Source organism: Zingiber officinale, chromosome 11B (assembly GCF_018446385.1).
Source record: "Zingiber officinale cultivar Zhangliang chromosome 11B, Zo_v1.1, whole genome shotgun sequence".
NCBI classification, from domain to species: domain Eukaryota; kingdom Viridiplantae; phylum Streptophyta; class Magnoliopsida; order Zingiberales; family Zingiberaceae; genus Zingiber; species Zingiber officinale.
The window spans coordinates 16168010-16312188 of NC_056007.1; the positions used below are offsets into that span (position 1 = coordinate 16168010).

Below are 144179 nucleotides of genomic sequence, written 5' to 3' on the forward strand. Positions count from 1 at the left end.
AGGGCGGGCAGTACTGTAGCCTTCTTGAAGGGCCATTTCAGTTTTACCTGAAGCGAAAAAACAACCAAAAAGGAAGGTCCCAGGACTTGGTCCTGGCTTAGTAGTGCGGTAGAAAAAAAGGATCGCAAACTCGGGTGGTGTTGCACCAATTCCGAGAAAAACCGATTCGAGGGAAAAAGAATTAGAATATAGCTATGAGGCTAAATTCTAATTGACTCCGAAAATAAAATAAAAATACCACGAAAAAATATTTTGAATGGTGGTTGCACCGATTCAAAATGACCCCGCTCTGATACCAATTGAAGGATCGAAAGCGCTAGAGGGGGGGGTGAATAGCGCTCGTGGCTATTTTAACGTTTTTCAGAAATCGTAAGAGAGTTACGCAGCGGAAAGTAAAAGCAAACACAACAGACGCAGATGTTTTACTTCGTTCGGAGCCTATGGCGACTCCTACTCGAAGGCCCGCGGTCCTTGACCGCTTTCGATGGGCAACAACTATAATATCGGAAAGATTACAATTTGAATTACAATTAATGCAATAAGAAAACTAATACCGACAACAAAAGATCGAAGAATCTGAGCTTTGGGTTGTCGACATCGAGTAGTAGCACTTCAAGGTCGTCTCGTTGGCAGCACTTCACAGAAGAAAGCTTAGAAATCGTTGTGCCTTGAAGCTGCTCCTCAACTCTCCTTTTATATGAGGTTCAGGGCACCTGGGACCTTTCCCGACGCCTGGAGTCTGACGTGGCCAGCCAACCAGGTTGCTCCACGTCGCGAAGTCGCGCAGGGGATAAAAGTTGGTCCCGGGCGCCCGGATCCATCCCGGGCGCCCGGACCACCTTTTTCCAGCAGGTTCCTTACCTGCAAACAAAGGTTAGTCCGAGCAATATACCCTGCAAGACAGTGTTAGAATATGATAAAACACAGTAAGGAATAACTGACAGTCTTCGGACTGTCCGAGTCTGACTTCAGATTTCCAACCGGAAACCTTAGGTCGACCCGACGCCTACTGTTCCCTCTACGGGGAACGCGTCCTCACCTACTCCCCTCAGGAGAGATTACCTGATGCCAGTCCGATCCTCCAGACCGACTGGACTTCCCGCCTAAGGTTACCACCCCCTAGGATTTTTTCTCCACCTAGGGTTACCACCCCCTAGGACCTAAGGTTACCGCCCCTTAGGGTTTTTCTCCACCTAGGGTTACCACCCCCTAGGACCTAAGGTTACCACCCCTTAGGATTTTTCACTTGCCTAACCGCAGCTAGGACTTTCCTGAAACACTCATTCAACCATGTTAGATCACACACTAACTTAACTTTGAATCCTTTGTCATTATCAAAACTAAGGTTCGACCGTCGGATGCTTCGCGCATCAACACCTAATACTATATCATTATCCTCAATTAATTAAAAAATCATAGTTAATCTCATAACTAAATTTGAACCCTTCACCAGTTATGGTTATTAGTGCATGTATTTTATACCTACTTGGTTCAGAACATGCTTTATATGTCAGTCTCCACTAGGCTAACTACATCATACCTAGTCCAAGAAATAGTTTATTGTCTTCCGGATTCAAATTACTCAAACACGTGTCCAAAAAGATCATCATCCTGATGTGTAATGCTTTGGTCAAAGATTTACCAGTAATAATCTTGAGAAGAGGTCATACAGTGTACGCCTCCTTATAAAAGGAGTGGTGAATGCTTTGTAGGCTACTCAAATACCTTCGGACATATTAACTTATATCCAATCATCCTAGACTTACACCTCCTAGGAGATGATTGCTAAGATGTCAAAATATAAATCTCTATGATCAAGATGACTTGAATACCTCAAGTCTAAAGAAACTTGTACTCGAGCTGCAATAGATTTTCATTAACATGTAGAGAATCACATAAGGTATCATAGCAAGTCACATCTAATGAAATAGTTGTTGGTGCAGTTAGTACCAATGATCGAACTTAGGTTTTGATGAATGAAAAATGAATTAAAGTTAGATGTTATGTGTAGGACTTAAAGACTTGATAAAAACTGATCAAACTTATTACCAAGTGTGTACGACTGAAAGATTTGATAAGGACCAGACATTAGACTGAAGTCCAGTCTGGTCAAAAGGATCAAATGATTGACAAGAAGTCTAGTTGAGTCAAAGGGGACTAGATAGTTGACAGGAAATCCAGACAAGTCAGGGAGGACTAGACGATTGGCTGAAGTCCAGATGGGATATTTGGCAGGAAGACTTGATGGGTCAAGAAATCAAGATCAACTAAGTTCATAAAATGGAAAGTAAAGGTAAGCAACTGGAGAAGAGATCTAGTAAGGATGCGTTTGCGGTTGAGGGAATAGTAGACATCGACCCATCCTAGGGTTTCAGTGAAACTCGAAGTTAGAACTGGAAAGTCCAGAGATTGTCAAATACTCTATTACTCTTCTTTCCATATTATTGCTTATTGTGCTAACCTTGTGCAAGAAAACAAGATGCTGAAAAAGGAGGCTCTAGTCGCCTGGACTATTTTCGAGCACTCGGAGTTGGTCTAGGCACCCGGAATGTCACTACACCAAATATGACTTTCTACAGCATGCAAATATACTATTTGTAGCGTGCATTGCATGTGCACAACTGCAAACTGTTAAAAGTCATAAAACATCGACAGTATGCACTGCACACTGTAGTTAAGAGCATTCACAATGAGTGTCGCACACTACGGTTAAGAACATTCCCAGTGTGCCCCGCGCGCTGCGGTTACGAGCATTCACAGCGCATGCCACGTGCTGCAGTTAAGAGTCATCAATAGCATTCGTAGTGCGAATAGTACACTGCGGTTATAAGCATTCACAGTGCGCACTGTACACTACAGTTAAGAGTAATCGACAACATTCACAGTGCTCACCGAACGCTGTAATTAAGAGCATTCGCAGCACACGGTACGCGCTGCGGTTAAGAGCATTTGCAGCATGCCCCGCACGCTATGATTAAGAGCATTCACAACGTGTGTCGCACACTGTAGTTACAATCATTCAAATACCACATACAAATACTATATAAATTACAATACCACATACAATTATAATACCACATGCAAATTTTAATATCACATACATATACCACATATACACAATTATAAAATCAAAACTCAAACAATTATAATAACATATTCAACTATAAACATCACACTTAAGTAAAACAATCCAAAATAGTAACAAAAAATTCACTTAGTAATATAACTTCTTTCCTACAAAAGAGTACATGACTTTAAAATAAATAGAATTTATATCAGTCATACAAAATTATAAACTTAGATAACTAAGCAATTGTACTTCCTATTGCATCCTCGAAAAAAGCATTGCATCATTTGGTCTAATTCGGTCCACCTTCTCAATAAAAACTTTATCAACCCAAACTTTTCAACATGATCTACCAAGAAAAACATGATGTACTTTTTCTTTTGGATTTGTGGATCAAATTCGACCTTCTGCCACAACTCCATCAACATACCAATGAAGTAGCTTACATTTAATATTATCTTTAATATCTCCATGACTCACATCCTTCATTTTTGACTGTATAACAATACAAAATTATTAATTCTACCATGTCTACTTTTATAACAAATATGTAATTTTAAAAATAAATATTTCAAAATAATTACTTGAGCTATAGTTAGAGGTTGGTTAACATGATCAACATTACTACTTTTTTTCCATGACTACTGTCGCCAACATCATTACCAATACTGCTACCAATGTCACCACTAGAACCTAATTTTACTAACAAATTGTGTCAATTAATATCACCATAAGATAATTTTACTAACAAGAATACAAAAACTTGAAGTAATTAAGACAAATAATGACAAACTTTTCCATATTATATCTTATGTTGTTAATTACTAACCTATTCTTGCTCATTTTGTTGTCTCATATTTTGAAAAAACAAGAACCTCATTTCTTACATTTCTTGTTGAAGGTTATTCACCATATTTTCAAGTCATTTAACAATTCTATTTTGTTGTACAGAAATTCCAACTTTCGATGGTGTAATTCTAAAGCTCATTCCACGCACTTTACCTCGAACTTCCTTGCCAAATACAAGACTAATTGCATCATTAAGAATGTCAGTTGCGTTGTAAGATTCAAGTGGGCATTCTTTTATTTCTTTCTGCAAATAAAAGAGACAACTTTTAAAAATGATAAAATAAGAAATTTAGATTGCCTATTTTTTCTTACGAATTCTACAATAATAAAGAGATAATTTTATTACCATTTTCTCTCCAACAGTTTGACTACTAGATTCTCCATTTTTTTTTATTATGACTTTAAATCTAAACTTTTGATCATGTAATTAGTATATCTGTGAGATTTGCTTTTTTTCTTAAGTATAAGACATATAAAAATTGTTAGAACAAATAATGTTACTAATTAAGTGTATATGCAAAAAAAATTTCATAAAGTTTGATAAATAATTTTTTTTACCATCATGCAAGCTAAACGGCCATAACCTCTACGGCTCATTGTGTGAATATGATTTAGATTTTCTCTCATTATTCTGAATTTTATATTTTTTTTCTCGAGAATCAAAATATGTCTAATATATTTATATATAATTAATTATCTATTTGATCAATAAATAATAATTACTAAGACAAGGGAAATGAAAATAAAATAGTAGAAATTAAGATATAAAAGATAAAATATGAAATGAAAACAAACAGTGATAAAAATACTAATAACCCCTTAAAAAAAGAGTTAATCAAATACTAGATGCAAAGATAGAGAATCAAGAATACAAAGATACGACAAAGCTTACTATTTGCTAACACAGAATACAAAAAAATATTAAGAATCAAGAATGCAAAGATACAAAAATACTAGTTGCTAGTTCCAGCCAGCTTACTATCTTTAATTAGATGCAAAGATAAAGAATGAGGAGGAATGTCATGAGTACATGAAATTCAATGGTGATTATCCTTCCCAAGACTGTTAATTTTTCACGTAGTGAAATTTTATAAATTTGAAACTTTTATATAAGCAATGCATTGTAGAAACCTATTTTGATGTTTTATTTAGTTGCCTAAAGACATACCCTACACAAATCAAGCAGGAACTCATCCTTGTACAGTGATGACATTTAACTACAATGTAAAACATGCTTCTACAAATTTACTCCAAACATGTTACAGTAGCTGAATTTGAATTGGACTATTTGTACTTGTGTGGAACAATCTCTGAAGAGAAAATGTCTATCCTAGTTAGTAAGACACGCATCACACGAAGCATTTTGAAATCTTTTGTCCTATAAATTTACAGCCAGTTGGAAGTAGAAATGACAACAAACAATAAACTAAGAATTGGCAACAGAGCCAAAATCACCTCGACGATTTTACTAAGCGATAAAAAGGAGTAAAGGCATGGCCATTGGGTAGTTCAGGTTCATTCTTTTGGGTGGTCAATTCCAGCCTTCTTAGCAACAGCATCCAGACCATTCTTCTCAATGGTCTTCAGTGCCTTTTTTGACAAGCGTAGCTTTACGTCCATTATGTTAGTCTTTGATGGACTATTTTTTAATTAATCTGAGGTTTTTTTTTAATAACTAATTAGTTCTCATTACTGGGTAATGCAATATGAAAACAAATAATATTACATTACACAAACATCAGAATAGAATATCGTATCTACTATCAACCAGTAAATAAATAGATCTTCATAAGGGAAGATTCAAAGGGTAAAATCTACCTGTCCTATACTGAACTCAACGGCTAAATACTATCACATACTCTATCTCCATTTATGTAGGGAATTGTTGGGGATTTATGAATGGAGAAGAGGTGGAAGAGACATAGAGCTCCATTATAAATGAGACATTAGTCTCACATTGGGAGTTTCAAGACAAATAGGTTGGTTTATATTGATTCACATGTTTTGATGATGTGAACAAATGCATGGGGAGAGGTTCTCTCTCACGCGTGAATGTGCAAGGGGTACAAATCTAGGACTCAGATTGCACTGAACCATGTTGACTTGTGTGTGGGCACGACCTGCGCATGCCTAATGCCAGTCAGGGTAAAATTTGTCCAAGTAGAACAACCAATCTTTTTTGCTGCTTGTGTAACGGATGCATTAAAGTAAAATTAATGCAGAATCAAAACGAACAAGTGAAACGTTGGCACCCGGTTGCAACGCCCGCTTGGTCTCATCCCCCGTCCAGTCGTTCTGCTCGGCAAAATTCGCTCAGTAGATAACTCGGTAGTCCGGTCGGCTGCACACTCAATCGGTCAATTCGATCAACTGCTAGCTCAACTCGCCCACTCGACTTCTCTGACCGCTCATTCAGTCGCCTTGTCTGCTTCATCCGATCAGCCTATCGCTCGGCCTATCTGCTCGCCCAACCAAACTCTCACTCGGTCGGCTTCTCTGTCCGGTTAAATTTGCTCGACCTTACTACTCGGTCAATCTCCCTGTTGTGCGACTCGAACGCGGGGCTGGTCGCTCACCCGCTAGGCCTAATTGCCCGGTAGGCCGCTCTGCACTCTTCTTGGTCGACGAATCTATTGCTTCCCTACTCGGCCCTTAAGTCCGCTCGGACTTTGCTGCTTGGACTCGGAGCTCAGTCTGCACTCAGTAATTAGTAGAAACCAGCTCCTGCTGGCAGCCTGAGATTATCAGCTCAGGTCATTTCAACAGATAAGTGAATTTAATTTGGTGTATTTAAATTCAGCTAATACCCCGTAAATCTCCGACAACAGATTGTTTTGTCCAACAGATGTTTCGACGAAAATATTAGAAGAGTTTGAAGACTATTAACGGCGAACATTATACGCTGTTAAAATTTTATAATATTTATTGGTAGTGTGTTTTTTTACACAGCGTCATTTATATATGTATAATAAGTATTAACATCACGCTCCGTATACCGTTAAGATTAAGTTTTAACAACGCATTTTGTATGTCGTAAAAAAGTTTATTGACAGCGTACTTTTTCTGCACGCCGTCATTTGTATAAATATTATACCATCCGCAGCACACATATTTAGGTGCGCTATAAAAACTATTATTAACGGTGCACTTTAATAGCGTGCCATTGATGATGCGCTGCGAAAAGTCATATTTATTGTAGTGTGGGGATGAACAGGGTGACCAACGAAGCTTAGATAGTGAATGGTAATTGGCCAGGATACATCACAGTTTGGGTGCTTGGATGGGTCCAGGAGCCTGGAGAAGGATAAATTTTCAAAGATAAAGTTTCGCTGAGGTGCAACCATGTCGTCAACATTCCAGGTGCCTAGGGGTGGTCCGAGCACTCGAAAATGGCCTATAGAAAGTCTTCCGACCAGAGGCTTCAAAACATCATTCGCTACAACTTTTGTTCTTGCACGGTGCTCCGAGAGGACTCTAACGATGCTGAAAGGCTACTTCGACAACCTACGATCAAGCTTCTACTTCTTATTGTTGTTGATATACTTTTACATACTCGCATTGTACTTAAACTTTGTAATTTCTTCGATCTTATAATGATTGCCCAATGAAAGCACTCACCGAGTACGAGCCTTAGAGTAAGAGTTGTCGAAGGCTTCGAACCAAGTAAAAAAAATACATGTGTTAGCACTTGATTTTTAGTTTATTTTTCGCTGCTTATTCTCATGATTTTAGAAAAACGACGAATGCTATTTAAACCCCCCTTTCTCTAGCATCTTTTAGATCCTACACTAGTTACCCTTAACTAGCATCATATGTCAACTCTCAACATCCTAATATTTTCAGCCAGTGAAGACTAACTATTGGATAAACCAAGGAGCATAACATATGCTAATCTTATAGAATTGATGATATCCAATCTCATCAATTAATTGACTAGAGAATATTTTAATACGTACATAATTATACATGGAAAGATACCCACCAATTGTGATGCGATCACAATTTCTCTCATGCTATGTGATACGGTGCATGGTCGTGGGGTCAGTAAGATGATGTGGTTAGGAGTCAAGACCACAGGATGGTCAGGAGTCAAGCTTACGTGGAGGTCAGAAGTCCAGATCCCGTAGAGGTCAGAAGTCAAGCTTATGTAGAGGTCAGAAGTCCAGCCCTTGTGGAGGTCAGAGGTCAAGCTTGTGTCGTCATGGTCAAAGTCTCAGCTGATGGGGCAGTCAAAGGAGAGGATTGCAAGTTGGACTAGATCCAGCCTAGATAGCAATTAAGAGTTGGGCTCACAGGCCAGGTATAGCGGAGAACTGGGCTCACAGACCTGGCGTATAGGTCGGAGCGTATGAACCAGGGATAACAGCAGATAGAAGCAGGTCAGAATACAGACCTGGCGTACAGGTCAAAACATATAAATCAAGGATAACAGCAGACAGAAGCAGGTCGGAATACAGACGTGGCGTACAGGTCGGAACGTATAAGACAACAGTAGACAAAAGCGGGTCAGAATACAGACCTGGCTTACAGGTCGAGAAATACAAATCAGGGATAACAACAGACAGAAGCGGGTCAGAATATAGACCTGACTTACAGGTCGGGAAGTACAAATCAAGGATAACAACAGACAGAAACGGGTCAGGATACAAACCTGGCGTACAGGTTGAAACGTACAAGCTATGGATAATAGAGGACAAAAGCGGGTCGGGATACAGACCTAGCGTACAGGTCGGGATATACAAGCCATGGATAACTGACGACAGAAGCAGGTCGGAATACAGACCTGGCGTACAGGTCGGGACGTACAAGCCATGGATAACTGACGACAGAAGCAGGTCGGAATACAGACTTGGCGTACAGGTCGGGGCGTACAAGCCATGGATAATTGATGACAAAAGCAGGTCGGAATACAGACCTGGCGTACAGGTCAGGACGTACAAACCATGGATAACTGACGACAGAAGCAGGTCGGGATACAAACTTGGCGTACAGGTTGGGATGTACAAACCAGGAATTATGAAGGGCAGAAGCGGGTCGGTTTACAGACCTAACTTACAAGTTTGGACTTATATCCTCACGGCATGGGATAAAGGGATCGAAGAGCACAGGTCGGAATTCAAGATTAGTGGAAGCAGACCGATGCACACAGGTCAGAATTTATAGCCTTATGGCTCAGGATACATAGATCGATAAAACGTACAGTCGGGATGTGCTAGCCAAGGATACAGGTCAGGATTTATATCCTCATGGTCCGAGATAAGCAAAGTTGGAGGCAGGCATACAAGTCGGGACAAACAAAGTCAGACGTACAACCTAGAATTAGGAATAAACAGAACCGAACTAAGGTATACAGGGCGCGACATGTAATGCCAATAAGAGACAAGACCGATCAGGGTGGGCAATAGGAGATGCATAAGACAAGGTTCAAAGCACAGGGCTAGAGGCGACGTCAGATCGGGGTTATCAAGATATCAGAACGAGGTTAGCAAGTGTAAAGGTCCAGCGTAGCATTCATGAGCGGAAGATGTCAGGCACTACAGGACAAGCAAGCAAGGGAATCGTAACTACCTGTCAGATAATAATCAGTGTGTCAGGGAATATACTAACAGCCGGGGCTCATTACCCCTTTGGTTTTGCCGCCGGCCTATAAGGAGGTGTCACGTGTCATTTACCGCCAGACAAAGCTTAACAGTTGACATTCCCTCATACCCGCCAGACCCCAGTAACATCCGTTGCAGTATAAAAAGGGATGGTTTATCCCTTTTATCCCTTATGCAGGTACGCTCACTCATCATTTCTTACTCGTCTTTACTTTTCGTCCTTTCTCTGTACTTCTGGGAAAAATGTACCTGACTTAAGCGTCGGAGGGCCTGACTCGGGGACTTTTTCCCTGATTTCTAGTCTCTAACGACTCGTGGGCTGGTCTGAGTGTGCGCAGAGCCCTAGCGTCATCATCCTAGTCATCACCCTTCGCCATCCGCCCGTGTGAGCCCTTCTTGAGAGTACCAGGTGGATCGAACGTCGCAGCGACTTTCCGTCAACCTCTAGTACATCGAGGCCCGCCTTCATCTGACTCAGCTTCCGGACGGGATCACTATGCATTGTATTTGTAGACTTCATTAATCGAGTTTAAGATCAATATCATATACATATATATATACAATGTACACTTAAATAAGGAGTTTTATTTATCTAATTAATAATATAATATCTAAGGCGATTGTCTTAAAACACTCTCAAATATAATATAGCACATGTGTGTTTGTATGGTTGCATGTGATGTGTATTATAATAATTTAGAAATTTATTTCACTTCTGTCCTGTGTTTTCCAAAAATATATTTTACACACACAGAGATTCGCACGATCAACCCTAATAGAAGGAGCCAATATTAGAGTTGGAAGATGCGTTGAGGGCCATTTGGTTGAAAATTTTATAATATTGTTCAATCCATTCTTCAATGAAGGGAGTAGGAACACTGGAGATAGTAGGTTTTTATTGGCTTGATTGAATTTGAAATTCACGACCTTCATTCTTTTTCCATGGTTGCCAATTTGCTAGTTTCTCATATATTTCCTAGCATTTATCCTTGGAGTGGTCTGGCCAGTTGAAGTGTTCACACTAAAGATGTTTAGTTTGAATCTGCTTGGGTGTGAAATTTTTTGTGGAAACCAAAACTGAAATGTCTGTTGTAATGGATTATGATGCAATAGCCTCATCAGTAAGCATGACCTTACAATGAGCTTCTTCCCATTGGACTTTCACGAGTTCTTCTTCAGGAGATGGAATGAGTTATGTGCAACAATATGACCATGTACCTCATCCAAATTACTATTAAGACTGACAAAAAAAAAATCAAGCACACGTTCCTTTTCAATATTATAGCAAATTTTGACACTATAGTTAGTGCATGCTAAATCTTCTTTAAAGAGTAGATCAAGTTCTTGCCAATGATCTTGAAGATTAGAGAAGTACTATGCCACAAAATTTGAACTTTGTTTTAAATCTTTTAGCTTTGATCATAGCTCAAAAATCTAAGAAGTATTGTCGAGATCATAATATATCTTCTGAGTCGCGCCCCACACCTCCTTAGCCGTCTTGAATTAGAGATAACGATGACTAATGTTGGGTTCCATGGAATTAATTAGCTAGGCAAGCAGATTGGATTCTCGACTAGCCAAATCTGGTGTGATGCATCGCTTGATGGGGCTAAGAAGAGTCACCCGTAAGATAGTCCAACTTCCCTCTACCTCAAATAACTATGTTTACTGATTGAGCCCATTGCAGAAAAAGAAGAGACAACGACAGTGGAAGAATTAGTAGACATCGTGAATACCTTCTGAGAAGAAGACTCACACATGTTTGTTTATAGAGAGCAACATGTTTGTTTATATTGAGTGAAAAGAATAATTAGAGAAAGAAAAAATCATTCTACCAAAAATAAATTATTCTCAAATCAAGTCAATCTAATTGATTATATCCTTTTCACCTATGATTTGATTCTCTCCAAAAAGGAATGATTTGATTATTTTCTACATGATCAAAATCATTCTAAATTTATCAAAATCACTTTAAAACAGTTATAGCACTATTGTAATTGAACCCTAAATATTAAACTCTAAATCCTAAATCTTTGAATCTTAAATTTAAAATCCTAAATAATAGTATATCAAAATATTATTTATCAACTTAATCAAAACTATTGTAATTGTAATCAAAATTATTTAAACTTTATTAAAATCACTTCAAATTGATTAAAATCAAAGTAATTACTACAATACTTGTAACAATTATAAAAATAGTTGCTACAATAATGTTAAAAGTAAGGTATAATATTATAACAATTATTTTGTAACTACTATATACTACATTATCTACTCTATCTATTAATGTTGTAACATTTTATCATAGCTTCTACAACAATACTAAAAATAAAAAATACTTGATAGGATATCCGATTTTTACAAAAAGAAACACTTATTCAACGAATTTATTAAATGTGGGGTGCCCTTTTAATTTTTACCTTTTAAACTTTATTACTCCAATAGCCATTTCCTTCATCTAACTGCTAGGCTTGTAGTTTTAGCTCTGATAATTCACAACGGCTCTTTACCACATAGGCATATATATAATGCAATCTGCTCGATCTACAAACAACAAGCATACTGATAAAACAAATTGCTTCGACAGATGTTTATTTCTAAATCAGTAAACAAGATTAATCCTCCGGATTATCATCACAAATAGACGGTAACTGATTGATAAATGAAGTTGTCGATCAATCTCTCATTGATCTTTTGTTGGATAAGAAGCCATTCTATTGATCCCACACAGGCCTTCAATTCTTCCGGTGTTCCTCTTCATTCTTATGTAACCCTTTTCTCCCCACCGCGAACCCCACGAGTTCTTCACGACGATGTAGTCTTGCCCCTTCGACGACCCATACCCTACCGCCGCCACCCCATGATCGAGCTCACTCCCACAGTGCCCATCATACACTCCCTGCAAATTCATCCAGATCATATATATTAATGGTTGTAAATACAAAAAAAATCATGAAGATATCTTGATTGAAAATACTAATAATGCTTAATTCAAAGGAATCAGAGTCGAAGGTCGATCTCACCCCACTGTAGAACTGGAAGTCTCTGCCCGAAGCTTCAATGGCGACGCTCACAGGTTGGTGCGCCAGCGCCTTCATCAGGCTCTCTTCGCTGTTCTCCGGCACATCCTCGTAGCCACTGATGGTGACCACCTCCAGATCAGCCCTCTTTTGCTCACAAGTGCCTTCTTCCATCAGGTAAGGGTAGTCCTCTTCGGCGTGCAGTCCCTTGGTCGACGCGATGTAGGAGAAGGCATAGTCCATGAGTCCTCCATTGCATCCATTGTTTTCACTGCTACAGTCGATCAATTCTTGTTCAGAGAGAGAAGTTAAGTTCCCAGTGACTATCTGGTTTATGCCTTCCACAGCAGCCACAGTGGAGAAAGCCCAGCAGCTTCCTGCAAATTAAATTAATTAACAATGGCGATTGCTTGCATTCCAGAACAACAATCAAATTAAATTAATGCCTAGCTCTTACCGCATTGGCCTTGGTCCTTAACACGGGTCACTGCACCTTTCTTCCTCCAGTCGACGGACTTGGGCAAGTCGCCGGCGTTCTCGTACCGAAAGACAGAGCTTGAACCTCTGCTTCTCGGCACATCGATTTGATTCAGTCCGAGATACTTCGCCTTGAACTCATCCTGGCTCATGTCGGCAAACGCATTGAGCCCGAGCCAGTAGCTTCTTTGCTTCCTGTTAGTCTCGTCGATGTGCTTCAGGTTGTCCTCGAAGAGGTCGAGCCTCATCAGCTTCTCCTCCGGAGAGGAGTACGATTTGCTGTGCTTGGACATCCACAGCTCGAAGAGGTGGATGAGCTTGTCAGGGGAGGTCAAGTCTTCGTCGGAATAGCCGAGGATGGAGAAGTCGGGGGGAAGGGCGGAGCTCATAATATTTATGAGGTTGATGCAGATCAGGAAAAGGGCGAGGTTGGCGGTGATGGAGGTGGCCATGGACATTGTTGGATGAAGAACAATGAAAATGGAGAGTGGATCGATATAAATATGATGCGAGTCGTTGTTGCTTTGGAGTAAAGAGTGGATGCTTGCTTGCTCAGATTAGAGTTTGCTTCAAGCATACGAAGGTTTTGCAGAGGCAATTAATTAATGCTGTCCCTGAAGCTAAGGAATTGATATTTCGTGCCTGTCCGGACGATCATAGTTTCAGGGATTGACTGCTGAGAAGAAGGGTCCAATGTTCTTCAAAGGAGCAAAAAAAATAACAAATAATTCCGTTGCCGGGACTTGAACCCGGGTCTTTCGGGTGAGAGCCGAATATCCTAACCAACTAGACTACAACGGATCGTGTTTAATTTGTAGAAATAATATTTTAATTTCCATTTTATAACTTGTACATAAGAAGAGACAAGTTGCAGCATCTTAATTATAAATGCATCTAATGTCATCAAGTAATTAATAAATGTATCCCATATTATTATTATTATATAATTAATTTCGGAAAACCGGCAAGTATAATAAATTAATAATACTTCTTTGCTAAATCTCTAGCTATATATATTTGCTTTGTCTGTTTCTTAATTATATATTAATCATTTTTTCTAGAATATTGATCTTGTTTTAAGATCCTCAAAGTTGACTCCTTGATTAATTGATTCAAATTTTAACCACCATTGACAAGAAAAGGAGGGATCATAACTTTTAGAATGCGTTTAGTTCAAGTTATCAAGTGTAATCTTAGTTATGTAATTACCAAGTAATCACATAACTAATGTTATGTGAAATAAAACATCACCAAATATTATTTGGTTCAACTTAGGTAATACAATGAAAACTTATTTGTTTGAAGGTTTTAATGAATAACCTAATATAATATTTTACTATATTACCCTTAGTTATAAAAGCAATCATATATATTTTAAACTCTACGTTTATTTTCTTTTTCTTTTTCATTTTTTTTAATGTTTTTTTTTAATTTTTTTATTTATTTTCTTTTTTAATTTTTAATTTTTAATTTTTAATTTTTAATTTTTAATTTTTTTCCCATTATTTTTTATTTTTTTTAATTTTTTTTTTAAAAAAATTCTATTATATATATATATATTTTAAATTTTTAATTATTTTTATGCTTTTTAATTTTTTTTACATTTTTTCTATTTTTTTTATTTTTCTCAATTTTTTCTTATTTTAATTTTTTTACTTTTTTAAAAAAAAATTAATGTTTTTTTACATTTTTTTATTTTTTTTAATTTTTAAATTTAATTTTTTATATATTTTCTTTATATTTTTATTTTTTTTATCATATTTTTCTTCTATTTGAGGCTATTTTGGATAAATTTTTTTTGTTAACCTCGGAATCAAGCAAAATCTTAGTTTTATGAGGTTTTTCGATTCCGGATTGCATGCTCGTTTTGCTGACGTGTTGGGCATGGAACATTACTCGAGAATCATCGATTACCTAAATTAAACAGGATTTTTGTTGATAATTTTGGATGACTAACCAAGATTATCAAGAATAACCTTCAACCAAATGCATCATTAGAAATATTTGCAAACAAAGAAGCCGGGAAGTGACTCGGTATTTGCACTCCGATGTTTAAATCAGAAGCAATTGTAAGAAGAGGAATTGAAATCATAGAGACTTTAGAGATGGAGGTGAACCCTCTCCCTACTTTTGTGACGAAGATACCTGTAGATGGATCTTCTTCCTCCCTGTTTGGATGAGATATTAATTACAAATAAAATAAGAAGTATCTCATTTGATTACTTATTAATTTTATTAATTAAAGATGAAATATCCTCTTTTATTCTGACTTTTCACATTCACATGTATTTATGATGCATTAATTATCTTTTAGGGGAGGTAGGGCTGGCCTACTATAGTTTTGAGCTTTGGGCTAGAGGATATAATAGATGTATCTTTAGTTTGCGGAATCCAGAATTGACATGGTCCTTTGTTAACTCTTACTCGACTTGTCTCGTATATGCGGGAGGCCCTGATAAATCCCCATATCAAATATTATTTTAGTAATATCATATTTATATATTAATTACATGTTTGTATATACCTGTATTACAATTCATTTCTAGCGGGTAGATTTACTATAATTTTATTAATTAAAGATAAAATATCCTCTTTTATTCTGACTTTTCACATTCACATGCATTTGTGGTGCATTAATTATCTTTTAGGGGAGGTAGGGCTGGCCTACTATAGTTTTGAGCTTTGGGCTGGAGGACATCAGAGCATCGGGGTATAATAGATGTATCTTTAGTTGGTGGAATCCAGAATTGACATGGCCCTTTGTTAATTCTTACTCGACTTGTCTCGTACATGCGGGAGGCCCTGATAAATCCCCATATCAAATATTATGTAGAACTCGATCTCCCTCTGTATATACAGATCCTGCACTTTACTTTATAAAAACATATATATCTATAGAGTTCAGTATATACATGAGGTGCAAAATGGAAGGAAAATGGAAGAAAAAAATAAATTATATAGCTAAAGATGTACCAGTAGAAATATCTATAGTTAAGTGAAGTTGGATATGTGGAAGAATTGAAGAAGAATTCCTCAAGATCATATATAATTAAGGCTGATTTCAGGTAGCTGGTGAATGATGAGAGGGAGAGACTGCATCAGACGCACACAGCGTGGCACGGCCAAATGTTCTCTACCTTTCAACGGCGGTCGTACCATGCGGTGTGTGCCTCATATAGCCTCTCTCTATCTACTTCTATGCGGTACGTTCATGGTCACCTGAGCTCGTGTGTGCATATATAAGAGCAGGGCGTGCAGGTGGATCGATCGATGATGATGGTGGTGATGTAGGGACGCGGTGGCACACAAGCCACGACGGTCGCCCACCGAGGCCTTTGGGGTTGTGGTTGGGCACTTGTGCTGCCACCATGCAGGAGCTGTTAGTTGTCTCGTCGCCCACCCTGCACGCACGCACGGACGGTTAAATTTCCCTCGCGTTCGACGTGCGCATGGCCGACGCGTGTCCATGCATGACTTGGGGAACGCCAAACTCCGCCACGTGGGAGCTGTGGTGACTCACCAAGTAAGCGGATGGGAATAGATCGTGGAGATCGGAATCTGAGACACGCGCCGACGTGCATGCATAGATACGGCGGTCGGCTTGTCTGTCGGGAACGCGAGACGGCACGGCTTGCATGGATTAATTAGTGTAAAAGCATTCATATAATTTTGTTTATAATATCATTAAAATTTAGCTAGGTAAATCATACACGTTATGAAATTTAGATAATTATTTTATTTTTTTATTATTTTTTTCTTGTTCTATTTTTAGTATTATTATATTTGTCATAGAAGAAAGTTTAATCGGATAGATTGGAAAAAAAAAGGAAAAAGATTGAAGATAAATATTATTTTATTTTTAGAATAGAGAGTTTTCTTCTCTATAATTAAAGAAATACTGAATATAATATAAATAATTTTTTTGAAAAAAAATATATAAAATTTAGGATAGTAATTAGTTTTATATAAGCTAGTATGCTCTAAGGAGGTTTTTAAAGAGAAACGAAAATGGTGACAAAAAATTTGATGTTTGTAATTTACTAGTGGTAGTGAAATTTTTTTATCCCAAAATTAATAATATAGGTGAGGTAAATAATTAATAATGAATAAAAAGTTGATAATATAGGTTCACTGAAAAGTTATAAGGAGATTTTGTGGAGAGTGGTAGGTTTTATATTTTTGATACATATTTGAGGTGATATATTGGATATAAAAAAACCACATAGAGCTCTAAGAGGTGTCGTAAGAATTAAATATTAGTTTTTTAATAAAATTAAAGAGCTGTGTTTTCTTCTCCTATGCTTGACATCTCCGCTAAGAGGTTTTTAAATAGGTTTGTGAAATGATAAAGTCAAAGGAAAAAAAAAACTCTAATCATTATGGATATAAGGTTTGAGATTTGTAATTTAAGAATAGTGAAATTTTAAATTTACTATTTTATCTTAAAATTAATAATATAGACGAGACCAATAATTAATAATGTATCAAAGTTGATAATATAGAGTTTTATGGTGAAGAGGGTGATATATTTTTATATTTTTATGTGACATTGAGATGACATATTTAGGGGTATAATCAAGTCGAGCCGAGCCGAACTCTTGGATGTTTGAGTTTAATTCGTTTATAATCGAGCCGAGCTCGAGCTTTATTTAACGAATATATTCATGGCTCACGAGCTTATTCGAGCTTTTATCGAGCTTAAAAAATATAAATTATAAATTTAAATATTCATTAAAAACTAAATTATATATTTTTTAAAAAAATTATAATATTCTTGTTAAAATTTATAATTTTATTCTAATAAATAAATTTAATATATTTGTCTATGTTTTTCATAAGTAGAGTGTAAAATCTATAAATTCAATATCAAAACTATTATTATTTTTTATTTAAAATTTATTCATGATCTTAACGAACATGTTCACGAGCTAACGAGCCGAATATTGTGAAGCTTGAGCTTGGTTTGTTTATTTTAACGAGCCTCATTAAACGAGCTCAAACGAGCTTTTATCGAATCGAGCTTCGAATAACTCATGAGCGGCTTGGCTCATTTACACCCCTAGACATATTAGAGATCATAAAAAATTTCATATAGAACTTTAACTAGGATAGCAAAGATTGTAGTAAAAAGATGATTATGTTCATCCTAAGTGTCCCTCACAGTCCATCCCTAAATTATCTGAAGAGAGATAAATTATAGGATCAACTTATAATCGATCACCAAGTAACTAAAGGGTGGAAAAATTTTTTATTTTCTAAAGACATATATTCACTAGAAATTGACCTCTTATTTTATTATAGTAAAACGATCATCGTCTAATTAACTAGACATCCAGCGGAAACTCGATCAAAAAGATTGACGCACCATTTGATTGGTGTGACTATTATATTTAATTGGCTTGAATATGAATAGAAGAATAGTTCCATTTTAGAAGATTTTACAACAATAAAGTTAATTTATATTGGATTAACTTTTAAAAAATCATTAATATAATGAATTCAAGACTCTCTCTCCATTCTAGGCTTAAATTCCTCTAATGAACTATTTACTCGGATGAATGGATGAGTGAGGAAAAGCAAGTACTTTACAAAGAGGATGGATTATTCATTTTTTTTCTTGTTTACCTAATCTTTTTAAATAATGGATGAACAATTGATGAAATCGTCCGTGAATCCATTTTGAGACATTTTTTGCTTTGTGAAGGGTGTTTTCGTGAGGGCTGACGTCGTTCAACTCTTCTTTTGTTAGCCCACACTGGATTGTGTTGAGGGTCTTGAAGTTAATTTGTGCTTTTTTCTTCATTTTTAGATTCCAATTTCCCGGGTCCATTGGAATTTTGGCACTGTCCATTGGTGCCTTGTATCCTTTGGTGATGCTGAATCACTGGTCGAAGTCCGTTTTCAGGTATACCTTCATCCGCTTCTTTCAGTACGAGAAGTTGTCATCGTTGAAGAGGGGAGGATGGACGGTGTTGTATCCTTCGTTTTAGGCCATTTCTCAACTGTAGATAGAAAACTAAAAGAGGTGTCAAAACTTGATCTTGGATTAGCAGAGTTTGAGATAAAGAAATATAAAGGAACTTGAGAGGTGTTGCACCAACTTCAAGTTTAAAATTGAACGAAAAAAATTATCTGAATAGGTAAAGTTTTACCAATTCAAATATAATGCGAAAAAAAAGATTCCCCGGCTTGATTGATGGTTGCACCAATTCAGAGCAGAACACGCTCTGATATCACTTGTTAGATTGAGGTGCACGTGAGAGGGGAGGGGGTGAATCACATGTCTTAAAAACTTTTTGAAAATTAAGTACATAGCCAAAAATTAAAGCAGAATGAGAACACATGGGAGGTTTTACTTGGTTTGGAGTCTTCGGTGACTCCTACTCCAAAACCCAGGTCTCGCGGACCTATCAACGGGTAATTCACTATAAGCCTCTTCCGGTACCTCCAGAAGAGGGGATCGAAATACAAAGGAAAGTTCGAACAAGTGCAACACCTTGCATTTGTCCTTTTGCAGTAATTAATTACACAAGTTAAATTTTACCGACACTTTGGGGATTGAAAGTGGGAGCACTCGTGTAAATGTTAGTCTGTCAGCCTTGATCGGAACTCCTCAGAGCAGTCATCAGGCGCAGCAGCTTCATAGCAGAGTCGTAGCAGGGGCTCGGAGCAGTCGAAACCTTAAATAGGCACGTAATAGTTCGTATGGAAGTTGTTGAAAGTTGCTTAGTCGATCTTGTCTTATATAGGCTATAGAAGGCGCCTTCCATAGGCGTAGAAGACACCTCTAATAAGTCAAAATCTATCCCGAAAATTCGCTAAAGCTTATCGTCGAATAGGTCAAATTTTACTCTGGGGAAGGCGCATTCCATAGCCATGGAAGGTGCCTTCTATGAACAGTACGAACGCGCCTTTCATCAAGCGTAAAGGTGCCTTCGGATACTATTCATCCGAAGATAATTTTGCTCCTTTGTCCTGCAAACTACGTTAGTCCAATAAACAAAATAATAACATGCAAGACAAATGTTAACACAATAATAATGAGCAATATGAATTAGTTTCTATCCTCCTAAGACCAGGAACTAGTCAAGGTCTCAGATTAGGGATCCGACATGGACCTAACCTGGACCGACGCCTACTGCCCCCTTTACAGGGACGTGTCCTCACAAGAGCACTTTCCTCTAGTGACTTACCTTAACTTACTAACTTGCCAAACATCTAGTCAGTCCGTCGACCTGTTTGGACTTCATGCCAGCTATCCGGTCAACCCGTTGACCTAGCTGGGCCTCTCGCTAGATATTCGATTAGCCCGTCGACCTATCTGGACTTCGTACCAGCTATCTGGTCGACCCGTTGACCTAGCTGGATTTCCTGCCAAGACCTATCTGGACTTCGTACTGCATACTTAATCATGTGGTTAGATCATAACCTAACTTAACTTATTTGTCATTCATCAAAATATGAGTTAGATCGTTAGTGCAAATTGTACCAACACAAACAACTAATATTGGATTGAGATTGTGGTTTTGCAGTTTTCTTCTAGGAAATAAGACTATTAACGTAACCTTGAAGCATCGTCACAGGAGGACGAATCTATTTTAAGAAAATTATGTTAAACGCAACCCTTGACTTCTCTATTTTCGAGCACTCATAAACCCACTCGGACTTAGTTCCATAGGTCTAAGCTCCTATATAAGGAGGCTATAACCATAGGCAAAAAGTGTTGGTTCAGCGGAGGCCGGCAAGAGGGGGGTGAATTGTCTGAAAAAAAAACTATACCCTCCTCGTACTTTCAACTCAAAAATGCAATAGCAATAATAAAATTACTGAAATAAAGAAACAGAAATAAAACAGAGACTCAACAGTTAATCTGGTTACAACCAAGAAGGTTGTTAATCCAGGGCGAAGAAAAACTCACTAGAAAAAGTTTCCTTTACTGAAGGCGGAGAAGCCTTTTATACTCTAACAGCTCAGAACTATTGCTAGAAATGAATACAGAGTTGATTGAACAATTGATGATTAATTCCTAACTCCAGGGGGCTTTATATAGCCTTTGGAAATTCTATCTCGGATGTTCAAGGCGCCTCCAATAGAAGTCCAAGGCGCCTCCATCTAGTGGGCGGATAAAACTTTATCCGAAAAGCTCAACGACAACTTTGGCCAGGTCCGAGGTGCCTCCAACAAGCATTGAAGGCGCCTTCAAGATGAAGGCACCTTCAAGCTTAGATGAAGGCGCCTTGAGCTTGAATTCCAGTTCACTTTTTCCTTCCGAAGCTCCATTCTTTTGGGTGATTACGGCCAACCGAAATAGGGCTCACCCGAACTCAATTTCCGGCCTTCTCCTCGAGCAGCCTTCCTCCTCGGCTTAACGTCCCTCGAACGCCACACACGTTCTTCTTGCCCACCGGTGTACTCTTCTGCATCTCTCTCGTCCTTCGGACGCATTGAGCCCGTCGGCTCCCTTCCCGTGTCGTCCTTCTCGCTAGCTGCTTCTTCCGCTCAACTTCTTATGCTCCTAAGCTCCTGCACACTGAGACACAGGGATCAAACACAAAGCAGGACCCAACCAACTTGGTTGATCACATCAAAACAACCACGGGGTCCAACAATCTCCCCCTTTTTGATGTGAATCAACCCAAGTTCAAGTTAGGGTAGAAATAGACAAAAGGTAATTAAGTAACATGTTAAGCATAAATTTGCAATAAATAAAATTGTAACTATTTAATTAAGAGGTAAACAGAATTTTTCAAAAATGTTTAAACTCAGAGTTTAAACTCTCTCTCCCCCTAAACTTGTACCTATCTCTCCCCCTTTGATCACAGCAAAAACGGGGTAATAATAAGAGAATATGAATTTTTAGAATATTCCAAAAAATTTCTAGGTAAACTGATTTTTTTTTTTAGAATTTTTCAAAAAAAAATTCTAAATTAAAATGAATTTTCCAAAAAAAAAATTGTAAGCAAAAAAACTTTCAAATCATTATTTAATTCTAGTTTTAATGTTTTTCAGAAATTAAATATTTTATTTCAATATTTCAGCTTTCAGGTTGTGGTGAGGTACTAGGCCTTCTTGGTTATTAGAGCAACAACCACTTCCTTAACAAAGTCTCATAAAGAAATTTTAACGTTTAATTTTCTTGCTGGAATTTTTAATAATAAAAGAATTTTATTCTAATAAGGTTTTTGGAACCCAATAGAGGTTCTTCCTACTAGATTAATCAGAAACTTAGGAGGTATATGATTCTTGGGAATTTTCCTAATTTGACCTTGATGATGTTTAACATACCAGTTTAATTTTTCATAAATCTTAAGTTTTGATTTTTAAAACATATTTTTTTAAAACATGCAATAGTCTTCGTTTTTTTTCAATTTCATCTTTCAATTTTACATTTTCTAATTTCAAATGTTCATTTTCCTTTTCTAATTCATCTAACTCTTTAGAAAGGGCTTTAATAAAGCGAAAGGACTGAGTAGGGGTAAGATTACACACCTGCCTTACCTGACTTGGTGACGCTCCCCCTTCACTGCAGCTTTCCTCTTCTGATGTTCCTCCCCCTTCGTCTATGCTCATTTCTAAGCTTGACTCTCCTTCCAGCTGATGGTTAGCCATTAGCGCTAATCCCGAGAATTCTTTAACTTTTGATTCAGATGATGAGTCTGACCATGTGACTTTCAGGTTCTTGTGTTTGGAGAAAGATTGTCGCTTTTCCTTTACTTTTTCCTTTTCCCTCAAGTTTGGGCAGTCATCTTTGATGTGTCCCTCTTCGTTGCAGTTATAGCAACGAACCGTTCTTCTCTTTCGCTCATGCCTCTTTGTCTGCGATCTAAATTTATTAGAATTAAAAAACTTATTGAAACGCTTTACCAGTAGTGCCGCTTCCGATTGGTCGATCGAGGCTTCGGAGTCATAATCATTTGTTCTTGCCTTTAAGGCAATGTTCTGACTTGTTTTCTCCACTTCATTGGGCTCTGCAATCCGAGATTCGTGAAGTTCAAAAGTTGAAAATAAATTTTTTAAAGTACTTACTTCGAAGTCTTTAGAGATGTAGTACACATCTACCAAGGAGGCCCACTCGGGAGTTCTCGGGACGGCGTTGAGCGCGTACTGGATCGAGTCTCGGTTTGTTACCGATTCTCCGAGATTGGTGAGTTGCGTAATCAGTTCTTTGATCCTTGCTTGGAGTTGCGCTACCCTCTCGCCATTGTTCATTCGGAGGTTCGTAAGCTAGGTCCGGAGGATGTCGCGCTTTGCTAGCTTTGCTTCTGAGGTGCATTCATGGAGCTCCAGGAATTTATCCCAGAGGTCTTTGGCGGAGTCGTGACTTCCGATCCGACTTACCTCCTGGGGCGGCAGAACACTGAGGAGGTGAAATTCGGCCTTTCCGTTGGCCACGCAATCGACCTGCTCCTTCTTCGTCCAATTGCACTCTTCTTTATCTTTTGACGCTGCATATTCATACTTCATTATTAAAAGTATAGCAAATTCAGTTTTAAAAAATATCTCCATTTTTCGCTTCCAAGTAACGAAGTCTCCTTCGAACTTCGGGGGATGAATGTTCGCGCCGGCCATCGTCCTGATCTTTGTGCTTCAGTCGGCGATTAGTCCTTCTGAAGCTGTCGTGCTCTGATACCACTTATTGGTTCAACGGAGCCAACAAGAGGGGGGTGAATTGCCTGAAAAAAAAAAATATACCCTCCTCGTGCTTTCAACTCAAAAATGCAATAGCAATAATAAAATAACTAAAATAAAGAAGCAGAAATAAAATAGAGACTCAACAGTTAACCTGGTTACAACCAAGAAGATTGTTAATCCAGGGCGAAGAAAAGCACACTAGAAAAAGTCTCTTTTACTGAAGGCGGAGAAACCTTTTACACTCTAACAACTCAGAACTATTGCTCGGAATGAATATAGAGTTGATTGAACAATTGATGATTAATTCTTAGCTCAAGGAGTCTTTATATAGCCTCTGGAAATTCTATCTCGGATGTTCAAGGCGCCTCCAATAGAGGTCCAAGGCGCCTCCATCGAGTGGGCGGATATTCAAACCGCCAAACGTCACATCACGCTTGTCGCGTCAGACGTGCGATGGCAGCGACGTGACACGTGGCGCACCACCACGGGTCGGCAATTAATAAAGGCTTGGGAACATGCTCAGGCTTAATGAGCGGGGATTTGCACGATTCCCAAAAAATCTGGCTGACGTCAGCCTAGCCCGCGCTCGCCCGAGACAGCCCAAGGAAACTTTCTACAAGTACAAACCTTTGTCCTGCTGGTTGGATCGAGGGAGCATGCTTATGACCGAGTGACAAGCTTCAAAAGGTCGATCGACGAGGATCGGTCTTATCCCACTCAGAGACCACACAGGGTCGAAGGCCAATCGGGAGGAAATCTGCTCACACAATTGTCTAATCGGTCGGACTTATAGCCTCTTTCGACTAGACTTGAGGGGGAGACTTGTGATGCGGTGATGAGGGGGGTCACCCTGCTGCCACAGTGGAGGTCAAAGGAAGTCAAAGTCAAGACGGCCAAGGAGTGGATGACATCGGTTGATCCGGCGGAACATTCCCCGATCGGGGAGAAGGCTCCGATCTGTCGTCAACTTTGACACGACACCCAAACACCTGACACTCAAGGGAGACTGATGTGCAGAAGACAAGCGGCTACCTCATTCGGCCTGACAGCGAGGAACGACATCAACAGGAGTCCGACTTCAGCCGAGCGGCTACCCCGCTCGGCCTAGCAGCAGACTCAACATTAGCCGAGCACGCGAACAGTGAACTTCCGGCTGAGCGGCCATCCCGCTCGGCCCAACGACAGATCATGACAGAGGATTTCTGGCCGAGCGGCTATCCCGCTCGGCTTGACAGCATACAGTACACGGGCAGTGGACTTCCTGCTGAGCGGCTAACCTGCTCGGCCTAATAGTAGACAACACGAACAACACGTGGATAGTGGAGTTCCGACCGAGCGGCTATTCCGCTCGGCCAAACAACAGACACAACAGGATATCTCTCGATATCCTTTTGGAAGCTTGTGTCGCTAACAGGCGACATGGTCAGACAGAGAATCGTACGGCAAAAACTTCCACTATCACTTCAGATATATGCTCGGCTAGTTAAGATACTGTGCCAGGGACACTTTACTGACATGTATTTTTAAGGAAAGCTTTGAGATGCGTGCTCACCTTGGGAAGCGTGCACGTGCACTTCCGGAGCTCTATATAAAGGGGGGTCCAAGCATTGGCGCGATTTCTACTATTGCACTACAGTTCTCGTTGCTTCTTCTTACTTCGCCGGAGACTGACTTGACCGTCGGAGGGCCATCGCCGGGGACCCCTACCCTGGCTCGACACTGACGCTGCTTGTGTTACAGGCGGGAGCGAAGTCCACAGGAGGTCAGTAGGAGCGCCGCATCCCTAACATCCATCTCATCGACTTTCAGACAAGATCAACTCCTATATTCAGTACTATTATAGAAGCTATCGGCTAGCTTGTACAGCTTGTAGAAGCTACCGGTTAGCTTCTACAATGTGTAAAAGCTAGCTGATAGCTGCTACACATTGTAAAAGATACATACTAGTTTCTACATGTTCAATCATGATTAGATTATTTTCATTTGAAATATAATGAGTATTATAGAAGCCCCATTGTTTGGTTTACTCGTTTAAATATTTTTTTTAATTAGGTTATCACTTATAAAATAAAATTAAAATGTTATAAAATCACTATTGTAGAAACTAGATCTACAATTGTAGAAGTTAGATGTTAGTTTCGGTAAAGACCGAGAAATTACTCTATCATGTGATGACTAGATTCAATTTCTTAATTTACTCTCTCCCAATGATGTAGAATAGTTATGGGAGGGCCGCCAGAGTGACGGATTTTATCTTTACAGAATAGATGCTAACTTCTGCATATTGTAGAAGCTAACAACTAGTTTTATGGAAACTAACATCTAACTTTTATATAGTCGAATGATCATATAATATATTTGTAGAAGCTATTTGCTAGCTTCTACCTATTATAAAAGATGAATGCTAGCATCAATAATTATAAAAGCTAGCATCTAACTTCTATTCAGTTGAATAATTAAAGGGTATTTCATACGGATCACTTCAAATGAAGGCATAAATGGGTGTCCATTTGACTTTTTTTTTTAAAGAAAAAAAATGATAATCTCAATTAGTCTCATTGACTATCCCTGAGGGTGATCGATCCGATCCCACAAAAATTTCCCACCGATCATCAGGATAAATTGAGAAGCGCACGCGGCAGTCAACGTAAAAGTCTAACATCCTTTGATTACGTCTGCCCTTTTAGAGAAAAAATTTCTATAAATACGTCATAACTAGAATTTAAATCGCGAGTGTCTAGATGATAATCTGAATGTTCTTTTAATTTTTTTCAAAAGAAAGTAATACAAACGAAGAATGTCCTTTTAATTTTTACCCTCCAAAATTTACTCAATTGCTGTCGACTCACCATAGGGTCATTATTTATTACACTTTAAAAAAAATCTTAAAACAAGTATGAATCTGGCAAATAAGCCATCTGGGAGTTAGAAAAAACTTAATATATATTCATAAAGGTGTATAAGTTTGTGTGAACAATGATAAGAAAAAAAATGATGCAAAAAAACCTATAAGACGGAGTTTGGACTGCACGAATCGCAAACTCTGAAACTTTTGATAAAATTTGCTAAGAACAAATCAACATTGTTGAACACAAAACCCATTGCGAATAAACCATAAGCCAAAGAATGAATATCCTACAAGAACCTCGTCTAGGGGGAAGTCGTATAGGACTACAAACTCCCGTGCGATTTGAATGATGAAATGGATTGTGCTGAAGGGCTGTTGAGGTACCTCTCTCCGTTGCCAAATTGTGTCCTTCCACTAATTCTGTTTATTATTTCTTCACCAATATCGAAGAACCAGTCGTCAGGAGGAAGAACACTGAATAAAGCACAGACTAATAATAAGTATTTCAATCATATTCAAAAGAGTAGTTGCATAAGTTAGCATATGAAACCAAGAAAATTGGTGATAATAAAGTTTATAAGATCAAGATCAGGCTAAAAAGCTATACCTAGTCACCTATAGCAGTGTCAATCGGTTGTGTCATGTTAAGCATATCCTAAGACTAATCGCGTTAGGTCATACCTAACTTGAAAGCCATTAGACTTATGGAGCCAGCTTTGGCCACAAGCTAAGAGGGTTCGAGAGTCTTGCCTAGCTGTTTGATTTTTCACTTAAATTAAAAATAATTTTTAAAACTAAAAAATATATATTCTAATTTATTATTAAATTTATAAATATTGCAGAAAATATAGAAATTTTTGGGGTACCTATAGGGAATATTTTTATGATTTTTTTTTATCAATTCTGTTGGATATTTTTGTAAGTTTACAGACAAACATAATGCTTCTATTATTTCAATAGTTAGTAAACCGAAGTGATACATAGGTCAATCAACCTAATAGTTAATCAATGAGAAAAGGATGAGCTTTTGTAGAGGCATTCATATGTAGAAAGCAAGATGAACATAGTAATTTCAAAATACTTGATGGTTAGTCTCTACATAATCACCTGTCAGGATTCATTCCCGTTGAAGAAAATGCATGCATAGCTCTGTCAATGATCTCTACGATAACTTGATGAACATTCCGAGACAAGAATCGGCCTTGTCCAAAGAGGATCACAAATTGCATATCAAGGTAAAACTGAAATGGGTTATAAACAACAAGTTTTAGAAGCAAAACAAAAGTTACAGAACTAATTTTAGATTCCCCAGATTGAGAATACATAAATACAGCAAAATATAAGACAATTACCTGCTGAAGGCCAAGCGGACCCAAAGGTCTGGGTCCTTGTTCAATATCTTCCCAAAAACCCTGGTCTTCAGAAAGCCATAATATGACTGTCTCAGTGAGTCTAATCATTAACACGGTAGCAAATCTTTCCCTACCAACAAACATATCTGAGGCTATGCTTGCCATTCTACTCAATGTTGCATATAATTCCTATAAAAAAAGTGAAGGGTTTATCAATTTTTCGGAGCGGAAAAAACACTGACAAGCAAAAACATGAACTAAAAAACTCAGTTTCTTACAGAACCACACACACAAAAGTTGCTGAAAAAAATATTTTACTTGTGAATATGAGGGATGGTTAAGAACTTCATCTTTTGACGAAAACATTCAGCTTCACAAGATTGTTTTTAGTGACTCAAATATTAGAACAGACGCCACAAGATGTTGAAGCCAATGTTTGAAAATAAACAGTCCATCTTTAAAACCACAAGGAATAAGCTGACACAACAGTCATCCATAAGTTGGAAGTGTGAACTACTGAAGTAGATAAATTAAAGATATAATTACAACAAGCCTAAGAGAATGTAATGGATTTCTAAAAATGGTTACAGCTGTGTATACACCATTCTCTTTACAAGAATCCTTTTCCTTAAGTATGAAACAAGCATGTCCTAACTCCTAAGGGACAAAGCCAGATGTGCTCAGTATATAGCTGGTTTGACATTGATACAGTTTTGTTCATTCAATAAATTAAAATAAAATCTTATCCACACGCAAAGTGCCTGGGCCAGCCAACATTCTAAACCCTTCCTCATTTAAAAAAATTAGAGATGTCTAAGCATATGTAAGGACTGAGACACTTAAGGCTTAGCCAGTTACCATGTAGTATACCTATATTTATAGGAATGGGCATCCTCAATCTAAAAAAAATAAATTATAGAGGCAAAGTGAAAATTTATTTAGTTTTACTAGTTTACTTATTGGTTTGGATTGGTTTGAAAAATAGGAATAGTTTATGTTTCAATTCAGTGCTTATTTGAGAAGATTACTACCTGATTAAATTGAACCAACCGATAATATGTGTGTTTATATGTGTGATACACCTGGAGTGAGCATTATCACCTTGCCACCGTGTATATGTGTGATACAAATTTTTGTGTAAAAATGAAAAATATTCTGCTTTTTGTTTTTGGCTTTAATGGAAATCAAATCAAAATCAGACCAAGCAGTTTGGTTGGATTTGGAAGCTTATAGTTTTGAGTTTCCATTTAAAAATTTCTAACTATTTTGATTTGACTTGATTTGATTTGAAATTCTTTTAAAAATTTGCTAAATTGAACCATGTCAACTCTTATGCTAATATGGTCAAATATACAGTCACAGTGATGCAACATGAATAAAAACAAACATCACAGAGACAAAAAATCACAAATACAATTTTATTATACCAAAAGATGATTGATCTCACGTAGACACAAGAACTCTAAAAATGATTTATGACAAACCATTTTTAAACCCAAAACAACTTCTACGTGTTTGAAACTTGTAATTAAAGCTAGCCTTAAAATGAACCCTAAAAATTCACTTACCACATCATCCATTCACATCTAGTATTCTTTTAAGTAATTTCTGAGAGACTGAAGCTTCTGCAAAGGTTGAAACTTCTTTGGAGGAAATAATAGTCTTTAAGTGTGGTGGCTATTTTCAGTCTTTGCACAATGCAATAATGGAGGGTAAAATGGCAAGGAGAAGTGTATAGATAATGGAGGATAAGTATTACCATGCAATTCAAAAGTATCTGGATTATCAGCAAAAAAGGTACACAAATGCAATCATGAGTAATTTATTATTCAAAAAAAGTATCAAAGTTTTAGGATCATATTTCAGAAAGTAGAATTTAAAGGAAAACAAAGGTAGCTTATTGAGGAGTTAGGAAATTGCTCTTATAAATTAATGTAAAAACATGTAAATTAAATACCTGATATATTGGCGAAGGAGCCCACTCAATCTCGTCGTTGGAGTTCAAGTCCATACTTATGTACATTTCTGCACTTATATTAGACTCACCATCTTCTGTGAATATAAGATCAAGGGCATGCTGCCTACAGAAACAATCTCGTAATCTATCAACAGATCGCTGCAACTTCTTTTTCCATTCTCTTTGTTCTGGAAGACGATTGTTTCGTTCTGACCCTTTTTTACGTGAATCATCAATTCCACCAGCCTGATGCGTGGGAGAAAGTTTCAATATTGCTTGCGGGAGCAACTCCTCTGCTAAAAGAGATGCATTGGCTAGTAGAGCCAACTGTTGGCTCTCAGTTTCTGCTATTCGAACAAGCCGATTCACTTGAACACCCAAATTTGCCTCATCTTCAATTGAACCTGGCAATGCATTTATCAGCAGACTTATATATGCATTGAAGACATTTAGAAGACCGTCCATGGTGGATCCCCCTAATTGCATGCTTAAAAGTGGCCCTACATCCTCGAAAAAATCCTGCAAATTGATTCAGTATATATATGAAAAAATGAACTTTAATTCATTGGAATAGATAGAAAATCAGGAGAAATTTTAAAGCTCCTGTTTTTATTGAGGAACTGAAACCAGACACTAGAGAAACATCTGGTGAATTAAACAGGTTAAAGGTCAGGTAAAGCACCCAAGCACCTTAAATCTTCTTGAAAGACAATTGTTTTTAGCATTTTCCAAGGGATCGCCTTGTGTGAGAGCATAACCATCAGGGAGTCCTTTCTTGGGGAAAAAAAACTTTTAACACGCTCATTAATAGGAATGTGCCACTTAATAGCTACTATTATTGTTACAAGGAACCTATATGTTGCATGTTTATTCAACATAAAAGTTCACAAGTTAATACAAGATATCTGCCAGTGCCAAACATCAAACAACACAACAACAACAAAGTCAACTATGAGCAACAAAACATCAGAAAAATATTTCATATTTTAGTGTGAGCAACAACTATTTTCAAATTTTTTTATCGAGCCAAATAGCTCAGGAACCAGGTAGTAAAATCCAACAATGATTTTTGGAACTTCATTTTTTTACTTTTGTACTCCCTCTCCTTATGTTTATTTTGTTCCACTCTCTAACTCTCTCTCCTAACTTTTCTTTGTATCAGAAACTTCAACATCCTCTCCCACATCTTTCTTCTCCACTTATATCTACTTGAAAAAAAAACTCTCTCATGCACTCTACCCGTCTCCTCTGTCAGCTTCTACCTCCTATCACTTTCTCTCTTTAACAAAGCACTATAGTTAACCACATAGGTTTCCTCACTTTTTCCAACATAGCTCCCCTTTTCTGCTTTTCTCATGACTAAAAACACTAAGAAAATCATCCATAAAACAAATTCATAACATCAATCTTCAAACTGAGAATGCAACTGGTTTAGCATTTATTAAAATCTACATTTTCTTCCTTAACTTAGACATATTATGTCATAGAAGTTACAACTTTAAAGACTAAAGAACTTACAAGCAAACATTAAAGGCTTTATCAACTATCAAAAGATCAGATTAAGCACATGATAATCAACTCATTTTTTCAATTTATATGTTGATCATCACTTTTTGAAGGGGAGCCTTGGTGCAACGGTAAAGTTGTTGCTTTGTAACCAAAACAGGTTCGAATCCTGGAAACAGCCTCTTGCAAAAAGCAGGGTAAGGCTGCGTACAATGAATCCTTCCCCGAGACCCCACATAACGGGAGCTTCATGCACCGGGCTGCCCTTTTATGTTGATCATCACTTTTTATTGAGGACTTCTCTTTTATACATTCATATAAAAAAAGAAATGTATTCTACAATTTTTTTAAGGCAAGTGTCTATCATCTCATTCTTCAATCAATGTGAAACCCCAAGCAATGCTCCGACCCCATCGATTATTCAATCTGCTGGTTTGAGGGAATAAAAGATAAACTATCATCTGTGTTAGCACAGATTTGATGATGAATATGGCATGCCAGGTACTCAAATTTAGTAACACGTGTTACATTTTCTAAAACTATGACAGTATGTATTTGTTAAAGCAACCATTCGATGCAGAAGTCCTAAGATACCAAAAAAGATGAATATTTAAGACTCATTTCTCCACCTTAGCCTGATCATTTAGTTTATTTCAGCTTCATGCTTACCCAATTCCAGCCATATTATCTAATAAACAGGATCATATTTCCAATTTGTAAGGACTAATACACTTCCAGGTAGTCTAATAAACATCACAAGCCATCTAACCAGTGTCACGTGATTGTACTTCAGATGCATGTGAATTAGTTGAGATGTTTATCATACTATAGTTCAAATTATATGTTGTTTTAATTGTTTACATTTCATACACTCAATATGAATGTTTGCATACTAATTATCCTAGCCAGTTCAATATGCTTCTTGCTAGAAGATACAAAAGTACTATAGTCACAAATAGCAAATGGAGTGCAAAGAAGAACCTTAGATAATCAGTTTAAGTTACCTGAACCATTGCATAAAATTGATGTGCACTGCTTGAAAGTTTGGGTTGGTTACCCACAAATGTAGTAGATGTTTTATTTGATGTGTATGAACCTGCAGGTGGAAAAGTAAGTACCCACTCATCTGCAGCTGCCAACGCAGCAGTACTTTCTTCAATTCGTCTTAAATTAGCACTCAGTGCTTGTTCAACACTAGGCCTAAAAAGTCGCATCAGAACAGAAGAAAGTGACAACCTCCCATGAGCTTCAAGCAAGGAACAATGTCCAATGGCTATCTGGACACACTCTGCAGCAGCTCGTAAGCCTCCAGCAGCAGCTGCTGAGGCTAATGCATGCCTCTTAACAAGATGTGCAAAGGTCTCTGTTTGTTTTGTAGACCACACAACCAGTTCTGAAGCATACTCATCACCAAAGACTGCTTGAGAATCATTTAAAGCTTGACCAATAATAGAAAACACTAGCTGTGATAGAGCTGCAGTATATGCTCCTCCATGGGACATACTGGTGGGATGAATAACTTGCATGTTGTACTGAAGCCTCTGATAATGAGCAGTAAGCAATAAACTATGAGCACGAGGACCATCACCAAGTCTTTTGAGAGCTGCAGAAGCTTCTCGAAGCTCAACGCCACATGTAGAAGATTGACAAGCAGCTTCAGCAAGCTGATCAGCTAATTTCTTACGATGTTTAGAAATGGTGTTCTTCAACAATGAAAGTTCATGAGCACCTATAGCCTGCTTTTGTTTTGCTTCCGCAACTAGTTTTTCTGCTTCATTGAGAGAATCTAAAGCTTCATCAACTCTCCTTTCAGCTAATAGAACTTCTAGCCTATCAGGAAGCTCCTCTGCCCACTTCTCGAGATCTGAAGGTTCTTCATCTTCCACATTAGATATGTCATATTCTCCACTGCCTTCATAACCTTCTTGCAGGGAATCAATGTTAATACCTTCAGCTAACCCATGGATTAAACCTGTCTGAGCACCAAGAAAATTCTTGATAGACAAAAGTTCACCTTCTAGATCAGATATTTCCTTGGATGTTCTGCATTTGACATATTGAAATATGTAAATGAGTTTCCTTTGATACTTGAGCATCTTAGTGTAGTAAAAATGCTATTGACGGAACATATTAAATGAAATCACCTTCTAGATCAGGTAGGTAAAGGACTAACCAATGAACCAAAACATTATCACCAACAAAAAATATTAAAAAAAATTAAAATGCATACGACTACAATTTAGTAAAGGTGACAATCAGGCCAGCTACTTCCAACATGGCATAATGCATAGAGATATAGAATAGTATTCAATTCTAATGTTTGAGTAGTGGTTAGTCATAATGCATATTCATATATATGTTTGACTAGATATTAGATAGACAATAACTGGTTCATCCAAAAATGAATTATTAGTTTTAAAGGTTTTGAATTTCCTCATAGTGATCATACTTTTTTTTTGTAATATTTCTCATTGATTTAGTTGTTATGATATAATTTAAAGAATTAATACTTTTTAATAATGCATCAAATAATGATTCTAGTCACTTTATAGAAAATTTTAATTTAATCATGGGAGATAAGTATTTTCATCTATCATGTTTTTTCTAATTTCTTAATTTTCCATATATTATCTATTTTTAAAAAAGTTTCCTTTTTTCTGATTTTTATTTAACAATTTTATTGTTTCAATATAAATTGCCCCCACAAGTCTAGGCACATGCCGATTGAACCCTAGCCTAGACCCAAGCTAACCATGCACAAGTCAACTAGGACCAAGCCAGCTGATCCAGACACACGCCAACTAGCACAGGCCTACGTCGGGCCACCAACTGCAACAATTTGTGTGAGTCAATTAAGAATGTTCTGTCATATTTTTCAATGCCAACCAAATATCACTAGTGGTTCTAGAACTAATTCTTATAAATGAGTTAGATAATATCATAGTCAAAGAAGAAATAGAACAACTTACTAATGTAGTGCAAAAGTTAAAAAATTTATCATCTTAAAAGGACCAACTTGACTCCATCAATTATTTAAATTTATTTATATGGGTTAAATGAACTAACTGATCCTCTTTTGCAAACATCAATAGTGTTAGGAAGAATGAGAAAAACAACAGAAAGGATTTCTCCAGGGATGCCATTCAGAACTCATTATCTCTTTTGTAAGTAGAATGCTTGCAAAAGTGGATTCTAATCGGTTGATAAAAATATATGTTGGAGGCCATAGCAAAAAAATTTAAATTTTTAGTGTGAGACCTATCAGTCATCTCTTAAAAAGTAAAAGTTTCCAGAATTTATTTAGATTTTCTGCAGAACAAAAATTGAAAAGAACTTCAAGTGAACAAATTTAAGTTAATTTTCCATGCAACAAAATCTGTTGATCCGAGTGTCAGTATGACAACATGCAAGTTTAATATGTTGCTTGTGTGATATTTTCCATGCAGGCAACGCCATTGAAGATGGCACACTCATCAATATCCTCATCTCTATCATGTCAGCAACTTCATTATGCTATATGGAATTGTTGAATATGTGATCTTGTATGCTTCTCCCTTGATAAAAAATGTCTTAAGAGGTGAACATTCACTTAACCGCTCACCATTTTAACCACATTACCTGTCAATAACTCAATGTGTTTACCCCTGGCAAGTTACTACAAACTGTTATTATTCAACCCAAGACCTTACATATCCAAATGTTTTATTTTAAGAAGAATCTATGTAAAGATGCAACACTTGATTACCATGGCCCTATTAGTGTTTACATAGTGAAACATCAGGTTCAGTAAGACAATAACTATGTATTATTATTTTTCGTGAACCACTTTTTACGATCTTACCATTTTTTTGAATCCAAGATTATATTTTGAATTTTTCTTATCATAAATTGGGTAAACTTTTCTTTAAATCTAATTGTCACTATAGCTCATGTTCCATAAATGGGAACTTATGGAGCAACAGCAACAGGCTATAAAATGCTTTTCAATCATTCTTACTTTTCTGGATATCTTAACATTTACAACTTAGATTCAACAGTTAAAATGATTGCATCAGAACATCCTATTCCAAATATTCAAAGTTTGATACAGCACTTGCACAAACAGCAATTAAAATTTACCAAGCAAACAACTTGATCATTAATTGGCAGATCCTAAAAATAATAATAAATAATCTTTTAGAAGTATTATAGACGCTCCAACTGGAATGTTCCATGAAAAGAATACACCAATAAAGAGGTTGAATAATATTTCAGCTCACCTTATAAATGCTGCGTAGTTTGCATAAACACTTTTACGCATTTCTTCAGCAGAAGCCTTCTTTAGATCTTGCAAATAGTAGCATAATTGTTTAAGTTCCTGAAGAGTAGTAGAAAGAACAAAAAGTATTAGCAATACACTGGAAAATGAAAGTCTCATAATGGTGAGAAATTCTGGATAAAAGATTCAAAATACACATCATTGACCATGCCTCAATGGTTAAAGTTACAGGCACACTGATATATTTTGTGTTGTCTGAACCAAGAACCCTCTCTGTCCATATATGTTTCAAATTTGTAGTGCTAAGTAAATGACACGGTGATTTTAAACATTTTTATGTCCACTAAACTAAAATTCTAATGTGTCAACTATTACCAGACAAGACTAATCTTTCCAACCTCTAATAATGGTCCAACGAGTCTCTAAAGTGTAAAAGCAAGCCCATAATATCACTCCAAACATATAAAAGTGACCAAACCACAGTGTATAATTTTACAAACATATTAAGAACAAGATAAATTACTCTGCAAATGATGAATAATTAACTTAACATTGTCCCTGCAGAGAATCTTTTTATACTTAAACTAATTAGTTGATTGACTAAAAGTTTTCAATGCAGCATGATTGGTGAACAACAAGTTCCAAGAAAATATAATGCAAATGTTTCGTTATCATCTACCACTAACAGCATAACATCATTAAGGAAGACTCAAATTAAAAACCGTATCATCTTATGGACCAACAATGTCGACCAAATCAGGGCTAGAGGAAAGAAGGAAACATCTTGTCATGAAACTAACATAGAAAGGAATTCTAAAAAACAAAAGAGGTGACCTTTTCGTTGATCGTCGGGCATTTGGACTGCACGTAGGCATTGGGCTCGAAATTCTCAGTCTTGAAGATCTTCAACTTATCGGCGAGCTGGACTCCAGGATCCTGCCCGGATCCACCCCCATTTTCCTGGGGCGCCGCTGGTGCCATTGGCCCGGCCGGGGCCGGGCCCGAGGCCCTGGATCGAGACGACTTCACGGAAGTCATATTTGCTTCCCCGATCCAAATATTAAAATCTCAACCAAATCTAAATCTCGATCTCCCTTATCCACCTCTTCCTCTTCAAAATCCAATTCAATACAATCCAATCCCCCAAAAAAAAATTTAAAAAAAAAATCGGATCTCCGATAGTCACCTCCAAAATGCAACCAACCGGTCAATCAAAATCTCGATTACGAAGACAAATCACTGAGGTAAAGAAGGTAGGAACCGAGCGTATGCCGGCAGCGATTCTACTGGCGCACCGCCCCACCCGTCGTCAATCGAGGGGGTTCGAGACTCGAGCCAAGCGAGCGGCACCAACGTCCTTTTAGTCACATTTTAGATATCTGGTTAATACACATATTAATTTATAATTTTCCCTTAAGGTACCTAAAATTTAAAATTTAAAATTAAGGATGCCATTCTTTGGATGTGCTCCCTGGATTCACCTCTTTATCCCGGGCAAAAAAATCGATAAAAAACGGTACTCCTCTGTCATTTATTATAAAAAAAATGTCTCATTCCATCAATATGCATTTTAAACTGTTTTTCTTTTGATGATGCTTCATAAGTATAATAGTTTTGATTCAATAGTGTTACAATTTCATAACTATTATAATATAAATATTTCAATTTTAATCAATATTAATAACATTATATTTTAACAGCTATAGTACATAATTATTACAATAAGATACTTTATCTTTAGTTAACATTGATCAATATTATATTATAATAATATTTAAACTCTTATCAATACTAATAATATTCAATATTGTAATTACATAATTATCACAATAAGAATATTTAATTTCCGGTCAACAATAAATTATAGTTGATATTTTATTCATTATCAACATCAATCAATATTATGGTGTAAAAACTACGATTTCATAACTGTTATAACTGTATAGTTGTAGTAGTTATAAAATCTTAGTCTGTACAATTGTGATCTCGTAATTGCTACGGCAATGTTAAAAATAAGGATAATTTTGGAAAGTAAAATATAAAGTGGCAAGATGAGATGCTCTTTTGATAATTAAGGAAAGAGACGTCTTTTTGATGATTTTAATTAAAAAAAAATGACGTCCTTTTGATTTTTACACCTTTATCCCTATTCCGGCCAAAGACCATGGATGATTAAGTCACTAGAGGATATGCCATGACCGGTGGGGCTACTCCAAAGGATTCAGGAAGAGAATTAATCGTGGAACTTAAAGAACTCAACAAGAGATATTAGAATGGGGGCCAAGGCAGATCTTTGGTGCAACCACTTCAATGTCCAAGTTAGCACAATTAGGCTAATTGGAGGAAACAAACTATGAAGAGTCGGAGTTGGGATTCTCATGTGCTCATACTTACACCTGAGAAAGTGGACTCTCTTTATACCATTTCTTAGGAGGGAGGTATGAACCTCACATTCAGGTTGTGGGGTTGCTACATCTAGGTCATGGGGTGGCTACATAGGCCTACGTGCCTTTATCCGTATCTCTTAGTCACTCCACATCCTCTGTTGATCATGATATCCAGGTTCCCCTCATTGGGCTAGGGTGGGCTCTAGCCCCACAATTTTTGTTTTTTTTTAATATTTTTTTCAAACTCACCACAAACCCAGTTGTGACTGCCGCCTCCCTAGAGCTTAGGTCATGGGTTGTATATTTGAACCTTAGGAAAATTTCCCACCAAACCTGGTCGTAACCCACCTCCCTTCGAGTTTCGATAGCAATTTAGGCAAAACCATTGCGTAACCACCTTATTCTGAGCCAAATCGATTTTGCTTAATTTTTGAGGAGTTTTCAACTCAATTCCATATCCTTGGTTTCATTTTTTAAGTGGGCAATTGTCAGAAATTTTACCCGCTCGATTTAGTTGCTTTTGGGGAGTTTTGAAGCTTAATTATAACTTATATTGGTTGATTTACGGGTTGTCTTGAGTGAGAATTTTACTTATTTGATTTAGTTTAATTTTCGGCTCATATATCATGCTAATATTATTTATTGGTTGTTTTATTGTTGTAAGTTTTGAAATTGTCTGGCGTTGAGGCAAAATTCACCAACTCTAAAATTATGTCAAATATTTAGTTGTGATTATTTGAGTTGTCATAATATTAGGGAATAATGTTTATAAATTTTTAAGTTTGGATTTTTAGCCTAAAAATGTATTATTATGATTTTTGAGAAAATAATTTATTGATTGTGATGTTTGATCATTATTGATGTTACAATTATTATTGGGCTTGTATTGTGATTTTTCTAGTTAGAAATAATCAAAAGTTGAATAATTGTCAAATTTATAAAATAATTTTTTTATTGAGAATTTTTTGGATTATTAGATTTTCCTTGTTGAGTAATGTAAAGACACTTGGGAGCTAGAGGGGATGGGGTGTATAACTCGATTTAATTCTTCTTCTTGATTTTGAAGAACATATTTGAAGCTAAGCACACCACAATGCTAACATCTTCATTTACTTGGTATCCACCTCCTTAAGGTGACTAATTCAAAGGGCCACATCAACAATCATAGTTTTCACTATGAACTCTTTGTAAGTACCCCAAGTTAGTTTTGATATTGATCAACCTAGTTAAGTTAGGTCTTATGTGTTTTAATATCTTGTGTCTAAGTGTTCAGGAACTTAGGATCACAAGAAGTCAAGCGAAAGACGCATCGAGTAAGAATGATGTCACGGGGAGTGAGCAGACGGGTTTGTTTCATCCAAAGGACAAGGAGCTGCGAAAGAATATACCGGTGGAGTAAAAAGCAAATGTGTGTTGCATTCGAGAGATGAGAATCTAGGAGGAAACCTGGTCGAGGAGAAGGTCGGAGTTGGGTTTGAGTAAGCTCAACTCTGGATGATTGAAGCATCACCCAAGTGATCGGAATGAAGAATGGTCAATGTTGAGATTGACCATTCGAATAGACAATACTCGAGGTGTCTTATATGGGATTGGAGACGTCTCAGATGAACAGTAGCCAATACGCCTCAAATCATCCCAAGGAGCCTAGAATGAGATTGGAACCATTGTTGTGGAGATAAACAGCGGAGTCTACGTTAGTCGCACTAAAGCACCTCAGTTCCGATAGAGGCGCATTCAATTGGAACTGAGGCACCTCCATTCAGCCAGATCAGCCGAACATTGTAAACGTCATCATATTGGAGGTGCCCCAGATCAATGGAGATGCCTCGAATTGCCACGTCAGCAAAACGCCATTTTGGTCAGTGCACTATAAATAGTGCCCTAGACCTATTTGTAAATAATACACATGTACTTTTATTTCCATTTCTGTTCTATCAAAATCTAAGTTTCCAACTGTTGTAAGGGACTTCTCTACCTCCGACCTTGTCAAAGGAAGAGATCTTTTAGTGAGCTATTATTCCCTTAGATTAACAACATCCTTAGTTGTAAACCAAGTAAATTCTGAGTCTCTTGCTTTACTTTTTTATGTTATTTTGTTTAATTAATTAATGTATCCTTGCTAGTTCAATAGAAAGAGAAGTTCTAATTTTTATTATAGGTCATTCATCCCCTCTAGTCAGTCCACTAGATCTAACAAGTGGTATTAGAGTCCAACTGCTTTAGAAGGATTAATCGTTAACTGAAACAACAAGAAGATGGTCGGATCAAGCATTTATTCACCAAAGTTTGAGGGGGGAGTTCACACTTTAGAAACATAAAATGGAGGTATATTTTAAAATTTATTTTGATATTTTACTAACAATAAAATATGATTTTGAAGTGCCTAAGCACGAGAATGGTGAAGAAAAGGAAGAGCACCTCTGGAATAAGAAGCAGTAAATCGATTTTGTAGCTAACGGCAAGGTAGAGTTTCATCTGCTAAGCGTACTACCACTCTAAGAAATCAATCGAATTGGTATCTACGACTCTGCCAAAGAACTCTAGGAGAAGTTCCTAGAGCTATATGAAGGTACCTTAGAGGTCAAACTAGCAAGACAGGATCTACTTTGAAATCAACTAACCAACCTCTGGATGGAAAAGGAAGAAAAGGTAATTCAACTACACACAAAGCTCACGGAGCTGATAACTGACTCACCAACCTCGAAGAAATGGTAATAATTGAAGACTCACTAGATATACACTCAATACACTTCCAAGAACCCCTGACTAGACATCAATCTATAATTCTTACTACATCTCGAAGGACTTAGAGGTAATTATTTTAAAAGAGTCATTTTCAACTTTTGAATTATGTGAATCTCGATGTGCAAGATTTAAAGATATAGAAATGTCAAATAACAATGTCGCTTTAAAAGCTAAGAAGAACGAACAAAATTCAGAATCATCACCCAACGAAGATGAAGAAGCATACTGTGTGGCACAATCAACCTAAGTTTGATCGGGTATGATCATGATTTTGATGTGTGTGTCAAAGAGTTTAAGTTAAGCTTCATATATGTTTGATATGTGTTTAAGTTATGTAGGACTTGGTGAACCACATATGAGAAACTTGGTATGACCAAGTTTAGTAAGACTCAGCTTATGTCCTGTCCTTGAGATCGGTAAAGGATGGTGTGAAAGACATCCGAGGGACCATCAGACAAGGAACCATGGAGTGGAGCCAAGGGAAGAGGAATTCAAGGAACGTAAAGGATGGCACGGAGAGGAGCCACGGGCTCAAGTGCATCTGAAGGATGAAGACTGAGGAAGAGAGCTTCGAGGGCAACTCCAGAAAGGATGAGAGTGAGTGATTGTAAGTGACCAGCCGACTGATGTGAAAACTAGTCGACTAGTCCAAGATCACGAAGGCACAAAATGTTTCTATATCCAACGGTTGTGAAGATCAGTTGACAGATAGAGATATTAGTCAATTGATAGAGATGTCAGTTGACTCGTAAAGAGTTGTTGAACAGAATCACAGATTCTATGGAGACCCATTGGTTGTGTCCAATGGCTACACTAGTCGATTGATGTATGAACCAGTTGACTGGTGTAAGAAATGAGTTGACACGGGATCAACTCTTTCATATCTATTTAAAGGAAGCTTGGGGGCATGAAGGAGGTTACCGATTCTTATTAAATACTCCTAAGTTAGTGCCCCCAAGCTTCCAAGCCTACATTCTTCTTCCCACTCTCATTCTTCATATTGTAAAGAAGAAGAGTGTTTTGTGAGAGGTTTCACTCCATCGAGAAGGAGTAAGATTTAGTTAAAGATTGTCAGGGACTAATCCACCAAAAGATAGGGTTCATCCACCTCAAGGACAAATTGTGGAGTAGGAGCAAACTATCTCCAAACCACGTTAAATCAACGTGTATAGTTTGATTTACTTCTTTATCTTGTTTTGTGATTTCAATATTCTGCTACGCACAAACTATTTATAAAAAGAAAAATGATTTGAGGCAAATGACTATTCAACCCCCTTCTAGTCGAGCCATCGATTTTTAATAAGTGGTATCAGAGTGAGGTCACCCCTCACCGGACTCATATCCAAGAAGATCACTATCAACACAATGGTCGGCTCAAACATTCATCCACCAAAATCCGAAGGAGATTTTTCTTGGTGGAACAAGAGAATGAAAGTATTATTCGAAACTGATTTCAACATTATGTTAATCATGGAAAATAGTTTTGAGATGCCTAGGAATCAAAACAACACAATAATCGAAGCAAGAAGCATATGGAAGAACATTTAGCAAACTCAAGAATAATGCGTCATTTACTAAATGTGCTTCTCCAACAAGAAGTAACTCAGATTGGAAACTACACAAGTGCCAAAGACTTGTAGAAAAAGCTAGTAGAGCTTCATGAAGGAACATCGGAAGCAAAATTGACAAGAAGAGACATTCTCCGAACTCAACTCAACAATGTCAAACTTAAAAAAAGGAGAAGAGGTATCAATACTTCATTTTAAAATTAAAGAAATTCTAAATGGATTAACAAGTGTAGGTGAGAAACTCTCCAACCAGGATGTGATGATGAAAGCTATAAATGCTTTCCCAAGAACCACCACTTGGATGTCAATTGTAGATTCATTCTACATTTTAAAAAATCTAGAGAAGTGTACTCTAGATGAGTTCTTCTCAACCTTGGAGCTTCACGAGACTCAAATTGAAGGTTTAGATGGAGATGTCCATAAATCAAGGGGAGTAGCTTTTGTGGCTAACAAGGAGAAGGGTAAGAAGAATAAGTCTTCATTCTCATCATCCTCCGATTATGAGGAGTCAAGTGCTTCAATGGATAGCGATCAAGAGACGTATATGGTAAGAAGAATGAGAAAAATATTTAAAAATTTTAATTTTAACAAATTACATGCTAGGAGAAGTTCAAGGGGCAAGAGAAGAATAAGGAGGACCATATGCTACAATTTCCGAGAAGAAGGACATATAAGAGATCAATGTCCCTTCTTGAAGAAGAAGGAAGAAAAGAAGAAGACAAAAGAAAAAGGGAAGAAGGTCCAAAATCTAAAAGTAACATGGGATGATCCTCTCTCATCGGAAGAAGAAGAAGAAGAAGAAGAACATCACATATCCTATTTTGCCTTAATGGGAGTTGATGACATAGCCTCCACTTCATCCGAAAATGAAGAAGGGAAAAGGTCAAGTGAAGAAGAAGGGAGCTCAAGTGAAGGGGGAGGACAAACTTCCGATTTGGACTTCTCGGTAAGTGATGTATACAATCTCCCTACTCAATTTTTAGTTAAAATCATTACAAGTACAAATAGAGATTTGTTTAATGCTAAAAGGAAAAATAAATCTTTGAAAAATGATATCATTTTCCTAGACTAGAATCCATGTCTCTTAAGGATAGCAATGCCTCTAGTATGCATGCTTCTTCTAGTTTAAATGTCGCATGTTTAGAAGAAGAAAATAAGGATTTAAGAGAAAAGTTAGAATACCTTACTAAAGCCCTTGAAAAATTTACTATTGGCACTAATACGCTAAATATGATCATTCGGTGCCAAAGAGCTAGTTTCAACAAAAGGGAGTTAGGATACAATGAATTCAACAATGAGAAAGCTTACCATTGTCCACTTGCTAGGAGGCAATCCAAGATAAAAATCATAGATAAAAAATGGATCCCTAAAAAATACTTGGTTAACCCAATTAAAAAGAACTTCTATTGGGTGCCAAAGTTAATCCTTAAGGGTTTAGAGGATTTAGGAGGTAGTCAACAAAAGGGAGTTAGGATACAATGAATTCAACAATGAGAAAGTTTACCATTGTCCACTTGCTAGGAGGCAATCCAAGACAAAAATCATAGATAAAAAATGGATCCTTAAAGAATACTTGGTTAACCCAATTAAAAAGAACTTCTATTGGGTGTCAAAGTCAATCCTTAAGGGTTTAGAGGATTTAGGGGGTAGTCAACCATAGAAGTCATAATTTAAATTTTTCTATAAATGGTAATTGAATTAAGACCTAAAGAGGGAAACTTAGAAATTACCCTCATCACATCTCACAAAAACATTATAAGCATAACTTGCTTTACATTTCTAGAAATGAATGTGAGATGATAAAATGATACTTCTAATTCACTTATGCTTATGACATTTTGATGAGTTATGAAATATATCAAAATAGTGATCATTGACCAATTATAGGGAAAATAAATATTTAGTTAATGAATATCTTACCTATAAATTATAGTTGGACATTTCAAATATTTTAAAAATAATTCTATGTTTTATAAACTGAGGTTTAGTTTTTTAAAACATAAGACTTCAAAACACAGGTTTAAAGTTGATACAAAATTGAATGGTTTCAAAAGTTTTTGAGTTTTTGTCAAAACTTTAAAAATATAATGAATTTTTATGAAAATATATTTTTCCTTGTTAGAGGAACTTAAAAAAAAATATGTTTTCAAAATTTCATAATTTTCTAAAAATTTTTGAGCATTTCTGAAGTTGGCTTCAGAAATCAAATTTTGGACTAGATTTGTGCCAGTCGATTCGTAGCTATTTTTCCAGCATTCTAACTTTAGTTCAAAATTTGACTTTGGTTCAAATTAACTTGAAGTTGATACACATTATGCTTGGTAGTTAGGTGCAATCTTTGCGATGGTGTCAAATGGGGAGAAGCATTAAGGTTTAAGTTAGAAACTTCTTATTCTCTATATTTGTATAAGAAACTTCAAAACTAAATTGATAGAGAATATGTTAAGGAGGAGCTTGGATTTATACTTCATGTTTACATTTTGCTTTTAATTTTCAAGTATTATTTATTCCTGACTTAAACATATTGTCACACATCAAAAAGGGAGAGATTATGGATACAATCGACCTAAGTTTGATTGGGTATGATCATAGTTTTGATATATATATTAAAGAGTTTAAGTTAGGTTTCATATATGTTTGATATATGTTTAAGTCGTGTAGGACTTGGTGAACCACATATGAGAAACTTAGTATAGCCAAATTTGGTAAGACTCATCCTATAGCTCGGGTCCTTGTGATCGGTGAAGGATGGTGTGGAAGACATCCGAGGGACCGCTGAACAAAGAGAAATGGAGTGGAGCCGAGGAAAGCAGACTTTAAGGTAATATGAAGAATAACACAGAGAGGAACCATGGACTCAAGTGCATCTAAGAGACAAAGACTAAGGAAGCGGGCTTCAAGGGCAACTCCGGAAAGGATGAGAGTGAGTGATTGTAAGTGACTAATCTATTGATGTGAAGGCTAATCAATTGGTCTAGGATCACGAAGGTACAGAATGTTTCTGTGCCCAATGGTTGTAAAGACCAGTTGACTGATAGAGGTGTCAATCGACTAGTAAAGAGCTGTTAAACAGAATCATGGATTCTGTGGAAACCCGTTGGTTGTGTCCGATGGCTACACTAGTCGACTAATATATGGACCAGTCGACTGGTGTAGGAAATGAGTTGACATGGGATCAACTCTTTCCTCTCTATTTAAAGGAAGTTTGAGGCATGAAGGAGGTTACTGATTATTGGTGAATACTCCTAAGTCATTACCCTCAAGCTTCCAAGCCTACATTCTTCTTCCCACTCTCATTCTCCATATTGTAAAGAAGAAGAGTATCTTGTGAAAGGTTTCACTCCATCAAGAAGGATTAACATTTAGCCGAAAATTACTGAGAACTAATCTACCAACGGATAGGGTTTGTCTAGCTCAAGGGGAAGTTATGGAGTAGGAGCTAGCTATCTCCGAACCACGTTAAATCAACTTATAGAGTTTGCTATACTTCTTTATCTTGTTTTGTGATTTCAACATTCCTCTATGCACTAACTATTTGTAGAAAGATAAATAAATTAGGGTAAATGACTATTCAACCTCCCCTTCTAGCTATGCCATCGATTTTCAACACATACATTGTAAGAAAGTTCAATAAGTTTTTTTTAACTAATAAGTTTAATAAGACGCGAATAGGCGTAGGTGAGTGAAATATGATAACTTCTAGGATTTTGATTTCGTTATGATGCTAGTTAATGTCTCTATGGATTATTCATCTACCTAACTCCATGCTTACACTTGTGTAGGGATTATAACTAGAGTCTAGCATAACCCCCGTGATAGCTGCACCGAAGAATTTACCCCAAGTTCTAACGCTAATAAGTAAAGAGATAAACTAGAAAGTCCAATTAAAAGAGAATCCCTATCACTAGGACGTCTCAGTTATACGTTCCTAGATTACACAAGTCACTTCCTAACATTAATTTGGGAAAAACTCTTGAAACTCTAATTAAACTCCCTAACAAAGCATTGATCCTCGTTTCAAGGGCATACGATAGAAAGTAAGGGAAACACCTATCACCGGGTTCCATGATCTCACAAGCCATGGCACCTCCTCTACATGGTGACCAACCCCTTACAGATTAGTCCCTATGTTAAGATCTTTTTACTCTAGAAAGTGGATAAGTATCGATGTCCTCTGTCACTAAGGACATAATATGTATGATTAATGGGTATCCTCTATCACTAAGAATTTCTTAGTTATCCAGTCTAATAGCAACCTTAACATAGAGACAAAATCTCATACATCTACATGTTTACATCATTCACACATTTTATCAAACATATAAAAGATATAATATAATAGAACAAGTAGTAAACATATTATTGCATAGAAAAATGTCCACAAACATGGTTCATACATCAACATCACAACATAACTACTTTCTTTGAAGAAAGAAGAATCTACAACTCAATACATGGAGATAGAGAGAAAAGATGCTTATCTTTGAAGTGTTTCATCCTTGAAAGTGCTCCCTTGCTCCAGAGATAAACGGATCTTGAAGAAGTGCTTTAGGGATTCCCCCTAAAGGGATAACCCTTCTCCAAGGAGAGGGACGAAGTCCCCAATCCCAAGATGAGTGAAAAGGGTAGAAAAATCCCTTTAATAAGGCTGGACACGAGCCTGGCACAACTCTTGCGACAACCATGTGGCATCCACATGCCCCAAGCCTATTGGCTACTAGAACTAGCGCACGACCATGTGAAATCCACACGACATGAGTAAAGTTGGTCCCTGGAGGTGAGACATGGCCATGCCAAAAAGGCACAACCCCGCTCCAATTGAGCTCTGGAGGAACCACATGGTCGTGCAAATCTACACGGCCTGAAGTTGTTAGCCACGGGAAATTCCACATGATCGTGCCTAGGGACATGAGTATATTCTAGTATGGCCCTTGCATGGCCGTGTCTTGGCCGTGTGGATTTGACACGACCCTGGCATGACCCTGACATGACCCTAGTATGGCTTTGCATGACCGTGTCTCATGGAAATATCTTTTAGACCATCAAGATTTGGTTTTCTCTAGTTAAGTCTTCATTAAAGTTGTAGATCTTGAAATTATCTACATTTTGATATAAAGAACAATCTATAACTCCAACCGAACAAAAATTTATGGTCATTTTACTTCTAGTTTGCAGTGTAGAAAATTTCACATGGTCGTGACACGATCGTGTGAATCCACACGACCAAAGCATGAGAAAAACTTGATCATCACATGACCATGTCTCATAGGCATAACCCTAACCTTTTGGAGGCTCTAGACTCCATTTAAGCTTCATTATCCATCAAATTTCTTTCGTAGGGTCATGTACATGTCAAGGAACATGGCTAGAGCATATTCCTTGACTAATATCTAATTTGAAGGTCTTTTGAAAGTCTTTTCCTTCATGTATGTTTCGTGTGAGCATGCTCCTTCCTTTGACTTCAAGTTTTAAGCCTTTTTACTCAATTTTTACTCTCAAAACATGTCCTATCAATTAAAACAAATAAAGAGCAAATTTTCAAATAAAATGAGTGAAAATATGATGTTATAATGAAATAGGGTACAATAAAAATAGATTATGCTAATGAAATATAAGTAAATATGTGTCAAAATATGCATAAAAGTATATATAATCTACACATCAGTCTATCGGGGTTGTAGTAGCATCATTTGCATAATCTGAGCAGCAGGAGAAGAATGAATCAAGAAGAGAATTGATGATCAGCCTTGGATTTTGATGCTTCTTTTATAAACCTTTTCCAGTTAACTAGAAACTGTTCAGTTGATTGAATCCTATCAGTTGACCGAACCTTTATCAGGTGACCGGTTTCACTTCTTTCCTTGCTTGCTTAGACATGATATTATCGATCCTGTAAAATTTGGGTTTTTAATCAACTAAATCTCATTCAGTCCATTGGATCCTAAGGGTTTCCTTAACTGCAATGATCTGAGCATATCAATATCCACTTTCTAAATGTGGTTCAATCGACTGATCCCCTTGATTAATCAACTGAACCCTGGTTTCCTTCTTTGTAGCTATTCAAATATGGTTGTGCTTGTTCACCTGGATCGATCAACCAAACCTCCTTGTTTGGTCGATTGAATCTCCTTGTTCGGTCAACTGAACCCCTCAATCAATGAAAATACTTTTCTATAAAATAAAGTTGGCACAATAATAATACAAATAATTATCCTGCAAAATATAGTTACAAGCATATATTAATGCATGAGTCTGATAATTAGGATTGTCTTGATCTTGACTTAGAAATCTCCATTGATTTTTTCAGTCGGATCAACGCTTAAGGTTTGTTCCAACTGAGGCACGACCTCATTGTTCTTATTTTCAGAAGAACCACTCCACTATAAGAGCTTACCTTAACTTATTCGCCAAACATCTAGTCATCCATACCTATTTGGACTTTATTTACTCAGCATCTGATCCTCGACTGCAGGACTTTAATTATTTACTCAGCATCTGATCCTCGACTCCAAGACTTTCTTCTAATTCAATGTATGGTCCTCATTGACCTATCGAATTTATCTTACTAGATGTCTGGTCCACTGACTCATCTGAACTTCGTGCCTAATATCCTTGATATGTCAAGACTTCTATTGCCTAGTATCTAGTTCAGCTAATCTACTAAGACTTTTCATATATAACAACATGCACACTTGATCAATCCATTTAATCGCAATAGAACTTAACTTTTAAACCTTTGACAACATCAAAATATAGGTTAGATTCTAGTGCTCCTTGTACCAATAATTTTTCCCTTTTTAATTTTGACAAGCTGGATCAAAATTAAGTTAAAATAAATAATTGCTTCTTAAAAGCTCTTCCCTTGAGTTTAACATTTATAAGGCTTTTTAAGAATACTAAAGAAAATTTTTAACATTTAACTTTTAATCTCACTTCTTCCCCTACGACACACATCAAAAAGAATACTAACTAATTTTTGACTCCTTAAATCCTAAAGACTTCTTTGCACTAACAGAGTTTACCTTAGTCTAAAAAGATATCTCCTTTAATTTTTTTTTTTGAAAGATCACATATTTGAAAGTATTTTCAAAAATAAAATAATTTCAAATACATTTTGAAAAAACTCTTTTCAAACATAATTTTAAAATTATTTTCAAGAAATTTTTATAATTTTTGAAAAAGTACTTTTAAATATTTTCAAAAGTTATTTTTAAAAATATTTGTAAACAATTTTCAAGGAACACATTTTCAAATCAAAATATTTTTCAAAATATTCTTAGTTGAAAATATATATTTACAAAATAAAAAAAATTGTATAGTAATTTTTAAAGAGCAATTTCAAATATATAATTTAAAAGATAATGTTTAAACACATTTTTAAAGTGAAAAAATTAAAAGAATTTTAAGATATTTTTTAAAAATTCTTTGAGAATATTTTTGAAACATATTTCAAAATTACTTTGAAGATGTTTAACTAATTTTTTTCAAGTATTTTGAAAATGAATATATTTTCTAAAATAATCTATCTTTTCAAAATATTTTAGTTTGAAAATTCTCATTTTGATCTCCTTTAACTTGACATTTCTTATATCATTCTTACCCTGACTATGATGCAATGGTATGTTATTCAAATTATCATCTAGATATCCACGATTCGATCTCAGTTATGACGAGCTTCTTTGTTGCCAGTCATGAGCGTTTTTCGATTTACCCTAATAGTCGATGGAAAAATTCTATGATACTGAATCGATCATCGAAGACTAGTCAATAAAACTAATTGAGTTATCATTGTTTTTTGTTAGAATATGTTTGTTACCTATAAGAAAGATATACTTATGTGTCTAAAGGTTTCCAAGTTTATGATTAATTTAGCCTGATCAACAATCATTTAAAAAACTTATAAGTCTCGACTTGAAATTCCTAGGATCCACAGTCAGAAGTCTCGCCACTCCACCCTGGCACATTAAGAATTTATGATCCATACCATTCATGATAGCAATAACTAAATTAAAAACAGGGGCAAAATAAACTTAAATAATCGAAAACAACCATATGATGTAAAAAAAATTTAATTAAACCTGTCTTTATATAAAAATAAGAATGAAAACTCACCATTCTAAAATAGCGCTTCTACTTCTAGATCTAATCACAATTATGCATTTATTTAAAGTCTATCTAAAAAAAATAAAGATCTATTTTATGGTGATTTTTTATTTGATTTAATTAATACAATAATTCACAATATATTCGACGGTATTAAATGACTGATAAGACAGACAAATTCACCATATGTAACAGCACTTAATTCCCACCATTTGGCTCCTACGGTAGGGGTGTCAAAATTAAATTCGACCTGATGTTTCAATCTAAATCGATTCGAAAAAAATTGGGTTTGGATTGGACATTTTCGGATTCGGGTCGGGTTCGGATTGGAGGGTTAGAGAGTAAAAAATTTTCGGGTTGGGTCGGGTCGGGTTCGGGTTGACCCGAGTTGATTTAAATATAGTGTTTTGTGGGTTTTTTTTGGATTAAATCAAATTTTATTTTAAAAATTTAAATATTTTTATGTATATTAATATCATGTTTGTATGATAATGATGAAGTATTGAGATAAAAGTAAAAAATTATAAGGAAAATAGTCCAAAAAAGTCATTTTGAATCGGATTTTCGGGTTATATGGGTTGGGTTCGGGTTGGTCGGGTTCGGGTTCGGGTTGAGATGCTTTGGGTTGAACTCGGGTTCGGGTCGGGTTCGGGTTGGGTTAAAAAAAAAAAAACTCAACCCGACCTAACCCGACCCGACCCGACCCTCCCGAATTGACACCCCTACCCCACGGGCTGGATCAGCTGGAAGGGTGTCTGACGTTTGCAACGGAGGTTCAGGGGTCGAGGGTCGTCAGTTGCACACGGGTGTAAAATCTCGGTTTGCTGCGCTTTAAATTCCACTCGACTCTCAGTCACCCCTTCTACCCAGCTTAACCGTGATTTATCCCCTCTGGATATCTGTGGGGCCGGACCCAGGGGGCCGCTAAGGTAGCGGTTCCACCTTTTTTTTGCAACTTAATTCCCACCATATGTAACAGCAATTAATTCTCCAGACCTTGTGCACCTCCTCTCACCCATATTTACTTGTTCGATTATCGTAATTTATCTTTTTCATGATGACTTGAGGACGAGTACGATGAGAGTATTGGAGGTGAGTGACTTTACCTTTTACCACTTGATTCCATCTCAATGACTCCACGGGTCATTCGAGTTGGTAAGTAGTGATTCGTTTGTCACTTGAGAACGCGGGATCGAATCGTGAGATTATCGGGATGTAAATCTCCGAATCTTGTGCATCTTATCCCATCACTATTTGTCTACTCAGCTACCGTGATTTACCTCTCTCGTGATGACCTGAGATCGGATGCGACAGGGACACTGGGACGAACGATTTCACCTTTTGTCACTTAATTCCATCTCAATCAAATAATTTCATATGATTTATTCAAAGGCCCCAAAGCGTCTCTTTCTTTTTAGTCGAATTAAAACACTGCAGATATTATATACATCGACCGTTCATTAGCGATGACACCCGGACCTTGCAGAACGCTGCCACATGCTATATATCTTAGTAACGTAATCAATCGATACAACTCTTTGACAAGCTTCAATAAATCAATGTTTTTTAGGGAATACGTTTCACCCGTCTCAAGTAGATGATTTGTTTTCTTTAATTTACTAAGCCAATAATTTCATAATGGTATCTAGACGTCCAAGTCAAGTTACTCGGTCAAAAATTAAACTAAGGTGACTTCTCTAGCTCAGTCACCTTCCGGCGTCTTGAGTCATCTCGCACATGACTCCTCTAACACGAGCTCACTCGACCTCTCCGGCTCGATTTCCCTGACGTCGCAGGTTGGCCCTACTAGATATCTCCGGATAGAGAACGTAGAGTAACCGGAGGTGTGGATAAGGAAATGAGATTTTATGTGACAACTCCGTGAGTCAAACGTGGGGGCTGTGCCCTCCCTTGGGAAAAGGTGGTAAAGGAAAACTAATTTTGATCGAAATTAAATTAAAATAGCTTTAATATTGAGGAGTATATAAAAGTATTTTGAATAGAAAATTATATTTTTTTAAATAAATGCACATAATTTAATGGTATTTAAATCTATGCTATAGTTGAAACAAGAGAAATTACTATATAAAGTTTTAAGTCGAAACTCAATATAAATATTTGAGTATGTCTTTTTTTATATATATATTTTAGCTACCTATATTAATAACTAATAATTAATCATGATTTATTTTTTTTATTAGCCTAAAAATAAATTGGCAGAGGCCTAAGTACGAGTAAATCACTTTTCCTCACATGATTACGTAGTCAGCGACGTCACAAACCTAAACGCGGTGATCCATCCGAAACGACATCATCCTTCCGCGTGTCGCCCGAAACCGATAAAAAGAGAAGGAACGAAAAGAGAACTCGCTTTGGATTGACTTGACCCTCCAAAGATTTGATCAACTCACCCCGATAGAATATACCCAAAGACTTACCATAGTATCAATAGTTTATACCATTTCCACGTTCGGGTACACTTTTTGGGTCGGAAATATATAGTTACGTCTTGAGTGTTGTTGGGACTTTGGAGGAGCTCTTTTATTTATCCTCCACGGTTCTACGCCTCCGGTGGCCTCTGTCTCGGTGAGTTCCGATCGCGCGCGAGCCTTGGCGGAGGAGGAATTGCGCTCGTTTAGTGTTGGTGAGCGTTCTTCAGCACTCGCGCAGTGGGAAAAACTGCGTTTTGATGCTGGCTTTAGTTGTTGATTTTGTTTTTGTGAGTTTCAAACGTTGGATTGAGCTGGATTTGGGGTTTTCTTCGACTTGATTTGATGAATTGATGCTTTTTTCCGTCTTAAAGGCCTTGAGTGAGCATGGACTTCTCTTAAAGTTTGATTCTTGCTGGGAATGGGGTTGTGAGCGCTATTGGTTCCTGAATGCGCCTTCTTCGCTTTTGTTTACTGCTTCAGGAGTTGTGAATTTTGAGTTTCTGGAGGTCCATATTGAAGATGATACTTTGCCCCCAGATGAATTTTTCGTTCCTTGTTTGGTAGTGGTCTTAGGTCATGCTATGTTTCTCTTTGTCTGGATTGTCCCATTGACCTAAGAAACAAGCACAATTCTTTTCAGTCCCGATTGCAGCAAGATGGGATTGGCTTCTTCTCTCAACTTATTGCCTCTTTGTCATATGTATTGGGGGTGGTATTCAAGTTTTGAGAGCTCTAGTTGTCTGCATAATTTTTTGGCAGGAAGTAAATATTTGTTTGTTTGTTGTTTGTTGTTTGTTGGAGAGACTCTATACATGAAATTTTGAATGGCCTGCTGAAGTAGTAGATTTTTTTGGCTAGCTATTGACATGAACCGGATGTGTTACCTTTTCATTTGCATGTCTGAATTGGGATCGAGACTCTATACATGAAATTTTGAATGGCCTACTGAAGTAGTAGATTTTGAGCCTCTCATGCGAGAAGTTTGTCCTCAACACAAATTAGCTTATCAATTGGTTTCTATCAAATCAAATGCACTAGTTTTTTTTGGCAAAAATAATCAATTACGCTTAAATATTGTACTTAAATAGATTACTGAAAGGTCGTTCTTTCTGCTATAAGGTTATTTACTGCACTATTACTTTTTCCTAAATTAAGCTTCTAATATTCTGGTTTTTCCTGCTTCCTTATAGAGATAACGGGTTTTTCTCACTCTCTGCGATTATAACAACTAATTGATTGCAAAAGAAATTGATTTCTAGTTACTTAAATCTAATGAATTATGCCTTTTTAGTCAGCTTAGAATTTCATTTACAGAGGAAGACTGAGGAAGACCTAGCTGTTGGAGAGTTGCAGTGTGTTGGAACTGTGAGAATGGGAACGGGAGAATCTAAACAACGCAGTTCTTATCGCTACCCAAATGATCCTGGGTACACTTCAGGTTATTCGCCAAGGTACTCCACTACTACAAGCTATGCACAGCCTGAATCAACAAACAGGGTGCAAAAAAGGTATTCAAGAATCAATGACGATTATCAGACACTCAGTCAGGTATATTTTAGTCAAAACAGAATTTGCTAATGTTTTCCTGTCATCAAATTCTCAATTTCAGAGTATATCAGCAGTATCTTGCCTTGATGATATGGTTGTTTTTAGATAACTTTTTTCTATTCGGCTTTATGAATCTGCTACATCTACAAGGTGGTAGATGTATTCTCATTGGAAGTTGATAAAGCTACTTGTTTACTGGAGGGCTGAAATTTACTAAAAATAATTGTTATCTCCCACTATTGATCATTATGTCATTCATGTTAGGATCGACGGTCGCGGCTAGAGAGGGGGGGTGTGAATAGCCGACCCCAAATCTTCGTTTCTTTCTACAAGTTGACGTTAGCGCAGCGGAAAATAAAACAAAGAAACAAAGACAAGAAGATCAAACCTCAACACGCAGCGATGTAACGAGGTTCGGAGATAAACTCCTACTCCTCGGCGTGTCCGTAAGGTGGACGAAGCCTACCAATCCGTCGGTGGATGAGACCCCGGAGAACCGGCTAATGAACACTCCTTCTGGGTGGAGAAACCTCGCCACAAACTTTGCAACAGCAAGCAGAAGTACAAGTACAGCAAGAAGCTAAGAACATAAATGTAACAACACTAGCTTGCCTTCTTCTCTTCGACTGGATGAAGCAGCAGCTTCACAAGACGCCTACAACAGCAGGAACCAGCCGATGAAGCTCACACGAAGCTTCAAGCAGAAGCGAGCTCAGCAAAGCTCAAATCACAGCAGTGAAGAAGAAGAAGCAGAAGCTTCGGACCAGAAGAAGAAGTTTTTTGTAGCAGCCCTCGATCTCCTTTATATAGCCTGAACCTGCAACTGCACCTGCAAAGCAGACAGCGAAGAAGACGGAGATACCCGTTGAATCTCAACGGATATACCTGGACCGATCAGGACATATCCTGATCAGTCCAATAAGACCCTGATCGGTCCTGGGACCGATCAGAGCTTCCTCTGATCGGTCCAGGGACCGATCAGCATGCATGTCCCTTCCTTTTCTCCCGATCGTTCTTGCATTCTGATCTAGATACCCAGTGTATCACTGGATCGATCCACTGATCGATCCAGAGCTTGGTTTTTGCCCAAACCAAGTCCCAAGCCTTCCAAACCAACATCCGGTCAACCTTGACCTGTTGGTACATCATGCTTAGCATCCGGTCACTCCCTTGACCTGCTAAGACTCCCCACCAAGTGTCCGGTCAATCCCTTTGACCCACTTGGTCTTTCCAACACCAGATGTCCGATCACCCTTGATCCATCTGGATTTTTCCCTTGTCCGGCTTCACTCACCAGGACTTTCACCTAGCTTCACTCACTAGGACTTTTACCTGGCTTCACTCACCAGGGTTTTCCATCTGCCCGGCTTCACTCACCAGGACTTCCAAACTGCCTGGCTTCACTCACCAGGGTTTTCCCTTTCACCTAGCTTCACTCACTAGGATTTTCACCTGGCTTCACTCACCAGGATTTCCCGACTGCCTGGTTTCACTCACTAGGACTTTCACTCACTAGGATTTTCAATCTGCCTAACATCCCAGTTAGGACTTCCCAGTCAAGTATCCGGTCAACCTTGACCTACTTGACTCTTCTTCATTCAACCTGATCAGACCCTGATCAGTATCTCTCCGCATGGACAACTGCACCTGCATTGTCCATGTCTACATGTCTTTCTGTATTGTCAAACATCGAAACCATGACCAAGGTTTACGCTTGGTCAACTAGGTCAACCTTGACCTACTGGAAATTGCACCAACAATCTCCCCTTTTTTGATATTTGACAATACCTTTAAGTTAGGCTAATCCAATAGCCTCAACTTTCTTCATGCCACTAGGTAATGAAACATAAGTTACAACCTTACATTCTCCTTCTAAGAAGGCAACCTCCTTCTTAGATAATGAAGGCCTAACTTAAACCCTTCATTCTCCCCATATTGGCACACATCAACAAACTCTCCCCCCTGAAGAGTAAGTCATCGTTGTTCACAACTTCACTCGTTGTGATCAACACAATAATAATGGTCTCATACCCTTCATAACTCTTCATTCTTCCACAAACTCCAATGTTCTTTCTTGAACATTTCCTAGACATTCTCCATTCTCCCCCTTTTTGACACACATCAAAAAGAGTGAATCAAGGTCAAGAGTTTCTTCCTAATGAAAGTCCCATACCTTTCATTGAAACCCTTAATTTCCCCCTTGATATTAAAGTCAACAATCAACTAAGTGATAATCCCATATCACTCATCCTCAAACATAACTCCCCCTAAAAGTCAACTCCTCCTTGACTAATAGGTAACACTCCCCCTAAATATCAACTCCCCCTTGACCATTGCACCAACAATGTCTTGGAGAGTTTCAAACCTTTAGAAACCTAAAATACCAATTCCCGAGCTGAAATTTCAGACAACCAGTCGAAAATCAGCAATTTGGCACGCCCTGATCGGTCACCAGACCGATCAGGCCTTCACTGGATCGGTCACCAAACCGATCCACACTCTCCTGGATCGGTCCTAGTGACCGATCCACACTTTCCTGGACCGATCAGAATCCTCTCTTATCGGTCCACAAGACTGATATCAGAATTTCTGATTTTCCTCCCGAAATTCAGAAACTCCTAGAAAATTCCAAAAATTGTAACACTTTGAGGATACATTCCTCATAACATATACTATCAAGAAAAAATAGTTTTCTATGAAAATAACTTTCATTTTCAAATCTTGATACAAAGTTCGAAAAGTTTTGAAATAGCTCAAAGTTTCAAAAACTTTGTATCAACTTGCTCAATGATGAATGCTATCACTAGAAAAGCTTCATCAAGGTTTTTCAAATCAATTTTGAAATGATTTTAAACCATTTAATTTAGAACCACAATCTTAGGGCTAAATGTACATGACTTGTACACAAGCTTTCCCTATGATCCTCCAATTAGAATTAGGCTCATCTAGGTATAAGAACTATGCACCTTGATCCTAACTCATCATCCTAATATCTCACACACATCTAAGGTGTATCAAACACATCCAAGTCAATTTTGATGTGAGATATGAGTTTAGGTCGTCTTAGGCTAAGTTCTCATGCATTTTCTAAACAACAATTTGATCTCCATATCAAATTGTGTTGTTTATCCTTAAATCAAGTTAATTGATTATAAATACAAAAGATGATGACATGGCATATAACGATATCATAAGTAAAAACATGTGCCAATGTCATGATGTCATGGCATAAAGTATGAAACTAAAATAAAAAATGACATTTAACTAACCTAAGCATTATCATGCCACTTCAAATGATAATAAATTAAGTATGATGTCATGACATGGCATATGACGATCAATATATGGCAAACAACATATAAAGGTATAGAAAATACCTAATTCTAGCCTTAGTTGCCATTTTTGATAATCTTGATCATTTTGCCATAGGTTCTATATTCCTAAGTGTAATAGACCTAAAATCATATACCAAAGATTTTTGGTTAATTATGTGCCAATTAGATTGACTCTAGGAAGCTCCTCAAATGTGATTGACACATCCTAATCACCTTAGGAATAATTTTCCATTTCATTTTCAAGGCTTGATTACACCTTGAAAATTCCTAAAGTGCCACCTTTTGCCATGATTAGGTTAACTACCTATTCAAGTGAGGTTGACATACCTTAAACCGTCTAGCGTGATGGAATCACGCTCCTAGGAACCCAATACCTATTGGAGCTCATTGGGTTCACTAAATATTCACTAGGGATGACTTCCCTAGCAACCCTCCTAATGACCCTCCTAGGCTTTAAAGCCTTGGTCATTTGGGACTCATCAAGATCAACTCTAGGGGTGACTCCCCTTGTGACCTTGGTGATGGTCTTCCTAGCCCTAGATTTTGTTCCATAATCGAATGGAACATTGTGATAAGTGGGCTTGACCACTTGGGACTTAGGTTTGTGACCCAAACCTTTCTTGTCCTTGGACTTGGGTTTTTGACCCCTAGACCCTAGAGTCAAATCCTCAAGAGCCTTTTCTAGAGAGTCAAGTCTTGACCTCAAGACTTGATTTTCTTTCTCTAATACCTCAAGCTTTAATTTATCATTTTTCTTTGAGGTATTCCTAAGCATATGTCTAGATGATTTGGGATTTCTACCTAGATTTTCCTTAGCCTTAGATGGGTTAATTCTAGGGTTGACATTTCTAGTATTATCCTTATCTAGGTTAACATGTTTGGCTCCTAAGCTCATGTATTGGTTCCTAAAGTTAACATGCTTATCATTATTAACAATTGTAACAAAACTACTAGCATGTGTCTTATTGCAAGAATGAGACTTAAATGTTACCTTAGGGTTTGCCTTGGCTCCCCCTATTGACGTGCTCGGTCTCTTGTCTTTGTGAGGTTGCCTCCCCCTCGGACATTGACTCCTATAGTGTCCCTTTCGCTTGCATTGGAAGCACACCACGTGCTCCTTGCCTTTGCGTGTCGGGACTCCGGCTTCCTTGACCTTTGGCGCCGGTGGGGTCTTCCTAACCCTCTTTGGACACTTACTCTTGTAATGCCCAAATTCCCTACACTCAAAGCACATTATGTGTAATTTATTTGAAATTAAATGGCTTGAGTTACCTAGGGTTGAGGATGGATGTGAGCTCTCTTCTTCATCCCTTCCGGAGATAGAAGCTTCTTATTCTTGCTCCGATCTTGAAGAGGAACTCTCCTCCTCTTCTTCCTTAGATGTTGAGTAGCCCTCAACCTCTAAATCCATTCCTTCATGATGTGAGCTACTTGGCTCACTTGACTCCTCTTCATGACTTGAAGTGGAGTTCTCCTCATGGAACTTTGCCAAGTTATTCCACAACTCCTTGGCATCGTTATATCCACCTATCCTACACAAAACATCATTAGGTAAAGAAAATTCAATGATTTTCGTTACCTCATCATTGATGGTTGATTGGTGGATTTGCTCCTTCGTCCACTTCTTCTTCTCCAAAAGTTCTCCTTCTTTATCCAATGGAGGAGTAAAACCTAATTACACACACCTCCAATTTTCTAGGTTAGTCATAAGAAAGTACTTCATTCTTACCTTCCAAAACGCGAAGTCGTCGCGATCGTAGACGGGTGGAATCGTGACGTCTTCTCCAAGTCGATCCATTCTCTAGCTTGTGCTCCCTCGGGTGTTAATCCGACGAAGAGCAACCTTGCTCTGATACCACTTGTTAGGATCGACGGTCGCGGCTAGAGAGGGGGGGTGTGAATAGCCGACCCCAAATCTTCGTTTCTTTCTACAAGTTGACGTTAGCGCAGCGGAAAATAAAACAAAGAAACAAAGACAAGAAGATCAAACCTCAACACGCAGCGATGTAACGAGGTTCGGAGATAAACTCCTACTCCTCGGCGTGTCCGTAAGGTGGACGAAGCCTACCAATCCGTCGGTGGATGAGACCCCGGAGAACCGGCTAATGAACACTCCTTCTGGGTGGAGAAACCTCGCCACAAACTTTGCAACAGCAAGCAGAAGTACAAGTACAGCAAGAAGCTAAGAACATAAATGTAACAACACTAGCTTGCCTTCTTCTCTTCGACTGGATGAAGCAGCAGCTTCACAAGACGCCTACAACAGCAGGAACCAGCCGATGAAGCTCACACGAAGCTTCAAGCAGAAGCGAGCTCAGCAAAGCTCAAATCACAGCAGCGAAGAAGAAGAAGCAGAAGCTTCGAACCAGAAAAAGTATCCTGTAGCAGCCCTCGATCTCCTTTATATAGCCTGAACCTGCAACTGCACCTGCAAAGCAGACAGCGAAGAAGACGGAGATACCCGTTGAATCTCAACGGATATACCTGGACCGATCAGGACATATCCTGATCGGTCCAGGAAGACCCTGATCGGTCCTGGGGACCGATCAGAGCTTCCTCTGATCGGTCCAGGGACCGATCAGCATGCATGTCCCTTCCTTTTCTCCCGAACTTCTGTTCGCTTTCTGATCGGTCTGCAGACCGATCAGATAACATACAGTAGCATACTGTTTGGTTACTGATCGGTCACCAGACCGATCAGATCGATCCACTGATCGATCCAGAGCTTGGTTTTTGCCCAAACCAAGTCCCAAGCCTTCCAAACCAACATCCGATCAACCTTGACCTGTTGGTACATCATGCTTAGCATCCGGTCACTCCCTTGACCTGCTAAGACTCCCCACCAAGTGTCCGGTCAATCCCTTTGACCCACTTGGTCTTTCCAACACCAGATGTCCGATCACCCTTGATCCATCTGGATTTTTCCCTTGCCCGGCTTCACTCACCAGGACTTTCACCTAGCTTCACTCACTAGGACTTTTACCTGGCTTCACTCACCAGGGTTTTCCATCTGCCCGGCTTCACTCACCAGGACTTCCAAACTGCCTGGCTTCACTCACCAGGACTTTTCCGTCTTCCTGGCTTCACTCACCAGGGTTTTCCCTTTCACCTAGCTTCACTCACTAGGATTTTCACCTGGCTTCACTCACCAGGATTTCCCGACTGCCTGGCTTCACTCACCGGGACTTTCACCTAGCTTCACTCACTAGGATTTCCAATCTGCCTAACATCCCAGTTAGGACTTCCCAGTCAAGTATCCGGTCAACCTTGACCTACGTGACTCTTCTTCATTCAACCTGATCAGACCCTGATCAGTATCTCTCCGCATGGACAACTGCACCTGTATTGTCCATGTCTACATGTCTTTCTGTATTGTCAAACATCGAAACCATGATCAAGGTTTACACTTGGTCAACTAGGTCAACCTTGACCTACTGGAAATTGCACCAACAATTCACTCATACATGCAGTTTCACTAACTAGTGTTAGTACCCATGCCCTGCATGAATAAATTAAAAAATATTTAAATTAATTAAAGTAAATTATATATTTTATATTGTTTGAGCTATAATTTAAATCTTGTTCCTTATGAAATTGTAACGTGGAATTTAAAATTTTTAATACATACCTATCAGAAAATTAATTAAATTATCAATTAAACATAAAAATTATATAAAAAAGCTCAATGCAATGAAATAGAGTGAATCCACAGGCTTCTCTTTCTTCTATATGTATTTAAAAAAAATGAAAGAAAATGTGAAGCCACGTGTTGTTTCTTCTTAGTTTACTTTTCTTTTCTTACAAAAGTGGTCAGTATAGAATCTTACAGATAGATTGTTTGTTTCCATTTTCTTCTTTTTAGATTACAGAAAATTACTTTTCTAGTTTTCTGAAAGCTAGAATGCCTTCAAAATCCAAATGTGTGACAATTGCTAACATGTACCTACCATACAGCAAATGTAATGTTGATGTTGATGAACAAAAGATTTTACTTCAACAATGTTATTGCTTTGATGCCAATTTGTTGTAGCACCTGCAACTAGGCCATCAACACACAAAAATGAGAAGACTAGACATACATTAATACTTATGTGGAAAACCCAAAAACAGGGGGAAAACACATACAAGGAGGAAGATTTCTCTATGTTGATGAGGTATAATTCCTCAAGGACATACAAGAATAGTCACTTCGTGATGACTATAAAAAACCCCTACATAACTCTCTCTAGAAACAGCAAATACATCTTGACTATATCTCTCTACAAGCTCACCAAATTTGAGTCACACATCACACTGCTTGTTATCCTTTTTAGTTTTTTACTACTAGTAGTTGGTTATTTGAACCCTAATGGATCTCACTTTTGGGAAATTGTTATTTATATACATATTACTTTCCTGATAAACAATATATTATAATCTAAAGAGCAGTATGGAAAATTTATGTTGTTTGCTGACATATAGTAACTTTAGTTGGTCATGCCATGCCCACTATTTTAGTTACTTTATCCAATGTGATCCATGTTATTTTTTCCAAATAATCATACAATGAATATTTTTCTAGGTTACCGATGCGCTTGCAGAAGCAGGTCTTGAATCTTCTAATCTGATTGTGGGCATTGATTTTACAAAGAGCAATGAGTGGACAGGTCCAGACTTACAACCCCTTTCTTTTTTATATTTTTTCATCAATTTCCTAGTGCTGCATGGCATATCAGTAGATGAAAAGTTCCAACATAATTTTGAAGGTTACATTCATCAATTTAAATTTCACTGAGGTATTTGGAGAATGTTGACTGTAGAATGTAGTCTACATAAGATTGCAAATTACAAAATGTCCTATTTGAATATAGCTGGTACTTGATTATGCTGATCCATAAAGATTTAAGGGGCCTTCTTGCATTACCATATCAAAACCTTTTTTTATGATATTCATGAGCAGTGCTACTCATTTTAGAAAGACCAAGTTTTTTGCCTCTTTATATATCATAAAATTTAAGAAAGCTTGTGCTGATGGAGTAACAATGGGAGTCGGTATATACTTTCAAGCTTGTAGATTTCCTTTTTTTTCATATTCTCATCTTTTTTCTTAGGAAAAAGTGTCTTATTAACTATATTAATATTTCATATTAACTGTCTGGCGAATGTTGTTAGGGAAAGTTTCTTTCAACCGCCGGTGTCTGCATGACATTGGAAGTGGTCCAAACCCCTACCAGCAAGCAATATCTATTATTGGAAGGACACTCTCTTCTTTTGATGAAGATAATCTTATTCCATGCTTTGGATTTGGTGATGGTTAGTATAATTTTTTGAATAATTCTATTTGGATAATTGCTAAATAGAGCACAAACTTTGAATATGTTAATGAATTCAGCATGAAATTTCAATTTTAACAAATTTATGCATATACCTTCAATTTTATATCAATATAACACGTTATTAATTTAACACATTAACTAATATTTTCATAACACATCACATGACATTTTTATATGAATTTTTTTAACTTAAATTATTATTATTATTAACTATTTAGTTAAAAATGATTCCCTTATCCTAACAATCAAAGAAGTCATATACATTGATCATATTTAAAAAAATATAATTTGTTAAATTAATCATATGCTACACTTGTTATAAAATTAATAATATATGTGTAAATTTGTTAAAATTGAAAGTTCATTCTAAATTTGTTAAAATTGTGTTATGACTTACCATTGGTCATTTAGCGCTGCATACTTTTGTGTCAAAACTTGGAAGGCAAATCAGATACTACACTATCTAGACATTTTTAGATGATTATATATGTTCTTGTTCATCGTGCAGCTTCTACCCATGATCAGGAAATATTCAGCTTTTATCCAGATAACCGACCATGTGAAGGATTTGAAGAAGCACTGGAACGATACAAGGAGCTAGTGCCAAATCTCCGCCTAGCTGGTCTGTATTGTGCCTCTTCCTCTTTGAAATTCATATCAGTTCTGTACTGTTTGTGCTGACTTGCGTGCTCAATTTTCATTCAGGACCAACATCTTTTGCACCAATTATTGAAACTGCCATAGGCATTGTAGACAACTCTGGTGGGCAGTACCATGTTCTACTCATAATCGCTGATGGACAGGTCAGTTAATGATTCTGCATAGTGTTGCCTCTATCCAATATTCTTGCCTACTTCCTTATTTCATGCTGCTTGTCCTAATATTTTCTTTCAAGGTGGCTGTGATGAGTTAGTTCACATATTTGGTTTAGTCTGATACCAAGTTTCAAATTGTTTCAGTAAAACTTTGTTTATTTTTGTTTTATTTGTACATAGGTAACAAGAAGTGTTGACACACAATATGGGCAATTAAGTCCACAAGAGAGAGATACCATAAATGCAATAGTTAAAGCTAGGTATTTGCCAACTGAGATTTCACAATGCTTCATCTTGTCCTTATTTTCTGACAACCCTTATCTGACTGTTTGTTCTTTACTTTTAGTGATTTTCCATTGTCAATAATTTTGGTTGGAGTTGGTGATGGTCCGTGGGATATGATGCGTGAATTTGATGACAATATACCTTCCCGGGCATTTGATAATTTCCAGGTTGCAAGATACACCTAAAGAAATTTTTGTTGTCTTTCTACTTATATATGCTTTATTGCCTTTATTTTGTTATTCCCTATGCAGTTTGTGAATTTTACGGAGATAATATCTAGAAACATTCCTACGAGTCGAAAGGAGGCAGAATTTGCACTTGCAGCACTGATGGAGATCCCTTCACAATATAAGGCAACAATAGACCTTCAACTTTTGGGGTATGTATCCAAATTCCTTAATTCTTGTTAATAATCACCCATTAGAAATATGAAAAGTGTGGCTCATTCTATCTGTATGCTGTTTTTTCAGTCGACGAAGAGGGATACCTGACAGGGTTTCTCTACCTCCACCAACCAGGAACCGTTATTCAAGATCAAGCAGCTTCGAGCAAGGACCTGCATTCCCCAGAACTGCCAGCAGCTTCGAGCAAGGACCTGGAATCACTAGAAGTGCACAAGCTATTTCATCTGAAAGACTTATAGAGGAGAAACTGGTACAAATGGCTTTAATTCTCTGAATTTGTTTGCTTTCAGTAAATGCTTTATGCTTAGCTACAATGAAGATCCCAAATAGAGAGCAAAATAGCATCTTATCGAATCATGTCATTTACTATCGCATCTCATCTAAAACTGTAGTATCTTTTTTCCTCTTAGACTTGTATATTTGTGTATGTTATAACAATTACCTCTATAGACTAACCTGTGGTTCAACCTAAATTTCGCCTATTCATAGAATTTCATTACCTGCCCATCAATTTCCCCACATAGATAAAATGAAACACTTAATGATTATTCCATCGTCTATTGTTATTCTTTCCACTTGTGCAAGGAAATTAAGTGAATGAAAGGGTATAAATGAAAAAAGGGTGTCTTTTTTATTGGAATCATCAAAAGGGTGCCTCTTTTTTATTAATCATCAAAACAACACCCCACCTTCGCCCCATCCCCTATGCTTTGATCCTATTACCCTTAAGTTTGGTTAGTTTAAGTTGAATAGATTTTGACTAGTATTCATGTTATAGTAGCTATGAATCGTAACTATTACAACTTTGTAGTAGCTACAGTTCGTAACTGCTATAACATATTATTAATCACCTGTATACGATCTCACCTGTGCACATATCTTACCAAGGTTAATTGTTGTTACAATATGTTGTTGACCAATGTTGACTTGAGGTGCACATGATCACACCCGCGCACATGTTGTAGCAGTTATGAATGGTAGCTACTACAACGTGTAACAACTGCGATTCATAGCAGTAACATGGTGTTGACCCAAATGCTTACCTAAGCAACGGTTCTGCTTTCATACATTTGGACCGGTAGGGTATGAAGGAGTAATTCTAGTAATGAAAACGGAGTGGCGTGTTGTTTTGATGATTAATGAAAAAGGGACGCTCTTAATTTTTCCCATGAAACTATTTCTAATCTGCATAAGCGCATGTAGCAAATGCTAATTTACTCATGATTTATATCAGCTTGAACTTGTTGATTTGTATAAAATGCTAATTCTCGCTCTATCAAGACAAAACTATGACGACGAGGAATTACTTGCTTGCAGACTTGTCCAGTTTGTCTTTGGAAACAAAAGGATCTTGCTTTTGGATGTGGGCATCAGGTAAGAAAAAGACCATTAGTAGCTATTCGATATCGATCGATTAGTCAAACTACAAGTAACTGTTCTTTTACAGACTTGCTACGACTGTGGGAAAGAGTTGCAGCGTTGCCCCATGTGCCAAGCTCATATTACAACTAGGATAAAGCTCTACTGATCCCCCGAACTAAAATGCGTTGCGCTTATAAAGATCTTGTAGGTCTTTACTTATCGCTAGTGCCGAGGACGCAAGTGCTCTTACTGGTTGCTTGTAAATATTTCAACAAGGATATTGCTTGTAAATATTACTGAATCATTATCAAGATTTGTGAAGTTCTCTACTTTCTACTAATAAACTTGGAAAAAATTCTTGTTCTTGCTTTATACTTGTGAATTCTTGTTCTTGCTGGAAATCGATAAGTAGGCAATTAGTATTTCATACCAGATGAATACTGAATTAATTTTAACTCTCAAGTTCATTGAACTCCATAGATTATGGTGAGTGATACGGCAGATTTTGGATGCCCCTGAGCACACCTTTAGATGTTCGCCGGTCAAATCCTCCTTGTGCTCTTTCCAGCCCAAGGTTAACACACGATTAGAGGGCGCCGGTTTTGTCCCGGTAAGGCCCTCCGATGTTTAAATGAAAATTGAAATAGGAAGGTGGAAATGAAAGAGATCATTGAATCAGTGTTCGCATACCCCTCGTGTCTTTTGCTTTCTGTACTTATTTTATAATTTTCTCACGTAATGACATCTGATACTTAATTCTCCGGTTGCAACGGCTGCTATTATTCTTTATTATTGTTATGCTTCGTTTCATTCCACAGCGGTATCATGATCCCATCTCTCAGTAATACATCAGGTAATTAACTTTGTCATCTCGGTACTTTATTATGTCATTATACTGGTGCAGCAGAGTAACATTCTAGAATTTTCGGAGATGATTCTCTGGATCATTGCTACATCCGTACTCTCCAATAGACAAGGGTTTAAAATCCTTGGGCAACTTTTCATCCAACACTTCCTGAGTTTGGGCAAAGATTTAAGTTAGATTTATTGTTATATTTGATATGCATTGTGAGTGTGCAGGATACAAGTACAACAAGGAAAGTCCAAGTGTAATCTTGGCAAAGGAGGAAAGTCCAAGGATGAGTTTTGGCGGTGTAAGTCCAAGCATGTAGTCTTGGCAACGTAAGTTCAAGTGTAACTTGACAATGGATGAAGTCCCGGAGGCGCAACCTCTTGGCAAAGGAAGACCCGACAATAATGACAAGGCCGATGAAAGCTCTAGAAGGCAAGACATGAAATATGGGGAGGCATTCGAGGGACGTAAAGCTGATAGAGGAGGCTAGAAGGCTAGGTCTAAGTTGGTCGAGTGAGGACAAGTGCCGAGTGAATGTACTCGGGGGTTAAATCCTAGGATTAGGGTTTTGCTATAACGTTACTGTAGCAGTTGACTGGTGTTTTTATCAGTCAACTGGTTGCCGACCGTTGGCGTGTAACGGTTGAATTTCACTTAGGTCCAGTCGACTGGTGGTTGTACCAGTCAACTGGTGGCGGGGAAAACAATAGGTGTTTTCCTCCCGATCTCTATTTAATAGAGCTCAGGGTGCTTGGCCAAGGTTGACGAAATTAGTGGTGGTTAACCCTAATTAGAGTCTCCAAGTGCCCAAGTGATCTAGCGTGCTTGTACGAGGTTGTGGCGAGATTTCTCCACCCACAAGGAGCTACGCGAGCTAGCCGGAAGTTCTCCGGGGAATCATCCACTGACAGATTGGGATCGTCCACCTTACGAACAGCCGTGGAGTAGGAGCTTTATCTCTGAACCACGTTAAATCAACATATTAGGTTTACTTTCTATTGCTAGTATTTGTTTTTGTATTCCGCTGTGCGTAACAATTGTAGGAAGCGACATTTTGGGTGAGATGCTATTCATCCCCCCTCTAGCGGGCGTTAAGCTCCCAACAATTTGAACAATAAAAAATCCTGACAACTTTGGAGAAAGAAATCTTCAACGTAGTTGTCGTCGAAGCACCTTTCGAGCGTCGTAGAGACTTTTTTAGAGCAGCGCACAGAAGTAGAAGATGTTTGAAATGATATATTGAAGTTGCTAGTCGAAGCCTCTTTTTATAGTCTCATTCGGGCGCTTAGATCTTCTCTTGGGCGTCTGGACTGTGCTAACATGGCGAGTTTTCTTCGAAACTTCATCCTTGAAGTTCATCTACGTCCAGACGCCTGGACCGCTGACGTGGGGCGGTCAATCATCACACTCTAGCTGAGCGTGTCAATGAGAATTTGGCTATCTAGGCACCTGGAGCAACTTCGGGCACCCGGACTGCCTGGGTGCCTAGCCTGGCACACGCCCAGGGTTGCTATTTCGTCGAAGTCTTCCCGGGCGCCTAGAGCAACTTCGGGTGCCCAGACAAACTTTTGTCAAACACTTCTTTCTACAAAATAGAGTTAGTCTAGGAATAAATAATATATATAAAGAGTAATTTTGACGGCCTCTAGACCGTTTGGTCCTAACTTTGAGTTTCGTTGAAACTCTAGGTCGGACTGATACCTACTGTTTTCTCTTTAAGAAATGTGTCTTCATCTACTCCTCTCAGGAGTGATTACCTTTTGCTAGACTAATCCTCCAGACCGTCTGGACTTTTACTCAGCGTCCGAGACATCAGGACTTCATGCTGGACATCCGATCCCTGACCCGTCTACTCTTCCGCCTGGTGCCCTTGACACCCAGACCTTTCACCTAGCATCTTGACCCTTGGATTTTGCCCACCGTCCTCGACCTGCTAAGACTTTGCCCAGTCCCCTCGAACTAGGACTTCGTTGCCTAACTACAGCTAGAACTTTCCACTTGCCTAACTTCAACTAGAACTTTCCTTTGCCTAAGATCACTTAGGACTTTTCTGCACACTTAGTTCAACTAGTTAGAACAACCAGAAAGCTTAACTTTGAACTCTTTTCCATAATCAAAACTTAGGTTCGATCATCTGGTGCTTCTTGCACCAACAATATATGTTATAATTCTATTTTGGAAATAAAAATATGTTATAATTTCTATTTAGAAATAAAATATGTTATAAATCTAATTTTAATAAATTAATATTTATCTAATCAAATTAGAAAACTAATTTTCAAATTTAATTAACATATTTTCATCTGGAATCTTTCTATGAATTAAGAATCTTTAATTATTTTGGAAATAAATTTCTAAATTAATTTCTTAACAATTTAGAAAATAAATAATTTATATTTCTTAATTTACTATAGAGTAATTTAAATATATATATTTTTTGTGATTTTCCAAATATTTTCAAATTTGGTATTTCCTAATAATTTAGTAAACTTTCTAAAAATAGAATATTTTAATAAATCCAAAATTTTCAAAAAAAAGACAAATTCTATAATTTAATTCAGAATATCTCAAATATGGATTTTTTTTAATAATTTCATAATCTTTCCAAATTTTGTATTACCTAATAAATTAATTTTTTTAAAAAAATAGAATATTCCTTAAAATTTCATAAAATTCCAAAAATAATTTATAAATTAAAAGAATATTTATAAATTTAATTTTTCAAAATTACTTCAGAAATTTTCCAAAAGTGAAATTTCTTAACAATTTAAGAAACTTCCAAAAATAATTTTTTTAAATAAATCTAGAACAATTCTAAAAATTAATTACAACACTAATTATGAACCATAAAATAATTTTACAATCATATCGAAGCATGATCTGACTCTGATACCACTGTTGGGATATGCCCGATGTGGTGTGTGCTAAAAACATATTTCATAAACATACACAGCGAAAGACTTAACGATAAATAAACTAATTTATTACTTCACATATACCACACGTATGTAAGATACAATCACGCAGACAAGATCATAAAATAAAATGAAATCAAATAATAATTACTCTAGGTATACCTTACGGATGACTTGTAACGAGAAGTGCATCAACCTTTTGTGACGTTATCGAATCTCGCCTCTATTCATATTCATGTCGAGCTCTTCAAGACAACTCCAAGAGAACAAGCTTCACATTCGAAAGGTACTAACCACGAGCTAAAGAGAAGAATCAAGAAGAGGAAGAAGAAGCAAAAGGAAGATCTTCTTCCTTTGGGTGGCTCACGGCAACAAGAGACCCTCTTGTTGTGGCCGACGGCAAGAGAGAGGGAGAGGGAGAGGGAGAGAGAATATTGGGTTTAGATTCTAAAACCTAATCAAGTCATTAATGAATTGCTAATTAATTCTCTCTTAACTATAACAATATATAGTCCTCTTTAATGAATTAGATTAGAAAGTCTCAATCCAAACCATTATGCCTTAACCAAAAATTAGTCCATTAACCGCTTTGTTTGGTTCACAACTAAATCAAGTTGGTTCATGGCTAAATCAAATTGGTTCATGACTAAATCAAATATTTCATAAGAGATGTGATACATCCGTACTTCTGTTTCGACAAATATTTCTATATTTATCTTATATATTATCCAACCAAATATTTATCTCTTGATCTGAGAATCTTATTCTCTAACTTGTTTTATGCCTTTTAGAGACTCGTAGTGCGTGTGACGTAATAGATTCTCAATTTATCTTGGTCGTCCATAATTAACTACTTTATTATGAAACGATCATGAGTGGAACCTAGTAGTACATCGATCATGATCCCTAATTAACTGAAAAATCACAGTTGATCTCAAAACTAATTCTGAGCCCTTCAGTAGCCACAGTGAGTCATGCCTCATTCCTTTCACTCGTCTTATACTCACTTGGTTCAGGACATGGTCTATGTGTTTGCTCCTAGTAAGTTGACTACGTCACACCTAGTCCAAGTAATACTTCCCCGTTCTACATGTTCAAATTACTTGTACATGTGTACAAGAGTCTCATACTCTTAACATTTGATGCTTTGGCCAAAAACTTTGAATAATAATTCTAACGAGTGATTATAATGTATACGTCTCTTCGTAAGGAGCGGTGAATCCATTATGGGCTATCCAAACACCTTCGGACACTTCGATTTATACTCAATCATCTCGGGTCCACACTTCTAAGAGATGTTTGCTTAACATGTCAAAGTATAAGTCTCCATGAACAAGATGACTTGTACACCTCAAGTCGAAGGAAATTTGCACTCGTAGTGTAGTAAGAACTTCATAGACATATCCATATATGTAGAGAACCATATAAAGTCTTACAGCAAGTTACTCCAATGAACTAGTTACCATAACTAGAATCCACTTTTAACTCTCGACATCCCAATGTCTGCAGCTAGTGAGAAATAACTGCTTCTCCGAACTAAGGAGTATAACTCATGCTAGTCTTACAGAATTGATAATGTCCAAATGTACCAATTCGACGACTAGGAAAATTTCAATACGTTCATAATTGCACATGTAATGATAATCACAAGTTGTGATCCAATCACAAATTTTTTTCTTACTATGAATTGTATTGTGACATTCAGTAAATGAATTTAAGACTATTTAAATATATAATATGCACTCAAATAGTGAATATATATTTATCAAATAAATAGTAAAATCATAAGGTGATTGTCTCAGGACATCTCTCAAAATCTAACACCATACCCATAAGAAGTGGGGCTAAGTCCTGGGGGTACGACCGGTGTGGGGGCCGACCAAGAATAAACTAGGAGTCATGCCCATGAGAAGTGAAGGGTTGAGCCCTTGGGGTCTAACTAGTAAGGGGGCCGACCAGGAATAAACTAGGAGTCATACCCATGAGAAGCGAGGGACTGAGTCCTGGGGGTTCGACCGGCACAAAGGTCGACCGAGAATAAATTGGGAGCCATGGTCATAAGAAATGAGGGGCTGAGCCCTGGGGTCCGACCGACGTGGGAGTCGATCAAGAATAAACTAGGAGAGATGCCCATGAGAAGTGAGGGACTGAGCCCTAGGACCAACTGGGAGTGAACCAAGAGTAGACTAGAGCAGTGGGGAAGCCAAGTTTGGAAATGACCCATTCGGACACACACTTCCTAACTTTGATTGTCATCTCCTCTTGTCTTTTAACTGTCGCATCTTCTTAACTATTGGTCCACACTATCCCTGGGATCATCCACTATATGTTGTATCAGGCATCTTTTATGATACTTAATTCTCCAGTTGCAATGACTGTTATTATTCTTTATTATTGCTATGCTCTATTTCCGTTCCACAATGACCTCACGATCCCATCTCTCGGTAACACATCATCGGTAATTAACCTTTGTCATTATTGGCTATTATTATTGTATCTTACGTTCTCCCAAACCTACACTTAGGGATGTAAACAAGCCGAGCCGAGCCGAGCTTTGGGGTGTTCAAGATTGTTTGATAAGATAATTGAGCCGAGCCGAGCCGAGCCGAGCTTAAAATGAACCAAGCTTTTGAAATGAGTGTTCAAGCTTGGCTTGGTTTATTTTTTATGAGCTTGAGCTTGGTTGAAGCTTGGCTTAAGCTTGGTTTATTTAGATGTTATCAAGCTCTCAATTCAAGCTTGGCTTGAGCTTGGTTTGAGCTTAGTTTGAGCTTGGTTCGTGTAGATGTTATCAAGCTCTCAATTCAAGCTTGTTTGATTGTTTGAAACTTTTAATTGTTTGATTGGTTATTAATATTGATAATTTAAATTTATTTATTTATTTTATTATTTATTTATCATATTGAAAAGAGTTTTATTAATAAATATGGTTCGTGAACATTGTTCACGAACGTTGTTCACGAACATTGTTCACGAACGTTGTTCACGAATATTAACGAGCTGAACACATATGTGTTCAACCTTGTTTGTTTAGCTTAACGAGCTGTTCAAGCTTGTTTTTTTAATTAATCTTATGTATATTGAATGAACATAAACAAACTCTTATCAAGCCGAACACCAAACTTGTTCACGAACGCTTGATTCATTTACAGCCCTACCTACACTTTTGTACTCAAAACTGTAATACGGCAAACTGTGGCTCTGAGTTAATTTCTTGAGTGTAGATTTCTAAAGTCGAGTGCCATTAGGTCCTGAGCCGGGTTCCCAAGTACCTTTTAACTCTGATTCTTGAGCACCTTCCTACCTCAACTCTAATTCCCGAATGTCATCAGATCCCATTCTCGAGAACCCTCGGATCCGATTATTGAGCGCCTTCGGATATAATTCCCGAGCACTACATAACTCCTAATCCGTTCTCGAGTGCTTTCTGACTCTGAACCCACTTCTCAAGCCTTGAATGTCTCCACGCCCAATTCCTAAGCACTAGTTTACAAGGCCTAAAATCAAAGATTATTATGCAGTATTAGTGAGAATTAGTATCCTAAGGAAGGAAGAGTCTATGCATATAATTTTACCTCACATTATCTTAGATTATTTCTACGGCTCTATGGGATCACAACTGTTGTGTTAAGACTAAATGAAAATTTTTATCTCTTGGTTACTAATCAGTAAATGAAAGTAACAAGTTTATTATCTCTTGTATAATATCACTATTTCACAACCTTGAAAGCCAGTGGAAATCAGTAAATGAGCTTGCCTGTTCTTCCCCAAACACACCATGTGCAATGACCCAAACGACAAGTCTCTCTGTTTCACTCAATCCAACAATTCACTGTTTGTTTTAGTTGCATTTTCGCAAAACTATAAAGTCGAAAACAGCCAAATATAATAATTAAAACTTGGCAATCAGATCGAAGAAAAAGAAAAAGAAAAAAAAATCCCAAAGTGAAAACAGTTACAGAGCAATTATTGGCATTTCATTCCATGCAAAATCACACAACATAATTAATAAGAACAGAGCAAATTTATGACAGAGAGAGACAAGGAGATGAATAAGAAGAATTACAGAAGACAAATACACTGATTAAATCGATTTACTTATGCAAGGAGGAGCACGGCGGCAGCTGCGGCGGCTAGCGACGTCCAGGCTGCGAAAGCTGCCCTGGTTGCTCGGAGTGCGGCATTGTCCGCCGCAGTCACGTCGTCGGCGGGCGCCTCTTCTGGGCCAGATGGGGCAGGCGGCGAGGCGCCGTGCCCGGTAGCCTTGTGCTTGGCTGCAGCCTTTGTTTTCTTTTGTGGCGAGGCAGCCGGCGCCAGTGCCGGCGCGTCGGCGGTCTCCTTTTCCGGGATTTTGAAGAGCTCCCGCGGCTCCAGCACCTTGTCGACGGCGTAGACGGCGGCGGGGTCTTGGTCGATGAGGGTGGAGGAGATGGCGGCGGTGACGATGTGGGTCTTGATGGTGATGGCGTCGCCGTCGCTCTGCACTGTGTACTTGTAGTTCTTGTTGTGGGTGTCGGTGGCGAGGGTGGAGAGGGGGCCGTCGCCGTTGGCCTTCAGGAGCTGCGGCGAGTAGTAGACGGGCATGCCGTGGTAGAGGAGGAGGCTGGTTTTGCCGGCGGCGGTGAGATTACTATACTTGGGGGAGAAGGCGGAGACGGCGTCGTCATCGGGGCAGAAGACGGTGAGGCCGGTGTCGAGGTTGGACTGGAAGGACTTGAGCACGTCGGGGTTAGCGTGGAGGAGGTCGACGAAGTCCTTGCATCCCTTGTTGGCCATGAGGTCGGTGAGATTCACGGGGCCCGGCGCCGCCACCGGTGCCTCTGCTTCCGGCGAGGTGAGGATGGTGCTGATCTGGAGGACGGAGATGTTATAGGGGAGCTCCTCGACGGACTTGACGAAAGTGGCGGGCGAGCCGCCGCCGGAGTCCTCGGAGACGAAGGTGACCTTGCCGCGCAAATGATCGGTGATGTTGATGTAGCCGGAGGTGCCGACGGCGTGGCCGGACGACTGGAAGACGGAGGAGGAGGAGGTGGAGCCGCCGGTGAGCAGGTGGAGCTTCTTGGCGCCGTAGTAGTCGGTGAGGATATGGAGGGAGAGGACGTTGCGGAGGGTGGGGAGGGAGAGGTGCTTGGCGAGAAGGTCGGCCATGCCGGTGTTATCGACGACGAGCAAGGTGATGGTGAGGCGGCGGTTGATCTCGCTGGCCAGGTGGGTGGCCGACAGGTAGTGGTTGAAGGAGGAGAACTCCGGGTGCTGTGCCAGGATCTTGGTGATATTGTGGGCTCGCGCTGCCGGGAGTAGTGAGGCGGCGGCGACAACCAGCACCGACATGGAAGCGGCGAGGAGAGGGGAAAATCGCCCCATTGCAATTTGCAAACGCTGATGGCTGGCTAATTCAGCAGAGTGCAGTGTTGAGTTTGCTTGGCCAGATCTTGCAGATTTAAATCGTGGCCGGTGTAGTGTAGTAGCCTGACAGGGACTAGGACATGCTAGGTCGAGTCGGTCGTATTTAAAAATATTAATATTTAATTTAAAGTGAACACAAATTCACTCTCAAATGAAAGGTGTGTCTCTTGCTCCGGTAACGATGAAGCGGTCCTAGTTTAGTTTTTTTTTTTTTTTTTTTTTTTTTGAAGCATTAGTAAGGTGGGAGTTCCGGTCTGGTCTCGACGAATTCATCAATTTTTTTTTTTTTTTTTGTAATATGCAGTTAATTTAATTGTGGTAAAAGACATTCCAGTGTCCCTGTTAATCCATCTTAGAATTAACACGGAGAAGATAAATCATAGGATTTTGTCAAGATTCGAACTCTAAATTTCATTATGACAACACTTCATACTTTAGCCACTAGACTTATTCTAAGAGACAATATGTAATTAATTTAAGAATAATTGATAGATAGATTACCCGTTAGGCATATTTTAAATTTATTTTGATCATTGATATAAATTTTTTATAAATTAAATTCATGATCTCATAATTAGTTGATATAAAATAGATATATAATGTCAATTTAAAAAATATATATATATATAATAGTGCATCGGCAAAACATCTTCTTAATTTTTCAGATCTATTCCCCACTTCAATAAATTAACGAATGAATTTTTTTTAATGTACAATTGACCTAAAAATACTAGACTGATGGATCATTCGCTCCAAACATTTCCTGATTTATCTTGATAATCGGTGAAAATTTTTCATAGAATTAGACTGGTCATCCTAGGATTAGTCGGCATTATCTAGATATCTAAAAAAAGACAGATCATTTTAATTTTTTTTTATCAAAAGGATGTCCCATCTCATATGCTTATATTAAGCATGTACCATTATCCAACTACCATTCAGTACTGTTTAATATTATTTTCATTATTATCTTTTGTCTAAATTTCTTATCTAAATTCTTAATAATTTAGTTGAAATAGTAAATGTTTTTGAACATATTAAGTTTAATATGTATTATGATAGATATAATTTCATAATTATTATAACATGTTTAACCGTTATAAATCCATAATTACTAAAACGCCTTACTAGCTCAGGATTTAAGCAGTGATAATAATGCAGTTGTTACAATGTGTTAAATTATAATAGTTACAAACAAAATCCCATATTGAAACACACATGGAAAGGATTATGAACTTATAAGGAAAATATATCTTCATTTGTATTAGACCTTTTGGGTAGAGCCCAAAGATAAAATTATGAGGGCTTATACCAAAGTGGATAATATCACATTATTGTGAAGATATCTTAATTTTTTTTATTCTAACAATTGGTATCAGAGCCCGGATTAAACCATATGAGTAGAATATTGACCTCTAATAAATGAAGTGATGACTCTCATATCTGGCAGAGAAGTCTTAGTTGTAGGTAGGTAAAAAAATCTAGTAAGTTGGTTGGACTGAGGGACAAGGAAATCCTAATAGGTCTGGTGGACCGAAGGATAAGGAAATCCTAATAGGTCGGATGGATTGAAGGGTAAGAAAGTTCTAGTAGATCATTTGAATCAAGGAGCAAGAAAGTCTTATTAGATCAAGGATTAAAAGGATCAAATGACATCAATTGGTAGGCTTGAAGAGGAGATCCTTCAATTGAGAGGGATTATTAGATTGCAATGGTTACAAATAAAATGTCATATTAAAAACATAGGAAATATTATGAGACCTTTTAGATATAGTCTAAAAATAAAATTATAAGAATTTATATTCAAAATAGATAATATCATACTATTATAAAAATATTTAAAATTTTTAAGTCTTAACCCAATACACCTGACCAACTCTAGTCAGGATTTAAGTAGGAGGGCATTTTGATAATATATATTGTTAGCTAGAGCCCTAGAGCCAATCATTTGATGATTGTATTTTGGACTTATTGTGTCATATTCTATATAAATAAAGGCATTTGGATTTTGGTTATTATACTTACTTGTATTGGTGCCAAATAAACTAAGTATAATAATGTCCTTGAGTAAACAGTTCTCACCTATATCAATCGGTTAGTTAAACCGATAGTGAGATGATATAGGGAACACTACTCTTAATCATTCCTAGTCGAGTATTAACATTCAGGAACAATGTTAATGCAATAAGACTAGTATGTAGGTTAACTCGATGACATGATCTCACAAGTCATGGATATAGAGATATCAAGTTGACACATGGGTATACATTAGAGAATGTATACTGAATGACCCGCCATGAGAAAGTATCATGGATCGTTATATGAGTGTCATATACTTTCTTATGTGGCTATTAGTATGACTACTAGTCCTTAGACCTGAAGTCACCATAGATCCCTACATAAGGAGTTATGTACTTTGGTTTCGTCAAACGTCACCCGTAACTGGGTGGACTATAAAGGCGATTACTGGGTATATAACAAATTATGCAGAGGGATGTGAGTGGTGTAGATGGGATCTATCCCTCCTATATGACGGGAGTGACATCGGTATTCTTGATAGAGTGAGACCACGAAGTGCATGACCATGCCCAAATGAGTCAATATAGGATATTGAGCTCATTTGATTTAGTGTGTCTACTTGGAGTTCAAGATTTAGATTGATTAGAGGATGACACGGTCTATGCCTCATATTGATCAATCTAGATGTCTAGGATAGAAGGACACTTGTCATATATTGTGAGGAGTCACAATTAGTAGTCACAAGGTGAAGTTGGATCTCAACATTCTTGTAACTTGGGTAGTAATGATGTGTTGCTAGATACCGCTCATTACTTATGCTCCTAAATGGGTTTAGGGCATTGCCAACGTTACAAGAACCTATAGGGTCACACACTAAGGACAATTAGATGGAGATTAGGTTCATATGATGAACCAAGAGGATTAAATTCATTTGATGAATCAAATTGGATTAAGAGTAATCCTAATTGGGCTAACTTGAGTTGGACTCAAGTGGATTCATGTATTTAATGAGTCTAATTTAGATTATGACTCATTAAATCAACTTAATTTAATGAATTAAATTCATTATATTAAGTTGGCTTGAATCAAATGGTTAGATTAGATCAACCATGGAAGAGATTTGGTCAAGTTTGACTTGACTTGAGAGGAAGATAAAAGGTCAAGTTTGACTTGACTTTATGCCACCTCATTGGTGAGTTGGCATTGATGTGGACCAATGATGTTACTCCGCATCATCATGGGTGCCACCTCATGGAAGTTACAAAGCCATTTTCTTTAATAGCTTTACATTAATTGCACTTAATGTAATTTTTGGGAGTTACACTTTGAAAGTGGTCGACCACTTTTGAATGGGAATGGAATTGATTTTCCTCATTCAAGTGCATTATTCCTTCTTCTTCCTCTTGGAGCTCTCTCCCTCTCCCTCTCCTCCTCAACTTGGCCGAACCACACATAGGTGCTAGCACACCTCTTTGTGTGTTTTTCTCCACCTACGAGTCCGTGTGGATACTTCTAGAGGAGTATCTATCTTGATACTCTTGAGATCCGGCATTTTGAACGAGCGGGATACGCAAAGGGCACGCATCGAAGGTATAACTCTTTTCATGTAGATCTAGGAGTAGATCTAAGTAGAAACTCGTACTCGTAATTTTTGTTTTGAAATCTTTTCTTCGCACGAGATCCGTTGGCTAGGATGATTCGGGGTTTCCGCGACGCGAAAACGCGGTTTTCGCGGCCCGAAAAATCCAACATATATCGGCCAAATGATTTGGAAAAATAATATCCATTTGATTTTTGAATATGAAAAATATATATGATATTAGCATTTGATTCCAAATAAATTTGAATTCGAGCTGAAGTAAACCATTTCTTAGAATTTTAATTAAGCAAAATCTAACTAGCTTAAGCAAGATTTGAGCATGACACAAAACTAAGCCAGTATATTAAAGAATATTAAAATTAAAAGGATAGGAATAAAAGAAGATTGTTTATTTTTGTCATCATTATTAATGTCATTTGTTAAAATAATATCACATGTTTTAAAAAATATATTAAAATAACACCCATCTTATTCATATATATTTATCTGCTTTTATTAAGACGGTAAAGTTAGATAAAAAATTTCATTTTTTTATCATTAAAAAAACATTTATGTTTATTTATTAATAAAACATATATAAAATAAATAAATTTGAATACTATTTTTTTTCCTTTCATAATTGAGATGTCCACCGATTAATTTTGAAAATGATCCATTTAATTTTACTAGGCAAATTAAGAAGCGCTCACATACGTCTACCCAAGCAATCAGTGTTTTTAAAGTTATCTTATTGGAAAAAAAAATTCCTATATTACATCATGTAATTCGACTATTACATATTTGATTAACTACTAGAAATATCTAATTGTTGCACCTTTGCCCAAAGTAAATTTAAAGAAATATTATTTATGAAATCTAAATTTAAAAAATAGATAGAATATTATTATACAAAGAAGGAAACAACACCTCTCAACCTCTAATGTGGAAGAAGAGGAAGAGCGATAGAGATCATGTGGAATAACAAGACAAAGATGCACAAAAGAAGAGCAAACAAGAGAAAGGAGAAGAAGAGAAAGAAGAAGAGTTACCGTGGTTCGGCAACGTGCCTACTCCACAAAAAAGGTCAAATTTTATTAGAATTCTATCTACACAAGAGAATCACATCCAATGATTCTTGTGATTGTCGTTGTACAATAGGTTTACAATGAGCCCTATAAATAGTGCATAAACCCTAGATTTGGTAAAATCGTAACATAATTTTATTAAGAAAAATCACAACAAAATTATGTTATAAAAAACCGTAATAGAATTCTGTTATATAAAATCGTAACAGAATTTTATTACGAAAATTCTTAACAGATTTTTCTTCCATAGCATCCATCGCATTGGCCTTCATCCAAATATGAGTCACCCGTCAACAATCTCCACCTTGACGAATATTCACTCATTCGAAGAACACGAGTATCTGAATAAAACTCCATTTGGATTTTTGGGTCTAGGCTTCCTTTAACATCTAGAGATATGAATTAAGTTCAAGTAATGCTTGAACTTCTCTGCGGTCAATGGATTTGTTAGTATGTCTGCAGCATTGTCTGTAGTGTGAACCTTCACAAGTTGAATATCCCTGGAAGCAATCAATCTTTGATCTTGTGAAACCTCACATCAATGTGCTTGGTTCTTGCATGATATACCTGATTCTTCGCTAAATAGATAGCACTCTGACTATCGCATAACAACTTGACTCCACCTTGCTGAACATCCAGTTCTCTGACCAACCCTATAAGCTATAAAGATTCCTTTGCTGCTTTAGCTACTGCCATGTACTCCGACTTCATAGTAGATAATACAACAATAGATTGTATAATACATTTTCAACAAATAGGTCCTCCTGTCACAGTGAACATGTATCCTATAGTAGACCTCCTGTTATCTAATTCTCCTGCATAATCCGCATCTACGTACCCAGCAACTGAAGGATCTTCCGGTTGTCTACTAAATATAATGTCATAATAAGTTGTATTTCTCAAGTATCTGAAAATTCACTTGACATCATCCCAATGTGGTCGACCAGGATTTGACATCTCTTGGATCTCGTGATCTATCTTTGGACAATGGAAGTGATGCGCCAAGGGTGTGTTCACGGACTTTGCATTCTTCATGTTAAACCTATCCAGCACCTTCTCCACATAGTTACGTTGAGACAACCATAATCTCCCTGTAGCTCTATCCCTATGAATTCCCATCCCAAGAATCTTCTTGGTCTCTCCCAAATCTTTCATGTCAAATTTCTTGCTCAGTAGTCTCTTTAATTTGTCAACCTCTTTCATCTTTTTCGCAACAATGAACATGTCATCTACGTATAGTAGTAAGAAAACCAGTGATTCATCTTCAAGGCTCTTCACATATATGCAGCAGTCATACTCACATCTCCTATATCCGTTTTGAATCATGTATGAATCAAAACGCTTATACCATTACCTAGGAGATTATTTCAATCCATGAACCGATTTCTTCAACTTGCAAACCAATCGCTCTTGTCCGGGCTGACTAAATCCCTCAAGTCGTGATATAAAAATCTGCTCCTCTAAATTTCTATAAAGAAATGTCGTCTTCACATCCATTTGCTTCAGCTGTAAATCGGGATGTGCCACCAAAGCCAATACCACTCTAATTGACATATGTCTTACCACAAGAGAGAAAAATTTTTAATAGTCAATCTTTTTCTTTGTGAATACCCCTTTTCTACCAACAGAGCCTTGAACTTCACTTTTTCTCCCTCTGACATTGTTTCTTTCTTCGTAAATATCCACTTGCATCCTATAGCTTTCTCTCCTTTAGAAAGTTTCACTAGATCCCACATTTAGTTCTTATGCAATGGCTTCATCTCCTCTTCCATAACACCCGTCCACCTATCCTTCTCAGAGCTGTGGATTGCCTCCTGAAAAGATGTAGGGTCTCCGTTGCTAGTGATAATTGCATAAGATACCAAGTCTTTGAATCCGTATTTGGTGGGTGGTTTTATGACTCATCTTCTATATCCGTTTTGAATCATGTATAAATCAAAACGCTTATACCATTACCTAGGAGATTATTTCAATCCATGAACCGATTTCTTCAACTTGCAAACCAACCGCTCTTGTCCGGGCTGACTAAATCCCTCAGGTCGTGACATAAAAATCTGCTCCTCTAAATTTCTATAAAGAAATGTCGTCTTCACATCCATTTGCTTCAGCTGTAAATCGGGATGTGCCACCAAAGCCAATACCACTCTAATTGACATATGTCTTACCACTAGAGAGAAAATTTTTTAATAGTCAATCTTTTTCTTTGTGAATACCCCTTTTCTACCAACAGAGCCTTGAACTTCACTTTTTCTCCCTCTGACATTGTTTCTTTCTTTGTAAATATCCACTTGCACCCTATAGCTTTCTCTCCTTTAGAAAGTTTCACTAGATCCCACGTTTGGTTCTTATGCAATGACTCCATCTCCTCTGCCATAGCACCCGCCTTCTCAGAGCTGTGGATTGCCTCTTGAAAAGATGTAGGGTCTCCGTTGCTAGTGATAAGTGCATAAGATACCAAGTCTTTGAATCCGTATTTGGTGGGTGGTTTTATGACTCATCTCGTTATACCACCAGCTATAGTGTGATACTCCGTGTGCTCTGAGTTAGAATCATCAGAGTCATGAGTCTCTAGCTCCACCTGCATAACATCTTTCTCCATGTTGCTCTGTGGTGTCTTCTTTCCTTCTTCCTGAGTACGCTATAGCATAGATTTCTCGTTAAACACCACATCTCTGTTGATCACCACCTTGTTTGCCTTAGGATCTCAAAGTTTGAAGCCTTTAACTCTTTTCTGATACCCCAGAAAAATGCACTGCTTTGACTTCACATCCAGATTTAATCTTTCCTCACTAAATATGTACATATAGGTTGAACATCCAAAAACTTGAAGATGAGAGTAATCTACTTGATTCTCTGTCCATACTTCCTATGATACTTTACCTTCTACTACTTCCCTTGGTGATATATTAATAAGATAACATGTCATGTTAATTGCTTCCGCTCAGAAATTCTTTGCAAGCCCTTCATTCAACCTGAGACATCTTGCCTTCTCAATGATTGCCCTGTTCAATCTTTCCTCCATCCCATTCTGCTGAGGTGTCCTGTGAACTGAGAAATGCCTCATTATCCCATGCTACTCACAAAATTCCTGAAACTTTAAATCTGTGTACTCAGTCCCATTATCTGACCTAACGTATTTGATCTTTTTTCTGGTCTAGTTTTCCACTTTAATTTTTTACAGTTTAAACTTTATAAAAGTTTTCGACTTGTGACGCATAAAGTCTACCCAGACCTTTCGTGAGAAATCATCAGTAAAATTCATAAAATACAAGTGCCCTCCACGTGATGCTACACTGGCTGGTCCCCAGAGATCCATATGTACGTACTCCAGAATTCCCTCAGTCTTATTTGTTGCCATCTTGAATTGCACTTTGCTCTGTTTCCTAAGAACACAGAATTTGTAGAATTCCATCTTGTACGTCTTGACACCCTTTAACAAATCTCTCTTGTGAAGTTCTAGCGTTTCATGTTCACCCATATGTCCTAGCCGCATATGCCACAAGACAGTACTGTCTGATTCAGACTCCACTGAGGCGACTCCACCTACAATTGTAGTTCCTATCAACTTGTAGATGTGTCCTACTACCTTTTATCCTTTCATTATAGTCAAAGCTCCCTTGCTGACCTTCATTACCCCGCTCACTGATTTATAATTGCAACCAATGTCATCTAGTATGCCTAGTGAGATCAAGTTCTTCCTTAGCTCTCATATATATTCGACATCACACAGGGTTCTGATCACACCATCAAACATCTTGATTCTGGCGTTCCCTATACCGATGATTGTATGATGCATCATTTCCTATTAACACTGAACAGAATCCACTGCCCTATATGTGTCAAACCACTCCTTGTTTGAAGTCATATGATATGAATATATAGAGTCTAAGATCCATGCATCTATCAGCTGTTCTAAACTCGACATAACTGATATCATATCTCCATCACCGCTCTCTGAATTTTCCTCTTTAATTATATTTACAGACTTTGCCAAACTATCTTTGTTCTCTACAACATGTTTCTTTATCTTTGGATAATTTCTCTTAATATGACCTTTGCCTCTACACTTGTAGCACACGATCACCTTTTCCCTTCTTGACTTAGAATGAGTCTTGTTGTTGTTGTTAGATTCATGCCGAGATTTTCTCCTACCATGCTCTTGGTTGCTATTTACCACAAGTCCTTCTCCCTGAGAAACTTCATTGCTTGTTTTCTTCCTTTGGTGAAAATCTAGCAATGCACCTATGATCTCCTCCAATTTAATAGTTTCTTTACCCCAAATCAATGTAGTAAGCAAATTCTCGTACATAGGAGATGAAGGTAGAGAATTCAATAACATCAGCGCCTTGTCTTCATCTTCGATCTTCACATCAAGCCGCTTTAGATCACTTACAATCTGATTGAATATGTTGATGTCTTGATTCAGATCAGTTCGTTCTGTCATCTTCAGGTTAAATAATTTCTGCTTGAGATATAGCTTATTTGTCATTGACTTTAACATGTATCGATTTTCCAAATTTTGTCAAACTATCACCAGTGACTCATCGTCCATAACATGGTACATCACATCACCGTATGACAAAGTCTAAGTCTGATTGTTGCCACTACCTTCGCTTGAAGTTCTTCCCAATATGACATCTCTATGCTTTCCTGTTTCCTTTTTCCTAACACCTTCACCATGTCTTGTTGCACAAACAAGTCCTTGACTCTTCTCTTCCATAATCCAAAGTTTCCGGTTCCGTCAAACTTCACTATATCAAACTTCGCAGAAGTCATCCTCGATATGTTGAAGAAATCTGCCAAAAACTGTAACTCTGATACCAATTGTTGTGCAAAGAAGGGGCAACATCTTTCAACCTCTAACGTGGAAGAAGAGGAAGAGAGATAAAGATCACACAGAGCAACAAGACAAAGACACACCAAAGGAGAGCAAACACGAGCAAGGAGAAGAAGAAGAGTTACCGTAGTTCGGCGATGTGCCTACTCCATAAAAAAGGCTGAAGCTTTATTAGAATTCTCTTTACACAAGAGAATCACATTCAATGATTCTTGTGATTATTGTTGTACAATAAGTTTACAATGATCCCAATAAATAGTGCATAAACCCCAAACCCGGTAAAATCATAATAGAATTTTGTTATGAAAAATCGCAATAAAATTCTGTTATGAAAAATCGTAACAGAATTCTGTTATATAAAATCGTAACAGAATTTTATTAAGAAAAATCTTAATATATTTTTCTTCCATAGCATCTATCACATTAGTTTTCATCCAAATATGAGACACCAGTTAACAATTATCATAAAAGATTTTTCTATATAAAATATAATATTTAAGATAAAATTTTTAGTTAGGAAATTTGGCACGAATGCCCTAAGATTTTTAATAAATAAATTTAAACTTAATAACTAAATAAATAAATAAATTTGAATATAATTAAATTTACTTTAACTCAGTTATTTAAACACCCCTAAATTGTCTTGGGCTACGATGACACGGCAAGATGTTTAGGTTGTCACCTACGTACACATGATTTGATCTTCAATTATGACGTATTTATAATAATTTTTTTCTCTAAATGGGACACGCAACCAAAGGATGTTGTGCTCTTGGGCTACCCCGTGCACTTTCCGATTTACTTTGATAACCGATGGAAAAATTTTATAGGACCGGATCGATGACTCCAGGACTAGTCAATGAAATTAACTAGCTTTATCAATTTTTTTTACACGCCTAATTCTTATATTAATTTTGGTAAAAATTACTAGGAATATTTTTTTTATCAAACAAAATATAAAACAAATATATTAGAAATTAATGCAGTAGAACAACTGATAGAATTACATTTTTTTTTTAAACTAATGAGCACATAAATCCACACAAATAATCTTTGCTCAAGAAAATTTATTTAGTTGGATAGTTGTTGGTTCTTTAATTTCTTCTAACTTGTTCAATACCTTTTAAATTTCTAGGTATCTAACTTGCGTCGAATTAGCCCCGGAGTTATACAGCTCGGTCCCAACTCCCCCCACATTAGATAAATTAGGTATCTAACATGCGCCGACAATCTTGGAAGCTCTAACTTGTTCAACACCGTTTCGCGCCATGATAAATTATCAAGTATTAAATTCTTTAGATGATTGTTAGATGCATAGGATACAATAGTACAGTAGTGTTAAAGAGTTACAAAAATCAAATCAACTCATTTTGCTTTGTTACAGAACCAAACATAGCACGCCACAGGAGAAGTCATGTCATGGCTCATAATGTTTCTTTCATTTGCCTCATCCAGCTGGGCCCAATTGACAGGTGCCCATGCTGGTCTGAGCTAGTCAGGTTAAAAATAATTAATTATTACCTTGAGAAAGAGGGCCATTAATAGGGATGTGGAACAACATTGAATTCAATTGTTAGATTAAGCTTTGATGTTCAATTAGTTAAAAGGTGGTAAATTTATTATAATAAAATAATGATTAATTTTTAATGGATATACTTTTTAATCATTTGGTTTATCTTTTTTCATATAATTTATAGATGGACTGTGAGATACATTTAAGATAAGTATAATTATCTTTTATTATAATTATTATATCTAATTTTTTATTCATCTGCTTTGACATATACAATCTTGGCCATTAACCAAATCACATATCTCTTTTTTTTTAACAAAAGATAATTATGAGAGTAGTTAGATAACCTGAAATAGTATTTGTAATTTTTAGGAATCGAACTATGCTTCACTTGTGGTAAGTTCTGTCTGATAACTGTCAACTTAGTTAACACCCGCAAAAGCTTCTTACTCTTCATGCGGATATCGGGGAAGGATTCATTGTACATAACTTTACTCTACTTTTTGAAAGAAACTGTTTCCATGATTCAAACCCGTGACCTTTTAATCACATGGTAATAATTTTACCGTTGCGCCAAGATTCCCCTTCATTTGAGAAATTTATAGATTTTTTTTTAAAAATAAAATATTTTTAGGGCACGTCAATTTAATCATTTTAGATGAAAGTCGATTAAATTATAAATTAGTCTTTTTTTTTTTTTTTTTTTTTTTTTAATGAGGGTATTCTAAATTTGCCATTGAACTCGAACCGGATCAAATCGATCAACCAAACATGATGTGCATCTCATGCACGATGCATGATCCTTTCTTATGTCTAGCCATCCCTCTCGGCTTGATCTACTAGCCAAGTTGACCTTGGTCCGATATGGTCTACTTCTTTATGGCTTTATCAAACAGACATGACCCAGGTTTAAGCTAATTCACAGCCAAACCTAACAACCACCATTAAACCTACTTGCCACCCTTATTACACCTTACTAAAATATTTAAGAAATGGATTTTTTAAAGATAAAAAGTGTCATTTTGTAAGGAAAAAAAAAAATCTTATTTTCAGTGTTGTGTCATAAATACTTTCGAATCAATTCCGGCATTATCATATCATAAGCTATGATTTTTTAAAATATACAATTCTTTTTACAAATAATATTGGTCAATCTGATATTAATTTATAAAAATAAAAAAAACAAAAATATATCTTTTAAAAATAAAATTTTAAAATTATTATAAAATATTTTTAAAAAGTAAAAAGGCCAAATTTAATACAAAATCTACAAATTTAAAAGTAAATTATTATTTTTTAAGAAAGAAGTGAAATATAAAATAGAAATAATAATAATTTTGATAAAAAAAATTTATCATATAGCAATTTTATTCGAAATTACTATAAGACAATTATATAATTATTTTCTATTTAAATTTTTAATTTAAATGCTCATATAATTAAAAAAATATTATATAATCAAAATCATTGCTTTTTAAATTTAAATAGATAAGTGTACTTTGGAAGCTCATCTATGCTTTATAATTTCTAGGCTCTGCCATTGCGAGTCTGCCCAACTCGATTAGGTTAGTCCATTCAACTCACTTAACTGGTTCGATCCATTCAAGCTCGACTAGTCTGTTGGATTCATTAGTGGCCAAAGACAGGTAGATACACGGATCGGTAACAAGTTAAAGTGCCAATTTAGACTCAATTAAAGATCAAAATGAAGAACAATGTCGATCGATTCAGAGCTTGTGCCCATGCAAGTGCTTGGCCCATCGCCGGGCCATGAGAGGGTCGAAGTAATCCCAACCCTCGCCGCAGCCACTTCCTCTTCCTCCTCCTCCTCCGATCACGGCCCGTTCACCGTCGTTATCTTCTCTTCTTCTAGTCTTCTCCCCTATCTCCGCCGCCGCCGCCGCCGCCACCACAACCACCTCCCCTGTTCTAACCGCCTGATCAGCCCCCAACGCTTCCACGTAGCTGTACCCGACGGTGGTGAACCCGCAGTCCGCCACCCAATCCAGGGGGATCCTCCTCTCCTCTCCGCCTCTCATGTCGCCCAACCGCACCACCCCCTCGCCGACCCTCACCTGCGCATCCATCACCGCGCCTCCGACCAATCGACCCAGCAGCTCCTCCAGCTCGTGCATCACGAACCCGGATCGGAACCCGAAGCCGAACCCGACGTGGAATCTGTACACCGGGATGGGCGCCTGCGACAGGTCCCTGCATACGTAGCTCCGCGTTGGGTGGTCGGAGAGGTGGAGAATGCAGGACAGCGGGTTGCGGTGCCGCCTTTCCTCCAGTATCTTCGCCGCCTTGAGCAGGCCCTCGGCGGGCTCGGCCTCGCCCAGGTAGAAGAGGCGGTCGATCGCCGCCAGCGCCGCGCGCTTTCCCTGCGCCGTCATGCGGCGCAGCGGTAGGGCGCGCGTGGCGGCGGTCGAGTGGGTGACGATCGCCAGGCGATCCGCCGGCCGCGTCCAGAACACCACCAGCGCCATGGCCTGCCTGAGCAGCCTCAAGTGCGGGCCGTTGGGGCTCGCCACCAGGACGAGGTCGATCGGCGGCTGAGGCGCAAGCTTCACGGAGAGATAGGCGGCGGTCCTCCTGCTCCCCGCGAGCAGCGGCGACGCGCTACGCCGTGCCTCCCTACGGCAGAAGTGGTGCTGCAATGCCGGCAGCGGCATTAGAGGAGGAGAAAGAGAAGAAAAGCACGGCGAGACGACAAGCCCGAAGTGGAGGCGAGTGCGGTCGGCGGCGCGGAGGTCGACGGGGTCATCGTCGTCATATCGGGTGGAACGGAGAAAAGAGAGGCGATTCACGCGCGAGGAGGCGATGGAGTGGTCGAGGATGCGAAGGACGGGGTCGGCGGTGGCAGCGCAGGACTCGCGAGGGAGCTGCGACCAGTGGGCACGGCAGATGGGGCAGGTGACGCTGCCGTGGCGGACATTGGAAGCGATACAGGGGAAGTGGAAAGCATGACCACACTGCCCGGTAAAGATCGCCTGGCCGCTACCCTCGCCGTCACCTCCTCCGGCGACGGCGAGAAACTCCAAGCATATCGCACAAAAATTCTGCAATATTCAAAAACACTTCTTTAATCCAAAAGCCTGGAACCAAAAAAGGCAAAGTGCGATCGAATTACCTTCGCTGCAACTTCTTTTGGCTCTGCTACCTCCACTTTCACTTTACCATCTTTGTTTTTGGGAGTAGAACTTGATATCTGAAGTCCATTATGAAACACAAACAGAGATAAGAATTACAGTAAGGAAGGAAGAAGAAGCAGCAGCTTACAGTTTGGAAGAGAAGCTGGTCGTCGTGGACGTTGCAGAAGGAAGCGCAAGAAATTCGCCTCAACGTAGACGATCCTCCACCCATTCTCCTCTCTTCCTGCAGAGCTGCAACGGAGCCACACTGCGACTACTTCCTGCTTTATCTCTTCTCTTCTCTTCTCTTCCGACAGGAGGAGGTCCACTTTGGCTGGTCTACAGACTGCAGTTCTGCTCCACTGATTCTGTCGATGTGTTAAAGCGATTCTTTATTATACATGAATTGGAGTAAATGCCTAAAGAGACAAGATGTGTGTGTTCTCTTTAATTAACGTGGTTCGACAGTCAAAGCTCTGGTCAAGCATCATCACTTTACTTTATCTGAAGAGATCCAGAAACAGATGCACAAAGGGGAAGGTACGTACGTTAAGTGAGATGCAGTGTAGTGGTTCGGCTTGGTTGGAAATTGTGTGACTCAAGATGAAGAGTGTACAGATGAGGAGAAGGAGGAGAAGGAGAAACTTGTGATTTGGGATAGCAGCAAGCAGTGACTGCTTGATCTGTTTCTTGTCACATTCACTGCTCACTAGGCACTGCAAACAAAATCAGCTAACCCACCATTTCCTTTTGGACGGCTCTTTATGTCCTCTCCGCTGTGTTTTGGAGGGTCAAAAGCGAAGAAACTAAAAGAAAAAGAGGAAGAAAAGTGTAGTTTCGTTGTCACGCCGGGCAAATTCTGCATTACGAGATCCTTGTTGAACATTTCTGTGTATTATTTATGAAGCAGCCAAATCCGGGGAAAACCAATTTCAACGTCTTCGAATGTTGACAGTAACAGGACACAAACTCTGTGACAGGACCAAACTTGTTGGAATTATGAGTTCGGTTACTAAGTCATCTTGTCATATAAACTTGGAAAAATAATGACTGGTCTCTTTATAACTTGGGATTTGAATCTTTTATAGTAGAGATAAATATCTTCCTAATGCGTAAAAAATTATTACAATAATTAATAGTCATTTATAATTTATCTTTTCTTTAGTCTAAAATGAATTAAAAGAGGCGTTAGGTCGTCTTCCCTAACTTAAACGGCCGATGACTCATGTTTAACTCTATTCATACATAAAGCTATGGGTAATTTTTTAATGATAATAAAATAACTGACGGTCTTTTCCCAAAGTGGCTCCCCATCCAAATCAAGGGAAAATCAAATTCAATGTCTTCAAATGTTGATAGTAACAGGACAGACACTCTATGGCAGGACCAAACTGATTGGAATTGAGAGTTCGGTTACTAAGTTATCTTGTTAAATAAACTTGAAGAATAATGACTCGTCTCTTCAGAATAGTCTAGTGATTAGCATTATCAACTTGAGATTTAGGATTTGAATCTTAGTATAGTCGATGATGTAGCGATAAGAAGAGCCTATCTAGCGCAAGTCAATTGTCATGTTGAAGGAAAGTCAAAGAAGTCAACGCGTAAGGGTAAGCAAGGTACAATCAGTGTGGGTGCCTCGGCTGATCGGAGGGATTACTGTTCAGTCGGCCAGACGTCAGCAACCGATACTCTAATTAATCGACCCGCCGAATGGGTCAGGAGCCCGTGCCGAACAGGCTTGTAATACGAGTCGATCGGGGCATCTGATCGGCTCTGGGTACGGCGTTGACATTGTACTCATAAACGGATCGTCCGACCGACGCAATGAATAACACTACGCAGGAGAGAAAGACAATTAATAAGGGGAAGAAAAAGTAAAGGGGAACACGACATCTGTTAATAAATGCGTAGAAGACAAGATAAAGATGCCTTCGATTTATCATTAAACCACACCATTAAATAAGGAAAGACGAAAGGTCATCTAGAAAGGTATAAAAAGGGTCTATGGGTATGAGGAACAGGCAAGAAAAATATTTCTGAGTTTTACGATTCTCCACTTTCTTACTCTCTTCCCTTGTTCTAACTTGAGTGTCGGAGGGACAGGCAAGAAGGTCTAGTGCCTCGCCATAACCTGGAAGCTAACTTTTGAATTGAATATTTAATTAACAAACTGATAAGCACGAAATAGTTAATTTAATTGAATGCTTTCAATATCGGTCAATGATTTAACATTTGTTAAAAAAAAATTTAAAACTTCACTTAAAAATTTTACCTTTAACTTAGGGAAAAAAATTCTTAGTTAGAAAATTTTTTTTGCAACACTTAAAACTTTCTAATTTATTACAAATTTTTTTAAAATTAAAATTTACCTTAGACTTTTTAAGAACCCCATTTTTTTTTATGTGATCAAAGGGGGAGAAGGATGTTAAGTCTAGGGGGAGATATAATCTAAATTTTTTCATTGAAAAATATTTTTGTACTTATTTGCAAAATTATTTGTTTTTACATTATATTTGTTTACCCTAGCTTAACTTGTGTTGCTCACATCAAAAAAGGAGAGATTGTTGGAACCCTAAGGTTGTTTTGATGTGATCAAACAAGTTAAGTTAGGTCTTATTTGGTTTAACCCTTGTGTCTAAGTGTGTAGGAGCTTAGGAGCACATGAAGTCGAGAGGAAGACGCGACTAGTGAGAAGGATGGCACGAGAGAAAGCCGACGGGCTCGGTGCGTCCGAGGGACGAGGTGCCGCGGAAGAGTACACTGGTGGACGAGAAGAAGGTACGCGACGAGAAGCCGAGGAGGAAGGCTGCTCGAGGAGAAGGCCGGAAGTTGAGTTCGGGTGAGCCCTATTCTGGATGACCGAAATCAGCCAAGCTAGTGGAGTCGGAGCGGAAGACCCATACCGAGATAAGTAGAACCGGAGCAGAGGACCCGGACCGTAAAAAGTCAACTGTGTTGACTTATGTGGTATGGGCGCCCGAAGCCATTCTGGGCACCTGGAGCCTATTGAGTTCGGGCGCCCGGAACCCAAATATTATCAAAAGTGACATAGTCGTTGACAGATGTGTCGAGGATAGAATTCTATCCCACTTCAAGCACCCGGAACCCTTCCATGCGCTCGGAACAGTGCTATAAATATAGATATGATTTCAGCAGTTCATTCAAGTACTTGTAATTCATTTCTTTCTGTTCTACTTTTAGTTGTGTGTCCTATTAACGTTGTAAGAGGCTACTCCGCCCGAAGGAGATCGACATAAAAGTGCGCTTAATTTTCCTTGGATTAACAATCTCTTGATTGCAAACCAAGTAAGTCTCCTTGTGTTTCTGTGTCTATAATTAGTCTCTTAGTTTTTTTATTACAAGTGTTCTTAATCAAGCTATAAGTCGAGAAAGGGTTGAAATTGTTTTTGTAGGGCAATTCATCACTCCCCTCTTGCCGGCCTCCAAGGGACCAACAATTTTATCCTCGAATTCTATCCGTGCGAGGGCGCCTCCATTCAGCTCTAAGGCACCACCCCACAGCTCTGAGGTGCCTCTCCATAGCTCTGATGCGCCTCCCCGTAGCTCCAAGGCACTCCCCGCAACTTCGAGGTGCCTCCCCGTAACTTCGAGGTGCCTTAAGTAGTATTCATCTGAGATTAACTTTTACTTTTAGCTCCTACAAAATGATGTTAGTATAAATAACAATGATACCCTGTAAAATAGAGTTAATATATGAATAAAATAAATAAATTTATGACTTAGATCTTGTCTTACTGATTTAGTCATGGTCTCAACTTAGACTTTTAAAATATATCTAAGTTGGACTAACGCCTATAGCTCCACTAGACTCATTCTTACTAAATCACTCTCCTCCAGTGTTTACCTCACTTACCATTTGTCAACTTACTCAAGTTAGATGCTCCATCTAGACTTTAGCCAGTTGTCAAGTCTCATAGACTCAATTGGACTTCCTTCCAGATATCACCATATCTGGTCTTCCCGTGCCAGCTATCAAGTTCTCCAGATCTAACTAGATTTTAGCCTAATGTTTGATCCTATTAAGTCTTTCAGTCTTGCACACTTAGTAAATGGGTTAGAAAATAAGTTTAACTTTAACCTTTGTCATATATCAAAATCTAAGTTTAATTATTAATACAAACTTCACCATCAAGGACTTCATTTGTCATTTTATTAAGGGTCTTCTCTAATTTATCAAGTCTTGACCTTAAGACTTGATTTTCTATTCTTCAATCCTCAAATTTAGATTTGTTTTCCTTATTGCCTTGGGTATTCCTTTTTCTAGGCATATTTCTAAAATGATTTGAATTCTTGCCTAGATTATTTTCTACCTTCCTATCCTTAGGTGAGGTAGTTCTAGCATGATACACTCTGTAATTTTTCTTAGGATTATGATGCTTCATATTTTTATGATAAATAACACTAAAGTGATAGCATTTATTTGTAGCATGTTTGTTATCATGAAATGAAGAATTATCATTTATTAATGGTACCTTTATTATTATTATTTTTGAAGCTCCTCATTGATTTGAGCTTCTTCCCTTATTAAGACTTTCCTTTGAATATTGATTCTGGTAATGTCCTTCTTGATTGCATGTGAAGCACACAATGTGCTCCTTACCTTTACGTATCATGGGTAAGGTCCCCTTTGGCTTCTCCTTCACCTTGAGTGTCACTTGGGTCTTCTTCTTCTTCTTCTTCTTCAATTTAGGGCATTTGCTCTTCTTATTCTCCAATTTAGGGCACTTGCTCTTCTTCTTATAGTATCCCTTTTCTCTATACTCAAAATAAATAATTTAATCTTTATTTTTAATGCACGAAATTGATATACCTTAACAATTTATGCTTTCTTGACTTGAGGCTTCTTCTTTCTCATTGACTCTGGATGATGAGGCTTCTTCTTATTTCGATATTAATGATCTCTCCTCCTCAATCTTTGAGGTGAATGCTTATTTAATTTCCTCCTTTGATGTTGAGCACCTCTCAACCTCCGATTCCTCTTGTATTTTAAACAAAGAGATTTCCTTTTTGCCTTTTTTGTTGCATTCCATTGAGAATGGATCTTCATGGAACTCGGCCAATGTGCTCCATAATTAGTTTGCACTCTTGCAATCTCCTATTTTGCACAAGATATTATTAGACAATAAATTAACCAAAATTTTAGTTATTTTATCATTAGCCTCAGATTTTCTTAGTTGCTCCTCAATCTATTTGATTTTATTGAGGAGCTTCCCTTTGTTATTCGTTAGAACTTGAAATTATTCCATTAGAGAAAAACATTGCTCTATCTCCATTATGAAGAAATTTTTAATTCTTGATGTCTAAAAGTCTAAACTTCCAATTCCGAATGGTGGAGGTGTTCGAATGTTGTACTCGAAACCATCTTGAAAATCCAATTTTGAATTTGAGCTCATTGAATGATAAGTCTTTGACTTGTTTAAATTAGGACTTCAAGATTTAACTTCTTCTTCCTCTATCTCTTTGGTCTTTCGGCGATTAGTCCAAAGAAGAGCGACCTTGCTCTGATACAACTTGTTAGGACACTTGAGAGCTAGAGGAGGTGAATAGCTTCTTTTGCTTCATTGATGATTTGTTGTGGCGGAAACTTGAAGCAATGCTAACTCGTTGAATTTTACTTAGTCTCCACCTCCTTGAGGTGACTAATCTAAAGGTCCACTTGTTGGAAGATTATTGGTGCAATTGTCTCTGGGTCATGTTTGACTAGTTTGACTAAGTTCGAGTGGATTCAAACTTGAGTTTTGATGTTTAGATAATATGTTTAGAAAATATTTGAAAGAGGTCAAGTAGGTCAAGGTGGTCTGGATACTTGACTGGCAAAGTCCTAACTCGAGGATTAGGCAAGGGTAAAGTCATAACTGGAGGTTAGACAAAGGCAAAGTCTTAACTCAGAGGTTAGGTAAAGCAAAGTCCTAACTCTAGGATTAGGTAAAGGAAAGTCCAAGTGGGTCAAGGAGGACTGCACATTGGCAAGGAAAGTCCTAACTCTAGGATTAGGTAAAGGAAAGCCCAAGTGGGTCAAGGAGGATCACACATTGGCAAGAGAAAAGTCTTGACTGTGGTTAGGCTGGAGGAAACTCCAAGTAGATCAAGAAGAACTACACTTGGTGATCAGAAGTCTAACAGAAAGTTGGCAAAATCCATGTGGTCAAATGTTGATTAGACATTTGGTGGGGAAGTCCTAACAGGTCGCGGTTGACCAAAAGTTAAGCAAGAGAGCCCTAGACTTGAGTTAAGCAAGTTAGGGTTGGGCAATCAATTGGGTAATTGATTGGGACAAAGTCAATTGATTAGGTGATCAATTGAGAGTCTTTCTACGTGAAACAGAGAGGCATTGAATTGATTGACCAATCGATTCAGCGCTCTCTAATCGATTGGGAGAAGAAGTTCACAAGAATAGGTCTTTGGATCGATTGGGCAATCGATCCAAAGCATCCTCAATCGATTGAGCAATAGATTGATAGGGTTTCTTTACGATGAACAATTAGTTACGTAATCGATCGATTAAAGCTTATGAATTGATTGGGTAATCGATTGGCAAAAATTCGTTAATGCACAGTGGGATTTGTAATCGATTAGGTGATCATTTGAAGCTAGTTAATTGATTAGGTAATCGATTAAAAGAATAAGAAAAGAACCGTTGCAAGGTTTGGACAACTGGATTTGCTTAGACCTAGTGTGGTAATTGATTAGGGATAAGACCTATCGATTGAGAACCCTAATCCGTGGGATACAAAGTCGTTTGAAGATTCAAATCAAGGTTATCTTCTTCTCCACCCGTCTCCACCAGCTCTTGAAGCTTCTTGGAGACATGCTGTTGCACTTTCCATGTATCAAGAGGTAACCCACAACAATAAAAGATCAAGAGCAAAGGTTATTCATTGTTATATTCATTTCTTTGTTATTGTTGCTTTTCTTATTGTATGTCTTATATTTTCTTATATATTTTCTTGTACAAGAGGCAACCCACGACAAGAGGAAAATACTTGATTTTAGCTAAAATTGTATGATTTCAGTCCATTAAGCCACGTTTAGTCAAGTTAAGCATCCCTAACCCTAAGAAATGCATTTATAAGTATTTAAGGGTAATTTTTTGGATGAAAATAAGAAATGAATGCTTAAAGGGAACTAATTTGGAGTTTAGGAGGAGATTTACATTCAATATTAAAATTTTAACCTTAAAACTTTAATTTTAGATTTTCTTAAATGTTTAGGAACTCCAGATTATTGTTGGTGTAATGATAGAAATTTAGAGCATATTTTGAGAGGAAGTTTCTCCATAAAAGCATGATATATATATATATATATATATATATAAGGATAAAGAAACAATGGAAGGTGGGGAACCTTCATTATTATAAATGCTCGAGGATGAGCATTAGAAACAATAGAAGATTAAAAATCTTCATTGTGATGGAGTTATGCTCAAGGTTGAGCATAGGATATAATAAAAGGTATATGACCTTCATGTTGGGATTTTCGAGCTGCAAAAACCGTTTTTTACGTTGTGGAAACCTTGAAATCCCATGCCACCGGATCCGTGCGAAGATTAAAAGAACAAAAATTTCGTGTACATGTTTTTCTATTTCTAGATCTACATTAGATCTACATGGTTAAGAGATTACCCTTGTAGCGAAGCCCTTCGCGAATCCCGCTCGTCCAAAAGTTGTCGGATCTCGAGTGTGTTCAAGTGGACACACCTCTATACGTATCCACACGAACAATAGAGATGGAGAAAACACTTAGAGTATGCTAGCACTCTAAAGGTGTTCGGCCAAGGAGGAGGAGAGGGAGAGAAGAAGAAGCAAGGAGGAATAATAATGATCGATAATAAAAAATAAGAGTAAGAAATGACTTAAGTATTTTCATCTAATGAAAATACTTAATGCTCATTAACATCATTAATGAGCCTCATTAATGAGCCTTAATGAGTATTTAATATTCTTCATTAAATATGACCATTTTGAAATTCATTCGAAATTTGAATCTAAAATTCAAATTGAATTCCATTTATCATTGAATTCAAAATTCAATGAATATCATCATTAAGCCTCACTTGAGTCTAACTCAAGTCTAACCTCACTTGATTCTAACTCAAGTCTAACCTCACTTGAGTCTAACTCAAGTCTAACTTCACTTGAGTCTTACTCAATCGAGTCTTACTCAATTAATCTAATTTGGATTACTCTTAATCTAATTTAGTTCATCACATGAACCTAATCCTCTAGGTATATCAAATGAACCTAATCTCCATCTAATTTCCCTTTGTGTGTGACCCTATAGGTTCTTGTAACGTTGGCAATGCTCCTAAACACATTTAGAAGCATAAGTAATGAGCGGTATCTAGCAACACATGATTACTACCCAAGTTACAAGAATGTTGAGATCCAACATTACCTTGTGACTACTAATTGTGACTCTTCACAATATATGACAAGTGCCCTTCTATCCTTGACATTTAGATTGATCAATTTGAGGCATAGACGGTGTCATCCTCTGATCAATCTAAATCTTGAACTCCAAGAAGACTCACTCTAATCAAATGAGCTCAATATCTCATATTGACTCATTTGGGTATGGTCATGCACTTAGTGGTCTCACTCTATCAAGAATAACAATATCACTCCCGTTATATAGGAGGGATAGATCCCATCTACATCACTCACATCCCTCCGCATAATTTGTTATATACCCAGTAATCGCCTTTATAGTCCACCCAGTTACGGGTGACGTTTGACGAAGCCAAAGTATGTAACTCCTTATGTAGGGAACCATGGTGACTTCAGGTCCAAAGACTAATAGTTATACTAATAGCCACATGAGAAAGTATATGACACTCATATAACGATCCATGATACTTTCTCATGGCGGCTCATTCAGTATACATTCTCTAATGCATACCATGTGTCAACTTGATATCTCCATATCCATGACTTGTGAGATCAAATCATCGAGTTGACGTACATACTAGTCTCGTCGCATTAACATTATCCTTGAATGTTAATACTTGACTAGGAATGATTAAGAGTAGTGTTCTCTATACCATCTCACTATCGATTCAACCAATCGATTGATATAGATAAGAACCTTCTACTCAAGGATGCTATTATACTTAGTTATTTGACACCAATACAAATAAGTATAATAACCAAAAATAAATACCTTTATATACATAAGAATATGATACAATGAGTCCATACAACAATCATCATATGATTGGCTCTAGGGCTCTAACTAACAATCTCCCACTAGCACTAGTGTCAATTAGTGTAGGCTCTAAGGCCCAATGACCTAGTGTGACCGTCATGTTTTCTCTGTGCCAAAGCCTTGGTCAAGGGATCTGCGACGTTAGCTTTTGTGGGTACTTTGCAAATCTTCACATCTCCTCTATCGATGATCTCTCGAATGAGATGGAAGCGCTGTAGTATGTGTTTGGTCCGCTGGTGTAAGCGAGGTTCCTTAGCCTGCGTAATTGCTCCATTGTTGTCACAATAGAGCTCAATAGGATCTGCTATGCTAGGAACCACCCCAAGCTCAGTAATGAACTTGCGGATTCAAACTACCTCCTTTGCTGCTTCTGATGCAGCAATATACTCGGCCTTTGTTGTAGAATCAGCGACTGTATCCTGCTTCGAACTCTTCCAGCTCACAACACCGTCATTTATGCAAAACATGAACCCAGACTGTGATCGATAATCATCCTGGTCAGTTTGGAAGCTAGCATCACTGTAACTCTTTACAGCTAGCTCGTCATCGTCTCTATATATCAAGAAATATTCTTTAATCCTTCTCAAGTACTTAAGAATATTCTTGACCGCTATCCAGTGACTTTCACCTGGATCTGACTGGTATCTTCTCGTCATGCTCAAAGCATACGAGACATCAAGACGAGTACATAGCATGGCGTACATGATAGATCCAATGACTGAAGCATAAGGGATCTGATCCATGCAGTCTCTCTCCTCTCTAGAAGAGGGACTTTGAGTCTTTGAAAGACTCACACCATGTGACATCGGCAGAAATCGCTTCTTGGAGTTCTGCATGGCAAACCGTATTAGTACCTTGTCAATATATGTACTCTGACTTAGGCAAACACTCTCTTAGATTTATCTCTATAGATCTGTATGCCTAGAATACGGGCTGCTTCACCTAAGTCCTTCATTGAGAAACAATTCCCTAGCCAAGTCTTTACAGACTGCAGCAAAGGGATGTCGTTCCCAATGAGTAGTATGTCATCCACATATAATACTAGGAAGACAACTGTGCTCCCTACAACCTTCTTGTAGACACAAGGTTCATCTTCATTCTTGATGAAACCAAACTGTTTGATCGCATCATCGAATCAAAGATTCCAGCTCCGAGAAGCTTGCTTTAGTCCATAAATGGATTTATGCAGCTTGCATACTCTGCCAGTATGCTGTGGATCTACAAAACCCTCAGGTTGTGTCATGTGCACATCCTCGAGCAGGTTTCCATTCAGAAACGTGGTTTTGACATCCATCTACCAGATCTCATAATCGTGGTATGCTGCAATAGCAAGCATGATCCGAATGGACTTAAACATCACTACTAGAGAAAAGGTTTCATCATAGTCAATACCATGAATTTGCTTGAAACCTTTTGCTACCAAATGACCCTTATAGGTAATAAGTCCATCCATGTCAGTCTTTCTCCTAAAGACCCACTTACACCCAATGGATTTAACGCCTTCAGGTGGATCAACCAAAGTCCATACTTGGTTGGTGTACATGGATTCCATTTCGGATCTCATGGCTTCTAGCCATGACTCAGAATCTGGTCTCATCACAGCTTTCTGATAGGAGGTAAGCTCATTCTCAATGAACATAGCGCCATCATGGCCAGACAAGAGAAATGAGTATCTCTCAAGCTGATGACATACCCTATCAGACCTGCGAAGAGGTAGGTTTACTTGAACTGGTTGTGGTTCCTCAACTCCTTGTGGAACAACATCATCCACAACACTTTGTGGTTCCAGTTCAACTTCCATCAAGGCTTTAGTGTTATGGTTCACATCTTGAACTTCTTCAAGATCGAACATACTCCCACTAGTTTTTCTAGAAACAAAGTCCCTTTCTAGAAATACCCCAGTCTTTTCCACAACTGCCTTGTGTTAACTGGGAATGTAGAAGTAATATCCCTTAGTTTCCTTGGGATATCCAATAAAATAGCACTTATCGGATTTGGATCATAGTTTGTCCGAGACTTGACGTCGAACGTAAACCTCACAACCCCAAATCCTCATAAAAGACATCTGGGCATCTCTCCCAGTCCATATCTTATATGGTGTCTTTATCACAGCCTTGGATGGAACACGGTTGAGTATGAAGGTTGCAGTGTCCAGAGCATAGCCCCAAAGAGATGTAGGAAGATCTGTGTGACTCATCATAGATCACACCATATCTAATAGGGTACGATTCCTCCTTTCGGATACACCATTCCACTGTGGTGTTCCAGGAGGAGTGAGCTGGGATAGAATCCCACACTCAGCTAGATAGTCACGAAACTCATGGCCAAGGTATTCTCCATCTCGATCTGATCGAAGTATCTTAATACTCTTGCCAAGCTGAGTTTGTATTTCATTCTTGAATGCTTTGAACTTTTCAAAGGATTCTAACTTATGTATCATTAGATACACATAACCATATCTACTGAAGTCATCAGTAAATGTAATGAACTACCTATAACCACCCCTGGTAGCGACATTGAAAGGGCCACATACATCACTATGTATAAGTCCTAACAAGTCAGTCGCTCTCTCGCTGTGTCCACTAAAGGGAGTCTTGGTCATCTTGCCTAGTAGGCATGACTCGCATGTCTCATATGATTCAAAATCAAATGAGTCCAGCAAACCATCTTTATGGAGCTGGGATAAGTGTTTGTCATTTATATGACATAAGCGACAGTGCCAGAGATAGGTTTGATTCATTTCATTTGATTTGAACCTTTTGATATTTATGTTATAGATGGGATTCTCTAAGTCTAGAATATAGAGTCCATTAATCAGATGTGCACTACAATAGAACATATCATTTAAATAAACTGAACAACATTTGTTCTTTATTATAAATAAAAAACCTTTCTTGTCCAAACAAGAGACTGAAATTATGTTCTTAGTAAGAGCAGGCACATAACAACATTCATCTAGTTCTAGTACAAGCCCAGAGGGCAGAGATAGATAGTAAGTCCCTACAGCAACTGCAGCAACCCGTGCTCCATTGCCTACTCGTAGGTTTATCTCACCCTTCGTCAATGTCCTGCTATTTATCAACGCATGTACATTAGTACAAATGTGAGAAGCACATCCGGTATCTAATACTCACGATGAAGAAATAGAGAGACTGACTTCTATAACATGTATACCTGAAGTAGAAATCTTATTTCTCTTCTTCTTAAGATCTTCCAGGTATCCTTTGCAGTTCCTCTTCCAGTGCCCTGCTTATCCTTGATATAGTTGATGAAGATGTTCAACCATATCATAAGCACCCATCAACTCGTGTTTCTTCTGAAGCTCAGAGTTCATGGTCGCGAGCATAAGATAGGATACATCTAATGCATCATCTTGATGCTTCTGGTAAGCATCACGATCAGCTCGCGTGGCAGTGGCAGGAGGTGCCGCGGGAATAGGCTGCTCCAGGACGTACAGTTTTCGTTCTTGTGTGAGAACAATTCTCAGGTTCCTGTACCAGTCTAGGAAGTTAGCTCCATTGAACTTGTCCTTATCAAGGACAGAACGCAGGGAGAAGGTGTTCGTGTTTGATGACATGGTAATCTACAATAGAAAATGCAGAAAATAAATAATCATATTTCACTAATTATTTAATTAGGCCTTTAACTAAATGATGCTCCCACTGAATTATAGAACTTTTGTAGAATCGAATCATGGACGTGGTCAAACCACACTTACTAGATTCTAGCTATAATTCGTGCGGGACAAGATCTACATCATACTACGCCTTGAGTTAGCTTTGGCTAAATCGCCCAAGACTTTAGTATGATCGGTAGGTAACTAATTACCAATTACATCTCTATGCAATTCTTGTTTATAGGATCAAGATCCGCATGTATATTAAAACTTGAGTTAGCTTTGGCTAAATCGCCCGAGAGTTAATATAAATGTGATTTTGACCTATCTACCAACCATTGGAAAATGCCTATAGTTAAACCCGATCCAATTGAGTTTAATTAGTTTTATTCAATCTACTTGAGTTTGTACTCACCCATGCGTTGATAGGCGGGATCAAGATTGTCTCTCCTCACCTTACCAAGATAATATGCGTTACTTTGCTTTGGCAGATTCAACAACAACATGTGATCGAGGTAGTGATGGGTATCACGGTATGGTAGACATTTTGAGTTGACGCGATTAAGATCTAATCTAATCGTTGATGTGTATCATATACACGATTTAGATCTAATCTAATCGTGGTGCATCATATACGCGATTTAGATCTAATCTAATCATGGTAGCACTAATTAATTACTCTACTCTAGCATGCATCACATACACACACAAGTAATTAATTAAATTGTGATTAGTCATGACCCTACTACGATCTTCTCAAGCCAATGAGAAAATCAGACGGTCAACCTAAGGTCAACAGCTTCTCCAAGCTCCTCCCTTTGACCGCCACGTGTTGGTCGCACCCTCCTCATAACTCCTTCTCGAGTGGACCTTCCACAGCTCCATTTTGTACATTACAAAGATGAAACTCGAGTTAAATTCGAGTCTAAATTATTTTACAACAGGAAATAAAATGGATAGGCACGACGCGCAGGTCACGTATCAAATATACAACACGCATAATCACACAAAAATGGCACGCATACCATATTATGAATTACAACACATGTATCCAATCCAATTGGGGTTTTTTGGACATGATTATCACAAATACATACATAATTCTAAATTATGTATTTTCCCATAATTTCTGTAATTTTACTACTGATTTTTGTGATTTTACGAGTCGTAACTTCCCGGCGGCCCCGTTTAGCGATTTTTGGGCGTTATCGTGGGACAATGCCCCTTGCGGGGTTAGGGGCAGCGCCCCTTCTCATGAAATGAATCTCACGAGTGTCCCACGATGATCTTACAGCGCCTTAAGCCGTTGTCCCAAAACTATTTGGGCGAAACTTTGCCGTTTCGGAAGGTTTTTCTCGGTATACGAAGCCTACAAGTGACCAAGCACTTGTTGTTTCGTATCTCCAAGAAAAATACTCATAAAATACATAAAAATCGTAAATTTACAGAAAGTTATAGATCTATAATTTTTCATAAAAATTAAAATAAAATATGTACACGCTTCGCACGTGGCTTTGATATCACTGTTGGGATTTTCGAGCCGTAAAAGCTGTTTTTTGCGTTGCGAAAACCTCGAAATCCCATGCCACCGGATCCGTGCGAAGATTAAAAGAACAAAAATTTCGTGTACATATTTTTCTATTCCTAGATCTACATGGTTAAGAGATTACCCTTGTAGCGAAGTCCTTCGCGAATCCCGCTCGTCCAAAAGTTGTCGGATCTCGAGTGTATTCAAGTGGACACACCTCTATACGTATCCACACGAACAATAGAGATGGAGAAAACACTTAGAGTGTGCTAGCACTCTAAAGGTGTTCGGCCAAGGAGGAGGAGAGGGAGAGAAGAAGAAGCAAGAAGGAATAATAATGATCGATAATAAAAAATAAGAGTAAAAAATGGCTTAAGTATTTTCATCTAATGAAAATACTTAATGCTTATTAACACCATTAATGAGCCTTAATGAGTATTTAATATTTTTCATTAAATGACCATTTTGAAACTCATTCAAAATTTGAATCTAAAATTCAAATTGAATTCTATTTATCATTGAATTCAAAATTCAATGAATATCATCATTAAACCTCACTTGAGTCTAACTCAAGTCTAGCCTCACTTGAGTCTAACTCAAGTCTAACCTCACTTGAGTCTAACTCAAGTCTAACCTCACTTGAATCTAACTCAATCGAGTCTCACTCAATTAATCTAATTTGGATTACTCTTAATCCAATTTGGTTCATCACATGAACATAATCCTCTAGGTACATCAAATGAACCTAATCTCCATCTAATTGCCCTTTGTGTGTGACCCTATAGGTTCTTGTAACGTTGGCAATGCTCCTAAACCCATTTAGAAGCATAAGTAATGAGCGATATCTAGCAATACATCATTACTACCCAAATTATAAGAATGTTGAGATCCAACATCACCTTGTGACTACTAATTGTGACTCTTCACAATATATGACAAGTGCCCTTCTATCCTTGACATCTAGATTGATCAATTTGAGGCATAGACAGTGTCATCCTCTGATCAATCTAAATCTTGAACTCCAAATAGACTCACTCTAATCAAATGAGCTCAATATCTCATATTGACTCATTTGGGCATGACCATGCACTTAGTGGTCTCACTCTATCAAGAATAACGATGTCACTCCTGTTATATAGGAGGGATAGATCCCATCTACATCACTCATATCCCTCCACATAATTTGTTACATACCCAGTAATCGCCTTTATAGTCCACCCAGTTACGGGTGACGTTTGACGAAGCCAAAGTATATAACTCCTTATGTAGGGAACCATGGTGACTTCAGGTCCAGAGACTAATAGTCATACTAATAGCCACATGAGAAAGTATATGATACTCATATAACGATCCGTGATACTTTCTCATGGTGGGTCATTTAGTATACATTCTCCAATGCATACCCATGTGTCAACTTGATATCTCCATATCCATGACTTGTGAGATCAAGTCATCGAGTTGACCTACATACTAGTCTCGTCGCCTTAACATTATCCCTGAGTGTTAATACTTGACTAGGAATGATTAAGAGTAGTGTTTTCTATACCATCTCACTATCGATTCAACCAATCGATTGATATAGATAAAGTCTTAACTGGAGGTTAGGCAAAAATAAAGTCTTAACTCAGAGATTAGGTAAGATAAAGTCCTAGCTTTGGTTAGGCAAAGAAAAGTCTAAGTGGGTTAAGGAGGACTGCACATTGGCAAAGCAAGTCTTAACTCGAGGGTTAGGCAAATGAAAGTCCAAGGAGGACCGCATATTGGCAAAGGGAAGTCCTAACTGTGGTCAGACAAAGCAAAGTCCAAGTGGGTTAATGAGGAATATACGTTTGCAAGAGAAAAGTCCTGACATCATTTAGGGAAGAGAAAAATCTAAGTGGATCAAAGAGAACTGCATTTAGTAATCAGAAGTCCAACAAAAAGTTGTCAAAGTCCAAGTAGGTTAAAAGTTGACCGGACACTTGGTGGAGAAGTCTCAACAAGTCACAGTTGACCAAAAGTTAGGCAAGAGAACCCTAGACTTAAGTTAAATAAGTTAGGGTTGGGTAATTAATTGGGCCAAAATTAATCTATTAGGTGATCGATTGGGAGTCTTTCTGTGGGAAACAGAGAGGCGCTGAATCGATTGGCTAATCGATTCAACACTCTCCAATCGATTGGTCAATCGATGTTCGCAAAACAGTAGGTCTCTGAATCGACTGGGCAATCAATCTAGAGCATCCTCAATTGATTGAAAAATTGATTAAAGGGGGTTTTTCATGACAAACAGTTAGTTGTGTAATCGATCAGGTGATAAATTAAAGCATGTGAATCAATTGGGTAATTACTTGGGAGGAATTTGTGAATGCACAGCGGATTTCATAATCGATTAGGTGATCGAATGAAGTAAGTTAATCGATTAGGTAATCAATTGAGAGAAGAAGATAAGAGGCATTGTGAGGTTTGGACGGTTGGATTTGCTTGGATCTAACATGGTAATCGATTGGGGGTAAAACCAATCGATTAGAAACCCTGATCCATGGGGTATATAGTTGTTTGAAGATTTAAATCAAGGTTATCTTCTTCTCCACCCCTCTACCAATTCTTGAAGCTTCCTAAAGACAAGTGTTATTGTACTTTCTAAGTATCAAGAGGCAATCCACAACAATAAGAGATCAAGAGCAAAGGTTATTCATTATGTATTCATTTCTTTATTTTTATTGCATTTATTGTTATATTTCTCATATTTGTTTTTGTATTTTCTTGTACGAGGTTTCTCTGCTTCTTAGAAGGAGATTTTCATAGTGTACTATGAATAAGGAGAGTAGATCATTGGATTAATCATCTTAAGGAGGTGGATACAAAGTAAAATCAAGAGTATTAGCATTACTTCAAGTTTTTTGCTGTAAATCATCATTAACAAAGCGATTGGAACTAATCACCCCCTCCCCTCAGTTCCCAAGGTGTCTTAACACCACTCTCCTCACTCACAGATGCACTATAAAACCTCCTTCCCAAAGGCAAAGAAGCCTCATACAAGCTCAAATATAAGAAATGCAACCTAGGTTATACAAGAAATTGAAAATGATTACAACAATGAACCTTGTTTTGCTTGTTCTTTTCTTACTTGGAATAGTCTGTTGATGCTTGGAAAGTGCAGTAACTGTCACGCCCCAGAGGAGTCTCTGTCCGAAGAAATTTCGGCAGCATCTCCCCTGTACGGCGGACAATATGAAACTTTCTACATATCACATATACATCAGCCACAGGCGGCTGGAATGATAACAAAAATAAAAACAAACACCACGCAGTTTATAAAGATATTCAGCCTCTGGCTGTCACAACCACGCAGTTAATAATAGTAATCAATAACAATAGGACTCTGACTCGAAATCCACCCTGCTCCACTACACTCGTAAAGCTCAAATCCAACGAACTCACCTCTTCTGCCATCCAGACAGACACGTAGTAGAATGAAATCCAATATCATATCAAAAATCCATCAAAAGGTATCACTCCATACAATATCCATAGGAAAAATCCAAAGACAATACTAAAACAAAGTCTGATATAGAAAAAGGCCAAAATAAAACAAATAACGAACTAGTAGAGAACTGGCTCTACGTGCAGATGGGGGGCCAGCGACAGCTTCAACCTGAAAATATCAACAATGGAGGCGGGGTGAGTCCAACACTCAGCAGGTACAACTGATATGCATAATAAAACAAATAACAGACAACACTAATCATGCGTACAGTCTCCTGAATACGAGAAGGAATAAATGCAACTGGAACGAAATCAGGAGATAACTGTACTAACCGGGATCAAGGTACAAAGGTAACAGGTCGTCAGACCGAAGAAATCATAATCCTGTATGCATGTCAATCAAATGCATCCATACAAATGCAGCATATAAGTGCAGCAATCACAACAATAAAATGAAATAAATGCATATGGTGACCGTGCACTCTGACATCACTGCTCCTGACAGTGACTGAGTGGACGGAATGCTGTCGGAGTACTCCTGTCCTCTGGCCCCAAATCATAAATGGGGGAGCTCAATGCTCTCATCTCCCGGTACACAACGACGGGGAGGAAAAATCTCTGCCGGCTACCACGCTGAGTCTCCTGACCAACGGAGCCAAACAGAGTCCACCATCTGCCGGCTACCACGCTGCTACCCTAAATGCCAACGGAGCCAAACAGAGCGGAACTGACTGCCGGCTACCACGCTGAGTCACCTGACCAACGGAGCCAAACAGCAGAACCGCCACACACCAGCCAGATATACAACAAATCCATGGGTGGTGTGTGCAGTACATGTAACTGACGATGGGCTCAACCATAGTAGAGCCGACAATCGTACAACATGCAATCATGATGCATGACACTAAAACATGGCATGGTCCATATAAATAAATACAAGTGTGTACCACTGAAAGATGTGTCAAATAAATGGTACACAACCAAATAGGGCATCAAACAAACCCTAAGTCTAGAACATAACATATCATGTGGTTGGGTCACTACTCAAACATATATGATCATATAGATAATATGCAGAGCAGAATAAATAAACAAACAACATGCTATAATCATGTAGTGACCAACCGAAACAAAGAGTAACACAATTATTGTTATTTGTTAAACAATTTATCATGCATATCAAAGACATAAGTCAAAGTACCCGCCTCCAATCGAAATGGTCCAACTTCGGACATCGAGATGCTCGTCTCGAACCAAAGTCCTGTGATATCACACATACATTTTTATTTAGCTACAAATTAAACGAATAGCTAAACAAAAATCCTTAAGAACAATTTAGGGGAAAACCCTAAACCATAAGTCTCGACTCCTAATTTAAATCCAACGTTTAACTAGGGTTAATTACCTTTAACCCTAATGATAACATTAGATTAAAAATCTAAAGCTAATCCAATCTACCAATATAAATTGATTACCTCATACCTAAATCAAATCTATTATCATAACAATCCAAACAACACACAATCCACAACAAGGTTACAATTCTCTACTCTTTACCTCAATTCACAGCCGTGTTTTGTGTTGAAACTCAAGATTGTTGTTAGAACACTTCACGGCAGAGCCTTCCTTTCCCTCACAGCCGTGACCACTCTTCCATTGAAACCCTACACCTGCTGGATCAGATCAGAAGGAGAAAATCAAGTGTGCAACCAAACATTTCCAGTGCAACCAACTCACCTTGTTGGCTAGGATCTAGGGCACGACACAGAGAAGGCACCGACGGTCGGCTGGCGTTGGCAGTGGCCCTCTGCTCAGTATCTCCACTGTTAGGGCAACAAGGAGTCGGCTGTGGCTCTAGTCGCCGGCGGTAGAGGAGTAGAAGGAAGGAGATCTCGGTTATGTGGCTCGGGCTCGAGGGCAAAGGAAGGGTGGCCGACACTCTCCTCGTTGGCGGCAGAGGATAAGCAGCAGGGGAAAAGGATCGGCTCAGCCGATTAGGAACACGGCTGAGGTCGGCGAGGAAGACGCGAGGAGAGGAAAGGAAGTAGGACTCTCGGCGTCGGCACCTAGGGCAGAAGCGATTCTGTTCGTGCGGCGTTGCCGGAGGAAGAAGAAGAAGAAGAGGGCTTCGGTGTGCGACTCAGGAAGAAGAAACCGCCGGCCGGTGGTTAGGGTAGTGAGAGGTTGCGGCGGCGTCGGGGAGAAAAGGGAAGAGGTGCGGGACTTTGGGTTTTTTTCGGCGATGAAGAGAAGAGAATAAAGAAATAAGAAATATTTAAATAAAAAGAATTTATTAAAGGTACAATTCCTCACTTAAATCGGGTAGCCCAAACAGGCTTTTCCGAGCCCCGTTCCGGTCCCCGTTAACTCGTCCATACGAGCTCCGAAAAATTCCCGAAAAATATCCAAAAATTCTGGAAAATTCATTTATTATTTATCGTCATTTTTTTCCGGTATTTTATATTCTCCCCCACTAATAAAAATTTGGTCCCCAAATTTCAGTATCTACCATCAGCAAGTACTAATAACATATACTAATCATAAATGCTGAACGGTAAACAAATTCACATACCTCAAGTGAAAAGATGAGGATACCGAGCTCGGATCGTATCCTCGAGCTCCCAAGTAGCCTCCTCATCCGAATGGTGTTGCCATCCGACTTTAACCAGCCGGATAGTCTTGTTCCGCAACTGACGCTCTTTCCGGTCGAGAATCCGTACCGGAACCTCCTCATAAGTAGCATCAGGCTGAAGGAGAACTGGAATATCTGTCAGCACATGCGTCGGATCGGGTACGTATCTCCTCAGCATGGATACGTAGAATACATCGTGGACGCCTGCCAGGGACGGCGATAGTGCCAACTAGTAAGCTACTGCTCCAATCCTTTCCGAGATTTGGAAAGGTCCAATGTATCACGGAGCTGGCATACCTCTGAGGTCAAATGTCTTCACCCCTTTCGTGGGTGAAACTCGTAGAAATATATGGTCACAAATGGAGAACTGTAAGAGTCTCCGACTCGGGTCAGCATAACTCTTCTGGCAGTCTTATGCCTTTGACATCCTCCGTCTGTTAGTGTGGACCACTCGGCCTCACACTGAGCTTTATGAGGTCCCAACATCTGGGCCTCTCGGATTCTCGTCCTGATCGACGACTGAGCAATCATGGTAACCAGACTACCCTGCTCGGTCTATCCCTGCTCCTCAAGGTCTAACTCGGAGAAACCCTGAATCAAGTCTGTGACCACAACTCGGTGGCAAGCTAAAGTCCCTATGGACTTCTGGCTAAGTGAATCGGCAACCACATTAGCTTTTCCCCAGTGATAGCTAATGGTACAAATCATAATCTTTCAGGAACTCCAACCATCTCCTCTATCGAAGATTAAGTTCCTTCCGAGTAAACATATATTTGAGATTCGGATGGTCAGTGAGAACCTCAATGTAATATCATACAGGTAATGCCGCTAAATCTTCATAGCAAAAATAATAGCGGCCAACACCAGATCATGAACTGGTTATTTCTTCTCATGCTCCTTCAACTATCGAGAAATATATGAGAATACTCTACCGTGCTGCATCAGAACAACACCCATATCCTGTAAAAACGTGTCGGTGTAGAGGATAAATCTGTCCTCTTCGAAGGGTAAAACCAAAACCAGAGCCGACACTAATCTCCGCTTCAGCTCCTAGAAACTGGTCTTGCAATCCTCAATCCAAGTAAACTTCACGCCCTTCATGGTCAAGCGTGTAAGTAACATAGCAATCTGTGAGAAACCCTCAACGTATCTCCGGAAATATCGAACCAAACAGAGGAAGTTGCGAGCTTCCTGTACAGATTCTGTCTAATCCCAACGGTAACAACCTCTATCTCCTGTGGAACCACGGTATACTACTACTGGTGACCGTGTGTCTCAAACATCTCGTAGGAGACAACTAAATCAGCACTACTGATAATCACATATAGACGTTCTCATCGAAACATCTCTAGATCTATGCAAAGGTGATGTGCGTGACTCACCGCGGATCCGAATTAGATCACATCATCGTCCACAAAGACAATGGAAACCGATCCAAACATCCTCGACATACCAGGATCATCGAGTCCCTGAAAATATCTAAGGCACTGAAAACCTATAGGGCAAAACCAAGACGCATAATGTCCGTATCACAGACATTCCTATACATAAGATCTACGATAATAAGTCGAAAAATCTGATCATCAATAACATAAATCACTAAAGAATAAATCCTCCAGTGTGAGAGCAACGCTCCATCACAGAAACATCACATATGTGGGAGCAACGCTCTACCACAAATAGACTGAAATATGTATCGCAATAAATATAGGAGCTATGCTCCGCTACCAGCAATCCATAATATGTGGGAGCAACGCTCCACCACAAAACAATACATAAGTGCCCCAAGGTACCTAACTATCCAGCTAGAGACTGTACAAGATTTCTCTACCACAAATCACTGTGGTTAACCTAGGCTATAACAACCTAGTAAACTAATCAAATCCATCATCATCTCTATCAGCATCCTAGTGGGTCATCCACTGATAGGAAAATTAGTTGATGGGTAAATCCAACAAATGACATAATGCAGACACTCCACATCCTGCATTCAGCATAAGTAGAATCATCATGCTGCTACCAATATATATATATACCTGGCACACGTGCTCACACAGCATATGTAGATCGACATAATCCTCCAATAGTACACACCAAACATACTCACAACATAGGTATAAATTATCATGATATCTCCATCAATGCATACCGAACCCGTGTGCAAAATCAACATAGATCAAATCAACAATACAGCTCAAACAACACTCACATAACATATAGTATAATCAACATATACTTCCAATAAAACATACTAAACCCAGACGCACTCACAAATCAAATATAATCAAAAAGATACCTCAGATACCACACCAAACACATATGTACATATCATAACTCAGATTAAATCGACAAAATGCCTCCATCAAAACACCACCGATGTACTTATACTACAACTCGGATTTAATCAATAAGATATCTTCAATAATACATCCAGATACATACACCGAACTACATATCTATGATCCACAACAAACCTTCAACCATATCAGAACATGGATACATATACTACTTGCAAATGGACAGTCTACCACAGGACTCCTACAACCCATAACAACCATAATATGCATGCAACATAGACATGCAAAATCAGCATACCAGCTCAATCAAAGACCAACCTTATACTACCAACACTCATGGGTTACGGGTATATCTAAACCAAATTCATGCATATGTATCAAGCATGAATACATCAATCAAAAGCAACCCAAATAGAGCAGCCTAATCATCCAATAACAACCCTGCTCTAGGTTCAAAGGAACCAGTATCGAACAAGGAAGATATACACACCATCGTATAACATTGCAAGTCAATGTCATACACTACCAAGACCATATCTAATGGAAAAAAAATTTTATCATCATAAATCCAAATGTACTCTTCCAGTATACACTAGTAACGAGTGTATCCCATAAGTGTTAAGCAATTAGCTCTACACTTCCTTACATCAACGGGGTCATATATCCCAATGCACCCTCTAAGTTATCCCACCAGATATATACAGTCCATGGTCAAAGTCTTCATGGAATAGGATACATCGATCCTCTATAACCTATCCAAGCCGACAATGATATACGGCTGAATCTGTCCTTTCCACGTCAGCACAAAGCATGTACTCAAATGTGCTCTAGATACATAACTAAGCACAAACAACCTAAAGGTTCAAACCTCTAAAAATAGAGTATGACAATCCTCTACTGATCAACCAACAAAACTAAATCATTCATCTACTAACTAATCAAGAATACATTAATCCTCCACAAGCAACTAAGGTATATCAAACCACGATCAAATGGTATACTACATTATCAAATAACTAAATCAGTTCATGGGTCAATTCAACACTAATACATCATCTCAAACTAGAGAATGTCAATCCACATAATATCATATGAATAAATGTGTACGACCCAAAAGAAAAAGCTAGAATTCAATATCATCAAGACACCCTCATTTTTTTTTATCCTCAAAAATATCAGCCCACTAATATCAGATGAATAAGTCTCTACTCTCCATGAGGGTAAGTTAGCATTCAAAACATCAAATCATTATTTATCCACATAGTTCAATATCAGATGAAACAAATATCAATTTTATCATCCTGTTAACTAACCACAATTAACCAGATTTATTAAAATAAAAAATCTCATAGGCACATAAACTCTCTAGCTTCCAATTTATAATCTGATCACCAATTATAAACATCAACCTGTGAACACCATACATGATACTCACTATATCACCATCAATGACAACCCAAATAAAAGATCATCAAAATAGTTATCCACTAAAAGATCATCAACAACCACATAACATTTACTCTCTTAAATCATTAGAAATCAACACATCAAAATATCTGATCTCACAATATCCCTCAACCTCAAACCATTCTCAACAATGATCAAACATGGTAACTCCCCTAATGAACAATTTTTCATCATATCGGGTATCCTAATATTCAAAAGATATGAGTATAAAACCTCCACTGGCTAAAACAACATAAATATGTAGGTATCATCCACTACTCAGCTAACAATAGCAGAGGCTGGTATGTGCCTCCATCTCCTACTAATAGTAACAGAAGCTAAAATCTACTGATGGTATGATGTGAAAAATCACCAGAGACTATAATCCTTGATCTCTATTAAGGTCAACCATGCTCAATGGCTAACTCATCACAAAAAATATGTGCTACAGCAACCAGACAGGTACTAAATAAAGAATGCTAATACCTGTCATAAACTATAAAATTAAACATCATACCTATATGCCGTCGATGTCCAGTCCCCAAATTGACCTCAAAATTTCCGATCGAGAACAACAACGGAAATCCATATAAATCCGAAACGGAAATCCAAACCCAATCGTAATGGAAAAATCCATGTCACTCAAACAACTACCCGGTTTGACTCGCAAACTTGGGCTAATCCAAAATACGAATACCCAAAACAGTATCCGATAAATCACGAATCAAAGCGGTATCATAACCCGCCTCGACATTAATAAATTGTCACGCCTGTAGGAGTCTCCGTCCAAGAAATTTGATCTCCCATGGGACAATATGAAACTTTCTACATATCACATATACATCAGCCACGGCTGGAATGATAACAAAATAAAAACAAACACCACACAGTTTATAAAGATATTCGCTATCACAACCACGCAGTTAATAATAGTAATCAATAACAATAGGACTCTGACTCGAAATCCACCCTATTCCACTACACTCGTAAAGCTCAAATCCAACGAACTCACCTCTTCTGCCATCCAGGCAGGCACGTAGTAGAATCAAATCCAATATCATATCAAAAATCCATCAAAAGATATCACTCCATACAATATCCATAGGAAAAATCCAAAGACAATACTAAAACAAAGTCTGTTATAGAAAAAGGCCAAATAAAAACAAATAACGAACTAGTAGAGAACTGGCTCTACGTGCAGATGGGGGGCCAGCGACTGGAACTGAAAATATCAACAATGGAGGCGGGGTGAGTCCAACACTCAGCAGGTACAACTGATATGCATAATAAAACAAATAACATACAACACTAATCATGCGTACAGTCTCCTGAATACGAGAAGGAATAAATGCAACTGAAACGAAATCAGGAGATAACTGTACTAACCGGGATCAAGGTACAAAGGTAACAGGTCGTCAGACTGAAGAAATCATAATCCTGTATGCATGTCAATCAAATGCATTCATACAAATGCAGCATATAAGTGCAGCAATCACAACAATAAAATGAAATAAATGCATATGGTGACCGTGCACTCTGACATCACTGCTCCTGACAGTGACTGAGTGGACGGAATGCTGTCGGAGTACTCCTGTCCCCAAATCATAAATGGGGAGCTCAATGCTCTCATCTCCGGTACACAACGACGGGAGGAAACATCACACTACCCATGAGTCGACCAACGGAGCCAAACAGAGTCCACCATCTGCCGGCTACCACGCTGCTACCCTAAATGCCAACGGAGCCAAACAGAGCGGAACTGACTGCCGGCTACCACGCTGAGTCACCTGACCAACGGAGCCAAACAGCAGAACCGCCACACACCAGCCAGATATACAACAAATCCATGGGTGGTGTGTGCAGTACATGTAACTGACGATGGGCTCAACCATAGTAGAGCCGACAATCGTACAGCATGCAATCATGATGCATGACACTAAAACATGGCATGGTCCATATAAATAAATACAAGTGTGTACCACTGAAAGATGTGTCAAATAAATGGTACACAACCAAATAGGGCATCAAACAAACCCTAAGTCTAGAACATAACATATCATGTGGTTGGGTCACTACTCAAACATATATGATCATATAGATAATATGCAGAGCAGAATAAATAAACAAACAACATGCTATAATCATGTAGTGACCAACCGAAACAAAGAGTAACACAATTATTGTTATTTGTTAAACAATTTATCATGCATATCAAAGACATAAGTCAAAGTACCCGCCTCTAATCGAAATGGTCCAACTTCGGACATCGAGATGCTCGTCTCGAACCAAAGTCCTGTGATATCACACATACATTTTTATTTAGCTACAAATTAAACGAATAGCTAAACAAAAATCCTTAAGAACAATTTAGGGGAAAACCCTAAACCATAAGTCTCGACTCCTAATTTAAATCCAACGTTTAACTAGGGTTAATTACCTTTAACCCTAATGATAACATTAGATTAAAAATCTAAAGCTAATCCAATCTACCAATATAAATTGATTACCTCATACCTAAATCAAATCTATTATCATAACAATCCAAACAACACACAATCCACAACAAGGTTACAATTCTCTACTCTTTACCTCAATTCACAGCCGTGTTTTGCGTTGAAACTCAAGATTGTTGTTAGAACACTTCACGGCAGAGCCTTCCTTTCCCTCACAGCCGTGACCACTCTTCCATTGAAACCCTACACCTGCTGGATCAGATCAGAAGGAGAAAACAAGTGTGCAACCAAACATTTCCAGTGCAACCAACTCACCTTGTTGGCTAGGATCTAGGGCACGACACAGAGAAGGCACCGACGGTCGGCTGGCGTTGGCAGTGGCCCTCTGCTCAGTATCTCCACTGTTAGGGCAACAAGGAGTCGGCTGTGGCTCTAGTCGCCGGCGGCAGAGGAGTAGAAGGAAGGAGATCTCGGTTATGTGGCTCGGGCTCGAGGGCAAAGGAAGGGTGGCCGACACTCTCCTCGTTGGCGGCAGAGGATAAGCAGCAGGGGAAAAGGATCGGCTCAGCCGATTAGGAACACGGCTGAGGTCGGCGAGGAAGACGCGAGGAGAGGAAAGGAAGTAGGACTCTCGGCGTCGGCACCTAGGGCAGAAGCGATTCTATTCGTGCGGCGTCGCCGGAGGAAGAAGAAGAAGAAGAGGGCTTCGGTGTGCGACTCAGGAAGAAGAAACCGCCGGCCGGTGGTTAGGGCAGTGAGAGGTTGCGGCGGCGTCGGGGAGAAAAGGGAGGAGGTGCGGGACTTTGGGTTTTTTCGGCGATGAAGAGAAGAGAATAAAGAAATAAGAAATATTTAAATAAAAAGAATTTATTAAAGGAACAATTCCTCACTTAAATCGGGTAGCCCAAACAGGCTTTTCCGAGCCCCGTTCCGGTCCCCGTTAACTCGTCCATACGAGCTCCGAAAAATATCCAAAAATTCTGGAAAATTCATTTATTATTTATCGTCATTTTTTTCCGGTATTTTACAGTAACACTTCTTTTCCAAACTCTCAAGAACTAGCATGCATAGTGATTTCAAGCTGTGCCTTCAACCCTTCACTAAAATCCTTTTCTAGGGTTTGCTGGACATCGCCGATCAATTCATCTTTTCGCCAATTGATTGTCATGTTAGTTGACCGTTCAAACACCTACATAATGACTCTTTTTCAAATCTTGAATCAATTAATGAGTCATACCAATTGATTCAGCGGTTTCTAATCGATTGACTAATGGATTCAGAGCAACTTCTTAATCGATCAGCTGATCAATCAAGAGTGCTTTTGTTTGCGAAGAAGAAGTTTCTATTGGATCGTAAAGCATTAAAGGGGGGAGGGGTGAATAGCGTGAGTCACCTTTTTACATTTTAAAAAACCACGAGAATGCAAAGTGGAAAAAAGAAAGAAAGAATCAAACGCTAACATAAGTTTGTTTTACTTTATTCGGAGTCTTTGACAACTCCTACTCCAAAACTCGCACTCGTTGAGTTCTTTCGTTAGACAATCACTTTAATCTCGAATAAGTTTACAAAATTTAAGTATAAGAACAATTAACTAATAATACCGACAACAGGAAGAACAATTGCTTGAGCATGTTAGTTGTCGGAGCAGCTTTTCAATATCGTAGGAGTTTTCTCGGAGCATCGCATGAGTATGAAAGTTGGAGCGAATGATCTTTTAAAGATTCTGGTCAAAGTCCTTTTTATAGGCCTTTTCCAAGCTCTCGAACCACCCTCGGGCACCTCCAACAAGGTTTATCCGATCCCGGGACTTTGCTAACTTATCTATGTTCGAGCGCTAGGACCCAGTCCAGGTGCCCGAACCACTGACATGTCTACCCCTCGTCGAAGTTCTATCTATAAAGATTCATCCATCTCCGGGGGCTTGGACTATGACGTGTGATGGCCAATTAAAATGCGCCAACTTATCTGGTCGGGTGCCTGGGTTAGAGCCAATCTAGGCACCTAGACTTGGTCTGGGCTCTCGGAGATCTCGGCGCTTGGAAACCCTTTTTCTAGTCTTCTGATTTCCTGCATCATAAGGTTAATACAACCAAGTATAATGTATAAAATAGAGTTAGCACAATATAAAATAAAATAATTATTAATTAGATCTTATCTTATCAAGACTAGGATCTAGTCATAGTCTTAGTTTAGACTTCTAAAATGGCTAGTCATGGTCTTAGTTTAGACTTCCAAAATGACTCTAAGTTGGACCGACGCCTATAGTCCCTCTGCGACTCATTCTCACTAGATCACTTTTCTCTAGTGACTTATATTTACTTACCACTTGCAGTCACTTGACTTATCTCTTGACCCCACCAGGTCTTCCTGCTAATTGTCAGGTTCACAGACCCAACTGGACTTCAACCAACTGTCAGGTCTCGCATACCTAACTGGACTTCCTGCTAGATATCGGGTCACAACTTGACCTATATGGACTTCGTGCTAGTTATCAGGTTCTCATACCTATTTGGGCTTCGGATTGGTATTAGATCCTCTAGACCCGTCAATTCTTACACACTCGGTAAAAGTATCAGATCACAAAGAATATAACTTTAACCATTTGTTATTCATCAAAACTAAAGTTTAATTATTACTGTCAACTGTACTAACAATTTTCCAATCGATTGGCTTCAGGCTAGATTGATTATCTAATTGATCCAAAGCCCTTCTATTTCGCGAAGAACATCTCCCAAGCAATTGTTGGGAGATTATTGGTATAATCGCCCTTGGATCAAGATTGACTAGTTTGACTAAATTTGAGTGGATTCGAGCTTGAGTTTTGATGTTTGGACAATGTGTTTGAAAGATATCTAGAAGAGGTCAAGTAGGTCAAGGTTGACCGGATACTTGATGATATTATGTGAGAGAAAAGTCAAGTATGACTTGGAGGACTGGATATTTGACCGACAAAGTCCTAATTTGAGAATTATGCAAAGGTAAAGTCTGAACTAGAAGTTAGGCAAAGGCAAATTCTTAACTGGAGATTAGGCAAATGTAAAGTCCTAACTAGAGGTTAGGAAAATGTAAAGTCCTAACTGGAGGTTAGGCAAGGTAAGTCCTAACTGCGATTAGATAATGGAAAGTCTAAGTGGGTCAATGAGGACCGCACATTGACAAAAAAAAGTCTTAACTGCAGTTAGACAAAGGAAAATCCAAATGGGTCAAAGAGGACCGCATGTTGGCAAAGAAAGTCCTAACTGTGGTTAGGTAAAGGAAAGGCCAAGTGAGTTAAGGAGGATCACACGTTGGTAAAGGGAAGTCCAAATGGGTCAATGAGGACTATATGTTTACAAGAAAAAAGTCCTAACTACAGTTAGGCAAGGAAAAAAAATCCAAGTGAGTCAAAGAGGACTACACTTGGTGATTGGAAGTCCAACAAGAAGTTGACATGAGATGAAAAGTCCAAGTAGGTCAAAAGGTTGACCGAACACTTGGTGAAGAAGTCTCAACAGGTCATGGTTGAGCGGATGTTGGGCAAGGAAACCTTAAACTTGGGTTAAGCAAGTTAGGGTTAGGCAATCAATTGGGTAATTGATTGTGCCAATACCAATTGATCAGTTGATTGATTGGGAGCATTTGTTCGTTAAACAAAAAGGTTCTGTTTCGATTAGGTAATCGATTAAGAGTTGCACCAATCATGATCGATTGGGAACTTTTATTCACGAAATAGAAAGGGCTCAGGTCGATTGGGAAATTGATCAGGCAAATCCCAATCGATTAGGGAGAAGAAGTTCGTGACAAACAGTGGGTTCTTGATTGATTAGCTGATCGATTAAGATGAGGAAGTCGCGAATTCGAATGTACAGTGGGCATTTGTAATCAATCAAGTGATCGATTGAAGCCAGTGAATCAATTGACTAATCGATTAAGAGAAGAAAAAAGTGCTGTTGTGAGGTTTGGAAGGCTGGATTTGTTTGGATCTAACGTGGCAATCTATTAGAGGTAAGGTCAATCGATTGGGAACCCTAATCTATAGAATACAAAGGCGTTCGAAAATTCAAATCAACATATCTGTTGCTCCTCTCTTCATCGCCAGTTCTCGAAGCTTCTTGGAGACAAATGTTGTTGCACTTTTCAAGTATCAAGAGTCAATCCACAATAACAAGAGATCAAGAACAAAGATCGTTTATTATTATATTTATTTCCTTGTTCTTGTTGTATTTCTTGTTATATTTCTCATATTTGCTTGTACGAGGCTTGTCCGCCTCCTAAAAGAAGATTTTCATACTATGAGTGAGGAGAGTTGTCCCTTAGATTAGTCATCTCAAGGAGGTGAATACCAAGTAAAATCAAGAGTATTAGCATTGCTTGAGTTTTCTGCTACAAATCATGATCAACGAAGAGATTGGATCTAATCACCCCCTTTAGCTCCCAAAGTGTCCTAATAAGTGGTATCAGAGCAAGATCAATTTCATTGGACTAATCGCTAAGATATCAATGATTTAGAGGAATAAGAAGTTTAAAGCTTGAAGCCCTAATTTTAACAAGTCAAGAAATTATCATTTAAGAGCTTAAGCTCAAAAATGGAGTGTCAAGATGGATTCAAATATGATATCCGAGTACCTCCACCATTCAAAATTAGAAGCTTCAACATTTGGAATCAAGGGTTGAAATTTTTTTTATAATGAATATAGAGCAATGGTTTTCTCTAATGGAAGGATTTTAAACTCTAAGTAGATTCAAAAGGAAAGCTCCTTAAGAAGAAGAAATGGAATGAGGAGAAAATAAAGAGATGCAAGGCCAATGAGAAGCCAAAGGAGGCCTTACCCGACATACGCAAAGGCAATGAGCAAATTGTGTGCTTCATGTGTAACCAAAAGGGGCGTTATCGGAATCAATATCCAAAGGGAAGACCTAACAAGAGAGGAAACTCAAATCAAGGGGGAGCTTCCAAGAAAAAAATTAAGGTACCATTAGTTAATGGTATTTCTTTAAATAATAATAAAAAGCATATTAGAAATAGTTTCAATCATTTTAATACTATTTATCATAAAAATAGAAAACATAAAACACATAAGGATAATTACAAGTCATTTCATATTAGAACTACTGTACCTAAAGTTAGGAAGGTAGATAATGGTTTAGATAAGAAACCGAACCAAGCTAAATATGTGTCTAAAAGGAAAAGTGCCCGAGGAAATAATAGAAAATCTAAATTTGAGAATTTAAGGATAGAAAATCAAGTCTTGAGATCAAAGTTTGATAAATTAGAGAAGATGCTTAAGAAAATGGCAATTAGTGTCCAAAGGCCTAAGAAGCAAAACCTAGGTTTAGAAGAACAAGAGTTATTCAATGACAAGAGAAGTTTAGGATACAAACTAAAAGCTAAGGAGAATATGCCCTCATACTATAGAGTTTCATATAGCTATGAAACTAACCCTAAGTTTAGAAGTCAAGCCAAGGTTATAAGGGAAGTTATCCCTAGAGTTAACTTTGAGAAGATCAACATAGCTAAGGCTTCTAAGAAGCCTAAGAAAATCATTAAGAATGTCACAAGGGAAGGTATCCCTAGAGTCGACCTAAATGAGACTAGTGTGACTAAGGCTTCTAAGAAGCCTAAGAAGGTCGTCAAAAGGTATCGAAGGAAGTTATCCCTATTGAGTACCTAGAACACTGATAACCGACATTTGGATACTTGATTTTATTATTATAACTTGGTATTTTTATCCTCTTATGTATCAAAAAATATGTTTTTTCTATGTTTCATGAATTTAGATATTTGTTAGTTTTCATTTTAATTCTTGTACATTTTAGGAGTATTTTAGATATTATTTTATTATATTTTATTTTACAGGAATTGAGGAAGACAACAATTGAGAGGAGGAAGACCGGTTTGATCCAATCATGATTTGGTTCAATTTCTATATGTTTGAGGGAAATTAAGTTGAAGGAAGAGCCCAATTTCAAAAGTCCAAATCCAAAGCCCAAATGATAAGAAAACCTAAACCATCTTGGTTTGATTCAATTGCATTGGTTCAGTCAAACAGAAAGAGCTCGGATTTATTGGGTAATTGATTAGGTCAATTCCAATCGATTAGGTAATCGATTGGGAAAAGAAGTTTGTGACAAATAGTGGGTTCTTAATCAATCAGCTGATCGATTAAGAGGAGGAAGTTACGAATGCACAGTGGGCTTCGTAATTGATCAGGTGATCGATTGAACATTTACGAAACCAGTTAATTGATTAAGTAAAGAAGAAAAGAGTTGTTGCATTGTTTGGACAACTATATTTGTTTGGATCTGACGTGTCAATCAATTGGGGAGTAAAGTTAATCGATTGGAAACCCTAATCCACGAGATACAAAGGCGTTTGAAGATTCACATCAACATATTTGCTTCTTCTTTCTTCATCGCCAGTTCTTGAAGCTTCTTGGAGACAAGTATTGCTGTACTTTCCAAGTATCAAGAGGCAATCCACAACAACAAGAAATCAATAGCAAATGTTGTTCATTGTTGTATTTATTACCTTATTCTTCTTGCATTTCTTGTTATATTTCTTGTATTTTCTTGTACGAGGCTTCTTCACCTCTTAGAAGGAGGTTTTTATAGTGTACTATGAGTGAGGAAAGTGGACCCTTGAATTAGACACTTTAAGAAGATGGATGTCAAATAAAATCAAGAGTGTTAGTATTATTTCGAGTTTTCCGTTGCAAATCATCATCAATAAAACAATTGAAGCTAATCACCCCCTCTAGCTCACAAAGTGTCCTAACATTGATCACCTGATCGATAGACTTTGGACTAATCGTTTGCCCAACCCTAATCCCCTAAACCTATTTTTAGGGTTCCTTTCCTTAACTTGAAGTTTTCCATGACTTGTTGGAACTTTTCATTGCCACAATCAACCTTGACTTTCCAGAACTTCTTTACTAAGTGTATGATTAACCCTTGATCAACTTGGACTCTCCGTTGCCTAGTTCCAATTATGACTTCTCTCATATCAAGTGTTTAGCTCTCAATTAATCTACCTTGGACTTAACCTAGTTTTCAACTAGGTTTATCTAGTCCCACTAGGATTTTCCTTGTGCCAAATGTTTAACTCCCAGCTAATCCACCTTAGACTTAACCTATTTCCCAAGTAGGTTTGTCTAGATCCGTTAGGACTTCCATTTATCTAAGCTCTAGTTAGGATTTCGCCAGTCAAATTTTTAGTAACCTTGACCTACTTAATTTTCCATTCACACATATTATTCAATATCAAAATTCAAGTTCAAATCAATCTGATCAACCTTGATCTAGAAAGATTTCACTAACAAATTCAATTCGAATTCCATAATTTTAAATACAAATTAAATAATTATTAAATCAGTTGAAAAAACTTGCGAACAAACTCGATTTGTTCCCACTCCTCAAGTACCAAAAGTAAGCAATTGTAAATGGATACAGCCCAAGTTAATAAATTTTGGGTGGTGAAATATATTTTTTAAAAATTTTATTGCGTTGACTTAGTGTCGTTCGGGTCTGTTGTTTTTCGATCTGGTCAAGCCGGTAAGTTATCGTTGACCTTCCCTTTCAATTTTACGAAATTACCCTCTTTCTACGTGGCCACCACTTTGTTTTTCGATTTTGGAACCAATTCCTTTTTCCGTACTACATTATGCAATAAAATAATAAAGGGTAGTTTCGTACTTTCACCTTTGGAATCCAAAGTCCAAGCTTGAATCGCCGCTCCACGTTATCATTGCCTTTTCTTCCCGACTTCATACGAACGATCGGAGACATCATCTTCATCGTCACCGCGTTTGAATCAGCCTTCGATGTTCTTCTTCCCCTCCTCCATTTGAAGATCCATCATTCGAGGAGGAAGCTCCTTCTTTGCTGCCCTAGCAGAGGACACGACTACGGTAACGTCTCAGGGACTCTTCGAGGGGCTTCTTCTCTCGCTTTAGAGAGGTAAAGACGAAAAGGAGAAGAGTTTCAATCTGGTCTTTAGAAGAGGAGGTTTGCGGAAGCTTGAGATCGGAGGATTTCTCAACTCTTGATCTTTGTTTTCCTTCTTGTCTTTTCGAAAATGGCCGACCTGCTTCAGGTAGCCCACATCCGTTCTTCTTCGCTCCGTCGATGTCTTCTTCTTTTTGATGTTTAGGAACAGTTTGACCTACTTGCTCAACTAAACCAGTATCCTAAAAGGCGATTTGATGTTTGAGAGGAACGGTGATCCTCGATTGTTATGAAACCATTTTATCGATGAACGTTACAGCAGAAAATCTCAACTTTTCATCATTTTCTGTCCCCAAAAGCGAAGATTCGTCTCGTAGATGAACAAATCCTTCTTAGGCACAGGTAACGTGGCTTTCAACAGAATAAAAAAAGTTTTTTTTGTCATTTTTTATACTCTGATTCGAGGCATATGGTATTTTAAAGGAATCGCTGCCATTCTTTGGAAATCACTGGAGACAGAATGTTCGGAACCCTAGCGCAAAGAGAAGAACCCAATGGGGTTGTCCCGCGAAGAAGAGCTTATTGGATAACCTGGGCCATTTCTAATCCGAGGCCGAGTGACATCACCACCTCACTCCCCAAGAAGAAAGCAACTTTCTCTGTCAAATTTGAAGACATGTACGGGTTCACAGTCGAGGGGAACATCGACGATGTCAATGTCCTTAATGAGGTGAGGGAGAGGGTAAGGGATCAGAGCCGGGTTTGGATGGATCTTGAGGCAAGCAAAGGTGCAGGCTGGTACCTGCAAACAAATGATGGGCGGATGAGTGTCGTCTCGCTGAAGTTGTCAAAGCTTACCAACACAATCACATTGAAGAATCTTGTCAGGAAGGGGATTCCACCAACGCTGAGGCCAAAAGTGTGGCTTGCAGTCTCCGGGGCTGAGAAGAAGAGATCCACAGTGCCCGAGAGTTACTACGATGATCTCACCAAGGCTACAGAAGGAAAAGTCACACCTGCTACGAAGCAAATTGATCATGTGAGTGAGTGAACTTATCTTTGAGCACAGTAGTTCAGATTCTTGCATATTGTCTTGTGTGGATATTATATCTATTTGCCAGTTCCTGGACTATCCCCTTTGCCATTTAGAATGATGTTAAAGAAACACAAAAGTTTAGCCGACAGTAATATAAGAAACTTCCAGTTATATTGTGTTCAGATTTTATTTGCAATATGCATATGCTGTCACTTCTATTAATCTATCATATCTGTGTTTCTTCCATCATGGACACCACTTATGATACAATGAAATTTCTAGCACCAGTTTCTTTGAAACCCCTTCCTTCCTCCTTCGATCTACCAATCATTATCCTTCTGTGATCAGTGTCCTGCTTGTTTCTGTCAATAAAGGTTTCTAACTGATACATGGAACAAAAGGTCTTTTGACACGGCATCTCAATGAGCTCACATATCATTGAGTTAGTATTTCAGCTGGAACTCATCATTTTCACACTGCCAAAGCATAATATTGAAATTTTAACCAGTCCTTCATTTGAAAGAACAACATCCAGATTAAGGATGTTTTGGTGGATGTGTTCATTTGCACTAATAAGTTGATAAATAATGGACTATATGCAGGATCTTCCACGAACTTTCCCCTCTCATCCATGGTTGGACAGCCCTGAAGGTCAGGCATCTCTTAGGCGAGTCCTTGTTGGGTATTCATTTCGGGATTCCGATGTTGGTTATTGCCAGGTACATCGAGCTTACTTTTGTCCCAAAACTTTAAAATGTTTCACAATTCCCCTGTCGCTTCTGAAAACTTAACTGATTTCTCAGGGACTAAATTATGTAGCTGCCCTACTTCTTCTAGTAATGAAAACTGAGGAAGATGCTTTTTGGATGCTTGCTGTCCTATTGGAAAATGTGTTGGTTAGTGACTGTTATACCGATAACCTTTCTGGATGTCATGTAGAGCAGAGAGTGTTTAAAGATCTTCTTGCAAAAAAGTGCCCGAGGTTTTTATCCTTCATCTAGTCCAGGTTACTTGAATTTACAGGCTTTGATGATTTGTTTTTTCTATAAATTCAGGATTGCTGCTCATTTGGAAGCTATGAAATTTGATGTCTCTCTTGTAGCCACAGAATGGTTCCTATGCCTCTTTGCTAAAAGCTTACCTTCTGAGGTAACTATATAATTGAAGCTAATTTCTAAGTAGATGTGGAACAAATTATATTCAGAAAATGACTGGCGTGATTGATCATCATCGGATCATGTTCTCCTACTTTCTCATCAATGTATGAGAAATTCAATATATAATTTTGCATTTTTATCTTTAACCAAATTTCTTCATAAAAAATCTTCTTTTTTACAGTTAGTAATCTGTTATCAAATGCTTATAACTAGTAGGCATTGAGTTCACTCTACTACTTTGCTGGTTCTGGACGTTTGTAATACGCATAGTGTGTTATTGTCTTAGTTTTTTGTCAAATACTCAGGAATTATCTTGGTTTTTTTCAGACAACTCTGAGGGTCTGGGATGTCCTTTTTAATGAGGGAGCGAAGGTTCTTTTTCATGTTGCTCTGGCCATCTTTAAGGTACTTCATGTACTTATAAGCTGGTGAATCATGGGTGAAACTCACTTCAAATTCTACAAACCCTGATTTAGAAAGAAAGTAATTGAATTTTGTTTCCTAGTAGTAGAGCACAGAAAATATCAAGAAATATCCTCTCTTTTTTTAATCTTGTGTTAACCCATTTGATCTGGTTCCAGATGGAGGAGGAAGAACTATTACGTGCTCGTCAAATCGGGGAAGTAATAGATATGCTACAAACAACCACACATCATCAATACAACCCTGATGAATTGTTGATGGTAATTAATTTTTCTTGCTAGCCTTCCATCTTTGTCGAAATTCCTTGTTATGAAGTAGAGAACTTAATGTATATTTATGAATAACTTGAATATACATTTATAGGAGGAATGAATTGATAATTTCAAGAAATATATTGTGGGTTCATTTTCGACATTTGTTTTCGTTCTGAATAATTTTGCTTTTGTTTTTAGCGATCGGATTAGCATTGAAAACTTTAAGTAGGGTTCTATTTTTACCACATTAATGACAATATGATTGTCATGACCCAAAATGGCTCCTAACTCTAATGCTTGTGATCCACTCGTGTCTTGCTGTACTATGACCAAAGTTAGATGAGATTAGATCTACTAGCTGCACAACAATTCCAGGCATTGCTTGCGCTAATCGTTAATCTACGACTTGATTATCCATATGAGAACATTATCATATCTTATTAACTATGTTCATTTTTCAGGTGGCTTTTGAAAAGATTGGTTCTATGACTACCAACACAATCACAAAGGAAAGGAAAAAACAAGAACCAGCAGTCATGGCTGTTCTCGACGAGAGACTGAAACGACTCAATACTTTGTGAGATGGTTGAATGCATATAACGGAGCCAGATGGTCAAGAAGGCTTCCTTACAATCATAGAACACCAAGATCTCATTTCCGCTTGCTTTAGGATTGTAACCAGCTTGATTTTTGCCCCATTCAAGTTATCTATAAGAATATTTTGTTCATTTCTCAAATGAAGTTCAAATTGGAACTGAAATTGGTGTTTCTTAGTAGGTCCTTGTAGGACTTGTACAGATACTTATTGATCTCAAGAATTATTGCGTATTTGTCATGTGTAAACTATCTCAAGGATTATTCAATATTATCATGCATAAACTAAGCAGAGCTTAATATGTGACCTTAGCGGTTAAACTTATCATTGAGATACACTAATGTTCATAGATAAAGTTTTAGCATATGGTAACACTCTATTGAGTGTGCTCATTCTAGGACCTATGAAGGAAGACCTAAACTATCAAGCAAGTCTTGTGGTTTTGATGTAGTTTGAGCTAAGAGTTTGAGATCACAGGAGTAACTTTTCCACCTGAATTAGCCTAAGCTAAAGAATAATCGGGGCGGTGTTAGAAGTGAAGTAGGTCTGATAAGGTAATTTTTTCTACAAACTTATCGAGACTTGAATTCAATTTGAAAGAAACCGCTCTCGACCTATAACTCGACCGAATTTCCTTAGAATTAGAGCTCCTCTAGCCTTGTCCATAATCGAACTCCCCGCCTTAAAACACTCTACCAAACCTTAACACCCACTTAACTCAAAACACTCTACCAAACCTTGCAACCTAACTTTAAGTAGTTCACCCTACACCTATTCATATCAGTCAATCTGTTCACCTTTCATCTAAAACCAACCTACTTTGGTCGAACCACCGGCAGTTCAACCGAACTAAATCCGACGCACCAAACTAACCCTGACTCTCCATTTAACTTGGCTTAACTATTTCTGATACTATCTTCTCTAACCAACTCCCTTATGGTTCCAAGCATAGTAGAAAGACACAAGAATTCGAGCAACCACATATTTGAAATCTTTGAGAGGCATTACGCTATGTCAATTTCAACTAAAAGAAACAATAGCTGATAATCAAACAATCTACAGGCTAATAAAAACGAAAACTCAGGCAATTCAAAATGACACTCTTAACAGATTTCACTAGACATGGAACTGATTCTTTCTTGTATGAGATCTCAATGTATATGAAGAAATGAAGAACAAAATTCATTAAAATGAGACGAGAACAAGCTGCACTAATACTATAACAAAGATGGAAACAACTTTCCTTAACAGTATCTTCCTAACCAGAAGACCCAACAAGGGGAAAAACACTCTAGCAAGGTAGTAGTAGTAGTGAAGAGGAGTATCTTTCTTCTTTATTGTGGCATTGCTAGTTCACTGGATTCACAATAGGATGAGAAGAGCTCAATGGCTTGGCGAAGTTCCCCGTGCCAAGCTCCAACTCCTTCCTCCTTACCTGCAATATCATATGCTCATTCTCCAATTTCAATCTCTCATTCTCCAGCCTCAGCCTTTCGAGCTCCCTGTCCTTCTTGCTACGAAATCTCTGCCACTTGAAATGTTTCTTCTCCAGTTCCAGTGCTTCGACCTCGATCTCTATCCTCTCCTCCTCGAGCAACAAAGCACGTTTCTTGAACCACTCCCTCAACTCCCATGGTGATCTAGTTGTGTCATGAAGCACGGCATCGATTTCAAGCATGAACCTCTCCAACCCCCAGTTGCCAATTTCCTCACTTCTTTCATCACTGTCTTCATCCTTGTCCTCCTCATCTTCATCCTCGACGTCGAGGTGAGCTCTACTATCCCTTGTAGGAGGAACCTTGGCTACTTGGCTAGCTTGCAAATCAACATCATGGCAATTGGGTATCCTCTGGCCGTTGTGATATGCGCACATCTCCTGGTAGAAGAGGTGCTTCGAGCTTAAGATCTTCCTCACATCGTCCTTGGCTTTGGGAGATATGTGAGGCATCGAATCCAGAAGGTGTGGGTTCTCGACGACCTGACAGGAAGTTCCCCTGCCGAGGATCTCGTTCAGCCGCTTGTATCTCTTGTTGAGGTCATTGAACTTGTCCTCGCACTGTTGGGGGGAGACGTAGCAGCCCTTCTCCAGCATCAACTTCGAAACCGTCTTCCACTTGCCCTTTTTCTGGACGGAGGCGCCGTGCTTCTTCCTGGCGGCAGCGGACCCCTCGAACGCGTCCGCGCCGCCATCGTCGTGATCGCCAACGTACGCCACCACCGAGATGAGCAGCCGCACGACCTCGTCAGTCCACTTCATACGGTGCCAAGGCGAGACCTTTTTGCCTCCGCCAGTTCCGGAATCAGGCGGATAGCGAGGATCGTGGCCGTTCTCGTCGCTGGCGTGGAAATGGTCCTCGTCGTCGCTGGTGGCCGCGCCGGCCGAGGAAGGCGCAAAGAGGGAGGTCATCTGGCTGCCGGAGCCGAGCCCGGGATGGAGGTGGGGGTGGTGATTGACGGCGGGGTCGAGATCAAAGATCCCAGCGACCGAGGCAGGGAGCAAGCCTCCGCCCACCATCGAATTGTTCATGTCCTCTCTCCGTCACCGCTTCCTGCAGAAATCATCAAAGCTACCGGGAACAAAATCCTACCTGAAATCCCTAGCTTCAAATGAACTTCGAAATCGATAGAGCGAACTGAGATCAGGTGAAATCAGAAACACTAGAGGATTTGTGGGAAGAAGAGAGGAATTTTGAGGCAGAAGACGAAAGAAACTAGAAAAGGAGACGATTTTGAAGAAGAGAGAGGAAGACCTGGATAGTACTCAAACATGTTGCAAAAAGGCGGGTCCCGCCGCCCAGCGGCCCCCTCACCCCTGCCCCACGAGTATGAGAGGGAGTAAATCACGGTGAATACGGGCCCGGCGAAATTGCTGCCGCAGACCTTCGACCTCCCGACCCATGTTGCAAGAATATCATGTCATAACCGGTTGATCCCGCCCGTGGGGGCTGGATAGTACTCAAACATGGAGTTGTTGTTGTTACTTTTTTTTGATAAAAAATGGTTTGTAGTAATGAGCAACTATATTTTTAAATTAATAATATTATTGCTTGCAACAAAAATATATTCTTATCTAGTATTTAATTAAGATCTTTAATAAAATTAATATCTTTTTTTTACTTAAAATTTATTTTAAAATTTATTAATAATTTTTGCCAGTTAATTTTTATTATTTAATTAAAAATCTGGATCATTTAATAATTAATTTTGGTAAATCCTAAAATAAAATTATGTTAATATTTTTTTTATACTGAAAATAATTTTAAGTTTATTAGTACATTTTTCTAATTATTTTTTATATAAAAAAATGCCTATGGATTTTTTTAGTCTCATGTTTTAAGATTGACAATACTGCAAATCTATATATACCTTAGGTCGGCGATATTAGAAAGCATACCTTTCTTGACCTTTTGACTAAAATCAAGTATAGTATATGCTCTTATTAGTTTAAGACCTGATATAAAAAATTAAATTAATTTTTTTTATGAACGAGAGTCCGTTACTTTAAATTAATTTAAGTAAATTGGATTAAAATTTTATTAATCCATTTAAAAATAAGTCCAGGTGGGCTGACCCATTTGGATCTCTGACTCATGGTTGGTCTGCGACCCACACGGGTTGGCCCACAAGTTGAGGACAAAATTTTTTTTCCCAAAACTTAAAATTAAAATAAAAAAGTTCAAGAACTTCGAAGATGGGAATTTAATTCGAATTAGAACCTAAGAATACGTAAATTTCTATGTTCAAATCAAATAAAGAACAAAAGCAAATGCTCTGAAAGACATCTATACCTCTAATTGAACTTTGGATATGAAGATACTTAACATCAATATATCATCATATCTATGGGCTAATAAATTATGGACTTGCCCCATCTAATTCTTAACCAAATTAATTTTTTATATCTAATTTTTAAATTTTTTTTATAGGCCCATGGGAATTCCGCTCGTGGTGACCTAGTCATGGTCGGTCCCAAGCCCAAATAAAGGAGGAGGGTTGTATTAGGTTGCCAGTCAACGTTAAAACTATGGCAAATATTCAATAAATGGATTCATTAAACTATTGTGCTAATGTCAGATTGTTCCCCCGGAAGAAACACATTGCAGGGTCTGACTGTAACGTCTCGGTAAGGACCACCGCATCTCCAAAACTCGGGTGTAGTGCTAAATATGCAAGAGTTCATCTTGCAGGGTTCGACTGTAACGTATCGACAAAGATCGCTACATCTCCATGAGAACTTCAGTATAGTGTTAAATAGACAAGAATTCTCACACCATAGATTGAATAAGAACAAATACAATAGAAAAACTAATAATATAAGATTTGGAATATGAAACATAGGAACCCTCATTGGTATATCAATAGAAGTAGTAGATACGATGATTATGAGAAGAATTAGTATTTTATATGTACAAGAGATAAAATGGGTAGACAAGAGGGTAAAACTGATAGAGAACTCAGGTTTTAAGTTATGGTACATAGGAAAAAATAAAGCAAGAAATGGAGCAGATATTATTGTAGATAGTTCGTTAAAGAATAAAGTTGTAAGAGTAGTTAAATAAGGGGATAGAATTATAGCTCATAAGATAATAGTGGTGAAAGAAACTATGAATATAATTAGCGTATATGCACAGTAAGTAGGATTAGATGAAGCTGTCAAATTAAGATTTTGGGACGACTTGGATGAAATATTATAAAATATTTCACCAAATGAAATGATTTTAATAGGAGATGATCTAAATGGACATGTCAGAGTGAAAAAGGAGGAATATAAAAAGGTACTTCGGGGTTATGGGTTTGGAACGAAAAATGAGAAAGTAAAAAATTATATTGGATTTTGCAATAGCATATGATCTTATATTAGTTAATATATTTTTTTTAAAAAAAGAGAACAACATTTAGTTACGTTCAAATGCGGGAAAAATAAAACTCAAATTGACTTTCTTATGGTTAGGAAGAATGATAGAAAAATTTATAAAGATTGCAAGGTCATCCCTGAAGAAAGTTTAACTACCCAACAGAGGTTAGTAGTATTGGATATACGCCTCAAGAATAATATCAATAGAAAGAAAATATATATGACTCTTAGAATTAAGTGGTGGAAGTTAAAGGATGGAAAATAAAATATATTCAAAGAGAAGGTAGGACTACAAGTATTAGATGAAATATACGATAATTCTAATACTGATGGATCAAAATGAAGTGATAGAAAGGGGTGAATATCGCTTGTTAAAGAAATTATCTTTTAGTATCGATTCATAAAATAAATATCAAAGTAAGACAACAAAAAATAAGATAGAAAAAGAAAGACAGGTGACTCAGGTGATTACTTGGTTCGGAACCTATATCGACTCCTACTTTAAGACCCGCGATCTTTGATCGCACTATTAAGCAATTCACTATAATTCTTCTTCCTAAAATCTTCGGAAAGAAGCAATTCATACAAATGAAATTGGAAGATAGTAACACACTACTATCTTCTTGTGAATAATGCAAGCTAATAAAAGTATACCGACAAAGAGTAAAAGATGAAGTTCGTTAGCACTTCTTGGCATAGCAACTTGCACGTGTAGTTTGAGGCACAGAATAACAAAGGCACGAGCAGAGGATTGTACAGAAGTATAGTTGTCAGCTTGGATCTCGATGTCTTTTTATAAGTTTCGTTCGATCGACTTAAAAGATGTTATGTTGACTGATCCTTTCGGTCGACTGATCTCCCTATCAGTTGACTAGTCTATCAGCTTTCCTTCTTCGTCCAGATCTCATCACGACCTCTTTAATAGCATTTATTGTTCGGTCGACTGATCCCCTTAATCGGTTAATTGATCTATACAATTTCCCTGTTCGTCAAAATTCACCATTAATTCTCCATTAAGTGTATTAATTGTTCGGTCGACCGATCAGCCTGGCTTCCATGTTTACTTTTGCGTGATCTCATCTCTGCCACATCATCCAGGTTCAGTTGATTGATCCATGGGTTCGGTCAATCAATCATATTGGTTCCTGTAAAACAAAATTAGCACAGTAATATATGATGCAGGAGTAATATGCATGTGTAGTAATTGGCAGTAAAATTATCTTGATCTCAACTTGGAAACCTTCCCAGTTTCTTCAGTTGGATAAATGATCTAAGGTTGTTCTTTTCCAAAACATGACCTCACCATCATTCTTCTCTAGTTATTTACCTCAACCTACCTGCCAAACATTAGTCCTCTAGACCCGTTTGGATTTTCTCTGCTCAGTGTCTGATCACCTCATCCACTATGACTTTTCCTGCAATACTATATTAGCCAGCAATAATAATAGTAATGTAGAACACTATGATAAAACTAAACTTAGATTTACTAAGATCCGCTGGTCTAGTCGACTGCGTGCGTTCGATCAGAAATCATCCAATCAATTTTGCTTGGAGTTCACTTCTCCAAGACTTCTCATTACCTAAGGTTACTTCCTCCTAGGATTTTCTCTATCTGGCTTCACTCACCAGAACCTAGAGTTACCTCCCGCTAAGATTTTCTCCACCTGGCTTCACTCACCAGGACTTAACATTCGATCAGCCCACCAAGGATAGGATTCTATATCGGGTCCACCAGACCTACTAAATCCTTCTACCTAGCTTCCACAATCTGTCGAGATTTTCCTTGTCTAGCCGTAACTAGAACATTCCTTGCCTAACCACAATTAGGATTGGTCACTCGGTAGATTTCTTACCCTTGCCTAGTCGCGACTAGGTCTTCCCTTGATTAAGCTCCATTAAATATATTTGTCAGACATTAAAACTGTAAGATACGGTAAATTTAATAATAAGTGTTATTGGAGAATTAACCTTATTAGATTTTTCAAGAATTTTTAGAAATTTTTCGAGATTTAAATGAAGGTCATATGACACATTTTAAGGAGTAGTGTGATTGAGCTTAGAAAAAGTTTAGCTTAAAATTTAATCGGTGCCCTTCTCTCAACCTATTCTTCCTGATCCAATCTCTGCCGACCTCTTCACCTCCTCTTGCCACTATGGCTCGACGTCGATCACCCCACACCGCCTCTTCTCTCGATCCATTTCAGCATCGCCGAATCTCCTCTTCCCCCACCTTGTCAATGCCCCTTTTTCCCGATCTCATTGCGTCGCCCTACACTTGATGCCACCGCCACCTCCTGATTGTAGATGTTGACCATCCTCTTGTGATCTAGTCATCGACCATGGGAGAGCAGGGAGTGTAGCTTGCCGGCGAGCACCTCTCCCTTCTTCCCCGATTCCATCTTCTGTCGATCTCACACATCTGCGCTGCTTGACTCCTTCCCGATCTCACTAGCTCGTCACCTCTCAATCATTGATGCTACAATTTCTTCACTGGCAGTTCTGCAGTCGAGCCACTAATAGCAGTTGCATCATGGCTACCATGGGGGATTAGCCATCCTCCCTTCTTCTTTTCATCGCCGAAAAAATCCAACATCACCGTGCCCTAGCCCTAGCCATTACCTCCTGCAGCAGCTACCTTATTGTCATCTTAGAGATAATCATCTAACCCTAGTAGATGTTTGAGTGACTAATCTATGATCAGTGTTGATTTAGAGTTATTTGATTTGGAGGGCAGCACCTTCACCTTGCTTTGGTCATCATTATGCATGGGTGATCCACATCTTGGGCCAGCATTTCCAATAGCAAGACCTTCGGCCATGAGGTAACAGGGGAGCAATCAGATTAAGGTAAGATATGTATGGAGATTTAAAGGTGATTTCATTTCTACATTGGTTTGGATTAGTAGTGATGGATTATAGAAATTGATTTAAGTTGTATTGGATTGATTAATGGATTATAAATTATATTTGGAAAGATTAAAGGATTTATGATGAGATTTGATTAGTGATTTATTTGTGAGAATTAAGGAATTGATCGGTGGATTAAGGATGGACTTGTTATCTAATTAGATTTGGATCATTAGGTGGAATTAAATATGGTTACTTAATCAAATTAGGATTGGATTTTGGGTTTAGCTAGTTGTATATGTGATTAGTTAAACTGTATATCATGTGATTTGTAGGATGTTGATTTGAAACGAACGTCTTGACGTCGGATTGTTTATCACAATTGACAGATAAAGGCAGGTATTTCTTCCTTGGCCTCTTTAATTCTTTAAACTTAGTGCATGTTTGTTTTAATTGATGGATTAGGTTATTTTACCTTAATTCTTTTTGTTTGATATCCTGCTTGAGACTTATTTTCTTGACTTTAGAGATGATCTAGTTATTTCATATACAATCTTGGCTTTTAGATATCTATACTCTGTTATGTATATACATGTAAAGTATGTATTGTATGGGATATCTTGTTGACTGAGTTAACATGTTGATTATGCATTTGATGTTGAGTGTTCACATGATTGGTATGTGTTGTAAAAGGTTACCAAGTTGACTATCCATTTGCATGTTGTGTGTACACACATTTCTGGTGTTTATTATTAGAGGATTCATGTTGATTATACCTATGTTGTGTGTGCACACATGTTCGATGTGTATTACTGGAGGAATCATGTCAATAACACCTATGTTGATGATCATATGTGTCTGGTCTGATATTGGAGGATTTTTGTTGATTATACCTATATTGTAGTGTGCATACGTGTATGATGTGTATGTGTCTGGTGTTGCTACTTACTGTATTTGATATTTACTGGATACTTGTTGGATCTACCCATACCTATAGATATAGGTGCTTGATGGATCATGTACTGGAGATATTTATGTTGATGGTGTTGTTGCATTGGTGATGACTGTGTTTGTATCATGATTATTACATCATGTCCATCATTACACTGCATACTGATAATCAAATGTCTCCCTTATGGTTGAGTGGGTTGTTAGTCAAATGTCTCCCATATAGGTGTCTGGTGTTGCTACTTACTGTATTTGATATTTACTGGATACTTGTTGGATCTACCCATACCTATTGATATAGGTGCTTGATGGATCATGTACTGGAGGTATTTATGTTGATGGTGTTGTTGCATTGGTGATGACTGTGCTTGTATCATGATTATTACATCATGCCCATCATTACACTGCATACTGATAATCAAATGTCTCCCTTATGGTTGAGTGGGTTGTCAGTCAAATGTCTCCCATATAGGTGTCTGGTGTTGCTACTTACTGTATTTGATATTTATTGGATACTTGTTGGATCTACCCATACCTATAGATATAGGTGCTTGATGGATCATGTACTGGAGGTATTTATGTTGATGGTGTTGTTGCATTGGTGATGACTGTGTTTGTATCATGATTATTACATCATGCCCATCATTACACTGCATATTGATAATCAAATGTCTCCCTTATGGTTGAGTGGGTTGTCAGTCATTTCTAGCTCCACACACTCGACCACTCATGAGTAGTGGTAGCTGGAGTAGCTACCGCTTGTCCTGTAGTGCTCACTTGGTCGCTTAATGTTATACTCTGTCCGTCTCGGCCACTCGTGAGTAGTGGTCTGGAGGGTACAGTAGTTAGGGGGCTAGAGATGTGAGTAATCAGGGATCCTGGTGCTATGTACTTAGATAACTACTTAGCGAACTGTCCGCCTTAGCCACTCTATAGTGGTATCTGGAGGGTAGTACAGTTGTCACAGACCCAAGCCTCTCGGTCATACAGGAATCGTGGTGTCTTGAGAGGTGGCGGGGTGACCATGTGTCATGCATGCACATTTGCATATGATGCGCAGTGCATCTATGGAGATATATTTACATACATGTTTAGTAGATACTAGCTACATGTGATTGTGATATGTTGCACTTGTTTGAGTTATGATTGTTACATATAGTTGTCATGCTTCATATATGTCATTTATTATACATGTATATGTTGTCAGTTATATTGCTTAGGTGTTATAAGCAGATCCATTGCTGATTTCCTGGTGAGTTTACTGATCATTATACCGTATGTGTCGATTCCAAATTGGGAGTGTGTATTTCTTATGTCAGTTATAATTATATATAGTCATTATGCCAGTTATGTTCAGGTGCATTAATTATGTCAGTATGATCATGTTCTTATTTCCCTACTGAGACTATATACTTTGATCTCCATGTTCTATTTAGACCATATACTATTTTGTTAATTACCTGTTGAGTGACCTGTACTCATCACCGTATTTGTGTATTGTCTTTTCCTTAGATAGCAGGTAAATGATTGTGGAGTCGCTTAGAGTATTCTGTCTGCCGATCCCATGTCACATCCAAGGATGGTTTTGGGTTTTGTTTCTTACTTTACTTGCTTATGAATTTGGAAACTTGGCATTGTATAATTTGACTCTGTTTTGAAGTTTTGCTATATGGTGTCATGTATTTGCCTTGTTGTGGTTGTGTAAAGCCTAGCCGACTAGCAGTCTGTCATTTTTTGTTTATGGACTTTCCTTTCATTTTTCGCTTTGATTTTGTTTCAGCCGTGTGTACTATTGATTATAGCTTGTGAGTAGCCTTGTGACATTGTATATATGATTCATTTGTCACTGTTACAGGGAAGATGTTGTCCATTTATCGGGCAGAGACTCCTCTGTGGTGTGATAATTTATTGGTATCAGAGCCACAGATTTACGAGACTTATTTCCTAGCTATGTTTTGGATTTCATGTTTTATTTTCTCGATGTGACTTTTCGAGTTTTGAGATCAGGCAGCAGTAGGATATCTCCAAGTTATAGGAGGTAAGTTTGTATCACTATTATTATATATTTCTATTGGTATATGTATAGTTATCTATAATAGTTATAACATGTATTAGTACTCTTTTGTTGGTACTTGTCTGGTTATTTGTAGCATATATTACATGTGTTGGGTCAACCACTGATCACGGTCAACCTTACTGGAGATCATAGATTACAGTCTCATGGGATTCCTCATACCATACCACTAGTAGTTTTAACTTCTGCTACTACCAATTGGGAGAGAGTTAGAGTCACATACCTGTGTTGTTAGTAGAGTATCGGTTTACTCCTGTTGACTTGGTCAGTAGAGGATTGATTTACTCTTATTAGTTTGGTCAGTAGAGGACTGATTTACTCTTGTTGACTTGGTCATTAGAGGATTGATTTACTCTAGTTGGTTCGGTCAGTAGAGGACTGATTTACCCTTGTTAACTTGGGCAGTTGAGGATCGATTTACCTTAGTTGGTTTCGTCAGTGGAGGATTAAGTTACTCTTATTGGATCAGTTAGTAGATAACTGATTTATTTTTGTTGGTTTGATCGGTAGAGGACTGACTTACTCTATTTCATAGAGATTCTGACCCTTAGGATACTTGTGCTTGGTTAGAAAACTAAGAAGTCACATTTGAGTACATGACTTATACAAACGTAGAAAGGACTGAATTAGCCATATACCATTATCGACTCAACCAGTTTATAGAGGATCGATATATCCTATCCCATGAGGACTTTGACCATGGACTGTATGTACCTGGTTGGATAACCTAGAAGGTACATTCAGATAGATGACTGCCACTGATATGGAAAAGTGTAGAGCTAGTTGCTTAACACTTACAAGATACAACCGTTATAGAGTGTATAAATTGGAGAGTACATTCATATATATGACTTGTACTGATGTGAAAAGGATGAGGTTAGTCGCTTATTCTTTACGTGACCAGACACCATGAGAAGGAAGATGCAGAAGGCAGTTTCTGAGATCAGGTCGATGATTAGTCAACTCGTTTAACGTTATTCCATGGGAGATCCTGACTCATGGACCGATCGGATATAGTTAGATATCCTTGATGTACATAGTGATATATGACCCAGAATGATGCGGAGAAAGTGATGTTACTTGAGTAACAACTGTGAGATCTGACCATAACTGAGTGGAAATATTAGATGATAATCTTTGAGGACCAGAGCGTCGATTGATTATTATTTCGACAAGCTATCTAGCGATAGTACTCCTCTACCCTTGTGTGCATTGCTCATCACTAGAGGTTACTGTACCTCAGGTGGAGCAATCGTAGCAAGATGGTTACAAGACAATGGTTAGGCGATTCAACTAACATTGTTCCTAATCCTGTCCGAGAGTCAAGGTGATGGATGCTGGGGGACGTGGTGCTCCTATTGACCGTGTGTGGACTTCGAGCTAGAGGGACTTGCAACCACAACAATGTCAGTGCCGAGCCAGGGAAGAGTTCCCCAGTGATGGCCCTCCGACGCTCAAGTCAGCCACCGACGATGTGGGAGCAAGGGAGTAGAGTAACAAAAATAGAGTAACAGTGTGGCTACAGTAAAAATTAGTATACCTCCGTTGAAACTTGGGGCCCTTTATATAAGGCTCCAAGGGCGCGCGTGCAGTCTCCTCGAGGTATGCACGCTTCTCAAAGTTTTCCTAAAAAGACATGTCAGGAAAGTGTCCTTGACACCATACCTTAATGACCCGAGTATATCTCTGATGTGATAGTAGAAGCTGTTGGAACCCCAAGGTGTTTTGATGTGATCAAACATGCTAAGTTAGGTCCTGCGTTTGTTTAACCATTGTGTCTAAGTGTGCAGGAGGAACACAGGAAGTCGAGCGGAAGACGCGGCTAGCGAGAAGGACGGCACGGGAGAGAGCCGACGGGCTCGGTGCGTCCGAGGGACGAGGTGTCCGCGGAAGAGTACACCGGTGGACGAGAAGAGCGTGCGCGGCGCTCGAGGGACGAGAAACCGGGAAGGAAGGCTGCTCGAGGAGAAGGCCGGAACATGGGTTCGGGTGAGCCCTATTCCGGAAGGCCGAGATCACCCAAGCTAGTGGAGCCGGAGCGAACAGACCCGGACCAAGACGAGCCGAACTGAGACGAGCTGAACCAGAGTCGAAAAGTCAACTTATGTTGACCTTAGGGCTCCGGGCGCCCGGAACCCTTCCGGGCGCCCGGAATCGACTTTTCAATAGGATCGAGTTTTGACTTGATCCAACCGTTGGGGGATAAAATTTATCCCCCCCAGGGCGCCCGGAACCTTTCCAGGCGCCCGGACCAAGACTATAAATATAGCCTTGGTCCAGAAGCTTAAATACAACGAACTACTTGTAATCCAGTGCTTTCATTTGTGTTATTTCTTTCTGTGCTTTCAACGCTGTAAGAGGCTACTCCGCCCAGAGGAGAATCAATTAGTGCGCCTTCTTTGCATTGGATTAGCAATCCTCTGATTGCAAACCAAGTAATTCCTCTGTGTCTATTTTCTGTTTTAATTAGTCTCTGTCTTTATAATTACAAAGTTCTTTTAAGTTAGTTGAATATCCGAGAAGAGTTTTTGGTTTTATTTTGTAGGGCAATTCACCCCTCCCCTCTTGCCGGCCTCCAAAGGGACCAACAAGTGGTATCAGAGCCGAGTACGCTTCAGGAGGACTAACCGCCGATCGAAGCAACAAGATGGCCGGACCAAGCATCGTCCCACCAAAATTCGAGGGGAACTTCGCAGACTGGAAGCGTCGTATGGAGGTATTCCTAAAAACAGATTTTGAAATTCGGTTTATCATGAAATATGGTTTTTTAGCTCCAATAGATAAAGATAGAAAAGAAAAAGAAGAGAGCGATTGGACAAAGAAGGAGCAGAATGAGTCGGTAGCAAACAGCCGTGCGGAACATCACCTGCTGAGCGTGTTACCGCCTCAAGAGGTCAACCGCATCGGAAACTATTTATCTGCTAAAGAACTTTGGGAGAAGTTCTTGGAACTCCACCAAGGCACGTCCGAAGCGAAGCTCGCTAGAAGGGACATCCTCTGCAACAAACTGATGAACATCCGTCTGGAGAAAGGTGAGAAAGTAGCTGGTCTACATGCGAAGGTAAAAGAACTAGTTACTTGTCTCGAAAACCTTGGTGAAACGGTAACAAACCGGGACACTATACGCTACGCGCTTTTTGCGTTTCCAAGAACTCCGGAGTGGACATCAATCGTCGATGCCTACTACATCTCAAAAGACCTGGAGGTATGTACTTTAGAAGAGTTGTTTTCTACTCTTGAATTGCATGAAACCAGGTGTGTAGGAACGACAAAGGATACAACTCAGACTATGACGCTGAACGCAACCCAGAAGGATGAACTCGAGTCAGACTCTAAAGCCGATCAAGAAGCATACATGGTAAGAAATTTTAAAAAGTTTTTTTAGATCTAATAAATTTAAAATGCAGAATAAAAAGAATCAAGATAGAAGAAAGGTACGGTGCTACTAGTGTCAGAAGGAGGGACACCTAAGGGAAGACTGCCCAGAACTCAAGAAGGTCAAAATGAAGACACCCAAGAAACACAACCTAAAAGCAACTTGGGATGACACTTCTTCATCTGAATCAGAAGCTCAATAATATGCGGGGATTGCACTGATGGCAAGCCACGAAGGACAAAGCACATCAGAACCCAGCATCGATGAAGGGGGAGCGACGTCAGATGGAAGTAGCGAAGCAGGGGGAGATTCAGGCTTCAAGTCTGATATGGTAAGTGAGGTATGCCTCTTACCCCCTGATGAACTTTACTTTGGTATCAAAGCTATGACTAAATCCATGTATAAATTAGAAAATAAAAATGTCAAATTAGAAAATGAAATCTTAGAAACAAAGAGAATTTTGGCAAAATCATGTCTTATAGAGGATTTTGAAAAATTGAAAATTGAAAATGAAAAACTAAAAGAAGAAATAGAAAGATTGAAAAAATCTAATGGTCCAAATATTTCTACTTTTAGAAATTATAGAGGTTTAAATTGGTATTATAGATTTCATCAAAGTCAAATTAGAAATATATCAAAAATCTATATACCTAGGAAATACTTAGTTAATCCTGTAGGTAGGAACCTCTATTGGGTTCCAAAAACCTATTTAATTTAAAATTAAAATCAGACTTAGCATTTTCAGCAAGGAAATTAAACAACTAATTTCTTTATGAGGCTTTGTCTAAGGAAGTGGTTGTTGCTCCAATAACCAAGAAGGCCTAGTGCCTCGCCACGACCTGGAAGCCAAGTATTGAAATGAAGAGTTTAATTGACTAACTGAAAAAGTATTAATTTGAATTACTTAATGTTTTAAAAGAGTTATTCAATTTGTGTTTAAATTTTTTTTACTTAGAAATTTTTTTAAGTAATCTTAGAATTTTTTTTGCCTTATAATTTTTCTTAAACTAAACTTAGAATTGTTTCTGATGAATATTAACTTAGAATTTTTTTTTTTTTACACTTATGACTGTTTTATCTGAAAAATGTTTTACTTAAATATTTTTCTTTCAAAAGAAAAATTCTGAAGAGTGTCTTGAAATTGACATTATTAAATATTTTACACTTAAAGTTTTTTTTAATTTACCTTAGACTTATTTATAACCCCAATTTTTATGTGATCAAAGGAGGAGAAGTATGTTAAGTCTAGGGGGAGGTACTATAATTTTTCAATTGAATATTGGAATATAAAACTATAATTTTTCAATTGAATATTGGAATATAAATAGTTTTTATTGCATATGGTTACCCTAACTTAATTTGGATTGCTCACATAAAAAAGGGGGAGATTGTTGGAACCCCAAGGTGTTTTGATGTGATCAAACAAGCTAAGTTAGGTCCTGCGTTTGTTTAACCCTTGTGTCTAAGTGTGCAGGAGCTTAGGAACACAGGAAGTCGAGCGGAAGACGCGGCTAGCGAGAAGGACGGCACGGGAGAGAGCCGACGGGCTCGGTGCGTCCGAGGGACGAGGTGTCCACGGAAGAGTACACCGGTGGACGAGAAGAGCGTGTGCGGCGCTCGAGGGACGAGAAACCGGGAAGGAAGGCTGCTCGAGGAGATGGCCGGAACATGGGTTCGGGTGAGCCCTATTCCGGAAGGCCGAGATCACCCAAGCTAGTGGAGCCGGAACAGAAGCGAGCCGAACTGAGACGAGCTGAACCAGAGTCGAAAAGTCAACTTATGTTGACCTTAGGGCTCCGGGCGCCCGGAACCGACCGGGGCGCCCGGAACCCTTCCGGGCGTCCGGAATCGACTTTTCAACAGGATCGAGTTTTGACTCGATCCAACCGTTGGGGGATAAAATTTATCCCCCCCAGGGCACCCGGAACCTTTCCAGGCGCCCGGACCAAGACTATAAATATAGCCTTGGTCCAGAAGCTTAAATACAACAAACTACTTGTAATCCAGTGCTTTCATTTGTGGTATTTCTTTCTGTGCTTTCAACGCTGTAAGAGGCTACTCCGCCCAGAGGAGAATCAATTAGTGCGCCTTCTTTGCCTTGGATTAGCAATCCTCTGATTGCAAACCAAGTAATTCCTCTGTGTCTATTTTCTGTTTTAATTAGTCTCTGTCTTTTTAATTACAAAGTTCTTTTAAGTTAGTTGAATATCCGAGAAGGGTTTTTGGTTTTATTTTGTAGGGCAATTCACCCCTCCCCTCTTGCCGGCCTCCAAAGGGACCAACAGAAGCTTCTATCGTATGATCCGCTGCCTGACCATGCCGCCAACCATACCGTCTATCGGTGGGATGGGCTCCCAAAAGGATATCACAGATCCTCCTTTTGTCCGCTACTGGGCTGAGCGGGTGAACCGTTCGGCCCACCATCAGTCGTCCAAGTGTTATCGTTCTTGGGTCAAGCGGGGTGGCTGCTCGGCCAACCTCCCACCGCCCGAGCTCCACTTTGAATGTAATCTGCTCGGTCGTGGCTCCACTTGGCTGGTCCCGAGGTTTGCTGTAAGTCCGAGTGGGGTTGTGGCCGCTCGACGTGTGTCTCACCGACATACTTCTCTTAGCGTCAGAAGCTCGGTATGTGGCCAAGATATGATGATGTTGGATCGGACCTTCTCTATCCCGGTCGAGCGAGTGGGTCGCTAAGCCGGTCGATGGTGTTGGTGCAATATCCCTCAGGTCAAGGCTGACCTGGTTGACCAAGCTTGAGTCTTGGTTTGGGTTTCGATGTTTGACAATGCAGTTGTTCATTTGGGGAGATTGTTTAATGCAATTC

General features: G+C 38.3%; 7 protein-coding genes, 1 non-coding gene and 1 pseudogene across 10 annotated transcripts; 3 read left to right on the forward strand and 6 right to left on the reverse strand.

Annotated features, from left to right (window-relative positions):
- Positions 1–12064: 12064 nt before the first annotated feature.
- Positions 12065–13486, reverse strand: LOC122033387 (cysteine protease XCP1-like). The gene is made up of 3 exons (XM_042592389.1): positions 12997–13486; positions 12543–12916; positions 12065–12418 (listed from the first exon to the last, which is right to left on the reverse strand). The coding sequence occupies exons 1-3, from the start codon at positions 13472–13474 to the stop codon at positions 12203–12205; spliced, it is 1068 nt and encodes a 355-aa protein (XP_042448323.1). The 5' UTR covers positions 13475–13486; the 3' UTR covers positions 12065–12202.
- A 258-nt stretch (positions 13487–13744) lies between these two features.
- Positions 13745–13817, reverse strand: TRNAE-CUC. The gene has a single exon. It is a non-coding gene; the product is annotated as a tRNA-Glu (tRNA).
- A 12791-nt stretch (positions 13818–26608) lies between these two features.
- Positions 26609–36931, reverse strand: LOC122035291 (exocyst complex component EXO84B-like). Its single transcript, XM_042594704.1, has 7 exons — positions 36404–36931; positions 35571–35668; positions 32316–33354; positions 29806–30324; positions 27849–28037; positions 27604–27737; positions 26609–26970 (listed from the first exon to the last, which is right to left on the reverse strand). Exons 1-7 carry the CDS (start codon positions 36605–36607, stop codon positions 26820–26822), a joined length of 2334 nt encoding a protein of 777 aa, XP_042450638.1. The 5' UTR covers positions 36608–36931; the 3' UTR covers positions 26609–26819.
- Positions 36932–52862: 15931 nt separating this feature from the next.
- LOC122034200 (E3 ubiquitin-protein ligase RGLG2-like) lies at positions 52863–66240 on the forward strand. 3 transcript variants are annotated; one of them, XM_042593338.1, is made up of 12 exons: positions 52863–53016; positions 54119–54352; positions 62249–62333; positions 62839–62979; positions 63511–63624; positions 63708–63805; positions 63998–64077; positions 64164–64269; positions 64354–64481; positions 64573–64756; positions 65824–65880; positions 65954–66240. In XM_042593338.1, the coding sequence occupies exons 2-12, from the start codon at positions 54176–54178 to the stop codon at positions 66032–66034; spliced, it is 1251 nt and encodes a 416-aa protein (XP_042449272.1). In that variant the 5' UTR covers positions 52863–53016; positions 54119–54175; the 3' UTR covers positions 66035–66240. The 3 variants fall into 3 exon arrangements, with proteins under 3 accessions (XP_042449272.1, XP_042449274.1, XP_042449273.1); XM_042593340.1 differs by having other exon boundaries at positions 52877–53016; positions 54096–54352; XM_042593339.1 differs by having other exon boundaries at positions 52918–53016; positions 54100–54352.
- Positions 66241–73591: 7351 nt separating this feature from the next.
- LOC122033313 (fasciclin-like arabinogalactan protein 2) lies at positions 73592–75078 on the reverse strand. Its single transcript, XM_042592322.1, has one exon. The coding sequence runs from the start codon at positions 74998–75000 to the stop codon at positions 73735–73737; it is 1266 nt and encodes a 421-aa protein (XP_042448256.1). The 5' UTR covers positions 75001–75078; the 3' UTR covers positions 73592–73734.
- Positions 75079–87738: 12660 nt separating this feature from the next.
- Positions 87739–89570, reverse strand: LOC122033542 (E3 ubiquitin-protein ligase WAV3-like). Its single transcript, XM_042592584.1, has 3 exons — positions 89355–89570; positions 89206–89283; positions 87739–89134 (listed from the first exon to the last, which is right to left on the reverse strand). The coding sequence occupies exons 1-3, from the start codon at positions 89436–89438 to the stop codon at positions 87803–87805; spliced, it is 1494 nt and encodes a 497-aa protein (XP_042448518.1). The 5' UTR covers positions 89439–89570; the 3' UTR covers positions 87739–87802.
- Positions 89571–123583: 34013 nt separating this feature from the next.
- Positions 123584–127476, forward strand: LOC122034989 (growth hormone-regulated TBC protein 1-like). Its single transcript, XM_042594350.1, has 9 exons — positions 123584–123939; positions 124030–124193; positions 124275–124830; positions 125430–125546; positions 125631–125809; positions 125883–125976; positions 126312–126389; positions 126566–126667; positions 127123–127476. The coding sequence occupies exons 3-9, from the start codon at positions 124312–124314 to the stop codon at positions 127240–127242; spliced, it is 1209 nt and encodes a 402-aa protein (XP_042450284.1). The 5' UTR covers positions 123584–123939; positions 124030–124193; positions 124275–124311; the 3' UTR covers positions 127243–127476.
- A 941-nt stretch (positions 127477–128417) lies between these two features.
- Positions 128418–129985, reverse strand: LOC122034911. Its single transcript, XM_042594269.1, has one exon. The coding sequence runs from the start codon at positions 129781–129783 to the stop codon at positions 128605–128607; it is 1179 nt and encodes a 392-aa protein (XP_042450203.1). The 5' UTR covers positions 129784–129985; the 3' UTR covers positions 128418–128604.
- A 661-nt stretch (positions 129986–130646) lies between these two features.
- Positions 130647–130753, forward strand: LOC122035471 (annotated as a pseudogene).
- The last annotated feature ends 13426 nt before the right edge of the window (positions 130754–144179 follow it).

Coding starts and splice junctions, on each gene's coding strand:
- LOC122033313 (XM_042592322.1), bottom strand. CDS start 75,000: ATGGGGCGATTTTCCCCTCTCCTCGCCGCTTCCATGTCGGTGCTGGTT.
- LOC122034989 (XM_042594350.1), top strand. CDS start 124,312: ATGTTCGGAACCCTAGCGCAAAGAGAAGAACCCAATGGGGTTGTCCCG. Junction 125,547..125,630: donor CCGATGTTGGTTATTGCCAG/GTACATCGAGCT, acceptor CTGATTTCTCAG/GGACTAAATTATGTAGCTGC. Junction 126,668..127,122: donor ACCCTGATGAATTGTTGATG/GTAATTAATTTT, acceptor TTCATTTTTCAG/GTGGCTTTTGAAAAGATTGG.
- LOC122033387 (XM_042592389.1), bottom strand. CDS start 13,474: ATGTCCATGGCCACCTCCATCACCGCCAACCTCGCCCTTTTCCTGATC. Junction 12,917..12,996: donor TAAGGACCAAGGCCAATGCG/GTAAGAGCTAGG, acceptor TTTAATTTGCAG/GAAGCTGCTGGGCTTTCTCC. Junction 12,419..12,542: donor ACTTCCAGTTCTACAGTGGG/GTGAGATCGACC, acceptor ATGAATTTGCAG/GGAGTGTATGATGGGCACTG.
- LOC122034911 (XM_042594269.1), bottom strand. CDS start 129,783: ATGAACAATTCGATGGTGGGCGGAGGCTTGCTCCCTGCCTCGGTCGCT.
- LOC122035291 (XM_042594704.1), bottom strand. CDS start 36,607: ATGACTTCCGTGAAGTCGTCTCGATCCAGGGCCTCGGGCCCGGCCCCG. Junction 30,325..32,315: donor AATTTTATGCAATGGTTCAG/GTAACTTAAACT, acceptor ATCAATTTGCAG/GATTTTTTCGAGGATGTAGG. Junction 27,738..27,848: donor GTCCGCTTGGCCTTCAGCAG/GTAATTGTCTTA, acceptor AACCCATTTCAG/TTTTACCTTGATATGCAATT.
- LOC122033542 (XM_042592584.1), bottom strand. CDS start 89,438: ATGGGTGGAGGATCGTCTACGTTGAGGCGAATTTCTTGCGCTTCCTTC. Junction 89,284..89,354: donor ACCAGCTTCTCTTCCAAACT/GTAAGCTGCTGC, acceptor AATGGACTTCAG/ATATCAAGTTCTACTCCCAA. Junction 89,135..89,205: donor CAAAAGAAGTTGCAGCGAAG/GTAATTCGATCG, acceptor TGAATATTGCAG/AATTTTTGTGCGATATGCTT.
- LOC122034200 (XM_042593338.1), top strand. CDS start 54,176: ATGGGAACGGGAGAATCTAAACAACGCAGTTCTTATCGCTACCCAAAT. Junction 63,625..63,707: donor GCCAAATCTCCGCCTAGCTG/GTCTGTATTGTG, acceptor ATTTTCATTCAG/GACCAACATCTTTTGCACCA. Junction 64,757..65,823: donor GACTTATAGAGGAGAAACTG/GTACAAATGGCT, acceptor ACTTGCTTGCAG/ACTTGTCCAGTTTGTCTTTG.